The sequence below is a fragment of the Corvus moneduloides genome, chromosome 13 (assembly GCF_009650955.1).
Source record: "Corvus moneduloides isolate bCorMon1 chromosome 13, bCorMon1.pri, whole genome shotgun sequence".
NCBI lineage: Eukaryota > Metazoa > Chordata > Aves > Passeriformes > Corvidae > Corvus > Corvus moneduloides.
Window position 1 is genome coordinate 20,514,482 of NC_045488.1, and position 106,127 is coordinate 20,620,608.

The 106,127-nt window shown below is 53.9% G+C and overlaps 5 protein-coding genes across 11 annotated transcripts; 3 read left to right on the forward strand and 2 right to left on the reverse strand.

Moving 5' to 3' along the window:
* The first annotated feature begins 582 nt into the window (after window positions 1-582).
* On the forward strand, window positions 583-25,705 carry RBPMS2 (RNA binding protein, mRNA processing factor 2). Of its 3 annotated transcripts, XR_004242799.1 has the most exons (9): window positions 583-880; window positions 12,535-12,612; window positions 13,244-13,282; window positions 13,778-13,840; window positions 14,649-14,799; window positions 15,386-15,534; window positions 18,221-18,383; window positions 24,109-24,178; window positions 24,419-25,705. XR_004242799.1 is itself a non-coding variant. In XM_032122989.1 (8 exons), exons 1-7 carry the CDS (start codon window positions 821-823, stop codon window positions 24,169-24,171), a joined length of 603 nt encoding a protein of 200 aa, XP_031978880.1. In that variant the 5' UTR covers window positions 583-820; the 3' UTR covers window positions 24,172-24,178; window positions 25,241-25,700. The 3 variants fall into 3 exon arrangements, 2 of the variants coding, with proteins under 2 accessions (XP_031978880.1, XP_031978879.1); XM_032122989.1 differs by lacking the exon at window positions 18,221-18,383 and having other exon boundaries at window positions 25,241-25,700; XM_032122988.1 differs by lacking the exon at window positions 18,221-18,383 and having other exon boundaries at window positions 585-880.
* A 12,722-nt stretch (window positions 25,706-38,427) lies between these two features.
* SORD (sorbitol dehydrogenase) lies at window positions 38,428-57,597 on the forward strand. Its single transcript, XM_032123113.1, has 9 exons — window positions 38,428-38,536; window positions 41,774-41,807; window positions 42,532-42,696; window positions 45,322-45,481; window positions 48,024-48,142; window positions 48,387-48,452; window positions 54,680-54,855; window positions 55,643-55,764; window positions 56,530-57,597. The coding sequence occupies exons 1-9, from the start codon at window positions 38,477-38,479 to the stop codon at window positions 56,693-56,695; spliced, it is 1,068 nt and encodes a 355-aa protein (XP_031979004.1). The 5' UTR covers window positions 38,428-38,476; the 3' UTR covers window positions 56,696-57,597.
* A 708-nt stretch (window positions 57,598-58,305) lies between these two features.
* Window positions 58,306-85,452, reverse strand: LOC116450532 (dual oxidase 2-like). Of its 3 annotated transcripts, none has more exons than XM_032123119.1 (34): window positions 85,141-85,452; window positions 76,659-76,750; window positions 75,837-75,920; window positions 74,161-74,325; window positions 73,343-73,530; window positions 72,123-72,324; window positions 71,414-71,580; window positions 71,269-71,329; window positions 71,051-71,147; window positions 70,764-70,851; window positions 70,309-70,411; window positions 69,851-70,014; window positions 69,225-69,391; window positions 68,947-69,065; window positions 68,058-68,195; window positions 67,728-67,841; window positions 66,924-67,126; window positions 66,544-66,729; window positions 65,894-66,119; window positions 65,209-65,302; window positions 64,823-64,998; window positions 64,505-64,574; window positions 63,959-64,054; window positions 63,021-63,199; window positions 61,987-62,217; window positions 61,672-61,771; window positions 61,505-61,554; window positions 61,247-61,374; window positions 60,888-61,041; window positions 60,531-60,763; window positions 60,219-60,377; window positions 59,860-60,015; window positions 59,617-59,745; window positions 58,306-59,176 (listed from the first exon to the last, which is right to left on the reverse strand). In XM_032123119.1, the coding sequence occupies exons 2-34, from the start codon at window positions 76,720-76,722 to the stop codon at window positions 59,054-59,056; spliced, it is 4,614 nt and encodes a 1,537-aa protein (XP_031979010.1). In that variant the 5' UTR covers window positions 76,723-76,750; window positions 85,141-85,452; the 3' UTR covers window positions 58,306-59,053. The 3 variants fall into 3 exon arrangements, with proteins under 3 accessions (XP_031979010.1, XP_031979011.1, XP_031979012.1); XM_032123120.1 differs by lacking the exon at window positions 85,141-85,452 and adding an exon at window positions 80,711-80,748; XM_032123121.1 differs by lacking the exon at window positions 85,141-85,452 and adding an exon at window positions 80,226-80,250.
* Window positions 80,322-88,464, forward strand: LOC116450533 (dual oxidase maturation factor 2-like). Of its 2 annotated transcripts, none has more exons than XM_032123124.1 (8): window positions 80,322-80,374; window positions 81,505-81,577; window positions 82,975-83,138; window positions 83,272-83,329; window positions 85,525-85,659; window positions 85,837-86,050; window positions 87,112-87,326; window positions 87,735-88,464. In XM_032123124.1, exons 3-8 carry the CDS (start codon window positions 82,992-82,994, stop codon window positions 87,926-87,928), a joined length of 963 nt encoding a protein of 320 aa, XP_031979015.1. In that variant the 5' UTR covers window positions 80,322-80,374; window positions 81,505-81,577; window positions 82,975-82,991; the 3' UTR covers window positions 87,929-88,464. The 2 variants fall into 2 exon arrangements, with proteins under 2 accessions (XP_031979015.1, XP_031979013.1); XM_032123122.1 differs by having other exon boundaries at window positions 80,358-80,374; window positions 81,502-81,577.
* Window positions 88,465-91,997: 3,533 nt separating this feature from the next.
* LOC116450650 (dual oxidase maturation factor 1-like) lies at window positions 91,998-98,928 on the reverse strand. 2 transcript variants are annotated; one of them, XM_032123343.1, is made up of 7 exons: window positions 98,716-98,928; window positions 97,839-98,002; window positions 96,904-96,961; window positions 96,212-96,346; window positions 95,821-96,034; window positions 93,083-93,297; window positions 91,998-92,451 (listed from the first exon to the last, which is right to left on the reverse strand). In XM_032123343.1, exons 2-7 carry the CDS (start codon window positions 97,983-97,985, stop codon window positions 92,243-92,245), a joined length of 978 nt encoding a protein of 325 aa, XP_031979234.1. In that variant the 5' UTR covers window positions 97,986-98,002; window positions 98,716-98,928; the 3' UTR covers window positions 91,998-92,242. The 2 variants fall into 2 exon arrangements, with proteins under 2 accessions (XP_031979234.1, XP_031979233.1); XM_032123342.1 differs by lacking the exon at window positions 98,716-98,928 and adding an exon at window positions 98,341-98,502.
* Between the last annotated feature and the right edge of the window lie 7,199 nt (window positions 98,929-106,127).

A 106,127-nucleotide genomic window follows, 5' to 3' on the forward strand; every position in this document is an offset into this window, starting at 1 on the left:
TGCCCTGGCAGGAGGAACCAGGCTGTTGTCCCCAGGCGACCGGGGGTGCTGTCGGGGCAGATTTGGGGCTGCTCTCCTGAGGCTCAGGGCCGCTGTCTCGGAGTTAGAGGATCCTCGTCCTGAGCCCTCAGGGCTGCTGTTCTTGGGGCTTAGGGCTGTCATCGGGGGTCACAAAGGTGCCGTCCTGGGGCTCTCGGAACCCCGCGGGGCTGAGTCACGTCTCCCCGCCCCGGGGATGAGCGGAGGGAACGGCCCGGCCCCATCGCGGGCTCAGAGCGTGGCGGGCCCTTTAAGAAAGTCGAAACCCGAAAGTTCATCAAAGTTGACAAAGTTTTTCGTGGAAAGGAGGGGAAAAAATAATTAAAATAACTCGAGCCCAACAACAAAAAAAAAAACCTCCCCGCGGTCCCGGGGGGCCGTGCCGGGCCGGGATTGGCGGCGGCTGCGGCCGGGGGCGGCCCCGGGCGGGGCAGGCGGGCGGGTCCCGGCCCCGCTGCTCGGTGCGCGGCGGCGGCACCGGGAGCGGCGGCGGGGGCTGGGGCGCGTCGGCCCCGCAGCTGCGGCTCGTTGCGCTCCGCTCGGCCCCGCTCCGCCTGGCCCGGCCCAGCCCGGCCCGGCCCGGCCCGGCCCTTAACAGCGGCGCCGTCCCGGGACGCCGCATGTGAGCCGAGAGGGCAGCGCCGCACCGCCCCGCACCGCCCCGCACCGCACCGCCCCCGCGCACCGGCACCACACCGGCACCACACCGGCCCCGGCACCCCGGCTCGGCCCCGCGGAGCTCCGGAGCAGCCGGCACCACCCCCCGCCCCGGCACCCCACCATGAGCAACCTCAACAAGGACACCGAGCACACCAACGGCGGCGGCACCGTCGAGGAGGAGGTGGGCGCCGGGGAACTGGGAGCGGCGCCGGCGCTGGGACATCGGGGTGGCTGGGGCTGGGTCGCGACGGCGGCGGAGAACTGGGAGCGGCGGCGGGACCGGGGACGGGGCGACGGGAATGGAGCGCCGGGGTGTCGGGGGACGGCGGATGGAGCGCGGTGGCGTCGGGGAACCGCGGCTGGAATATTGGGGACGGAGCAGAGCGGCACCGGCGACTGCGGAGGCGGCACCGGGGCGTCGGGGAAGCCGGGAAGGAGCAGAGGACCTGGCGTCAGGGCTGGACCCCCGGGTCGTCGGGGAACCGGAGCCCAGATGCCGGGGCTGCTGCGGGCTGGGAAGCTGGGGCCGGGCTGTGGGAGCCAGAGTACGGAGGTGTCGGGGAGCCGGCGCTGGAGTCCCTGGGCCGTCTCGAGGAGGGGCTGGGGCCGGGCAGGGCGAGTTCCCTGCTCAGCCCAGTGTCCCTGTAGCCCTGCGGGGCAGCGGGCTAGCATGTCCCTGCTCCGTCCAGCGCAGCCGGTGCCCGTGGACATGATTTCCTGTTGCCAAGTCCCTGCAGCTGGAGGGCTCCAGGGCTCCTGGATCCAGCACCGTTCTGCTCGTGTGGGCTGCAAGGGACCCACTTGGACAATAGTGGAGGAGCCCCTGCCCTGCTCCCTGTGTGCTGGCAGCCTGGCTGGGGCTCGAGGACTGCGAGCTGACCTGCCGGCAGCCCCTTCCCCCAGATGCCACTGCAAGCCAGAGCCTGAATGCTGCTGGACTCGGGGCCCAGAAGGCTAGTAAGGGTCAGTTGTCTGTAGCCACATGCCAGAGCTGAGCTTGCAGCCCTCCACATTCGCGCTTTGGCTGTTGGAGCCATTGGCTGATGTCATCACTGCACCCCTTGAGCAGGTACTGGCACAGTGGGTTACCAGCTGCTCTCCATCTTGGAGAGGGCTCTAGAAAATGCCCGGCCTTGGAAACGTTTTGCTGCAGTCCTCCGCGCCTGGCCCTCAGGACTGGGGAGGTGCTCAGTCCCCTCCCCTCGCTGTCCTCCGTGCGCTCGCGCCGCCGCAACATGGCGCCTGGCTTGCTCCACCACCCACCGGGCTGCTGTGCGGGCCCCGTGCACCAGCTGACTCGGGGCCATCGTGTCCCCCGGGCTTCAACCCCGGCAAGAGTGACCCGAGTAATGGGATGGAATGGATTGGCAGGTGGCGGCTTTAGCGATTCCGTCCCCAGCATGGAGCAGGGCGTAGGTGATGCGATGGTGCAATGGGATGTGGATGCTGCTGGTGAGATGTCCCAGCGTCACTGGGTGGCACTGGTGTGGGTGGGCTGAGAGCCAGAGCACCTGGGGCCCTGTGCCGCTCCCAGTGGAGGGAGGTTTGGTACCTGGGGGTTTCACGGGCTGTGCACGCGTGCGCAGAACACTCAATGCGGCTCCTTGATCCAGTTATTCACCGGCCTGCAAAGCTCCCCGAGGTCGATGTCACTTAGTGCATCCCATCCCCGTGGTGTTGTTCCAGCTGGGCTGGTGCCTCACAGGTGGTGGTCAGGTGAGCTCCTGGTGCTGGGGCAGGGCCAGTCTTTTCCCCACTGCTGGGTGGTTGTTTGGCAAAGCGGGTGCTGGAGCATTTCAGGAGCCTGGAAATCCTCACCCTCTGGAGAGGCTGGTCCTCTCAGGAGTGGAGCTTGATGGCTGGAAAACTGAGTTAAAGATGGCACGCAGTGGGCAGGGGTTGGATGGAAGCAGCTCCTGCTCTCCACTGTGTAGCCTCCAGGAGCGTGTGGGGAGGGGGATGGTCTGTCCACCTTTTTGGATGGTCTGTGGCCTCGCTGGCTGTGTCTGTTACCCTGCACCCAGGGCTGCAGCAAAGGACCCACCACCTTGGTTAGGCTAGGATTGGTGGGGAGTTAACGTCCCAATCCTCAGTGGGATTGCTGCTGGAAAGTCCTCTCTCCACCAGAATCTAGTGGAAATAATGCTGTGGGTGGTGAGCACCGTTTGGGCTCCATGGTGGCTACCCTGAGCCTGCTCTGAATGCTTGTTTTTCCAGTGCCTCTTCCTGGATGACCAGGAGCTGTTCCTCACTGCAGAAGCTAATGGAGGCATAAGGAGTGACCTTGTGCTCAGGATCCCAGCATGGTCTGGGGGCCCAAATTCTTGCCCAGAGCTGCGCTTGATAGAGAGTGATAAATACATTCAGTGCAAAGTGGAATCCTTCAGTCCCAACATATGCAGGAGGGTGTGCTGGAATATTTTCCCACACTGTACGGATAACACTGCCAGATCCTGGCGCTGCGGACACTCCTCCGTCCCCCCCGCCGTGCGCCTCTTTTGCTGCCTCCCCGAGCACTCGCAGAAGGGCGCCGTGTGCCCCAGATACAGCGGGGCGAAGCTCCCAAATTCAGCCTTTCCCTTTATCTTATCTGCGAGCCCCTGGATCTTGCAGCCGCTTCCTGGCCGGTGACATGCAGAGGACAGGAATGCCTCTCGCTCCTCTCGAGGTCGTTAACGGGAATGTTAAACAAACAGGGCCTAATGTCAGTCCCTGCTGTTCCTCACCAGACACCTCCCCAAACGCGATCTCTCCCCACTTGCTGCTATCTTCTGTTTAATTTTCCAGGCAGCCGCCAATCTGCGTGGCAGCATCTATCCTGGCAGTCCTGAGGGGTAGTGTGGGATGGGCAGCTGCCTAGGTGCTGCACTCCCACCCCTGTGGCAGGCAGAGCTTTTTCCAGCAGCTGGAGGAGCTTTCATGCTTCCCATGGACACTGTGTGTTGTGTCCACGGCTGTATTGCAATAAAACCCTCTGTGTTCACCCTGCTTTCTGGAGTGCCTGATGCAGACGTGTTGGTTCTACTCTAGAAATTTGTCCTTGCTCTCCCGGGAAGTTGTAGGTCTACTGGGAGCGGGAGAAATGTGGAGCTGGCTGTGTAGGTGCCCAAGCTGGCAGTTGAAGTCTGTGGTTATCCTGTGTGTCCTCTTGGCTGGCCTCAAGGGCCTGTTTGCAGCTCCATGGGCGGTGGCTGCTGCTCTTGAGGTAGAGCTTGGGCATCCTGGACTGCTGAAGGTGGAAAGCATTAAATGTGAGGTTGTGCTGGGAGAGCCCAGATGAGGACCTGGCTAAGCTCTGCCAGAGAGAATCATCTTAGGAAGAAATACTTCCATGTGATAGGGTGAAGCCCTGGCGCAGAGTGCCCAGAGAAGCTGTGGCTGCCCTATTCCTGGAAGTGTTCAAGGCCAGGTTGAATGGGGCTTGCGGCAAGCTGCTCTAGTGGAAGGTGTCCCTGCCCATGGCAGGGGGTTGAACGAGATGGATCTTTAAGGCCCCTTTTAACCCAGACCCTTCTGTAATTCTGTGATCTTCCCTGTTGGTCCATGGAAGGCTGTGGGCCAGAAAACTCTTGTGTTGGGGAGGCAAGAAGGCTCTTGGCTTCCAGACAGCCTCCTCAGTAGCAAGTCCTTCATCCCTTTTTCCTTAGCTGCTGCACTCCAGGGCTGCTGGAACTGCCTGGGAATGCTGCTGGTGAGTGGGCTGTGTTATGTGCTGGATGTCTGTAGCACTTCATGGACTGGTGCCAGGCATCTCTTGACTTCTGTAATCTCTGCTTGAGTGGACCTAGATACCTCGTGCATGTGTGGATTCCAGCTCTGTGGCTGCAAACAAATAAGGTTAGTGTAAGTTCTGGAGTCAAATGTCTCCTGTGATGCTGCTCTTCGCTATGAAGAACAGTAGGCTGTAGTAGTTACAGTCACCACTCGCTAATCCTCTTGCACTTGGCCTGGCTGAAGCAGGATGGTGCCTCAGAGCTGTTTTCATGCATCCTAAAAGTCCCTTAAGTGTTAGATGCAGCTTTCTGTCAGTGACAGATTGTTGGCTGAGCAGATACCCTGGAGTCACCACGCACTCAGAGGTTCTGGGAACTGGTGTGTTCCCAGACATCCTCTTGGTCTTGAGCTGAGCACTGAGTTGCTCTGACAGGAGGAGGGATGTGGGAATCTCCCCATTATCTCCTTGTGTCCTGGTGCCTGTGAATACCCTCGGAAGGAGTGTCCTCCTCCTTTCTCGCTCTTTCAAGTCCAAATTTCTTAGACATTGAGTCTGAGCGTTGACATCCCAACTCAACTAGTCCCCGTTATGGGGTAACTTCTTTCTCCTGCCACCTGGGCTACTAAATGAGACCCGGCTTCAGAAATGAGTCTTCCTCCTCCGCTAATCTGAGGAGCTGCTGAGCAGAGCTTTCCCTACTTAGCCTCAGAATTAAGGAGTTTTTGGTGGTGCCTGTGAAAGTTAGGAAGGGCCAAACTCAAAGGTTCCCTTGCTAGGTCTCTGCTTTCCCCTCACCAAAGTAGGAAGTGCCCTTTGAGATGTCTGGGGGGTAGCTAAGAGTAGTTCAGGCTTTGCTGTCCTTCCTCATAGCTCTGCTTGAAAATCTGGGAATTCGAGAGTGACTCTTGCTGGAACTGATCTGGGAGGTTGTGGAGTGAAAGATCCTTTGAGGTTGCTGGTCTTGGCCATGCCAAATCATGGAGACTTTGCTGCTTGGATCACAGAGCAATGAGCAGTGCTGCTGCCTGCTCTGGAGCTCTGCCTGAAATAAAGGCTTCAGCTTGAAGCTTCACTGCGGCATGAATGTAGAAGTGAGGTGCTCAGACCTCACTACAATATTCAGCATCTTCCTGCACCATGTGGGATGGTGGAAACCATCCCAAGTTCTTCCTCTGTGCCTGGCCCGGTGAAGCTGGACCTGATGAGGGGCAGGGCAGTGGGGGGACAGCCCTGGCACTGGAGCTGCTGAACCTGGCCCATACTGAGGTGTGATCCTCAGCCAGCCCAGCACATCTGATGAGAAGGGAGTAGTGTCACCAGGTGACCATGCCCTTGGCATGGCAGAAGTGGGTGCTACAGGCTTGGCCAGGGTGTTCTGGCCACTGCCCCATAGGGTCATGGTGTGCTGGGGTGGCTGGAAACCCGAGGGCCCAGTGGGTGGTCTTACCCTTGTGGAGGTTCTCCAGCCCTTCTGCACAGCCCGGGAGAAGCTGTGGAAATGTTTGACCTCCCAGTCTGGGATAGTGCCTTCCCTCCTGTGCTGCCCGTGGTGACAGGTCCTTGCACTGCTGTGGGGTCAGTCTTGGTATGTGTCCGTGGGTCGGAAGCTGTTGGCCTGGGGATGTGTGTCCTTCCCATCTACTTCTGAGGACAGGAGGCCAATGTCTCCCTCAAGGTGTAACTGCCCTGGCTCACCTGTAGCAATGGCTTGAAGTGCAGCATGAGCTATGGATTGGGAGAGAGCAGCCAGAGGGCCTGTTGTGGGTTAGGGTTGGCACTTTTGGTCCATGTTTTGGTAGCACAGCCCTTCCCTAGTGGCCCTGTCTTGATAAGAGCTGGACTGATGCAGTGTTAGCTTAGTCCAGTGGGTGGTTGTCATCCTCCTGGTGTCCCCAAAGGTTTCCCTGTGTTGGGGTGACACTCCAATAACTGCTGTCCACAGTGAAGAGCTGCTGTGAGCTTTCAGCTCTCCATCACCTGGGTTCTATAGAGTCCTTGCTTGTTGGGCCGTGGAAGTACCTGACGTGCTACATGGGGCTGAGGCGTGGCCATTGGTGCGCTACCCCAAATTGGGTTGATTTGAGGAGAGATTCCTCTGTCTCTGGATGTGTCTGGGGAGGCACAGGACTGAAACATGCCCAGGAATCATTGTGTGGTGGGGTGAAGCAGATACAGGTGTACTGAAAGATCTGAGGTGAGAATGTTTCTTGTGAGGGTCCTGCTTCCAGATGCATGTCTCCTGCCAGCCTCTACCCTGGGGAGGAACTCGTTTCACCGCTGTCTCCTGCCAGGAGAGCAGGTGCTTGTGTGTGGGCAGGAAGAGCTGCCCATAGCAGGTAAAGTCCATGGCTCCAGCCGGTGGTGACAGGTGTCTGCAGGTCCCCAGCACCAGGAGTGGCAGGTGAGGGTCTCTGGAGCCCAGGGCTTAGTGTGGTGGCTAGGTAGGGCCAGTGTGGATGTGAGTGTCCTTCAGCACATTGGCTGTGGCACTTGTGCCTGTCACCTCTGGCTTAGTGGACCTTTTGGCAAGGTGAAAGGTGATGATGGCAACCTGAGGGTGCTCAGCCAGCGCCTCTCTGTGCTGGGCAGCTGCCCTGTTGGACAGTAGTCTCTTGGGAATTGTGGGGCTGACCTTTCCAAATGTTTCATCAGCTTTGAGCCTCTGTTGTGGTCCAAGCCCATCTGGGTGCCGTCCTTCTCATGAGATGCTGCAGAGACACAGGTGACGGGTCTTGATAGCAGGAGGAAGCATCCATGGCAAAGCCACACCAGCAGTGCTTCCTCTGGCCAGAGCCAAGGTCTATTCTTGGGTGCTGTCCTGTTGTGCCTGGACTTATCAGCTCCCATGTGCTTCCTGCTCCCCCGGAGAGGGGCTGGTGCCTCTCCCTGCTTCCCCCTTGTTGGAGTGTCTTCCTGCCCTGACCACAGGGGTGGCTGAGCCCCGTTGACATCCCCTGCCTGATGTGGGGAAAGAGCAGTGCTGGGGACGGACTGCTCTGGCTGTGAGCAGTGTGGAACACTGCAGCTTTGGGGACAAAATGCTGGTGCACTTGGGCTGCCTCGTGGTCAGCCTTCTTCCCTCTGAGCCAGCGGGACATGGGTCCTCGTGTGCCTTTTGTGCGAAAGGCTGGTTTTGGAGGGAAATGCCTGAAGCCCATCTTGCTTCAAGCACTGGGGGAGGTTCAAGGCCCTCTTTCCGCTCTGGGGATGGGTGGAATAGCTTTCCAGAGGGTGGGAAGTTCTGTGCCTGCCTGGGGCTTCCTGGTTGGAGTGGCTCCTGGCCTGATCCTGCCTGAGGACACCGGAGCTCTGCTAGGGCTGAAATGGCAGCAGGCCCCTGGCTCTTGCCACCCCTCTTACTAGTGGAGGGGAAACTGAGGCACGGAGCAGTGAAGTAGCCTGTTACAAGCCCCTTCTCTCAGGATTCTTGTCCCGTGGTGTGGAGGCTGCCCTGCTTGCCTGCCGAGCTGTCCCTCGCACAGACCACACATCTCTCTCTCTCCCAGTTTCCTCCTCCCTTGTGGTTCCTGGGACTTTGTGCTGAGGGCCAAAGCAGCCCCGGGCTGCAGTGGCAGGACTCTGCAGCCCTGCGGCCCGTGTGAGACACTGAGAGGAGGATGCTGCCTCATTTTTCAGCCCCGCCACTGCACTCTGTGCGTTCCCCTCCCCGCAGCCCTGTTGTGCAAGCTCGCCGCCCCATTCCCCTCCCGTGCCTTATAAGTCCCGGCTCCGGGAGCAGCCGCAGCCTCGACGCATTCCAGCGCTCTCGCGTCAAGTGGCCCTGGCTGTATCGCGGTGGCCGGGACCGGGGCTCTGTGTGCCCCTCTGGCCTCGCTGGTGACCGCGGATGCCAGGGCGGCACCCCACTGAGATGCTCTCCCACGGGAAAAGCTGTAGTCCATGTCCCTGAGCCCCTGGCACCTCAGGGTGGCTGCCAGGAGCGGGGAGTGCCCTTGGGATGCTGTGGCAGAGCTCGTCCCTGTCCTCAGCAGGATGGCGTGGGGCTGGTGGCATAGGAAGAAGGCTCAGTGGACATATTTCACATAGTGTGAACTAGTGGGCAATGGCTCATTTCTAGGAAAAACTGGCATGCAACTGGGGATTCCTGGAGAGGGGGAATGTGCAACGGCACAGTGTGGGGGAGGCATCAGAGCAGGCTCCTGCTGTACCTGTCCTCAGGTGTTTCTGGACCACAGCTGGTAAAGGCTTGTGTGCTCTGGGTGCTGGAATGGATCCAGGACCAGGCCAGTTTTGGGGGCTGGAGTAGCCCAAGCTGTGCTGTGGGTGATGTAGTTAAAGGGCTTATCCCTCCAAAGGGGAGGGTCAGCCTTGCTGGCTCTGAGAGGGGGATTCAGAGCAGTCTTCTAACAAAAAACCACCAGTCGCTGCAGCCTCAGGGGGTGGGTACCTGTGCCCTTGCATCGGACACTTCTGATATAACTCTTCCCTTTTTGGGCTTCAGGGCAGCTCAGAACTCCCTTTTGAGAGCTCTTGTTCCAAAGCAGCTGTGGCCAGGAGCTGTGGATGCTGTGGGGGCTGTGCTGGTCTCCTGGTGGCGCTGGGGCTGTGGTAGCATAAGGCAGGCGCTGCTGCTTGGCTCCCTTGCAGCCTTGGTATGAAGCTCCTGGCTGTGCTGGCACAAGGTGGGTGTCTCTTTGGGGAGATGCAGCTGTGCAGAGACTGACACTGGGAACTTGAGGGCTAAGTGGTTTGTCCTTGTCCCTCCCTCCTCCTGCGTGGGAAGCTATGTTGGGATCCTCCCTCTCTAAGAGATGGCCTAGATGGTCTTGTCCCTCCTGGCATGAATCCTGTTTTCCATGGCTCTCCTCCATCTCTGTCAGGTGTTTGGACTAGGGACATCCCCAGAGGGGCAGGGATGGGGAAGGGAGAATGTTTTCTGCAGGGCCTGCAGCAGTGTGACCCTACTGGGCTGTCCTAGGTGAGAGCTGCCCTGCTTCCCCCCATGCCCGTGTGTCCAGTTCAGATCAGCCCTGGGTGGGATGAGGCTGCTCTCACCTGGCATCTCTTTTCGAGTGGCTGGCAGCAGCGCCTAAGAACGAGCAGAAGAACATGGTATTCCTGGAGATCTGGACATGTAGTTTGGCCCAGGCAGTTCCTGATCCAGCCCTGGATGGATATTTTTGATGGTGTTTTTGTGTGTTTTGGTTTGGTGTTTTTTGTCCTGTGCCTTTTCTGGATGCACTGTTGGGAGGCTGGATTTGGTGTTTGGTGGCAGGGACTTGAAGTAGGGCAAATATATTTTATCAGAAGCTATCCTGTTGTGGCATGTTGAGTATAAGGGCTGGATGCCTGGATTTGTCAGCCCTGGGTGGTACTACTGGGCTCTCAAAGCCTGCAGGACTTGGGTTTGGTTAGTCCACTGGAAGATGCTAGACCCTGTTGCCCTCATCCACAGTTTCCTCTCTTTGGGAGCAGGGGAAGAGGCTGGACCAGGTTGCCCACAGTGCACAGGATGCTCAGACTGGTGAGCTGCCTCCTGTTTTTCTCCTGTGGGATAACCCATATCTCCTTTGCTTTATGCCTGGTATTAGAAGTGAGCTCCCTCTGGCTTAGCTCACTCTGTCCCTTGAAAATACTGCTCAGGTCTCTCACCAGCCTCACCCTCCACTGGATAACTTGGTCTCCCTTTTTTTCTTACCCTTCCCTGTATCACTTATGGATGAGTTGAATTGCAGAGATCTTGTAAAACCAACCACTTGGTCTTGTTGCTTCCAACAAGCTCTTCTGAGCAGGGGCTTCCTTAGTTTGTCTTGAGACCCTCTTTTAAAAGGTTGGCTGGTGGCATTTGGAATTTCCCAGCCTTTGGAGCAGTGGCCGCCCTTGATGGGTGCTGTGGCTTGGCTTTCCAATGCTGTGGATGCTGACAAACAGCACTTGGCGGCCAGTGAGAGAAGGTTTCTTGCTCCTGTCCTCGGCAGCAGCTTATGGGGAGCACGTTACCCCTGACAAAGAGCTTTCCTGGGCACCTGCCTTGCTCTGTTCAGGCTGATGTGAGGGCTCCAGCTCTGACTCCCCTTTCCCTGAGCCACCACGCATCTTCCATCCTGTCATGCCTGTCGCAAGGACTTACCAAGTGACGCATCACGGGACCATTTAGAGACCCAACAGGGATGCAGATTTCTATCTGCTCGGAAGAAACATCCATTCTGAGGGCTGAGCACACTCGGATCCTGAAATATTGAAAAGGAACAGTGCTTTCACATGGCTGAGGCACATGTGTGCCACCACATCTGCAGTCCTCCCCTGCAAGAGATGGCCGTGGGTCTTCTGGGAATGCACTGCAGGCACTCTGTGGAGCTCATGCTGAAGTGCAAGCGCTGAGGTCTTTGAGGCAGCCAGCAAGCCAAGAAACAGTGGCATTGTCCCCTCTGTCCGGGCATGGGGTGGCCTTGGAGTGGTGCCTTAAAGCATCAGATGAGCGGCAGGGTGGTTGGGAAGCCTGTCAGACCAAGCCTGGGCTTGGAAAATGTTCCTGGAGGGCTCCACATAGCATCCTGCTTCCCCAGGCAGGGCAAAGCAAGAGTGTATGGTAGAGCCATCCATGTTGAGGGGTCAGGGGAGGGGATGGGAAGGATGCTCTGGTTCTGCTCTTGAGATGTGCTGGGCCCAAGAAGGGCTCCTCACGCTAGTGGGGGACAGTGGCAGCCCTTAGTCTCAGCATGAGCAAGAGAGCAGGAGCACCTCAAGCCTTTTGCAATCACTGTCCATCCTGGAGGGCTTTAGCCTGGGAAGGGCATTTGTCTGCATTGGCAGGACTGTCCTGGGCACAAGAGCTCAAGGAGGTGAGTTTTCATCCATAAATGAGAGAAACTTCCCTTTGTGAAGGAGTCTGTGTCTTGCTGCCCCCAAAGAATTACAGAGGCTCCTGTGTTTCCAGCCCAGGAGCAGGGCAAGTGTGTGCTGCTTAGTTTGGTGGTTAAAGAGGTTTTGGATACAGCCTACTCTGTCTGGGGAAGGGGAAATGGCTGAGCAAAACCAGAAATGTGGGAGCAGAGTCCTTCTGCCCTGCAAATGTAGTGGGGTCACTCCATGCTGGAAGCAGGCCAGCAGATGAGTTCTGGCTTGGGGCTCCTGCTCCTTGTTAATAATGACAAGTGTCTTCATGACCTCTGTTGTGCATAACTTCCCTTTCCAGCTCTGTGCTGATTTAAAAGAGGTCTCTGCAGCTTCATCATGCTGCTTCCTATGGAAATAGTCTGCCAGCCAGTGTGCAGGGAGAAGGTGTTCATGGTGAGTCTGACTGTTGAGCAGAATTCTCCCAGGCCATGAGCCTTCAGCACTTTCTTCTTCCTGGTTATTCAAGTGAACTATTATCTATAATTTTAATGGATTATCTATTGAAATCCTCCCCTGGCACTGTATTTTTTGCTTTGACATGAGTGTTTGGACTTGGTCCATGACTTGAACAGCCTGGGAAGAGCAGACGCCTGCAGGGGTTTGGCCTAGCACAACTGCTCTTGGCTGGGAACAACAGAACAACTGCTCTGAAAGTGGATTTGGGAGCAGATTCTGAAGGGTCTGAGGTATGCTGGGGAAGGAGCTGGGATGGACCCAAAAATCTTCCTGCAGTGGTGTTCTGGGGCTGTTGCAGAAGTCAACAGCTACGAGTGGGGCAGTGAGGTGTTTCTCAAAATTGAGGGATGTTTTTGAATCGGTGATGTAATTAAAGTCCCAGGGTAGGTTGAGGAGAGGAGATCTAGTATGTGGTCTGTAGGAAGAGCTGGAGGGAACTGGGATTTGTACTGGTCCCTTCTGGACCTTTGGGATGCGTCAAACTTAGTTCTTGTGGCAGTGTATGGTCTTTTCCAGTTTAGCCACCAAGGTCCTGTCAGGCTGTGGGGCTGGTGTCCATGCCTTGATCAACCCAGGCCATGATGCCAGGGACTGAATTTTTGTAAAGGCCTCAGTCCTTTGAGGCAGGGGCCAAAGGGCTGGGTGTGTTTATCCTGGAAAACACCCCTCTAATGCAGGGAAGGGTTAGTGGACCTTTGAGCCAAGGTGTCCTGTTCTTACTGCACCAATCTTCTGCGCTGTGCTCTGTGCTCCTGCTTGGGCACCAGAGAGCTCCTTTCAGTACAGCTGCTTGGCCTCTCCCCTAGGTACGGACGCTGTTTGTCAGTGGCCTTCCTGTGGATATCAAACCCAGAGAGCTCTACCTTCTCTTCCGACCATTCAAGGTAAGAAGGTCTTCAGATCTGGCTTTTGGTGGGAAAGATGCTGTTTTGTGGATGACCTGGCAGCAAAGGTCTGTCAGGGGAAGTAGGAATGACATGGGAACCTGAAGCCAGCACGGGATCCCAGGACTTGTGCTCAACTGGGAAACCTCCCCGGGAGCCTGCCATTGGAATCGTGCTGTCTCTAAGCTTGATGAAACTTGCTTGGTCAGCCCTGCTCCTCAGCTGGACCAGCCCTTCTTTGAGGATGTGTCCTCATCCCCTGAACTCCATCTTTGTCTAATAACCACCCAGGCTGTCTCTGGGGAAGCGGGGTTCCCTTGTCTGCACAGGGTGGGTGCTCTGCTTTCTCTAGGCACTAACCAGGGCAGGGTGCTCATCTTTGTAGCTGGATGAAGAGCTAGAAAATGGGATTCCTTCCCAAAGGGCCAGGATGGAACAGCCAAAATACCTGCTCTGCCCCCAGTCTTCTCCACTGGTGGAAAAGAGGTGTTATTGTCCCTGTTCCTGCTGCAGCCCCTGCCTTATGGAGGGCTTGGAGCTACAGGAGCTCCTGGAGCTGTCGTGTTGTGTCTTGGTTGTAGCGTGGCCTCTTCAGGAGCTTGACACTGACTTGCTTTCTTCCTTCCTGCAGGGTTATGAAGGGTCACTGATCAAGCTGACTTCAAAGCAGGTACCTCCTTCCAGCCTGTGCATTTTGGGCTTTTGCTAGAAAACTGGACACGCCAGGAGGGGAGAGGGGAAAAATCCCATTTCACTGTGTAAAGCACTGTCTGGGCCAGCACCAGCTACACAGCAGGGTTCTACTGACCCAGCATGTTCTGAATGTCTCCATGTCTTGTCTTGCTGCCCTGGGTGAGACCTGAGGCTTCAGCCTCAAACCTTGTGCTGCCATCAGCCTTCCCCACTCCCCTGCTGATCAAGGCAGGGGTGCCCATGCTGGGGGCTGGCAGGGTGAGCAGTGTCCCCACTCACAGGAGTGCCAAAGCATTTGTGGTGGGAGCAGGTGCAGAGCAGGAACCTTGGGCCAGTGACCCAAGCTCTGCTTGAAGCCCCTGTACAGCTTAGGATGGTCTCCTCTGCTGGTTGTCTGGGGCAGAGAGGGTGGCAGGGCAGCCTGAGGAGCTGGAGGAAGCTTCCAAGCTGAAATTGGTGTTGTTTCTTTTAGCCAGTGGGTTTTGTGACCTTCGACAGCCGGGCTGGCGCTGAAGCAGCAAAGAATGCCTTGAATGTGAGTACCCAAAGTGCTGGGGGGCTGGGGGCCACATGCCTTGCTGGAGCCAGAGCTGAGGGCAGGGAAGGGGCAGGGTCTCCCAGCTGTGCCCTTGACTAGGGAAGTGAAATGGTCCTGAAGCATCCCACCAGGGAAGCAGGAGAGCTGTTCCAGGCTGACATCAGCCTGGGCAAATGGATGCAAGCTGTCTCAATGTAGTTTTTGACCACTGGAAGACAGCTCCAGGGCCTCTGCGGGTGTGGGGAACTGCTGTGACTCAAGAAAGTATCTTGAGGATGGTCAACATGGAAGTGACACCCAAAATGATCCCCATCCTGAAGGAGTGTTGGTGGGATCTGGTCAGCAAGACATGGTTCTGCTGTGCTGTAGACCTTGCCTTGGGCTTTGTGGCACCTGCTAGTGCCTCTGTTCAGGCTGGCAGAAGTTGTAGTGGCACCACAGATAGGAGCTCCCGCACAGATGGGGGTTATTCCAGCTCCAGTGTAGACAGAGGTATCCCAGCTCCAGCAGACAGACCTTTCCTGACCCGCATTGGTAGCCATACCTGCTACAGTGGTTGGTGAACTGCACATAAGGAGCAGAAGTGCGTCCCTCATGTTGGAAGCAGTGGTCCTGGGCCAGCTAAACGTAAAGATAAAACCACATGGGAGCTTGAGTGTTGCAGTGAGGTCACAAAAATCTGGGCATGTGACTGTAGTGGGGTGGCCTTGGTTCCTCAGTTGGGCTTTGCTCCATGAATAACCACAGCCTGTGCTTGGACTGGAGCTTCACCTCTGAGAAACTCCTGTGCTCTCTCCTGTGACAGGGCATCCGCTTTGACCCTGAGAACCCCCAGACCTTGCGGTTAGAATTCGCTAAAGCCAACACAAAGATGGCCAAGAGCAAGCTGATGGCCACACCAAACCCCACCAACATCCACCCTGCCTTGGGCGCACATTTCATTGCACGGGACCCCTGTGAGTATGCTGGGAGGGGCTTGGAGGTCATGGCTCCAACGTGAGAAATGCCCAACTCTGGGAATGCTGCCAGGGTGGAAGGGAACCCAGACCCACCTCTGCTCTGCCTGAAATCTGCCTGGGGCAGGGAGGCCAGCAGGATGTTGGAGCCGCAGGAGAATAACAGGCATCTGGCCAACACAGAACTGTTGAGACGTGAAAGTTGGATTTGGGTAGCTCAAGGGATGCCATAAATTCTTTAAAGCATCCCTAATTGTGAAGCATAAAGGATGAGTCCTGTACCATCACCCTCTGTGTAGCCTGGTGGGGTCTGAGGCTCATGGGTGACCTGTAACGTGGCTCTGAGCCCCCTGTCCTGCATCCTGTGGCACCAGCCCTGTGCTGCCTGTGAGGACCAGTCTGTCCAAAGCCCGTGTGGGGCTGTAATGCAGCACATTCCTGGAGCAGCTGTGCACACACGTTTTATACCTCACCACGAGGGCAGCGCCAAGCTTTAGCCTGGGGTGGGGAATCCGGAGCCTGTCCCAAAGCAGGCTGTTGGGGCCAGCTACTGAGATGCTGTCCCTTGTCTCCTCCTCCTGTCTAGATGACCTGACTGGAGCGGCTCTCATCCCAGCGTCCCCGGAAGCGTGGGCTCCCTACCCACTGTACACCACGGAGCTGACCCCTGCCATCCCCCACGCCGCCTTCACGTACCCGGCGGCCGCTGCTGCGGCCGCTGCTCTTCACGCTCAGGTGAGTCGCGCCCCGCCTCCCGTGCCAGGGCTGGGCCCTCCTCTCTCCCCGCCCCGGTGCTCTCATTGCCGCGGTCTCCGCTTGGCCGGTTTGACCCTGGCCTCTGCACCTTGGCTCCCGGGCAGAGCCTGCTCCCGGCTGCAGGGCAGGGGCGCCCAGCCCCAAGGGAGGGCTCCGTGTGGCCGAGAGCAGGCAGAGCTGGGTGATGATTTCTGACCTTGCAGGTCCAGCCCTCTTTCCCACAAGGGGCAGGTGGGTGAGAGGAAGTCGGGGCTCGATTTCTGGCTGGCCCTGTTGCTCCCCATGGCCGGAGAACTACACTGAGGGACTGCTGGGAGGAAACACTCCCTGCCAGCAAGTAACAGCTATGAAATGTCATCCCAAGTCACAGCGAAAGCAGTGGGCTTAGCTCCATGCTGAATTGAGGGGCTCAGCTGGGACCCTGTGGGCCAAATGACTCAAACACTTCCAAAGCGGGAGGAGAGTGTCCTGCAGGAGATGAGTGACTAGAGCCTTGCCAGAGCGAGAAACTGTGATGGAACAGGGTGTTAGCCCCCCTGGGTACAGGCTAGTGAGAAGGGTCATTCCATGCATGAACCTCTGGAAGTGCAGGTGGTGGTGCAACCAGCTGCCTGGTGTCCCAGGGTTTGCTTGCTGACAGCTGGGGATGTAGCAATGCCTGTACTGGTCTGACACTGGGATGCTTTCGTGTACAGTGACCACATAAAGTCCTTGAAACCATGAATATGCAAAGGGAAAGCCAAACACAGTAGCAGTGTCCTAATTCCAAGTTAAGGTGCTTGGCTTGAAGCACTTGTCCAGGAGAAGCTGGAGCCCCTGTCCCTGCCCTGCTCAGTGTGACCAGCCAGCTGTGCTCTGCCTGCTTCCGTCTCCGCTCCTGTAGCGGTGCCATGGGGGACTGGGGCAGCGGGACTGAGCGTTGGGGCTTAACCTCTGCTCTCTGCCCTGCCAAGCAGGGTGTTGACTCCTACTCTTCCCTTCTTAAATGGAGAGGAAGAGGAGCTGTGTCCTCTCACCTTGCTGTCCTGGCTGGCAGTGAGCTATGTTGGCCCTTGGGCATCCTGTTGCTTCCCGCAAGCTTTGTGGTGGTAACTGCCCAGCTTCAAGCCAAGCTTGCTTCCCAAATGCCACATGGAGTAGATGCCAACTCCCATCCTCTGTCGGGCCCCTCTCACACCTGTAGACCTCTCCTGCTTCTGCCCTTCTACAGGTGAGCTGGTGTTGGGCTGAAGCTCCTGTGGGGTAGGGAGAAGTACATTGGGGTTCAGGACAGGACCGGGTACTGGGATGTTCTTCCAAGGACCTCCAGAGCCAGGCTGATTCTTCACTGGGAAGGTTGTGCTTGCTGGTGTTTTCCAAAAGTTGGTGGTGGTGCCCACAACTACAGGGCTGTGCTGTGCTTCCCAGTGGCCCAGGAGAGAGGCATCTTCCTGCCCCTTGTGTGTGTAGGGTGATGGTCAAGGCTGAATTGTCCCTGGAAGGGAAGACCAAGAAAAAACAACCTCTCTGGCCTGTCTGAGGTGGCTGAGGGAGGTGAAACTTTTGCTGCAGTTTCTTCCAGGATGGTCACTGGTGACTGTATAGGAACCCTGAGTGTGAGGGCTAGACATCAAAACTTTATGGTGCATGGTGGGGGAGAAAACTCTGCTCTCGTAGAGTGGAGAGTATTAAGGAGGCCTCCAGCTACATCTTTTCCCTCTGGGGTCTTAGTTCCTGCCCTCCAGCTGGTGAGCTACTGGTTTCCAAAGAGGTTGTCTGGCCTCACCATAAAACCCTGAGCAGCTCCCCGTGTAGGTAGAGCTCCCTGCGCAAGGGGGTCCATGGGTGGTGATGGCTCTCTAAGCCTTAGGGAGCCAGTGCAGCCCCTCCAGGCTGTGGCTGCACCCAGCTCTTTCCCAAAGAGGCCACTGGGCAGTCCCAGCTGTTCCTGGCTGTGCTGAGCTGGTGCTGACCCCGCAGGGGCACGTCCTGGCACAGGATATGTTACCAATAAAATTTAGCGGGGTTAAACATTACTCGTGCTGGCAGCTCTGGGCTGGAGCCCTGTCCTTTGCAGAGCTGAGGGTGGAGCACAACAGGGAGATGGCTTTTGCTCACAAACTGGGCTAAAAGCTGTGCCCTTAGTCCCAGTGCGCTGAGCCTCTGCCCTCACTGGGAGGGGCTGGCTCACTGATGTGGTGGGCTCAGAACAGTCACAGTTCTTCCTCCTGGTGGACTGGTGTTGGCTGGAGGGCATCCGTGGGGATGGCCAGAGCTTTAGCAGCTCTGTAGTGATCAGCCTTGAGGCAGGCAAGAAGTTGGAGGCTGTAGCTAAACCAAGGTCTTGTCACAAGAGATTTAAACCTGAAGGGCTCATACAGTGCTGAGTTCAGCAAGGGGGAGAGGCCTCCTGAAGAGCTGCCCAGAGGGCTGGCAGGAGGGATGAGGGGCAGGAGGTGCTGAGAGGCTGGCTTGGCCTCGGGAACCCTTGGTAAGCCATTCCCAGCCAAGACTGATGGCTGCTGCTCCTGGCACGTCCCTGCCTCGGTGATATTCTGGGCAGGCACCAGGCTGCTGTGGCTGTGGCCTGACCCTGCCCCACTGGGGACTCTGCTGACTTTAAGATTGTCCCATCTGCCTTCCCTCCCTCCCACCCTCTCTCAAATCCCTCCTTTGATGTCCCTAGTGAACTCCAGCCATGATGCCAGCGCAGGCTAGCCCCGAAGCTCAGAGCTGTCCCTGGAGATGGGACGCCCTAGTGATGCCTTATTGCAGCTAGTGGAGTGGCTGTACTACAGCTCCATTCCTAGAAGTGTTAAGCATGATGGCAGCCACGTCTGGAAAGACTGGTAAGGTAACCATCTCTCCTCCAAGGTGCACCGTGGGATTTGCAAGCTTCTGCCCATCTCTGTAGCCCGTATCTCCTTGGCAACCCAGTGCATGGGCCTCACGCTACCCACCCACCAGAGCCTGGGGAATGAGATGCCAGGCCTTCTTTCTAACCCACATCTCCAACTTCGCAGCACATGACATGGCGCACACAGCATGGCACCATCTTACATCAGCTCCTCCCAGCTCAGCCAGGCTTGGCCAGGCCCCGCCGGTGGGAGGTTGAGCCGGGGCAGAGACCACCCTGCCACTCGGCCTGAAAGAAACCTGGTCTCTCCCCAACTTTGACCCTTCGAGGGCAACCAGAAATACACCTTGACCTCACTCCTGGCACACGGTGGGGGAGGTGAGTGATGTGGTAGTGATAGCACACAACTAAATTTTAGCGGGCACCTTAGACAACATCACTTGCCGGTCACTTTGTTCCAGAATCGCATACCGGGACAGACCCTGCCCTTAATCATGGGTCTAATCTCACCTCTTTCCTCTCCAGTAATGGAAACGGAGCCAGTTCCTACCTGGAGCTTGGCTTCTCTCTTGCAACCTGAAATCACAGGCAGGACACAGGTCGTGTGAGCCGTAATGGAGGGAATCGGCAGCCTGGGAGAGAGCGGAGCGGTGTAGGAGACTGGGAGCTTGGGAAGAGGGAAGGGTCTGTGACTGGTTGGCAGGGGGATGGTTGATGTTTGACTGAAGGAAACGAGCCCTGGTTCAGTTCTCCCTGCAGTGGTTCTGAGCAGACTTTTTTCTTCTCTCTGTAGAAGTGATGATGGGAAAAGAAGCCACCAAAGATGAGGGCCCAGGCCTGCCTTTGCCTTTGGAAAGCTGTGAGGTGCAGAGATGTGCAGAGCTGGCCTCCTGGGAGGATGGGAAGAGCTTGACACAGGCTTAGAGACAGTGATACAGCTTGTCTTGTTCTGCTTAGTCCTGGTAGACAGGTCCATCCATTGCTGGTGGGATGGAGTTGGGCTGCATTATGTCTCTGAGGTGGAACCACTGTTTTTGGGGTGCCTCTAAGCCAGGCTCTGAGTGGGCAGCAGAGGAGGCCAGGGCTATCCACGCTCCTTGAGCTCTTCTGCAAAGAGATGCTTCCAGCTGTGGCAGCACCCATGAGGACAGGGCTCTGCTCTGGGCAGGACTTGCCCTGGAAGCAGGGGCTGGGTGCAGGATTGGCTCATAAGAACATGGCCACATGGTGCTGCTGGGGACACAGCTGATGTGTTGGGTACCTGGAGCCCTGGAGATCCTGGTAGGTGCTTCCAAGGCAGGCAGCCAGGGCAAGGCCTGAGAGCACAGAGATGCCAGTCTTTTTGGGAGTGGGCTGCCCAAGGTTCCCTCGAAGCATCCACTGGAGAGACCTTGAGGAGATAGCAGAGATGGGTCTCTGGTTCTTGGGCCTGTCCCAGTGAGTGGTGGGTGGAGGGAGCAGTCCTTGATCATGGCCATGTGGTTGTGCAAGAGCCTGGAAGGACCTTGGGACTTCCTAGTGCTGAGTTGAGGCTGATCCCATTGATGAAAGCAGAGGTCAGTACTCCAAACCCCCTTTCCCTTGCAGGTAAGCTGACAGACCCTCCCTAGACTGGAGACAGTGATGAATTTTCTGTCTCTAATAACTTGTTGCCTGATTGTTGGTGCTGTTGTGTAGGGACTTGCCAGGATTATTTCTCTCTGGGCAAGCTCCGTGCTTCCCAGAGATGTGAAGCCTCTTCAAGATGTTCATGGTTGTGGTAACATCCTAAACGACAGTGACTTAGTGGTGGCATAGCTGGCCAAGCAGCCCCAAGCCAGCAGTTCCCTCCTAGCCAGGGAAAAGCAGGCAGGAGATGCTCTGAGCATCCTCCAAGCAGAGGATGCTCCTGAGCAGCTGTCCTCACTAAGTGGTGGGTGAACGGGACTGAGATGCCATCAGAAGAGACTTGTGGCCAACAGTGGCTCTCCCTGGCTGGCTCAATCCAAAAGAAAGCAGCCCAACTTGCTGGGAAAGCGGAAGTGCTTGTTTGCTGCAGTCTGAGAGAGGGGGATGTGTCTCCGTTGGATTGGTGGATGGATGAATGCCTGTTGGAACGTTCCTAAGCAAGAAGAGGGATCAGCGCCTGTCTTTCCCCACGTGCTCCTCGCCCTGGTGTGGGATGTTGTGCTGATCCTCCAGCTCTCCCTCACCAGAGCTGCCTGGGGAGATGCACACGCTCGATCCCACTGCATCTCCTTTTCCTGGTGGTGGGCTGGGCTGCTCTGGTCCCACACCTCATTGTCCCCCCGAGGGGCCCTTGAGCAGGTGGCCTGGGTGCAGTGGCCGCTGCTGGGGCAGGCGTGTGTCCAGCCCACACGAGTGGGTGAGGTGGTGCCTGTGCTGCCTGTCCTGCCCTGTCCTTGCCTGCCTGGGTCACATTCCCACGGGCTGCCTTTCCAGCTGGAGCAGAGCAGCTCTCGCCGGCTGCCAGCGGGGGCTGCCCAGGGCTCACACCCGGTGACCTCCAGTGCTGCCTGCGAGGTGCTCGTGGCTTGCCAGGCTGAGGATCTGAGGATCTCAGCAGCACCGCTGAAGATGCTGCTCTGCAATCCAGCAGCTTGGCAGCAAGATGCGGCTCTTGGACGTTGTTAGTTGGATCCTACCAGCTCCTGGAGCACAAGGAGTGCTTTGTCCCTGCCTGCACCGGGAGCCTTTCTGATCCCTGGGGACCATTCCAGCTGTAGAGATAGATCAGAGCTCCAAGGGTTGCTGAGGCTGGCTGCAGACCTAGAGGGAACTAAGGAGGAAAGGCAGGTCCTCCAAGCCAAAGGTGGTCTGAGGAGGGACCTGCATACTTGGTCCTTGCTTCCCCTTTTTCCTTCTGAAGGGCTTGCTCTCCATGAGGGTGGTGGGCAATCGGATACTTAAATTCTGAGGGCAATTGGGAGAGGCAAAGGAGGCTTTGACAAAGGAGAGTGAACCTCTGATGGGGTGTTTCTCTGTCCCATTTATAATTTCGTTGTTATTTTTAGGCAGCTGCTGGTGTTGTGCTGCAGAAAGAGAAAGGTTCCTGGCCTCTGGGAGGTGGCAGGCAGAGGCACACATTTCTCCTCTCCAGCTGTTTCCTGGGACAGATGTTGAAGGCAGCAGCACGAGGCTGCTGCAGTTGGCCGGCAGTGGCTGCCTCGTCCCTGCGAGCAGGAGATGTTTTGGTGGTGGGACCAGATTCCTTTCCAACTGTGAGCTAATACCTCTCCGGAAACAACTGTGTCTCTTCCAGTAAAAGCCTCTCTTGCTCTGCTTTCTTCACCCAGTGCTGGACATCTCCATTAGTTCTCAGCTTCCTCCCCGATGGATGTAGTATTTTGAGGTGTGTGAAGAGAAAACTGCCTTGGCACTTAGAGAGTGTCCTCTTGGCTATCTGCTGCCTCCAATCCACTGCTTCCAGTGCTTTCTGCTGGCTTCAGGAACATCCCTCCTACTGAGTTCCTGCCTCATCCCATCAAACCCTTAATCCTGTGGGCTGAAGACCTGGCAGGTCATTCCCTCACCCTGCCAGCATGTCAGAGCCTTGGATTGTACCCAGGATTGTCATGTCTGTAGAAGCTCCTGCTGGGGCTCCAGGCTAAGCCCCTCTGAATGCAGGGCTGGGCTAGTGGTCTGTGGGGCCACGGTGGGTCAGGCTGGGTGGGTTTGGTGGCTGAGCATTGGAGACATGCAGGAGGAAGGCAAGGAGGGGTGGTCCATTGCAGTGATGGTTTATTAGCACCAGAGGTAGGAACAGGGCATGTTTTAAGAGAAAACTGGAATTTCTGTTGGAAGTGGAGGTGCTGAGGCTCAGCAGGTGAGCCACAAGGTGGCTCTGAGGACGGGGTGGAGGGGCCAGCAGGCTGGGCTGTACTGGCTCCTGTATGGCTTGGCCGAGCTCGCGTGGGATGGAGGCAGCTCTCAGGGTTAAGCACTCACAGCCTTGTGAACGAAGGGGGAGTTTCCTGTTGCTGCCGGGCAGGAGGAAACTGCTTCCAGCTGTCGAGGGGAGGGGTGTGGAGTGGGAGACACAGGCCAGGGAGGATGGCTGCAGACTAGATGTGGCTCTGCTGAGCAAACACCTCCTGGTGACAGGGCTTGGGGGGAGTAAGAAGCCCCTGTCCTTGCTCTGGCAGCTGCTGTGGTGGCCCTGTAAGTTGGCAGTGATGCTTCTGCCCATTCCAAGCCTTCCTGGGCAGTGTCTATGCACAGTGTGGTGGCCCTGGCTGGGCAGCAAAGGTCCCTCTCCCAGGCTAAAGGAGACATGAAAACACGCTGTGTGTGGCACTTGCTCCTGGCACTGGATGGGACCCCTCACTGGGGAAGGAGGGTGTTGGTAACATCCATCCCCTTGATTCCCACAGGTGGACTGGCTGGGATGCTGTGCCATGAAGTGAGGTATGGGGCCAGCTGGGAGCTGATTTAGTGGCACCCACTTGCCTTGTGAAGGTGTCTGGCAAGAGTCCAGCAGATTATGGAACCATGGAATGGTTGGAGTTGGAAGGGACCTTAAACCCTTAAAGGGTGTCTCATTCTACCCCCATGCCATGTGCAGGGACATCTTCCACTAGTCCAGGTTGTTCCAAGTCTTGTCCAAACTGGCCTTGTTCTGAGCTGATGAGAGGCTCCTGTGAGGACAGAGCTTCTGCAGACTGGCAGGGCTCCTTCAGGAGCCACCTCCTGGAGAGGGACTCAAGGCCCACAGCTCGTGTGGCTGCAGTTCCTGGCATCGCAGCCCTCATGCCTGTGGGGGGAGGACTTGGCAACTGCAGGCAGCAGTGCTGAGGTTGTGGCAGTTCCCTGCACGTCTCTGCACATCCTTGGGAGAGGAGCATCTAGCCAGGCTTGTTTGGGTGAGGGGTCAGCTGTGCCAGAATGAATGGGACACAGAGAGTGGCTCACATGGGGCTCCAGGGGGTTTTCTGCCACTTTTCTCCCCATCTGAGAGCCAAGTCCATCATTGTGCTGGTTCCCAGAGCCCTGAACGTGCTGAGGCTGTGCTTCTCTCCTGGCAGCTGGGGAGGGAGGAGCAGGGGGTGGCTGCTGTGCTCCAGCAGCAGGACCGAGCTCCAGTCGCTGCTCCAGCTGCTGGATCCATGCTCAGTCAAGTGGCACGGGCTCGTCTCCTGCTGCTCTCAGGCATGGAGCTGCTGATGCAGCCCAGCTGGACACACTGGAGGTCCGAGGCTGTGGGGCTGGACGTTGCCAGCTCACTGTGTCCCCTATGGGGCTGGAAAGTGTCTGTTCAGTTACTGTCCCTTGTTAGGTCCCCATCCAGCCCCTTCCTTGGCACTGAGCAGCTCTGAGAAATAGATGTGGCAGCAAGCACCTGCCAGGGAAGCCTCCAAGTCTTGCTGGTTTGCAGTTCTGCCGAGTTCTTCCCATGGTGTGGTTTGCCTGGAGCCACTCCTGGCAGCAGGGTTGGTGCTTGGAAAACTCCGTGGGCCTCTGCTGTAGTGGATGAGCCACTTCTTCACCCATACATGTCCTGTAGAGATTGTCTAGTTTTAATGTGTGGTCTTGAGATGCCTCCTTTGGCTGGCTGAGCTACTCAAGTAGTATTTGGAGCTCACCCTGGAGCCTCCTTTCCCATGCTGGAGACATTTTTGCTCCATGGACCCTTGCACATGGCTTGAAGGAGCTGAAGGTTTGTGCTTTGGTTGAGGTAATGCTGGGTCATGGACTTCTGCTGTGGCTTTCTTTTCCAGATGCGCTGGTATCCTCCCTCTGAAGCTACCCAGCAAGGATGGAAGTCTCGTCAGTTTTGTTAGTTCGTTAGTAAGTAATTAATTACTCTTGGAGTCAGGTCTTTGTCTTGCTCTTCCTTGGACTCTTGTGGGGAGGAGGGATGGGAGCTTGGGCTCAGCCCCACACACCCACCCAAGGATGTGGTTGGGTTTCCCAGCTGGGTGATGGGAGCTCGGGAGCCCCCCCGAGCCCTGGGGTGGGGAGGGGGCCGTGGGACACACTCAGGACGCAGGTCCAGCTGGCCCTGCTGACCATGCTCCTCTCCCACAGTGTCTTTCCTCGGCTTGTGTTCCTTCTCCCTGCCTCTCCGCAGAGGGACGTGCCAGGGACGATTGCTCCGACTCCTCTGGGTTTGGTTTGCAGCCGGCAGACAACGCGCCCGGCCCCGCCACGCTGCCCCTGGGGCTGCCAGCACCCCCTTCCCCGGACTGTGAAGCCGCCGCGGCCCCAGCCGTGGGCTGTGCGCTGCCTCTGTCCCTCTCTCCATCCATCCATCCCTCCATCCCTCCCTCAAGCCAGCCCCAGGACCTCTCCCTGACCGAGCTTTGCCGTCCGGCTGCGCTGAAACCCAGCCGCGGGCTAGGTCCTGGGCTTCCCCGGGCTCGCCCTGCCCTGGGGGCAGCTCGGCTGAAGGAATCGAAAGGCAAAATGGGTTTTGCATGTTTTCTGGCATGAATTAAAACACTTAACTTGTGTCTGTGTGAGTGTAAGTTTGTTTGTTCTAGCGTTTGTGTAACCGTTAGCAACAGGTCTTGGCCCAACGGATTGATCCATCAAGGTTTTCCTCTTGCTTCGGTGAAGACTTGGCTTTGAGAAATACTAACTGTCCTTGTCTCACCCCTTCTCCCACCTCACCCTCCCCTCCCCAGGACGACCAGAAAAATTTGAAAAATGCTTTTTTTTTTCCTTTTTTTTTTTTTTTTTTTCAAAGTACGATGCACTGGGTTTTTGTTCTCATCCATTCTGCTCTGGTTTTAAAGTCAGGGTTATTATGTTATTTTTTTCCTTCTTCAGACTTCTATATATAGAACAGCTGTAAAATATCTAATCTCTTTTTTTTTTTTTTTCCCCCCCACATCCTTCTGATTGGAGAGCATCCAGTCCTGCCAAAAAATCATCCATCCTTATGGGAATACCGAACAAAAAGAATAAAAAGTATGAGTATTTTTGTACCATGTGTAATAAGGAAATATTTATGCATCATAAAGAATTTCTTGTGTGTTTGTGTGCAATTAATTATTATTATTATTATTAAAGAGAAATTGTAATCCTGTAAGATAAGTTAATGTTTAGTTAAAAGCTTGAAAAAGAAGGGTTGTCTTCTGTACCAATGATTGAGTCAGGCATAGTAAACAAGAAATTGTGCAATTTTTGTTTTAGCCTCTTATTGCTTGGTATTGAAGTGCTTTAAGTATTATCTGATCATGGCTGTCTCGCTTGTATTAAAAGATTTGAGAATAAGTTGCTCTATAATTGCTGATCCTATGAGAATGTGAAACTGGATAATATATGAAATGCAACAAAAAAAAAAAAAACCCAAAAAAACCAAAAAGCCCAGAGGCTGCTGTGACTTTTTCTGTGGTCTTGGGTGTTTTCTTGTGGGAATGGTGTGGGATGCTTCAGGCCCAGCCCGGCCCCTGCCTGGTCCCGTTTCCCAGGCTGGAAGGATGGGGGCTGGTTTGGGATGCAGCTGAGGACAGGAGCTGGGCTCTTCCTCAGCCTGCTGGGAGAAGGGCAAGTCCTTGCCTCTGTGGGTACGTGGTGGGGGGGTCGGTGGTGCTTGAGCTCTGCTGGAGGCCGCGGCGAGGGCAGCCCTGAGCTTTTTTGGGTGTTTTTGTTCCCCCTCCCAGTGTCTGTGGAGGCTGAGGGCCTCTCCTCCGTGCCAGCAGTGCAGAAGGAGATCTCCATAGAAGGCAAATGTTCTCTGTGGCTGGAGCATTGCCTCACGCCCGCCCAGCTCCTGCTCTGGTGCCTGGGCTGCCCAAACCTTTCTGTGCCCTTATCTGTACCTGCTCAAGCAGCTCTGGGAACGGCAGTCCTGGGGCAGGGGCTGGTTGTCCCAGTGGGAATCTCCATGCGGGGCCAGGGGCTCTCCCTGCTTTGCCTCAGGAGTCCCCATGGCTCCCTCGCCCCTGCGCTGGGGCACTCCAGAGCCCTCCCACGCATCGTCCCGCCCCGGGGATCAGTGTTTTCCTCTCTCCCCAGGGCTTCGAGGGCAGCACTGAACGAAAGCAAGGAAAAAAATTAGAAAAATAAAAAGGCAGGTCTAAAAATAGCCCCGCTGGCCACCGTGCCTGGGAATGGACTCGAGCGAGCGCTGCTGCTTGGGGCCGTGACTCGCTGTGGGGCTGCGGGCTGCCCGCACCAGAGCAGGCCTGCCAGCCCCTTCCCATGGGATTCCCCCCGCCCGCTGCCCAGGCTCTCGCCTGCATCCCGGCTCCAGCCCCAGCTCTTCCCTGCTGGGTCTGTCCACATCTCGCAGCTCTGCTCACCTGAGCAGAAACACCCGGGAGAGCAGCGGGGCCTGGTGATGGGAGTGTGCAAGGCTTTAATTATAGAGCAGACTTTTTCCTGTTCTTCTTCTCTATTTTTTTTTTTTTTTTAAAAAGCCTTTAGCACATGCATTAACATGGGCAGGCCATGAATAATTGACGCCTGGCTCTATTAAGCTCTTACACTGAAGTAGGTCACGTCTGCTCCGAGGGTCCCCGGGCGTCCCTTGCCCGGCCGGAGCGAGGCCGGTGCCGGCGTGTGGACACACGTGTGTGCCCGGCCCGGCCGCGTGTGCGCTGCTCCGGCTGCTCCCGATGGGGTCCTGCTCAAAGGGACACTCTGGGAGGTGATTCGGGGACAGCCGGTGCCCCCAGAATATCCACAGCCCCAGACAGGATGAAGCTCTAGATGCAGGGAAGCTCTGGGTGGGGCACGAGCTGTTGGCATCAGCAGGGAAAGGATGCAGTTCATGGCACCTTTGGTTCTTGTGCTGCCTGGGCGTGTCAGCCAATAGCCAAAGGACAAACCTACCAGGGAATAGAGAAGATGACAGTGAGGCTGGAAAAAATACAGGGGAAAGAGGCTGCTTTTGTCATGCTTTCATTTTACTCCTTACTGGAAACTCCCCCTATTTTCCTTGTTTTGAAGGTGGGACAAAAGATACATTTTGGAGCTTTGGACTCTTCTCTCCCGAACACGCTGTGCTCTGCCACGGCGTGTGGTCTGGGCGCTGAGGCAAGGTACACTTTGGGAATAGAAAATGCAGCTGTTGTGATGCAAAAGGGCCTCTCGACACGGCTGTGCCGGATAAGCTGCTCCTATTGGAGGTGATTAGACACAGTCACAGCCAGCCAGGGGGGCAGAGCCAAAGCTGTCCCTGCTGCAACCAGAGAGTTAGGAAGGGGTTCAGGTTATCTCACACCAGCGTTCATCCAGGGATGTACGGTCACAGGAGCTCCTGTCTCTGAGTCAGGAGCATCCCGCAGCGCTGATGCTCCCCTCACGTCCCACACACCTCTGCTGATGGTTAAGGGTCCCCAGATGCAGCTCAGTCACGTGGGTGACGATCGGTGCTTTCCTCCCATTTCTCTGGGAAATGCAATGAAGAACAATTCAAAGGGCTTTTGTAAAGGATCAAAGCCCAGCGATTCCCATGGTCTGTGCCAGCACCGCTGCCACCGTCCCCTTTCCTGTCCTGTCTCAGGCCGAAGCCTGTCATGGCTAGAGAGCATTTTGGACATCACTGATGACCTGCCCATTGTTTGGCCATCAGGCAGAGAACAATGGCCACAGCTGTGAGGAAATATCTCAGAGAGCCCCAGCTCCTTTCTGCAGCAGGATTTAGCAGCTACTTCTCCCTGCTGATTTCCACAAATCATAGAATCACAGAATATTTTAGGTTGGGAAAGCCCTCTAAGACCATTGAGTTCATCCATTCCCCAGCACTGCCAGGTCCACCACTGAACCAACATTCCCAAGCACCACATCTTTGAACAGTTCCAGGGATGGGGACTCCACCACTGCCCTGGGCAGCCCCTTCCAGTGCCTGACCACCCCTTCAGGGAACAAATTTTCCCCAACACTAGACCTAAACATCCCCTGGCACAGCTTGGGGTCTTTTGCTCTCATCCTGTCCCTGTTCCCTGTGAGCAGAGCCCGACCCTCCCCGGCTGCCCCCTCCTGTCAGGGAGTTGTGCAGAGCCACAAGGTCACCCCTGAGCCTCCTTTTCTCCAGGATGAGCCCCTTTCCCAGCTCCCTCAGCTGCTCCTGGTGCTCCACCCCTTCCCCAGCCCCGTTCCCTTCTCTGGACCTGCTCCAGCACCAAAATGTCATGAGGGGCCCAAAGCAGAACACAGAATGTGAGCTGTGGCAAAAAGCTGCATCTCATGCAGTGTTGCTGGGATTCCCCTGGCAAATATTTGTAGTCCACCCCCACGAGGGTGAGGAGCAGGTCTCCTGTGGTCAGGGAGCATCACATGCCTGTGGGGCTCCAGCTCATGGCATGTGGCCAGATAAAATGACTGGCTGAGATGTATAATGATGGATGAACTTGGTAGCCCCTCTGGAAGAGGCAGGTTGGGCTGGCAGGTGTACAAGCAGGCTCAGCCAGGCCTGAAATACCACCAGGAGGGCAGGAAGAGGTAGAGAATGATGGACACCAAGCAGGAAGGAGACAACATTCTGGCTGCCTCATGATTCCTTATTACACAGGGCTCCCTCTCAGGAGTTTTGCTTGGATATCACCACACTCTCACAGCTCCAAAAATCCCTCTGCTCTCCCCCTGCCAAACACCTACTTGTTGAATTATTCCCTAACCCAGTAGCAAGTCTGTAGAGACTTGGAATTGGCATCCCAATCCCCCATGGAAAGACACAGGTGGTAAACAACGGATGGCACAGGGATCATGTAACAAAATACACCCCAAAAATAACTTAGGGAAAGGTGAGGGGTGCCGGGTCCCACCCCCAAAGTGACGGATGACATCCCAGAGGGGCCTTGGGAGTCAACGGGGCCTTGTGCTGCTGCTATGGGATCCTGACGGTTATTAATTACAGGAGGCACCTCCAGTGCAATTCAGGAATACAGGGTATCGGGTCAGATCCGCAAAGAACAAAAGCTGCTCTGAGCCAGTCCGGCTTTAACGGCGCTGTTATCTGGGATAGTGCAATGAGAAATGTGCTCCCGGTCTGCGCTGCCACGACATGCACAGTTCAGCTGGAAAGCCAGGAGGTGGCATCCGAGACCTGAGCACGGACAACAAGGTCACCGCCAGCAGGAGCTCACCGGCAGCTCGGGACAGTGAGGAAACACGCATGCATTTTGTCATGCACCTTCTTCTCCTCCTTGGGATGGGGAGAGTGGAGATATTTTGGGAAAAGAAGCTCAGGATTAAGTTAATAGAGGAAAATGTTTTAATTTTTTCTGGTCAGCTACAGCGTTGTTATGAAAAATACACTGAATTTGAGCTGGGATGGGACGGGTGGGGGGAGTTGTTCACAGTCCACCCGGGCTGAGGTGGGACTATCACCACTTAGGCTGGTCCTGGCTTGTTCCAGCTGAGCCTGGGAATGCCCTGAGGCTGGAGCTGTCCCTCTTCTGGGTGCCTTTCCCATGCATAGCTCCTGATATTACTCATTTAACTCAAAAAGAAGAAGCAATGTGCTGCCTTCTGTGATGACACAGCCATGACGCATTAGGATCTCTACCCGTGCGGGCAGCGGGAGCCACCCGGGGGCACTGGGCAACCTGTGCGACTCCTTTGGCGAGGGAGCCTGAGAGGGGCAGGGGCACCACTGTCACCCGCGGTGTGTCGGGACAGACGGCAGATGGCACCGGGAGATTAGCCCGGGACAAGCTGGGATGCCCGAAGGGAGAAGAGGCCACTGCTGCACTTGCGGGTCTCAGCCCAGCGCAGGCAGGAGACCAAGAAGAACCAGCTGCAGCAGCCCCTGGAACACGGGAACACCAGAGCCTGATAAAAACATGGAAGGATCTCCAAATGCATCAGAATGTCCTGCTCTCCTGGTCTGGGGCGCTCAGATCAGGAGAAATCCCAGCTTTTCCTCTGGGATGCAGGTGGGTTGGAGTCTCTAGAGTGTTTGTCCTGCTCTCCCGTTCCCTCCGGTTCCCATGCTCCCTAGGCATGGCAGAGCATGCCTCATCTCCTGGGCTTCTTCAGGTGGGATTCACCCGGTGGGCTTCATCCATTGGGCATCATCCCTGGGCTTTGTCCACTGGGCTTCACCTGCTGGGCTTAATTATGGCTGACACATTCCTTTCATGCTCCTCTGGGTGCCAGGAGTGAGTGAGACCTCCTGAATCTCTCCTGGGTCTCCATGCTGCTCACCCAGGAGAGGAGTTTCAGCAGGCAAAGGGAGACTGCCAGCTTGTGCCAGCGTGTTAAAGCTGATGGCTGCTGCAGCAATTGCTGACTGTCAGGGCAGGCTGACACTGATGTGTTTCCATCACTTCCTCCCGCTGTCCTTGGCATCATGCTGAGGGCTGAGTCGGTTGCTCAGCGGTCTGTGGGTGACAACACGGTCCCCCTCACGGGACAGCTACAAGTGCTCTTCCCTCTCTGGTGGCAAAGACACCAAGACCTGCCCACCCCCAACTGGAGTCACTCAGAATGTGCTGGAGTCTCCTGGGGATCTGCCACCCTTAAGGATCATGAGCGAGGTTTTGGCAGACGAGCCTGATCCTTGCAAACGTCTGGGAAAGGCTGTCAGCTGCTCTGTGTCCCCAGTGCCTCCGGTGTCAGCCTGAGCTGGATCATTCTTCCCTCAGTAAGAAGCGTTATGGCTGCCCAGCTCCAAATATCTGCCGCCTCCTCCCTGCCAGCGTTGGCTCATCTCTGCCAATGCCCCCAGGAGGTCTCTGCACCAGCGGGTGACCCTGTGTGGCGTTTCCGAAGGCGCCTGCTGCCGCAGGTGGATGCCGACTGACTGATCCCGGCACCTTTCCTCGGGAACAAGCTCTGCCAGAGCAGACAGTCTGAGCCTTCCGTGTCACTTCCTCGTGCTCAGCTCAGCAGGGCCCCTGATGGGCTGAGAAACGCCTGATAACACCCCGCACATCACAAAGCCACCCCCAGCTTCTCCTGCCCTCCTGCCAGACCTGCAGCTGTACCTCTGCTTCCCAAATCCCACCTGGATGTAACGAGGAAATATGGGGAAGGGGCTGGAGCAGCTGAGGGAGCTGGGAAAGGGGCTCAGCCTGGAGCAAAGGAGGCTCAGGGGGGACCTTGTGGCTCTGCACAAGTCCCTGACAGGAGGGGGCAGCCGGGGGGGTCGGGCTCTGCTCGCAGGGAACGGGGACAGGAGGAGGGGAAATGGCCTCAAGTCACACCAGGAGAGGCTTAGATTGGATATTAAGGAAAAATTTCTTCACTGAAAGGATGGTCAAGCCCAGGAACAGGATGCCCAGGGCAGTGGTGGAGTCCCCATGCCTGGAACTGTTCAAAGTTCTGTGTGGTGGTGGCACCTGGGTTTAATGGTGAACACGGCAGTGCTGGGGGAATGGTTGGACTTGATCATCTCAGAGGCTTTTCCCAGCCTAAATGATTCCGTAATTCTGTGATCCTGTTCCAGCCTTGCCTTTGTGCCCTGAGCACATTAAAATGCTGATGGACCAAACAGGGTAAAATTTGATTGAAGTTTAATTAAATACCCCTATTTTAGGTTGCCCCTCTGGTGTAGCACTTCGATGTGGGCTGGGAATCAGCAAGGAAATACTGCTTTTCCATGGAATTTGACACTTGTAGGTAGTTGCCTCTTCAGGTGCAATTTTTGGGAATTGAAGAGAAATTTTTCTCATGTGGATCAGCCTGGCTGTGCCAGTATCCTCCTGAAACCCAGTAAATGGCTTTGAACAGAGCATTTTGACATGGACCTACTTCCTTAATATTTACCAAGGAAAGGTTCACCTGGAAATCCAAGGGACCACCGTGCTTGTTGTCTTGGTTTCTTTCCAAAAAAAAAAAGAAAAAAAAAAGAAAAAAGCCAATTCTGAAAAATTTGTCCTTGCCACAGACCCCCAAAGTTCCAAGGTATCTCTTGGGAAGATGTGCTGAGTTCCTGGGATGGATCTGGCTTTATTAAGCTCACATGGAAAGCTTATATCCAATATATGTAAAATACAATGTGGTGGTGGAACCTTAAAAATGATGTTAGCATTTAATGAAGGCTAAAAATCCTCTCTTTGCATTTAACAGTTTAAAATTATTATTTTTCATTTCTGATGGAGAGGGCCTGTGGCTGGGGAGCAGCCTTGTTGGGAAATGGGAGGAATTCCAGTTGGATACAAGGGCAAAAAATTTACATTGAGAGTGGCGGAGTGACTGGAGAGGATATGGAGCAGTGGAGAGGGGATGTCTTCATCCTTGGAGACCTCCAGAATTGCCTCCACCTCAAACTTTCCCTGTTTCTTGCAATTTAGGGGATGTTGCATGGGAGAGAGGTCTAAGAGAGGCTAAGCTGGTCTCAGGCCACAGTCAGTAGTCATTTATCACTCAATAAATGAGAATTAACAGATATTTTTCCTTAAAAAAAAGGTTTCTAGATAGAATGAAAAATATCTATTGTTTTAGGGATTCAGTGTATGACACTGAATGCAGACAATGTTTTCCAGAAGGTTTAAACCTTTCTGGAGTGTGTGAGCACTTCTTGGTGTTCTCTTCTCTTCATGCTTGCCCTTAAAACAAAACAGGAAGACAACTTCCTTTTAATCTGTATTCTTAGAAGAGGTTATTACAAAGAGACACACAAATCCCAAGCCATTAAGCAAACCCTGGGTTTCTAAAGCAAGTATGTTGTGGTGAAGAGAAAGGTGCTTTCCCAGCAGTGCGTGTTTGTGTATGGGATCAGAGCAAAGCTGCCATGCACAGAAGGTTCTTGAGCTAGAAACTGGAAGCAAATGCTGGTGACACTCACAGAAGCTGCTTTGGGGTGAGCACTGGAAAAACAAGAGGTTTTCTCATGTTTTTCGCAGTGGAAATAATCAGAACAATGGGCTTTTCCTTTCTGGGCAAAGTTTTAGGCATGAATGTCAGACCTTGCAGCTCCAAGGACGGAGAGGGGCTGATCAAAGCCAACGTCAGGATGAGGAAGGGGAGAGTTGGGCTGAGCTGTTCAGGGTAAAAGCATCCCTGAGCCACCACATCGAGTGCTTTGTGCAGTGGACTGTGGAAAATAGTATTTTTATAACTACTTCCATTTAATTTCATGTCTCTTCCTCCCAGCATAGCCTTCCATGAATGAGGCAGAATGCAAGGCAGCATTTTGGGACAGTCCCAGAAGAAAAGCCAAATGGTGGAGCACTGCTAGGGGTAGTGAGGAACAGCATCTCCAGAGTCTGTGATGAGAGAGAGATGCAAGGAGAGGAGACATCTCCTCCCTGAGATAAAGGAGCAGGGATGGACACCTTTCCTTGGACAAGCTGTTCCACAAAACCATCCCAGAAAGAACAGAGGACTTGACTGGGGTGAACCAGCTCCATGTCAGCCCAGCAAACCATGTGGGGCCTGAGTTGTGCCCAGTAACTGATCTCAAGGATTGACACTCCTCAGAAATGCCGCTGGTGTCAAGAAAGGGTTCGACAGTCTTTGTTTTGTGCTTGGAGAGATGTGCCTTGAGGTGCCCTGGCTTGCCCACGGAAATCCCACTGCTGCTCAAAGCAGAGCCTTTGGGCAAACCTAACCTGCTCAGTGGAAGTTCTGGGGCCAGAGGGACACACACGCTCATGTCCACAGAGTGCTCCTGAGTACACCTTCCTTTTCTCCCACGGATCCCAAAATCCTCCCAAAATCCTTCCACGGATTTTGGACTGATTTACATATATCCCTTCTCTCTGTGACTTGCATCCCGCTCTTTTATTCCTTTTCTAGGATCTTCTGCTACTCTGATATTTCTGGTCACTATTAAAACATGTGGGAGAAATGGGTCAGCTGGTTTGGATAATTTTGCAGATATTCCTCCAGGGAAGAGCAAATACAGACTTTACACCAGCTGTTTGTGGGCACACAGAGCAGGAGTTAGTCACAAAACAAAGCAGAGATTCTGTGGGTTATGACCATGACCCTGAACTCCACCAAATTCCTGGGTGACTCTTGCGTTCTGCACCCTGCCCTGGCATAGCCTGTCAGTCTCCACGTGACTCACACACCTATGGGATTTTCCAGGAAAGGACACACAAAAAATTAGGTGGACACATTGCCCCAGTGCCAACACCAACCCCTGTCCCAGATCTGCCACTGCCATTCAGACAAAGCTTGTTTGCAGAGGAGTTTGATTGTGAGCTCTGTATTTCTGGGGACAAACACGCAGTGCAGAGGGACTGTCAGCCACTGTGCTCCTGTCCCACCTCGGGCTTGGGGACAGGGTGGTTGTCCTGCAGGGAACAGCCACCTCTCCCAGGAGGGGGGAACACACACACCTTCATGCTCTTCAAAATCTAGCACTTGGTCCCTAAACATTTGTCTCACAAGGACATTTCAAATGATTTCCTAAGTGGTGTTTTCCTGGGGACAGTTGTGTTAGTGTGTTACCATATTAATTGATGGGATGATATGAGGTGTCGTGCCTTATCATCAGGCAGACGTGAGAGCAGGGGTGGACAAGGAAGTCAGGGCTGAGGATGGCTTCTGTGGAAATCACAAATCTGAGTAGGCAAATAACTCCACGTTTAGTAAATACCTGACTGATGGAGTCGTGGCATTTGTAGAAGAGGTGGAGGGAGCAGCGGCACGTACATGAAGGGATGGATGAAAGTCTTGATCTAGAACAGAACAATAATGCAAAAACTGATAATCAGTGGCCACAAAGGCTCCCAGGGCCCTTCTCCTGCCACTGGATCCTTTGATTATTATTTCAGAATCTAATCGTTCCACTTGGAGCTATCCCATAGCATTACTGAGCTTCATTCTAATCTAGGTTGGGTGGCAGGTCACTGCCTTACACAGCCCTACCACTCAAGGTCCCTTTGGCTCAGAGGGGAGATAAGGCTGTCACAGGATGGTGGCTTTACAGCTGAGGTACAGTTACCACAGTTAGTACTGTAATAGCTGACTTACATTTCCAACTCTGTCAAAGGTGATGGTAGATCTTGGACAGGCACCTTAGAATTTTCTGCATCGGGAGAAAACACTTTGACCTAGTTGGTCAGAAATAGAATTGTGGCGTTGGGATGTGTAAGAAGAAGCTCCAGAGCGACCCTGTTGAGAGTCACAAAACCTCATAGGCAAACACAAGAGTCCTTTACAAGGTAACTAAGGGGAGGGGAATAGGAGTATCTGCCTCCAATGTGAATGCTGCTTGAGCTCTGCGTGGAGATGGAGAGCTCATGCAGATGGAGAGATTTAGCCCAGGCTACAGAGAATTCAGCCCTGTGGGTGCATTTTGGACCAGGCAGAGCCTTACCCTGACATCTGAACTTACAGCAGCTATTTGGCCACTCCACACAGGGTCCCCAGGACAACATCATCCTGAGGCTGCCCCAGGTGTGGGACTGCTGAAGGGTCACTGCAGGGAGCCCGTGGGCCCAAGCATCGTCCTCCCCCTCCATGGGGGCTGGTGGGTGTGTGACCTGCAACACTGCTCTTTATTTTGGGGAGTTCATCCTCCAAGACATGGGGATGCATCTCCCTGAGGTCATGCCCCACTTCCTCACTGAGTTAGTTCTGAGGTGTTTCATAACTTGCACACAGGGAAAATACACACTGAGTTTGACCGCTGCAAGTGAACTGAGCTCTTTTCATGTCAACAAAGCACCCACCTCCTTACCTAGTGAGGCCACAACGATCCTGATCATTGACTAAACAGGCAAACATTTATTGTGGTTGAGTTAAAGCAAAGTGAAATGATTCTGGTAATAAGGATTATTGTGCAAGGTCACACCATAGCTGTGACAATCCCACAGCACTGCTCTTTTGTGCCTGGAGGAACGTGAATGGCCTCCCTGCCAGTAAAAGGTGGACACCCACGCACGTAGGTGAAAGATAAAGGAATTAGGACTACGTGATAAGTGTGGTTTGTCTTTGGTTGGCAGTCAAAAGGGGTTGTCAGGCAATGCTGAAGGCAAACAAAGAGAAATGGACCATGGCAAGGTCTTCAAAACGTCTTTTAAAGGAGGATCTTGGAGGGTTTGTAGTAGCTAATGAAGTCCTCGTGGTCCTGAAGGAAGAGCAGGCCCAGCAGGCACAGGCAGCAAACTCTGGCAGAGAAAACATGGAAGTGTGAAGTGAATCTGATTCAGAAAGGAAGCAGGAAAGAGAACGGGAGAAAACTGAAGGCAAAGTGCTGACAGTCATGGCAGGGAGGAGCAGAAGAGCTGAAGGAACCAGTTCCTGCGCTCCAACAAGAAGACACTTTTTGCCCAAAGGCTGGCAAGGAACCAACACGAGAACCCAAAGGACTTGTATCATAGCAAGAGCCCTGAGCTCCCAGTCCATGCCTCCAGCATTTTTTCAGAGTCAGGGAACCCAGGCATCAGGCTGCACTGTGCTGGTAGAGCTGTGGGATTTCATGGTGAATCCCACGCAGAGAATTTGAGTGGCAAGTCAAGTGTGGAGGCAAATACACCCTGAAAAGGAAAGGCACAAGCAGGTGCCTTGAGAAAACAAGCACATCCAGGAAGACACAGCTGTTCCCCACCTTTCCATAAAATGCAAATATTCCTGCTTCCATTCATGTGGTAAGAATTACACTGCTGTGTAAGCACTGAGTAAGGTGTTTTAAAAGAATGCATCAGTCTTCATGTGCATGGGAGGTGAAACATTTTTAGGGAAACTAAATTCATAAATATATCTATTCATGCAAGGAGGAGGACACAATAATATTAGAAACACAAGCTATTTTTAGCTGGTTCTGGCAATTTTACACAATAAATCCTGTATATTTTCTATTTTTCCAAGGAAGTCAACCTTGGAAAGCTTTCAGCTACAGAATGTTCTTAGAATGCTCTTCCCTCTGGTGACCAATGACAGGACCCAGGGAACAGCTGGAGCTGTGTCAGGGAAGGGTTAGGTTGGATACGAGGAAAAGGTTCTTCCCCCAGAGGATGGTCGGGCACTGAGCAGGCTCGCCAGGGAATGGTCCCAGCCCCAAGGCTGCCAGAGCTCCAGGAGTGTCTGGACAACACTCTCAGGCACAGGCTGGGATTTTGGGGTGTCCCTGTGCAGGAACAGGACTTGGAATCGATGGTCCTTGTGGGTACCTTAAACCCAGGATATTCCATGATTCCATGATTCAGTGACACTGGAGGGGATAATCTATTTGAGATGTTTGTCAACTCCATTTGATCAGAAAACCTCTTTTCCCCAAAACCCAGAATCCCTGAAATTTCCATTTTCCCCCCACCAATAAGCTACTTCTGCAGCTGAGATAACCACATTCCAATGGTGCCATGTCCAGGCAAGCCTTTTACTGAATGTTAGTTGAAGTGCAGGGCGCAGTGTTGTCATCAGCATGGCCTGGAGCTGGGGCTGAGGCCCTGACTGGGCCTGGAAGCAGCGGCAAGGGCTGGAGCTGGGGCTGGAGCAGGGGTGGGACTGGAACTAGAGCCGGGGCTGGAGCAGGGGCTGGAGCAGGGGTGGGACTGGAACTAGAGCCGGGGCTGGAGCAGGGGCTGGAGCAGGGATGGGACTGGAACTAGAGCCGGGGCTGGAGCAGGGGCTGGAGCAGGGATGGGACTGGAACTAGAGCCGGGGCTGGAGCAGGGGCTGGAGCAGGGATGGGACTGGAACTAGAGCCGGGGCTGGAGCAGGGGCTGGAGCAGGGATGGGACTGGAACTAGAGCCGGGGCTGGAGCAGGGGCTGGAGCAGGGATGGGACTGGAACTAGAGCCGAGGCTGGAGCAGGGGCTGGAGCAGGGATGGGACTGGAACTAGAGCCGGGGCTGGAGCAGGGGCTGGAGCAGGGATGGGACTGGAACTAGAGCCGAGGCTGGAGCAGGGGCTGGAGCTGGGGCTGGACCCAGGGCCTGAAGCTGGGGCTGGGGGAGCGGTGGCTGCAACTGGGGCTGGAACTGGAGCTGGGGCCGGGCCTGGAGCTGGAGCTGGGGCTGGCGCCGGGGTCGGGGCTGAGGCTGGAACTGGAGCAGGGGCTGAGGCCTGGAATGGGAACTGGAGATGGGGCCTGGAACGGGAGCTGGGGGCCCTGGGCCCGGCAGAGAGCCTGGAGCTGGAGCTGGGCCTGGCGCTGGCATCGGGGCTGGAGCCGTGCCTGCCGCCGGCCGTACCCGCTCGGTGCCCGGGGGCGGTGCCGGGCCCGGCGGGCGGGCGGGGGCGGCCCCCCCAGCGGCGGCGGCCCTTGGACCCGGGTCCGCGCCGAGCTGAGCCATGGCGGCACCGGGGCAGAACGTGGCCGTGGTGGTTCACCGAGCCGGGGACCTGCGGCTGGTACGGCCGGGAGGAGCCGGGGCCGGGCGGGGGCCGCGCTCGGAAGGCGGCGGGGCGGGGGCGGCTCCCGGGGCCTGGGGCTGAGCCCGCGGCACTGGGGGCGTCCGGCAGCCCCGGCTCCTCCCGGCCCCGGGTGACCGTGAGCCGGCCCCCGGCTGGGAGCGGGGACGGGCCGCGGCTGCCCCATGGCAGGGCGGTGACCAAATTCGGGGGTGTTCCGTGGCTGGGGGGTGGCCGGGGGGGCCCGGATTCGGGGGTGTGCCGTGCATGGCTGGGCCCCCCCATCCCCTCTGTGGGGAAGCCTGTGACCGCTCTGGGCTCTTCACAACGTTACGGGGAATGACCCGGACAGGGAAAAAAAAAATGCACCAGCCCTCGTGTGCCTGGGAGGTGTAACATTTTTACAAGGGAAATAAATTCATAGATACGCTCATTCCCGCAAACGGAAAGGATGCAACAGTATCAGAAGCATGGTCTATTTTTAGCTGGTTCTGGCAACTTCGCATGTCCTGTCCTGTACATTTTTTGCTTTTCCAGTCTTGGAAAGGTTTCAGCTGCAGAATGCTCTTAGGGGTCACAGGAGGGGATAATCTTAAGATCTTTGCCAGCTCCGTTTTGGTGGAAAACCTTTTAACCCTGAAACCCAGAACCCCCCCACCCCTGCGATTAGTCATTCTCACACCTGAGATAGGCGCTCCCAGGGAGCAGGGGTGGAGGGTGGTTGTTGCTTCTCTGGGCTCTCAGAGCCCAGGTGAGCAGCAGGACAGAGGGTTTAGGGGGAGCAGGTGCTGGAGGACCCTCCCGGACGGAGGGAGCTTTTATTTTCTACTTTTTTACTACTTTAGGCTCATTCTGCTTCTCTGGCTGCTAATGCTCGGCTCTTCCTGGATGCTGAATCACCATGGCACTGCTGGAGAGCCATCTTCCAGTTTGGCAAGTGCCAAAGGGAGGAAGGAAGATTTCCATGGGCAAACACTGGCAGGCACCAATTTTCTGTACACAGAGTCCTGGCAGGAGGGCTCTCAGGAGCACTCAGACTTTGGATACATGCCTTGTTTGGGGGTGATTACCAGGGAAGCGGTTGATTTTTTACCATTCCCGCCCAGCTCAAGCAACACGTGCGACATCTGTGTTGCTGGGCTCTAAACTGGCTTACACCCAGATGTGTGAGTTTTCCTTGGATATTTGTAGTGCTGGAGACCTTAGAGCTGGTCACCAGTGCCCTCCTGCATCACTGGCAGCACCCTGTGTGATCCTCCTGGGCTTCCCTGAAGTTCCTTTCCACGATGTGGATGGTGCTAGCTGTATTGACCCAGTGGTCACAGTAATCTCAGCACTGGACTCTGAACTTGTTATTTGTTATTGATACCCAAGGTTGGGTGACACCATCTTCCCGTAATTCCCGCACCTTTCTTGATTCCTGGACATGTTTCTCATGGGCAGAGTCGCTGTGGTCCCTGTGCCATGTGAAAATGTGTTTGCTTTGTTTTTGTTGACTCTCCTCTTGTCCTTAGGTAGTTGCACAGGTTCCTCTTTGCTGCCCATTGAGGATTTATTTGTTTTATACTTGTACTATGGCCTCCCTTTCCATGTCTCCTTTCACTGAAAATGCTTGCTGTGTTTACTTTACCACCATTTCTGAACTTCGCAGTGAACAACAGAGAACAAGCAGAACTTGTGTCTTTGGTGTTCTCCACTTTGGTCACTCCTATTTTCTCCAATTCAGGCTGGAGGATTCACTTCCCACCAAGATATCTGGGTTTTTTGGGCACAGTTGTTATTGCCAGAAAAAAAAAAAAGTGTTTTTTGTTTTATTTCACACACACACACACACACACTCTTTTCAGCTAGAAGTTGGCTTTGTCTCTCACCATGGACTTTCTGTTTGGTCTGAGGTGGTCTGTACCTCTGGTGTGTCACCAGATCCTGTGATTATCACATTTTCTATAGAAGAGGTTACATCTAGATTGACCTCTTTTAGAAATAATGCTCTGGGCTGTGTCCTCAGTGGAACAAAACAAAGCCCCCACATAGAAAAATTGCAGATACAGGCCTGAACATGGAAAATTTCAGTTGGTTGAGTTGTATGAAAACATGTTTCCAGAGTTTGTCTTTCCATGATGTTTAGAAGATTGACATACAAAATAGCAATTGTGGAATATGCTGGGATTTAAATAGTTAAAATGCAGAACAGAACTCCTCAAAGGCTGAGCAGCAAATGAATTTTTAAGAGTTTATTGTTGGTACTACTCTGGGGGGCTTTTCTTAGAGACATGATCCTCAGGGTGGGTATTGTATTGTCCTGATGTTGTAAAACCCAACAAAATTATTCCTTTGGCTTTTGAGGCAGCTGAGGGAGTTTGGTGAAGGCAAAAGCTCTGTGGACCTTTTGGGTGGAAGGGTAATATGGGCCACTTTCCTAACTCTGGTTTCCTCATTGATCCTGTAAAGAGGTGCCATGGCAATTACAAGAGAATGTGAGTGTTTACCTTATTAGGTATAAATCATTATGTATAAATTATTATGTAAAAATATTATGTATAAATTATGTATTACTGGCACAGGTTGGGGAGGCCCTGGCACAGGTTGCCCAGAGAAGCTGTGGCTGCCCCATCCCTGGAAGTGTTCAAGGATGGGGCTTGGAGCAACCTGGCCTAGTGGGAGATACCCCTGCCCATGGCAGGGTATAGAATGAGATGAGCTTTAAGGTCCTTTCCGTCTGTGATTCAGTTATTCTATGATTATGTAGTAAAAAAGTTTTGTATTATTTAAGATAATAATATAAGCTTTACATAATAATAATAATAATAATAATAATAATAATAATTAAGGCTTTACAGAACAGGTGGTTCAGAATCTTCCCAGAAGATTACAGAAGGGGATTTTTTTTGTCAGCCAGTGGGATGGATGAAGGATTCAGCTGAAACTTGGGGCTGCTCCAGTGCAGGGAAATTTAGTATGTGCCTCTTGTCTGGGCAGGGAAAGGGAATTCACTGCAAAATAATTTGGCGAGTGGATTCACAAGCTGGCAGTGTGCCCGTGTTACTCCACTGGGCATGGAAAATGAGGGCAGCCTAGGAGCAGGCTCCGTGTGGCACAGCCGTGTCTTACGGAGCAGACAGAACCAAAACCCCTGTCTGCTTATGGATTTACTTGAGCTAACCAGGGCTAAGTTTCCACAGATATTCCCAGAGATATGAACAAGCAGCTAAATGCTTTTTTTCCTTTTGTCCATAGGAAAACCGTCCAATCCCAGAACCAGGTCCCAATGGTAGGTCTACAGATGACTGATTCTGTCTGCTTTCTTTACTTCTCTCTTTGTTTTCTCATTCTCTTTTGCTGCTCCTAGATAATATAAAGTATTTCTGAGGAAGAAAATTATCCAAAAAAAGATTGTGTGACTGAAACAGATAATGCTGCTTTTCCAGCTGAAGAGCTGAAGCAGTCACAGATAAACCCCTTTATCTGGCTTTTTTGCTTCCTGTTCCATCAGTTTGGGTATGTCACAGTAAATGGCTCTTGGGACATGTCAGATGATCTTATGCAGGACTCAATATTAATAGGATGGGCATATGGGCTGATAAAAATTTGATTCACTAACTCTCCAGGGCTGAAATCATAGCTTAGGGAGAAGGAAAAATTAAATGGACTTGTTCTTTTATTCCTGCTTCAGCAATTATAACGTCCCTCTTAAATTGTATTATTTTGTTGACCGTATTTTTTATTGACATTAGCTTTTGTCTTACTCTATTTTAAGCCTTCTTGCTTTGTGAATCATTGCACAGTTTTGTATTTCAGCAGGTGGCTCATGAATGCGCCACTCTTCTAACGTGTGCACACACAATTCTGGTGTGTTGATTGAGTGCCAGTAAATTTGAACGTGTCGATACTGGCTTGGCCTTTGCCCTGGGGCCCAGGGACAGCCCACGTGCTACTGTCCCAGTGCCTAAGAAGGTCAGTTTTTCTACAAGGAACCTTCCCTCCTTTTCTGGCAGAGGTCCTGCTGCGCATGCATTCCGTTGGCATCTGTGGCTCCGACGTTCACTACTGGCAGCATGGTCGAATTGGGGATTTTGTTGTCAAGGATCCCATGGTGTTGGGCCATGAAGCTTCCGGGACTGTCGTAAAAGTGGGCCCAGGGGTGACTCATCTGAAACCAGGTATCTGGAACCAAAACCATCTGTTCCTTTTCCTCCTAATCAGTTCCCAAGGAAGTGTCGATAACAGGCTGTGTTCTGTTCTGTTTCGTAAGTTTATCTGAGGTTCTGAACTCACAGTATGACCTTCTTCTTCAAAAAGTGTCACTGCACTGCTGTTAGGCACCCATCTTGGCCACTAGATTATGGTAGCCTTGTCCTGGGATATCTTGAGCTGGTCTGGCTGTATTTTAATGCAGAGCAGAGTATATACTGGTACAAGGTGCCTTTTAAGGAAACTTGATAAAGCTTCAGAAACCACATCTGTAGCTCTTTCCAGCGACTTGCTGTGAGTGTTTCTTTTCTGTGTGTGTTCTTGAAGGAGCAAATGGCCTCCTACAGTGCAGAGGTCACTAGAGCAACTGCTCCAGGCCCTGTGGTGGGACCTCCACAACTAGCTGTGCTCATGCATGTCCTAGAAAATGGACTGAGCAGGGAATTTTGCAAACTTTGCTGATGAGAGCAACTTAGGCAAGAGGATGTGGGGGAGAGCCAGGAAGAGTTACAGAGAGACCCAAGGGGTGCCAATGAGATGCAGGTGAGATTCAACACAGACAAACACAAAGTGATGTTCACGACAGAAGAAACAAAACCAGCTTCATATCTAAAATGCTCTGCTGACCATCCCTGCTGAAGGGTGATGGCTCTGGCACTGTGCATAGGAGCATTGGCTCAGCAGCAGTGAAAATGCAAATCACTGGTAGGAAGGGGACAGAGACTCAGAGGATGTCAGTGCACATCTGGAACTCTGCATGCAGTTCTGGTCTCCTCCTTTCCAAAAGGATGTAAGACAAGTGAGAAAGGTTCAGAGGAGGACAAGGAAATAATGAGATGTGGAACAGCATCTCTGATGAATGTCCAAGTCAGGAACTTCAGCTGGGAGCTAGAGAGACAACTCAAGGATGTGAGGACTCATGGAGGGCTGGGAGAATAGGTTGCCCATTCTCTGGTTGTTCTGATGACTTGCGAGGCCACCTAAAGTCAGAGACTAGACAGGAGCAAGGGAATAAAGGTAGGTACTTATTTGAAAGGCCTTCAAAGGTACCCCCTGGGGAGTCCAGAGGCTACTGCTGAGATGGACCCCAAGATAGACAGCAGGTCACAAGTTCTTCACACTTTTATAGGTTTGGTTCATTTGCATATGAGGGTTAATTCTCCAATTAAAGTTTCAGTTAATGATGTAGTTTCCCCAAGCTTGCCCCCCCTTTTAGAGGCTTTGGTTTACATTTTGGGCCTAGGACGGTCTGAGTGTCCTTGGAGAGCAGGCCTGGAGAGACTTTGTTATGTCTGCCTGGCATGAGAGAGCAGAAGTTAACAGGCTGCAAGAAACTTCAGAGTTACACACCAGGCAGTGCAGAATTTGAAAAATATGAAAGTTCAAACCTAAGGTATCAGCTCCAGCATCAGAGCAAGGCACAGTGAGGTGCAGCATTCACCTGAGATGTAGCAGACCATGTAGTTTACATGGTGGAAGGAGGAGGAGAAGCTGTTGAGTGTTACTGAAGACAAAAAAACCACTTGCAACTTGGGAGGCCTCACAGCTGCGTATCATATGAGGCTGGGAGAGTATTCAGTATGTGCTTGTCTGCCTCTGTCCTGTCAGACACCTGTTGTTGGCCAGCTCAGAGGGGATGCAGTGGCCTAGATGGCTCTTCTATGCTGCTTGGATATCCCCATGTCTGCCTGAAAGCCTGTTGGTGGAGAGCTTGGCTCAGAGGTTTGGCTCTGATTGGCTTCCTCTGCCAAATAAATGTGAGGCTTTGTGTCCCCTTGTGTACTTGCAAGTTGTACTGTGCTCACACTGTTTTCTCTAGTCCATCCTGCTTTGTGACTGCAATGAAATAATTGCTCTTTGTCCTGCAGTGTGTGTCCTTCCAGCACCCTGAGCTATTCTGTTGTAGCACCAAGCTGTCTCTGTTCCCAGATACGTCATGCCAGGCTCCTGGGTGTTCTGCACCTTAAGCTTCCTTCCCTGTGAGGGTGGTGAGGCCCTGGCACAGGCTGCCCAGAGAAGCTGTGGCTGCCCCATCCCTGGAAGTGTCCAAGGCTGGGTTGGACAAGGCTTGGAGCACCCTGGGATAGTGGAAGGTGTCCCTGCCCATGGCAAGGAGTGGAACAAGCTGAGCTTTAAGGTGCCTTCCAACACAAGTACTTCCATGATTCTATGATTCCCAAGGAACAGCTCTTTCCAGCTGGGAGCGTGGTGGCTAGCTGAGCTCACCTGCCCTATCCTCAGTATTTCCTCTTCTGATTACTACAGATTCAGCAAAGTATCTGGCCACAGTGTGATTGCCTGGGGCCTGCCCTTTCATCTGCTGAGGTTGTCTGCAAGGCAGCTGGAGGGAGGTGTGTGCGTGGCTGAGCTTCCATCTGTGCCTCCGAAACACCTCCTCTTTCCAAGTACCTGGGAAGATCTGGGTGATGAGGCTGCTGTGGAGGGAGCATTGGGAACCAGCGTGGTGTATGCAGCAAGACCTTCCTCATGTCCCTCCTGCCTCTATGGTGCCAGTGTTCCTGTGGGTTTTGATGCTCCTCCTACCTGTGTGCCACCCTGTCCCTGACCCACTCTGTTTGCTTTCACCCTGGCAGGTGACCGTGTGGCCATCGAGCCGGGTGTCCCAAGGGAAGTGGATGAGTTCTGCAAAACCGGGCGCTACAACCTGTCCCCGACCATCTTCTTCTGTGCCACACCGCCCGACGACGGGAACCTGTGCCACTACTACAAGCACAGTGCCAGCTACTGCTACAAGTCAGTCCATGTTCTCTCCACAGGGAAATATACACTCCCCGGGGGGAGATTAGCTGCAGCAATCACCTCTTGGCCCTTTGGAGCACTCTTTATGTGATCCCAACAGGTTTTATTGCTTTCTGGTCCATAAATAACATGCCTAAGCTTGAATGGCAGCCACTTTGCAAAGGGTTTGTCAGGCAGGCGTAGTTTTTCCCCTCTGGTGCCAGACATAAACATTTCTTGCATGTCTCCTGGGATGTCACCACTGGTTTACCCTTTAATTATTTTCCTTTTCCCATTTGCTCCCTGTTCTTGGGTTTTTTCCTGTCTCTTTTTATATCCTTGCCTTCCTAGGCCAGTGCCTGAAGGTCTTTGTCTGGTTCTTTGAGCTGAGTTTTGCTGCTGCTTTTCAGGAAACACCAGGGTGACTGCTGACATCTCGCTCTGTCGTTTGAGACAAAGTCATCCCGCTTTGAGCAGAGCAGGAACAGAAAGCAGGGGCCCTGCTGAGCTGTTTTCTTGTGTGACTCTGAGTGTCCCCACTAAGCTACCAGCATTACACATCTGTTTTCATATCCAGTTCAGCAAACTTGAGTATGTTACCAATTGTGGCAGCACTGACACATTTGCTTAGAAGCAAATCTGTGCTTAAACACTCTGGCAAATCATAGAATCCCAAAAGGGTTTGGTTTGGAAGGGACCTTAAAGATCATCCCATTCCACCCCCTGCCATGAGCGGGGACACCTTCTACTAAACCAGGTTGCTCCAAGTGTCATTCAGCCTGGCCATGGACACTTCCAGGGATGCGGCAGCTGCTCTGGGCACCCTGTGCCAGGTCCTCAAATACTCCAAGACCTGAAAACCCCCGTGCAACGTTATACCCACTTAAGTGCCTTTAACAAGGAGTTAAAAACAGCCCAAGTAGTGTCCCCCTGAGGCTGCTCTACCTGTGGAGCTTGTTCCTTTTCAGTGTGTGCAGAGCTGGTACTTCCATGAGCAGGAGCACCCTTGGGATTGATCTTTGGTGTCTGCAGGGAAAGCGTTCAGGATTGCATCAGTCAGAAGGAGGCACTTGACTGCTCTTCTCCTGAGAGTCCTCAGGCAGGAAGCTTTCAAAACAGATACCAAGCAGCTGCTGGTCTGGATGGGATTAACATCTCACTGTCCAGACCCACTGTCATCGATTTCCTGTGTATCAAAATAACATTTTCTGACAGCATCACACGTTTTCGCTTGACAGGAAGTGGTTGGTTTGTAGCTGGCTTCTTCCAGGCTTTTTCTTTTTCTCTCCAATTTGAGAAAATATTACTTTGGCTATTTATTTTATTTTTAAGCCTTGGGATACAGAGCCTGGACATGATGCTCCCAGTTTCAGATCAGCAGTGCTGTGGCTGGCTCATGTAGAGCTGATTCCCTGGCATGCAGTCACTCTGCCAGCCCAGATTTGCTGAGAACAGATGATGGCTGAGCTCAGTGAGCTTTCTCACATTTGGGCAGTCATTGTGTGTCCTGCTGGTGGACAGACTCTGTGTTGGGTGCTCTGAGTAACTTGGTCATGCTGTGAAGCTGCCCTCCCCACTGACAGGGCGGTGCCCAAACCCAGCAGTAGCAAACGTGATGCCAAACTCTGTGACAACTGAACTTTTGGAGTTAGACCTTTAAAGCCTCCTGGAAATAAGGGACATGCAGATATGGTACAGCTGTCCTTCCTTAACCATCATTTCCATTTTTTTGGCTTCACATTGGCCTGGGTGAGATCTGACCTTGAGCTTCCCAGTGCTGTCACAGAGACCCTCCTGGCAGGCACAGCTCCCAGAGCTGTGTGAGAGCCCACACTGGTGGCTTGCTGGTGGGCAGCGTTGTGGAGCTGAGATTTATTTCTTCCAGCAGTTCAGAAGGGTTTCACGTCCTCTCCTTTTGTCTGTCACTTATGTTGGCTGTGGTACAGGGCTGTTTTTGTCCAAAAGGTGTTTGATACCCACTGCACACATTGTCTCTGACTGCTGGGAGGGCTCATGCTGGGACCAGGCCACTTGTTGAAACACTTGGTGCCTCAGGAGAGGAGATCCTGGATGTTACAGGGAGACATGGATCTGGCTCCCTTCCCTGGTGGCATCACCTTTGGCAGCAGGATGTTTTCTAAAAGCTGATTCAACCCTGGTGAGGGGCCTGGGAACTCACTGGTGGGTGAGGCATAGGGCAGCTTCAGGGTGGTACATATGCAACTGAGGGAATCCAAAGGGAATGAGTGGCAACCGAGTCCTTGTTGACTCACCAAGTACCAGAGAGTTGATGTGGGGAAGTTTGTGGGTCCCTGAGTGTGGTGCTTGGGGAAACCTCACTGATAAATGGTTCAGGTGTACTTGATGCTGCTTCAGAGGAGAGAAAGAAGCAATGAACCTCTTGAAGCGTGTTCCAGCCTGGTGTTTCTCTGATCACAGGTGGCAGTGTGTTTTGACACTGTGATTTACACCCATGTTTGGTCTTTGAGTGTCATGGTTTTCCTCATCACCCTCATAAACTACATTGCTAAGTGTTCATTGTGTCCCATTCTTGCAGGCTTCCAGATAACGTCACCTTTGAGGAAGGAGCCCTTATCGAGCCCCTCTCGGTGGGAATCCATGCCTGCAAAAGAGCGGGAGTCACCCTGGGAAGCAAAGTCTTCGTGTCTGGCTCTGGTACAGTGATCGTAGTCAGTCCTTGGGTTCCCTGCCTGCTGGGAGGGGATGGACAGCCTCAGGCTCTGTTTCTGGCCTCTGCTGTAAGGGTGGGTCATGGTGGAGCCACAGGCATAGTGAGGGGGACCTTGGGGCTGCCAAAGTCTCCTTGGGCCAGGAACACGCTGAGCTCTGGGCATGTTCCGAGGTGGGGCTGATGCTGCCTGGCAGTGGTTCATGTTGTCTTTCTCCCCTTTGTACCCAGGACCCATTGGGCTCGTGAATGTGATTGTTGCTAAGATGATGGGTGCAGCAGCCGTGGTAGTTACAGGTAAGTCCTTTTAGCCCTTTCAGAGTGTGCCTGTTTCCCACCAGACAGAATCATAGAATCATTAAGGTTGGAAAAAACCTCTTAGATCATCAAGCCCAACCATTAACCCAGCACTGCCCAGCCTAACCATGTCCGTGAGTGCCACATCCACATGTTTTTTTAACAGTTCCAGGGACGGTGATTCCACCACTTCCCTGGACAGCCTGTTCCAGTGCCCGACCGCTCTTTCAGGGAGGTTTGATCTTAGCAGGTTATTTTTCCCTCTGGTAGTGCTGGGTGATGGCCTGGACAGTGTTTGCACACTGTTTTCTGCATGCAGCCACACTGTGCTTCTCCACTTGTCTTTCTCTGCCCTTCTGTCTGCTCCTGCTGGGGGTTTCATTTTCCACTGGTTATCCACAGTGACTGAAGTGGCCTTTTCAGAGTCTCTGCATTTCAGAAATGGGCCTTCCTTGCATAACTCTATCCTAGACATTTCTAGTCCAGCTGCTGCTTGCAGGAATGTCTTTGTCCAGCTGTGTCTGGAAAACCTCTGAGGAAGGAGATCCCATTTTTCTAGATACCTTCTCCAGGTTTGCATCTCTTAATGATGAAGCTTTTTCTGGGGTCCACTCACAAACTGTCATTTATGGAGATTTCCCCTTGATGCAAGAACTGAAATGAGTCTTCATCACCTTTGCAGCTGCCCTTCAGGTTATTGAGACAGCCATTGCCACCTTTTTTTGCCGTGCTAACCTAGCCCAGCTCCCCCTAGCTCTCCTCTAAGGTTCAGGCCCTCTCTCTCTGTAGCATGCCCAGAAGGATGGAGAACTGGAGTAACTGCAGGATGTTCTCTGGTTGAAATTTCCACCTGGGGGTTGAACAGGGCCTGGAAGTGGTGCTTCCAGCTCCCACCATGACTCTGGGATCTTTCTGAGTGCTGATGGCCAGGAGGAGCAGTTAGAGCTGCCACTGGACATTGAGCACAGACTGCTGCCATTTGTATGTCAAAGCCCTAAAGGATCTGGACCTCTCAGGAGGCTGTTACTCACCTCCCATACTTTGAGCCAGGTGTATTTTTGACCCTTCTGTTACTGTGTTTCCATCTTTGGGTTGAGAGATAAAATTCAGGTCCCACCCTCTTGCCTTTACGGAAACATCCTTCTGTAGTAGCTCAGGTCAAAACACGAGGCACGTATTGCCTTCTCCCTTAATCCTTTTCCTGCGAAGTCCAGGGCATTTTTAGCTGTGCTGGCCTCACCCTGCAGGTGTGTGTGCTTGATGGACGTGATCAGTCCACACCTCAGATTTTGTGAAGTGTTGTCATTTGAGGATGATGTTTGCTGTAGGAAGAAAAACATCTCTGCGTCCTGAATCACGCACGGGGAACCTTGTGCCCAGCTGGGCTGGTGCAGGGGCTGGGGGTGGCCTGGGTGGGGAAGGCTTGGTGAGCTGGGGTTGGTGGGGCTGAGGCAGCTGGCTCAGCCTGCCCCCCATTCCCACTCCAGCCTGGGTGTATCTCCATAGCACCAGGAGCTGCTGCTGCTGGGGGCCTTGGGCGAGCTGAGCTGGCGGTCATGTGCCACAGGAGGTTCCCGGTGCTTGGTTTGTAGAATCAGCAGGCTTGGATACATGAAATTACCCCTTCTTATCTCTATGTGCTGGCCTAGGTACTGATTCTGACTTACAGATGTCTCTTCTGCATGAGAGGGTTTTGGCTGAGGTGCTGAGACACCCTTGAAGGTGCTGTCCCAAGTCAAATATTTGTGTGTGACATGAGCTGAGGAATGGGTTTGGTTTGGCTCATTGCCGCTGGAGATTTTGCTGCCTGTCTCAAGGAATTGCTTTTTGTTTCGGCTTTAGGAGCCAACACCTGTGAGGCGCCTGCCTGCCCACAGAGGCCCTCTTGCACTTTGCTACCAGATTATTTGAATACACTGCCCTGAGTTTTTATCATTTGTTTGTCTGTGAGGAACTTTGTCTGTGCAGCACTTATGGCTTTAAATGTTTGTGTTTGTTTTGACAAGCTTCTCACAGGTATAGAAATATTTAGAAAAGCTTTTCTGCAAGAACTCACCTCCTACAGCTTCTGTCTTTGGCTGGCCTGGAGTGTTTGATGTATTTAGTGGACTCCAGTTGGGTGAGAAGATCAGTGTGTTTCATGGGTCCTCATCTACTCTTCCCAAAGGTCTGTGTCTTTCTCCACTCCACTCCTGACTGGGTGTGATTGGTATTTATGGACAGCCTTCTCCAGTCCTTCTGCCTTGCTGTTGCTCTAAAAAGCTGCTTTTCTCCTTAGATACATGTAGAAGATCAGCCTTCCTCAGCAGTAAGTGAAGGGACAGTTTAGGTGTTTAGGGCTGTCTTGCTTTGCTCTGTTAGTCACTGAAGGTGCACTTAATAATTCCTACTTAAGGCAAATTATTCCCCTTGTTCTATCTGAATCTGAAATTCTGGGTGTCAGTGCCTCCAGAAACCCTGGCATTCAAGGTCAGGGGAGGTGAGTAACTGTACAGAGCTCAACTCTTTTGAGAAAGAAGATCAACATAGAAAATCTGAGAAAAATCAAGAGTATTTATTTGTCTGTTAAGCTGGCTCATAAACCATCATGAGAAGTTAAGGGTAATTTGATAACTTCTCTGGAAGCAATCAAAACTTTAATTAGCTCCAGGGCTGGGAAGTAAAAACAAATTTCTGACTAGAGGCAGGATACAAGCCTTTAATTTTACAATTGACCAGTTTCCCAAGAGCTGTGTGGCGTTCAGCCACAGTATGGTTTAAAGCCCAAACGATTTGATCCTTCCCAAGACTCTCAAGTGTCTGGAGCTCTGAACAATCCAGTGGCTTGCAGATCTGTCTGCTTCAGTAAGTGCTTCCTGGTGATTCAGGTGTACTGAGGTTATTGCAGCCCCGGCCAGGGCTGACAGTGTTGCTGCTGCATTCCATGTGCTGCTTGGAGCCAGGGCTTCCCTCCCGAGCAGGTCAGCAAAACAGAGGCCAGCTGCAGGAAAGGTGTTGGGTGTTTTCCTGCCTGAGAATGATTTTGTGGCCACTTTGAAATGCACTGGCTGCCCTGTTACTCTAGGGCACTGCCTGAGGATTATTTCTGCCAGAGAGACAGTATAAAATATATAAAAATATGTAAAATATAGAATAGAATTTCTATTATATTTTATATGTTTATATATATAATACATATTATATATATATATATTTATAATTTAAAATATATTAGTGACTGAGCAGATGTTAAAAATGGCAGAATCCAGCTGTGTCTGCCGTGAGCTGGTGTTGTGAGACCAAACTTCACAGGGAGTTGAGTCATTATTTGAGGAGCACTGTTGAACCCCTGTGGTCTCCTTGCCATACACTGAGGTTTCGGAGATGCCAGCCATGCTGGGCAAAAGTGTTTCATAGCACTTGAAGTGCCTCAAAAAGCTCCTGGCCGTGCAATTGGTGCATGGAAGGTGTCTGAGTGCAGCTCAGCTGGGGTCAAGCATGACCCCCCACACAGCCTGGAGCCCAATGCCCAGAGCTTGGGAGGGACAGACGTGACTCCTGCAGCCACAGGAACGAGCCCATGTTGGGGCTTCCAGGGTGATGCTGCCTTTTCTTTTCAGCCTTGGCTTTTCCTCTTTCCTTCTGCATTTTATTATCCTTTGTTATCCCTTCTTGAAATGCCCTCCACAGCTCTCCTGGGTGCTCAGCTTGGTAGGTGTGCCCACACTTGGCATCCTGAGCCTTCCAGCTGCCCGTGGGGGCTTGTCTGTCATCTGCCCTGCCAGTGAGTGCCTGTCCATCCCCTGCCCTGCCTGTGAGTGCCTGTCCATCCCCTGCCCTGCCTGTGAGTGCCATCATTTTCGCTGTGGGATGGGCAGGGTACAGCCTCTGCCTGGCTCACTCCCAGAACTGCAGCTGAGTCAGAGCAGCTCATGTTGGAGAGCTGGCCTTATCCTCCTCCTCTTTCCCTTGATATTTTCACCCCACCCTACCTCTGACTTCTTTGAAGACTGTGCCCTGCCTCTTTCCCATGTGTGTCCCTAGCACAGACATCTTTTTCTGAGTCTTTAAGCCCCGGACCTCTGAGAGGAGCCCACCCCTCAATTTTGGGTCCAGGAAATCTTGGCTGTTAAATCTTTTCCAGTGCCAGCATGCAGACCCCTGTAGACCACTGCTTTAGTGCAGGGAAAAGAGGTGATTCCTTCCTGGGAAATGCCACTCTTCTCCTCAGCTGTCCCTGTCCTTATCTCCAGAGGTGGCCTGGTTACCAGTGGTGCCTGGAGAGGAATAGGTGGCTTTCTTCCAGGGGATGTGAGATGTCCCAGCAGGACAGCTTGCTCCGTGGTACAAACCCCCTGTGGATCTTCAGGTGATATTTACAGCCCTGTCAAGATCCCTCAGGACAGAGTACAGGAGTACAGCCATGCCCTCACAGATCTTTATCATCACCAGCTTTGTTGCTCTGTGTTAATGGGGTGTCTCAGGTCCTCCTTATTACCAGATCCACTCCCTTTTTTCTTCATGGGCTTGCCTGCTCATTCATGTGTGACAGAAACTGTCTGAGAGATGCTCAGCAGCCTCCAGAGCTGCTACAAGGAGGGTGAAGAGCGGGACAGGTCTGTGACAGTGTGAACACACTAAGTGCTTACAACTAATGCATTCTGCAGTTTGCTCAGCTGAAAGCACTCGCTGGGGGCTCCTTGAGGAAGTCCTTGGAGACCTCATGGTCTGTTCTCATCATGAAGTGAAATGGCCACATTAATAATCCTCTGAGCCTGTTGTCTCCTGTTGGAAAGATTTCTTGGTGCTGTCCGTAGCCAGGTGATTGATGCCACCGAGGAGCAGGGTCAGAGCAACTTTGCCCCTGGCTCTTGCTCTTTGAGAAGTGTCCTTGAGGGTGGGAGTAAATAATGTGGACAGCCAAGAAGGAAAAATACAAGAGTGGTGCAGTTTTGCCTCATTGTAGGCTCTTCCCCAGGCTAACTCGCTGAGTGTGTGCAATGGGGTTTCCTACAGTCCATTCTCACTAGAGGATGAAGGTCCTGTGGGAATTAATGAAGCTGCTTCATCAGAGTCATTGCCAGAGAGACACTGGGCAGTGCAGCTGCAGCCAGAGGCAGCTTTAGGTAGGACACAGCTGACTCTGGAGTAGGTGCCTTGTCAGCCCTGGCCTCCTGCTGCCTTTTGCCTTTGCCTGCACTGAGGTTCCTCTGCTCTGCTGTGTCAGGACAGCGACCAGTACAACCACAACAGCTTGGCCATGGCTGTTCCTGATCTGGTTCTTCTTGTGGTGTCCCTGAAGTGCCCTTTGGAATTAAGCTTGGCCTTGGTTTGTCTTGACACACTCTCAGTGTTTCTGGCAGTGCCAAAGAGAAATTGGGCCATCTACAAACTGATGGTCTTAGAAGACACTTCTCCAGTCTAGGGGTGGTGGCTGTTCCTTCACTCAGACATGGTTCTGCATGGTGTGGGTTTCATCTGTGGGTTTGTGCTTCAGTCTCTTTGAAGCACACCCTCTTCTGCAGCTGGGGAGCCTTTGGCATCTCCTCTGTCATTAAGTTGTCCTCGTCGCTCACCCTTCATCATCCTCATCATCTGGAGCCCCCAGCACATGAAAGATGTGGATCTGTTAGAGCAGGTCCAAAGGAGGGGCATGAAGAAAATAAAGGGGGAGGGCTGGAGCCCCTCTGCTCTGGAGCCAGGCTGGAAGAGCTGGGGGTGTCCAGCCTGGAGAAGAGAAGACTCCAGGAAGACCTCAGAGTCCCTTCCAGTGCCTAAAGGGGCTCCAGGAGAGCTGGAGAGGGACTTGGATCAAGGGCCTGGAGGGACAGGACAAGGGGGAATGGCTTCCCATGCCAGAGGGCAGGGATGGATGGGATATTGGGAAGGAATTGTTCCCTGGGAGGGTGGTGAGGGCCTGGCACAGGGTGCCCAGAGAAGCTGTGACTGCCCCATCCCTGGAAGTGTTCGAGGCTGGACAGGGGTTGGAGCAACCTGGTCTAGTGGAAGGTGTCCCTGCCCATGGCAGGGAGTGGAACTTTAAAGTGGAGTGGAGTCTTGAAGTCCCTTCCAACCCAAACTATTCCAATATTTTATGATCATTCTCTGCCTGCCAAGAAGGAATGAACTCTCACATCTTCTGGTTGTGCGCTGTCCTGTACACACACGTAGTGAGCGTGTGCCAGGTTCAGGTTCTTCCTCTTCTTTCACATAATACTCCAGTTTTTGACTTGATTTTCTTTCCACAGACTTATCTGCCACTCGCCTGCAAAAAGCCAAGGAGGTGGGGGCAGATTTCACCATTCAGGTGAAGAATGAGACCCCGAAGGAGGTGGCCTCCAAAGTGGAAAGTGTGCTTGGCTGCATGCCTGAGATAACTGTGGAGTGCACAGGAGTGCAAACCTGTATCCAGACTGGAATTTATGTGAGTACCACTTGTTCCCAAGGCAGACCAGTGATGGCATTGGTTTGTGTTTTCTGGGATGGTGCAATGAATGAGCTATTTCACTCCCACAGTGCTTAATTTAAGTGGGCTTGGTGTGGGGAGAGAAGGTGCTCATTAGACAGTAAACAAAGAGAGACAATTAAAGTGTTAACATCAGCATGGGGATAATTGATAACTGATTTGATGCTTGGGTGCTTAACCACTTACTAAGGAGACCCCAGTAAAGACCCCGAAACCCAGGAAGAAGGACAGCACCTTCCACTGAAGTTATGTCCAAATAAGAAGAATAATCAAGAAAATTAATTCCAGAAGCAATGAAAGAAGCAATTAAGAAAGGGATGTTTTGCTGCCATGAGCATCCTAACAGGAGGATGGGGGAAGGTTAATGTGGAGTTTCACAGTGAAAGGACGGGAGGGGAACGGGACAAACTGCAAAAAGAGTAATGCCAGTAGAGCATCAAGCTCTTAGTTTTAGATCTCTCCCATTGAAATCCCAAAGTACTCTTTGTAGTCCTAAATGCCAGCCATTTTTCAGAATGGGATTTGGATACCAAAATCCTTCAGAGATTTTCAAAAGATTGCACTTTTAGCTTTGATTACCATGTGTTTCACTCTTACAGACTCCTGACAGCATCCTGCCTCTCCCCAGCTTCTCTGCTGTGCCCCAGTCAGTGCATTGCAACCACAAAGGGGGGCTTTATTTTTTACAGACCCTGCACACGCTGTGTTCTGCAAAATGTAGCCTGTTTGTGTGTTTGCTCTCCAGGCCACTCGTTCTGGTGGGACCTTGGTGCTGGTGGGGCTGGGGCCTGAGATGGTGACGGTGCCCATTGTGAATGCTGCCGTGCGGGAAGTGGATATCCGCGGGATATTCCGCTACTGCAACACGTGAGTCTCGTGCAGGGGGTCCGACGTGTCTCCAAGTTTAAATTCTTCAGAGCTGTACTTTCTTGCTAATGGAGCAAGTATCTTTGCTTGATCTGTAGCTCTCCAGGAAGGATTCATGGGATGTTGTCAAGCTCCTTCTTAAAATGAGAAGTATTATTAAGTAGGCAGTTTGAAAATTAGATGAGCTGCTGCATTCTTTTGTATCCCTATTGCTCTAACTTGGCCCGTTCATGGTTGGGCTTGATGCTCTTGGAGGCCTTTCCCCACTGCAATGTTTCTATGATTCTAAATGGAGTTGCAACGCAATCCATTCGAGAGACTCTGTGCCAGAGAAGAAGCTGGGGGCTGACTGAGGCTTTTCCTTTTTTCTCCCTGCACTGAGTCCGTGAGTTTGAGCTCTGCCATGGTCAGTGTGGGGGCAAGGAGGCCGGGCAAGGGGAGAGCAGAGCACGGCAGTTTTGGTTTTCATTCAGGGCTCCCAAACTGGTAGTTTCCTGTGATTTTCACTGTCTTCCTGTGATTTCACTTACGCTCCCAACTGTTTGTGTAGCAGTGCCTGTCTTCTCAAAGCTTGACAGCCCAGAGCAGTTGGCTTGTCCCATCTCCCATACCAGACACTTGAGGTTCCCTCCCCAGAAGATTCCTTGCAGGCAAAACTTCCCTGGGCTAAGGAAATAACTGTCATGATCCAGGCTGCTCCGTGCTCTTTCCTGGGACTCCAGACTAGTGGCTGCTCTTATCCCTTGCTCTCTGCTTCCCTTGCAGGTGGCCTGTGGCCATCGCTCTGCTCGCATCCAAGCGGATCAACATCAAGCCCTTGGTTACGCACCGTTTTCCCCTGGAGAGGGCTCTAGAGGCCTTCGAGACCACCAAGAGGGGTGAGGGGGTCAAAGTCATGCTGAAGTGTGACCCCACTGATCAGGGCCCCTGAGCTGTCCCAGTGCCCAGCTCTCATCCCTGCTGCTTGTAACTAGGAAATCATGTAATGAGGGTGAGTGGCCCTGGGATACAGCATTAGAGCATTAACAGGTAACTACAAATGGACATCCAATAGTTTGAATCAAAATGCTGAATTAGAGATGATGGTTTGCACAGTTGGTGGCTGTTCTCTGCAGACCACACATGCAGGAGAGCCTGGCCAGGTTCCTCTGTGCCCCAGAGGGTGTCAGCAGCATGTGGCACAACCAGGATGGAGGTGCTGGCACTCCCCCTTCCCACCCCGCACTGCCCTCGCTGCAGCATTCCCTGCGTGGATGCAAGATAGCCCTATGTGAATATCCCCCCTTCCCGTGGCACCTTCCCTCGTGCATGCTCAGGGACTGTTCAGCCTGTGGAACAAAACCTGGCCATCCCCACTCCACGGGAAGCACTGGCACATTCAGGTCATTCCCTCCATGCTCTTCACAAAGCTCAGAACCTGGGGTTTATGTGGAAGCTGGAGGCCAGCTGGGGCCACATTTGCTGTGTCATTCCCCAGCAGCTCGTGGGACCACTGCAGGCAGGAAAACTGGAACTGCTGAGAGCCCTGTCCTTATGTGGCTCCCATGAACGAGCTGTTGGGGAGCACAGCTGCTTTTGGTGTGGAGGGGAGCACAGGTGAGACATGAGGGGACAGCATCACTCAAAGGTTTTGCCACTGTAAACAAATCATTATTATTTGGGAATATCAAGCCTTCCTGCTGTTTGTGAGCCACAAAAATGGTACTAACAAGGTAAAAAAACCTAATCTTTAATTACTGTTTAATTAATGTTAATTTTAGTACTGAAAGATCAGTTCCTTCCTTGGGCTGATACTGAACTTTCCTCAATAAATTCTGGCTACCTGAGACCTTCCAGATGTGTCCATTAAAGTGTGGGGTGGTGGGTTGGAGGGGTTTGCAGGGGACTGTGCAGACCTAGACCTTGCCAGTGTGCACGTTGAGCTCAGTGTTAGAAGGACTGTGAAAGCTCAAATGACCCAACTACTTGGAAATCAAATCTCATGGTTATTCCAGATGTGGCCAAGTTAATTCTGGCAGAGATGGAAGGCCCCAAGTCCATGCTGAATTTTACAGGGATGAGACATATCCCAGAGGAGTTTTCTGTAGCTGGAAGAAGTGGTCAGAATACGTGTGCTCAGCACATTCCCATGCTGGGAGGAACCCTGTTGGCACAGCTGGGGATTCACTGGACACTGCAAGACTCTTCTTACTGGGAAATAGAAACTTACTCCCTGTAGTCTTAGGGAGCTGTTTAGCATCCTGAGGGCTGGAGTTATTCCCACAGCTCAGCCTGGTTGGGCTCCTTGTCTGATCTGCTCCCTCATCAGGTCTTGCTGGGGACATTGGCACTGCGGGAGCGTTGCTGCGGGCCACAGTCAGTGGGGCTGTGCCTGTAATCCCCGACCCCACCTACATCACCAGTGCAGGGGAAACTCACTCCAACATAGTCCATTTCCCAGGGGGCTGGAGTTAATGCTCTGTGCCAGGAGCAAGGCCAGCACTGTGCCACAAGTATTACAAGTCTGCAGGTGACCAAGACCCAACTACAGGAGGCAAAAAAGTGTTTTAAAACTCCAATCAGCTTTATTTAAGCTCAACCACCAGCCTGCAAAAGCAGCTGTGATGCAAAGCCAGGCGTTCCTTAAACAAGCACAACTGATCCGTGATTGAAGGATGGTGACACTGCTGGAAGAAGCCAATGCAAACAAAACTAAGGCCCTATGCAAACCCAGGAAAGGCTCGGAGAGTTAACAAGCAGGCACTGAAGAGTGTGTGAGGAAAGCTGTTTCAAGAGGAGGGATAGTGGGGAGCTCTCTGGCTCCTCACCCCATCTGTTCACCACACGGATCTTGGAACAAAGTGCTGTGAATTCAGGTTGTGTGGGCACCAAGCTGTTCCCCAAAGCTGGTCAGAGACATTCCCCGAGTCCCCCAGCAGAGCACAAGCTCTGTCTTGTGGGATTAAGGTGGCAGAGCTGGGTTTAACTCAAAGAGTGAATTTTCTGGATTGGGGCACACCAGCCTGACCCTGGGCATGGGGCTGCAGGAATGTGTGGATGGTAGCAGGATGCCCTGGGCTCAGGAGTTCACACTGGGGCCATGTGGGGCAATGCTGGGATGTCAAGGCTTTACTGGCACAGCTGTCTCAGCTCTGTGGGTCTCAGCATCCCTGCTCTCAGCTGTGGATGGCTTTCCCCTGGGGAGGGTGGTGGGTGGGAGCCTGGGCCCACGGCCACCTGAAGCATTGCTGCTAGGTGCTGGGGTGTAACAATGTGGGCTGCAGCCAGAGGGTGAAACAGTGGGGTAGGGTCAGAAATTCTCATAGTGATGTGCAAAGTAGGTCTGGTCTTTCTTGTTCATCTGCCGGCAAGCCTGTTCCACGCTCTTTGTCATCCCGGGCGGGCCACAACTGAACACCCCGATCTTCTGCACCTGGAAAAGGAGGGAGCCAAAGGGGTCAGACTGCAGCACCAGTTCTCCCCACAGTCCAGCCCCCCTTGATCCCTTGCTCTCTGACAGCTTGGGGCATGGATGCTGACTGAGCAGTCTGTCTCAGCCTCCAGAGGCTTTTGGAGAGGTTGTCACCTCCCCATGGATCTGCCAGGGCCGTGGAGGAAGGATGGGAGCCCTCCAGCTCTGGTCAGTGGTTGCAGCTGGGGTCCTGCAAAAGCAGGGGGTGTTTAGCTGGTACGGGGCACTGCTGACTCTTGCAGCTCAGCCTGGCACCAGAGGGAAAGTAGGATTCATTCCCCTTCTGCCCTGTTCTTGGTGCAGATGCCACTGAGGTCTCCAGGACCTTGGGGGCAGGCTGGGACCAGTCCTCCACACTGGCCAATGGGTGCACCTCCTCCTCTTCCCAGCTGGACACTGACCTCAGGGTGCACCTCCTGCAGCGAGCTGAAAAAGGGTACAAAGGGAGGGCGCCCAAAGTGGGTGATGGAGCGCAGCCCTGTGAACAGGCTCTTGTTTAGCACCTTCTGGAAATGCCGTTCACAGATGTACTGAAAGAGAGATTGGTGCACGTCAGATGGCCCAGCACAGCCCAACGTGGCCCTGCACAGCCTGGCATGGCGTGGCATGGCCTGGCATCCTTCCCATTGGATGTCCAGGCTCACCAGCATGGTGGTGCGCAGATCGAACTTCTCGGCCAGCTGTGTGATGTAGATGTGCACGGAGACCAAGCTGTTCTTGTCTAACTCTTCCACCTCCCGGATGATGTCCGTCAGCCACTCAAACTGCCGCTGAGTGCGTGTCACCCAGATGAAGTAGATCTGTGGCACATTGGGACGAGGCTCAGAGTGGGGCCAGCATCCTTGTGAATGTCCATGGACTCCACAGAGGATTTTACCCCCAAAGAGGCCAGCAGCAGCAGGAGGCATCTCAGAATCACAGAATCAGTTAGGTTGGAAAAGATCTCTGAGATCATCAAGTCCAACCTCTCAGGGGGGCTCATCTTTCAGATACTTTCTCTTACCTTCTTACACAGCAGCTTGGAGTTTATGGATGACTTGAAGACCAGGTCCTTGAGAATGGATGCGAAGGGTGTCACCCCGATGCCTCCTCCCACCAACACCGACACCTCAAACTTGTTCCACTCCTGGTGGCCCTCCCCGAAGGGCCCGTCCAGGTAGAGCTGGAAGGGAGTCAGCCGTTAGCAGAAGTCTCTGCTTGCCAAGGTCTTGGCTGCCCTCAGGACTGGAGAAGAGCCTCAGGCTTGGCACAACCCATTGCTGAGATGCTCTTGGGCTCAGATGTCCCCATGGGTGAGATCCTGTTCAGGGCTCACCTTGGGCAGTGTGCCGAGGAGGCCCAGGTTCTCAGGAGAGTAGAGCTCCCGCAGACGGGTGGTCCAGGGCCCCACGGCGCGGATGTGCAGGCTCAGCGTGTCGTCGTGCGGCGCCGAGGTCAGCGTGAAGGGGTGGTACTCGGTGGTGCCCAGGGCCACGCAGGCAATGCGCACCCACTGCCCGGACTTGTAGTCAAAGTCCTGTGGCCGCTGGAACTGCAGGTGGGTGACACCTGTGGGGAGATGGGGAAGGTGGAGCTGTTGAGGAGGTGATGTTCCTGCATTGCTGCAGCCCCTGATGCTCTTGCAGGGAGCCTGGGCTGGGCTGCTGCTGTGTGGCCAGGGATGTTGTGGTACCTGAGGGCAGGAGCTCCGCTTTCACCACACTGATCTCCACCTTCTTCCTGCTCAGGCTGTACAGCTTGTCTGCACTGTAGATAAGAGCCGGGATGATGAAGTAGATATAGAAACGGGGCTGCTGGATCAGTGCGTAGCTGCCATGGATGATGACCTGGGCAGGGAGCAGAACCCTTTAGCAAGGTGATCGTCACCCCAGGGATGATTTGGTGTAAGCTCAACAGCATGGGGAGCCAGGACTGGGGCCACCATCTCCCTTGGGACCACCCCAGCTATTCCATCTCATCAGCTGCACTGACTTGACCTACAGGCTTGCAGTGCGTTGGCACCATCCCTCCCTTCCAGCCCAAATCCTTTACCAGGATGTAGAGCAGCACATAGAGGTGGTGAGTGATCCAAAAGCCCTGGAAGCTGACACGTCGGAAGTGGTGGGTGGCAAACACGTACATCACAGCAAGGACCACGAGAAGCAGCACTCCTGTCATGCCTGTGAGAGGAAGAGTGGGGAGGCCCTGTGGGCAGGAACAGGGCAGCCCCACAGGGGCTCTACCTGGGCTGGGCAGAGGGCTGTCCATCCTGGGCACAGGTGTGCAGGTCTGTCTGTTAGGTGTTCTCACCTGGAATAGTCTGGAAGAACCACCAGTAATACTTCTGTGGGAGCTGTGACCTGGAGAAAGACAAGAGATTGCACTATGGAGTGACCAGAATGAAGTAATGGTTTCCATTTTCATTTCTGTCCATGCCCAGGACACCTGGTCTGGACTCTGCTTTAAATTCCACCTACCCATCATTTGTAAAGACACTGGAGAAGAGGCAGGACAGCACACTGAGAGGTGTGACTGAGAAGATGTAGACATTCACTACGTGGCCTGCAGTGTGAAGCACTGTAAGAGACAAAAATACAGAGAAAGCATCACTTGATGTGGATGGAGATGTGTCAGACTCTGCTGATGTCCCCAGGGACCCAGAGATGCCTCCTCTTCTGTAGTGCAAGGCATCTGTGTCTCTGCAAAGTCTTTAGGCTTCTGCCTGGTCCTGCCATGGCGTGATGAGCTGCTCCTCTGCTTGTGGGTGGCACATCCCCCAGCAGCCCACCTACCTGAGAAAATCAGGGCTGCCATGGCAATCCAGCGGTGGAAGTCGACGGCGGCATCAAAGGGGATGTAGTGATTGAGGAAGGTCTCCCGCAGGACGGTGATGAGGTTGCGGCACATGGTAAGCAGGATGTAGGAGTACATGAAGGAGATGGAGGCAGCTGCTCCCCGGGAGATGATGATCCCCACGAAGGTGGTCTGTGCAATTCCAGTGCTGGGGGATGCAAAGGCGTAGTCTGGGGGGAGAGAGTGGAGGGCGTGTCACGTGCCTGGCGCTGAGGGCCGTGAGCCTTCCTGCAACAAGGGGATGGCCACTCGTGTGGCTCCACCAAAAAGAGGACACCAGGGATGGTTTGTGTGGGGAAAGGGACACAACGACCCAGAACTGCCGGGTGACAGGGTGACCTTGGAGATCCAGGGAGGAGAATATCCAACAGGGAATCTGCACCTTGGGACTGTGGCCTCAGTTGGGGAATCCAATATAAGAGGTGTCCATAAACTGGAACGAGTCCAGTGGAGACCACTAGGATGGGTGGGAGCTGGGTGACATGTAAGGGAAAGGCTGAGGGAAATGGGCTTGTTCAGGCTGGAGGAGATGGGTCAGGGAAGTTGGCTATCTGCAGCCATTACATGGAGGCACAGAGCAAGTCTTTCTCAGGGATGCACAATGGAAGGATGTGAGGCAGGAGCACAAGTTTCACTGTAGAAAATTCAGGTTTGATGCAAAATAAAAAGTCTCCACAGGGAGGATGGTCAAAAACTAGCAGAGACCCAGCAAAGTGGTGAAATCACCAGCCTTGGAACTCTTCACACCTTCTCTAGGCAAGGCCTTCATCAGTCTTGTTCAGCTTTGGAAAAGGGTTTGCTCTGAGCAGGGCACTAGACCAGACCGTTCCAGAGATCCCTTCCAACCTCAGTGATCCCTTGGTCATCCCAGGGGAAGACTGCCACTGTTGCCCAAAGCTGTGCTGGACAGCTCCCCATCGTGCCCCAGGCAGCCCCAGCTTTGAGCCCACGGTGGGGCTGGGGGGGCACTCACAGTAGGCTCTCTCTGCGAAGACGCCGACGGTGATGGCGGAGAAGAGGACGACACAGACGATGTGGCGCCGGTAATTCTCAACAAAGCGCTTGAACTCCTGGATCTTTTGCTGAACTCTGTTCCTCTCGTACTTCTTCCGTTGTGCTTCTGTGTACGGATGCAGCTGGTACTGGTTTGCCCTGGCAAATAAAGGAGTGCTGGTGTCACCGTGGGGTTTTCCCAGCAAGGAATGGCTCAGGGCCCAAGCTTGGGTTTCCTCCCAAAGCACCGTGATCTCCCCTGCACTGCATCAGTGACAGGGGTGACCTGCAGAGCACACCATGAGAGAGTGATCTCAGGTCAGCCTGCTCTACAGTGCCTTCAAAAGCTGATAACAAAGGTGGAGAGAGTGACTCACAAATGAAACTGTAGATAAGAACTGTAAAAGAAAATTTCATAATAATACTCAACTGTCAAAAATTATGCCACAAAGGGGGAATTTCCTTAATTGGTGCAATTACGGCAAACCAAGATATTCTGGCCATCAATAACAACAGCTGAGCTACTTCCTTGAAGAAATACTTGCTTCTGCCCCATCAGGGAGGACCAAATTCTCTCCTGCAGCTCTTGTAGGCAGCCCAGGCAAACCAGCAGCATCCCAAGGGGCAGAGGAGCACAGGCAGGAACTGTCAGACAAGACCCCTCTCTAAAAACCACTATCCCAACCTCTGGAGTTGGCCACTTCATTTGTTTGTTTTTTTTGTAGAGGTACATCACCCAGACCCAGATACGGCACTGTCCTGCCGAGATGGGACTGTTTCTGTAGTTCCTTGGCCAATGAGTGCCTCCTTGGAGTAGTGTCATTTGACTGGAGGGCTACCCATTCTGACATGGAGATGTGAGAAACAGCAAACAGGCTGAGCCCAAGCCCCAGAGACACAGCCAGTGAGGAGACTCACTTTCTTCCTGGTCTCTTCCTCAGTTCTTGGCCTTTTCGCTCCGTGTAGTGACTCACAGTGTCCAGATTTGAGTCTTTGTTCTCCTCTGAGATGGTTCTGTGGAAATAGAGCTATGTCTAGCCCAAAGCTCTATTTGCCAGAAGTGCTTGCCAAAATCTTCCCCTTTTCTCCACTTCTCGTCTCGGGCTCAGCTGGGAATGTGTCCAGCTTTTTCCCACAAGCCTGCTTGCATTAACTTTAATTGCACATGGTCTGGATTCAGTCCAAGATAACCCCTCCCTCTGACAAGCAAGGCAGGACTCCCATCTCCACACAGAGGATGCAACAGGGCTCTACAGGAGGCAATTCCTCCCCTCTGGCTGTGCCCAGGGAGGAGGATGGCAGCCCCACTGCAGCGCCCAGCGTGCACCTCCCACCCCTTCCCCAGCGCTGGGAGTTCCAACATCTGGTGGGAGCAAGTGTTGGAAGGCCTGGGCTGAAGGATAGATGTGAGCCAGGGCAGAAGGAGAAGGAATAGCAACAGTGACACTAAGGAAGGGAGCTTACCCTTTCGGCTCTTTCTTTTTTATGAAGGAGACACAATTTTGCAGATTTTGCTTGAACACTTCAGGGACACCTTTGAGGAGACAAAAGGACAAACAGCCATTCAGAAGGTGCAAGACAAAGATTAGGAATCTCCTGTGGGCAGGGAAAAGCTCGGAACTGGCCCAAACATGTCACACATGAAGCAACAGCTGATGCCCCATTACTGCGGTTGGGTTGGGGGAGACGGATGAACCAGGATTTGAGAGTTCCATATTGGGTGCTGCCCACTGCCTCCAGCCTTGCAGGGCCAGGGGCGTCCCAGTGCTCGTGCCCACTGACCTTTGACACAGAGCTGGGTGAGCCGAAGCTCGCTGTCGTGGTCCCGCAGCATGTAATGGAAATTCTCCCATGTCAGCTCATCCCTGTCCTGGAACCCCGAGGCCCGAAACATGGACTCGGTCACCTGCTCTGCCTGTTCTCTTGACAGGCAGTTGTTGGAGATCTCGATGAAGGACCTGGAGCAAGGAGGCAAGATGGGAACACCAGCTGAGTCCCTCAAATAACACAGGGCAGAGTCCCAGACCAGTTTCAGGGGAGAAATGGGCTCTTGGTTGCAAGTGTTGAGCCCATGGTCTTCATGGGGCCCGAAGCACAGAAACTGGGAGCTGCTTCTGAAGACATGCCTATAAACATTGTGAAACATTAGGAGAGAGGAGGAAGAGTACCTGAGCATCCTCAGAAACTCCTCCTTGGAGAGGAACCCATTCTCATCAATGTCATACATCCTGAACATCACCTTGGATTTCTCCTCTGGGGACCCTGGTGGGGAGGGAGAGAGGCAAAGTAAGAACAAGATCCTATTTTCATCAACAAAGATGCTTTCATATGTTGTTTTTGAATGTCTGGACCTGCAGCAGTGAAGCCTCACCCTTCCACTTGACTTTCTCAAGTGCAAGGTGAAATATTGATCACATATTCTTTCTTGCACATTATTTTTCAAAGACAAGGTGTGCTTTTGCACAGCAATGATTTCTCTGGGAGTTGTTTTGATTGAATCTGGCATTCAACACCTCCACCTATGAATCCACCTTTCCAGTGGTCATTTAGGGAGAATCAGATTGCAGACATGGTTGCTACGATCTCTCAAGTACAGGATGCACAGCCCTTTCAGGAGAAGGGCAGACATGTCTGTGGTGCTGGAAGACAGCTCCCATCTTCCAGAAAACACAATTACATTGTCATGCCCATAACTCAAGCTGAAGCTGTCCTGAGTGAAGGGAATTTAAATCTGTAGCAGGTTCAAATGCCTATAGGTTGATCTGCTGGGTGAATCTTGTCCTCCACTCTGACAGAGCCTAGAAATGGGACCAAGGGCAGCAGATGGAGGCATTAACCAGCTCCAGCTCCCACCTTTCATGAAGACCACCAAGATGTCCAGGAATTCCCGGAAGGAAATGTAGCCATTGCCGTCTTTGTCAGCCAGGGAGAACATGGAGTCCACAAACATGGAGTGGTCTTTGAGCCCCAGGGCTTCAGCAAACTCAGCCCTGGTCAGCTCACACGTTAGAGCCTCCTTTGCCTTCTGTGAAGATTCAAGGCTGAGCTCCCCGGCATCGGATCTGTCAATTTCCAGCACCTGCAGGTTGTGTCCCACAAAAGAAATCCTGTGAGTGATGGCAGAGCACAAGGCTGCTGTTTCCTTTCTGACCTATTGCACAAAGACTGGTGGCTCCCTGGCACAAAACTCGTGGCAGATACCATGGGGAAAGTCCCGTGTCTTTCCTACACGGTGTGACTTTTCACACTCCACACGACTGACCACTCTGGAGACCTGATACACCACCCAGAAGTCTCTTTGCCACTTTAGGCACTTGTATCACTGCAGCAGATCTCCCTTTGTCTTCTGCAAAGGAAAATGTCCCTCGGTCCTGGAAGTATTGGCAGCTTCCTTGTGTGTGGCTTACCAGCTCTTAGAGAGAGCACCAGCCCCAACTTTCTTTGCTTAATCAATACAGAAATACCTTCCCCCACGCATCAGGGCTTGCTATACCTCTACACACCTGAGCAAACAGGTGCCTGAAGAAAGTCTCCAGAATTTGTTTTCTCTGCTCCTGGGTGACTGCCCGTTTCATCAGGCTCTGCTCCTTCATCTCAGACAGATGCAGGTCAAATCTGCTCTCCTTCAAGTAGTCTCCTAGCTTCCCGATGAAGATGCTCCTCTCAGCCTCCTCACTGAAGAGCAGCACCTGCAAAGGACCCACCAACTGGCCGTGATCATCAGAGGCTCAGCTCCATGGTATTTTCTGGACCTGGTGGTTCTCAGGAGGCCACAACCTCCCTTCAAGGACTTACACTTCTCCCAGTGTCCCCAGCTGAGTGGTGCAGAGGACTGTGGAGGGTCCAGGGGAAGGTGTCATACCCCGTGCACCATGGTACTTACCAGGTCGTAGTCCTTGGGGCTCTTCAGGAGCAGAGCTTTGTTCCCTTTGTTGTTGGAGAGGATCACCTCCACTCTTTGGTGGGCTTTCAGGTTGATGCTCCGGAGCACAGACCCTCTGCTATCCAGCACTTTGAGCACTTTGTCAGCTTGGAGCTGAATGTAGACAGGAGAGCTGTCTGTCTTGGGCCCGTGCCACTCCAAGGCTGGTGGGAGAGAGCACAGGACTCAGCTGGAAAGGCTCCTACTAATCCCAGAACCTCCTTCACCGAGAGGCAGTTTGGGAGTGATTTCATAACCAGGCACATCTTAAAGGAATAATGACGATCTCCTAAGTGCAGAGCTCAAGCACATGGACACAGGAGGAGTACAGACTGTGGAGCAGGGAGATAGGATTTTTCCAGTGTGCAGAGCAAGCAGATACAGTCCCTCTCCTGGATCTACTGGTGAAATTGCTCTACACAGGTTTCCTTCAGGCATGGTGTGATCTGGGGAGGATTGGAATCAGAGTGGCACAGGATGACTCAGGTTGGAAGGGACTCAGGCTGGAAGGGTATCTTGCCCAACCTCCTGCCCAAAGCAGGACCAGCCACAGGTCAGTCTGCTCAATGCTTTATCGGGTCAAGTCTTGGATAGGATGGGCTACCAAGCTCTCTGGGCTCCCTGTTCCACTGCTTGACTATGCTCCTGGAGTTCCTCCTTACATCCCATCTGGGTATAAGCCCCAGGCCCAGCCCTGCCTCAGTGTGTGCCCTGACTGCAGCAGCATCACCAGGTGCCATCGCAGGGTTGAAAGTGCCCCCTCACCGTGTATGGCCTCGCTGGACATCTCCCTGCGCACGCTGGTGCCCTGCTTCCTCTGCAGCTTCTTGAAATCTCTCTTGCGGAAAGCGGCAACAACCCAGGCAACAAACAGAGTCCCTGGGGACACACGGGAGAAGGAGGCATGAGAGATCACGCAGCTCCTTCCCAGTTTCGGCTCCCTCCTGGTGCCCAAGGACCCTGCCATCTCAAGGACCTCAGGAGTGACCGTGACTCCGCGGCTCCTGCTGGGAGGTGCTTTGTCCATGGGCACCCAGCCCCTTTCTCTGGGGGAGAGGTGAAAGAGGAGAAGGGTTAAGAAACAGAGTGACAAACCCAGGGGCAGACAGCAGAGGACGACGATGATGATCCCAAAGCCTGCGCCGCTGCCTGCAAAGTAGTCCAGCACCATCATGGGTGTGCAGTTGGCCAGGTGTTGAGCTGTCAGCTGCTGGGGCTGGGGGCATGGGTCCCCTGCAAGGGGGAAACAAGCTGTGAGTGTCATTGACCTTGTACCCAGCTCACCTGCATCGCCCCTAGGAACTTCCGCATTAAGATGTTGATGGGGTTTGTGGCTGAGTGACTCAGGGAGCACTGCAAAACTGGGGTGCTTGAGTCAAACTCCAGATCTTGGGGACAGCCTTTGGGTTTGAGTTCAACCTTTGCCTGCCACAGCAAACCAAGCACAGAACTGGACTCTAGTGCTCTGGAGCCCATCTCCTGATGGGATGGGCTGGCCAAGGGGCACCCTGAGCCACAGCAAACTGGGGCTCAGAGCCTCTGCTCATCTGGATGCTGCAAATCCAGGGAGACCTCCTGGTGTGATTACAAGGAATACACACCAAGGGAACAAGGGCTGGAACGTGACCCAGATGAAATGCTTACAGTAAATGGAAAGAGTGTGGCAAGATTCCAAGAGGAAAAGGCGTATTGCCAAACACAGTAGTAGGGATTTTCCCTTTGGGATCATGCCTGCACTTCAGCTCTCTTTCAACACCTGCATCATGCATCAACATCTTGCTCACAAGCAACCCTTGCATTTTGTGCCCATTTTGCTGGTTTAGGGTCATAGCAAGTGTGAGGCTTGAGAAACTCCAAACTTGATGTGTTCCCTGTGTCACTGAGTCGCTGGCTGTGTCACTGGGATGACTCTGCTTTTCTTGCTGCCTTGCTGCAGCCATTCCCTCCCTGCTCCCTCCCAGTGCACAGTGCACAGTGCACTCACCCTCTCTCCAGACGAACACATGGGGCTGGAGGTCTGTGGATTTGGCATAGGTGACAGCAGTCAGGACACTGTGAAAGGTGGTGTTACGGATCTCCCTGACTTCCTCCTCCGTGAACAGCCTGAGGAAAAGTAGGTGGAGACAAGTGGTGGCCCCAGGTGTCACTGACCAGCAACAGGAGGGAACTGAGGAAGCTGGAGGATGCTTTTTCCTCCAGCCCCAGTTTCCATGTGTTACTGGGGTTTGGAGAGCAGCTACCAGATAGGGACAAGGCCATTACCCATTCTTGGTATTTTCGAACCAAAACCTGTCGCTATCACGCAGGCGCACAAACTGGTCCAAGATGATGGTAGAGAAGAGGGAGCCATCAGCCTCCAGCATGCCTCCAGGGAGCAGCTCCAGCGCAGCCGTGTTGTTGGCATACAGGGCAGCAACGTTCTGCAGGACCTGGTGAGAAACCCCACCACACGTGAGGGAATTCTGCCAGGGCATCAGAAAGTCCTGGCAAGCCTTAGGAGGTGTGAGGAATGTGCATTTCCCAGGCATCACACACTTCTGTGGGCTGGGAGGATGCTGAGCCTCAGAATGCCTCAAGCTCATGGCTTGAACTCGAGCGACTGAGCATCGCTCCCAGAGCATCTCAGCTTCAGGAGGAGCAGAGTGCCTGGGGGCACGGGAGTTTAGCACTGGGGCAGGATGGGTTATTCATGCCATGTAATTACACAGTTACCCCAATGCAAGAATGAAAATTACACAGCTACCCCCCTGCAGGCGTGAAAATCAGCCAGGGCAGGACATGCACGGATCTTCCTCTTCCTATGATGCTGCAGAATTCAGTTCCTGCCTGGAATGTCCCATCAGCCTATGGCCCACATACATTCCTTGCCCAGACCAATTTGCTGTTACCTGTGGCTCCAGGTGTGAGGCAAGGTTTGACCAGTTTTGGAGAGGTTTCAACCCAAATCGCTCCCGGACTTGGTTATAGGTTGGCAGGCCAAGGTCTCGCCCACGCTGAACCCAGCTGGCCACGTAGTCGGTGCGGGAGTACTTCAGGGGCCCATACCAGTAATCTGTGGGTGGATTTGAAGCCATGGTGATGGCAAGGCAGAGCCAGAGGAGCTGCCCCAACTGCCACAGCTGCTGGCCCGGCCTTGTCCTCTGCCATGGGCTGTGCCAAACATGGAGACACCTCCATGCCCTTGCCAGAATGGTCCCATGGACAATGCACCTCCATTAACAAGGCTGAAGCTGAAGCATGTGGTTGGGTGCTGCTGGAGGAGGCAATGGGACCTGCCTCCCCACCTTGGCCCCGGCACAGCCTCAGGTGTAGGGGTCCCCCACTAAGGCACAGCTGCAGTACAGACCTCGGAGATCTTCCACCACAACATTGTCCTCCCGCTCTGCGATCTGTGAGCTCATCCCCAGCAGGAGGTTGTCCACATCTTCTGCCTGCTGCAGCCCGGGCCTCTGAGAGGTATGGGAAGAGCAAGTGATTCCTCTTGCATGAGGGAGGACAGACAGTAGCCCCACAACCCGGAACTGGTGCCCCCAGGGGTGCAGACCCATGGTGCAGGGGAATCGGGGACTTCTTCCAGGGTCATTTTCTCCACATCAGCTCAGCCTTGAGGTCTGAGCCTGACACAGCTGAAGGCTGGAGATGCTGGACGGGGAGGGTCTCTCACCCCTTGTCTGGCTGTCATACTCTGCACCTAATTTCCCTTTCAGACCCCTGTGAGGTCCCCCACAACACAGAGCAAGACATGAAGCCCCCTGGCCAGCCTGCCACATCCTCAGGACCCCCGTGCTCCCTCCCCTGTACCTCTCTGCTCCAGTAGCTGTTGCAGAGCCGCACTGCTGGGAACGAGCCACTGGAGACAGACACGTTCTGGAACCGGCACTTGGTGTCTCTGGAACAACAGAGAAGAATTGGACCCTCCCAGGGCTGCCTGGAGCTGACAGGGCTTGGCTGTCTCAGCCGAGGGCAGGACATAGGGAAGGGACAGAGACCATCCCAACAAAGACCATTCCCAGCCACCAACCCAGCTCGGGTATTCCCTCCCCTGACACAGGCACTGCAGTCCCATAATCCTGCCGGGCTGCTCCTACCTCTTGTAAACACCTGGAGGCACCATGGTGGCCAGGAATTGCCCCGCAGCCGCCACGAACTCTGGTGAGAGGCTGGGGTCCAGGTGCTGCTGGTAACCTGTGGGGCAGCAGCCAAGCTGGAGGGAAAAGGGGCCAAACTCCCTCTCCCTCCCCACCCACCAGCTCCCCTGGTCCCCCTACCCCTGCTTCCAATACTCCTTTGTCTGCCTACCCCTCACCTTGGTACTCCGGGACCGGTGTGCCCAGCAGGGTTGGCAGCCACTCATACAGAACAATGCTCTAGGGAACAGGGAAGCTGGGTCAGGGCCAGAGCCATGCAGGATGTTGGGGGTCCCAGCAGAGCTGGGGGGTCCCGTCCCTCACCTGGAAAGTGGCGATGACTCTCTTGCGAGTGTGCTGGAAGAGATCCTCATCGGACCAGGCAGGATGCTGCTGGGCCAGTGCTTTGGCCAGCTGGTTGTGGTACCGAAACCAGGCGATGCTCTCAGCCTGCAGGAAGGGGTTCTCGTTCCCCCAGGCACTCCCCAGGTCTGCAAGAGCCACCATGACCATCAGCAGGGGATGTCACCACTGGGTCTAGCTGTGCCCATGGCTGGAGGAGCACACCTAGCCCTGTGGATGCAGCCCAGTGTCCCCTTGTCCCCTTGCCCTTCCTTCCTCCCCAGGCAGACCAGCAACCTGAGCAAATGAGAAGCAGCATGAGGCCCCCAGCATGGGTGAAGGGTTGGGCAGGTGAGGAATTCAAAGCAAGCTGAGCGAGTTTGTATCAGCAGCAGCCCTTTTCCCCAGAGGAGTTCACCTGGGGTCAGAGCTGGTCTCTGACATTGCCTCCTGGGCATGTGGCCTCTGGAGTTTCTGGTGTGTCCTTGCTGGGATGTCTTCACTGGGGCTCAAATCTTCCTCCCCCTGGGGAAACTGCTGCTCTCCCACAGCCTCCTGACCCATGTGTCCTGCCTCCCTGCATCTCCTGCCCTTTCCCTTTCCTGGGGACCCCTCTGGGCTCAGCTCCAGGGACCTCCTGCTCCCCCCGCTCCCAATCAGGCATGAAAAACTATTTAAATGCCACCATTACCGTAGATCCCTTGGGGACCACCCTGTCCCGTGGATGGATCCAGTGCCTTCCACATGGGAACCTTCCCGTCCGTCTGCCTTGGGAGGCCCCTGTTGGACCCCGATGCCAGCTGCCCCCCCGAGAAGCTCCTCAGGGCATCGCTCCAGGAGTGCAAGGAGCCGTAGATGGAGCTGCCGTCCAGCCAGCCTGTCACCTCGTTGGTCTAGGGCAGGCACAGGGAATAGGCATTAAGAGGTGCCAGGATTTCCCTGGAAAGGTGTAAAAAAGAGGTCTGGAAAGCCCTAGTCTGTCTCTGGTTCTTGCAAAGCAGCCTGTTTTAACAAGAGCTCTCGGGAAGCAGACAAATACACAGACAATCTCTGTGCAAACTTTGGGAATTAGTGCCAGGCAGAGGAAAAGACCAGGTCCAGGCTTTCCAAAAGTACATTTGGGGTTGTTTTTTTCCCCAATTACTTTGACTATGCCCAGAAGCAGACATCTGTGAGTCCCTGTGTAGGCTGGAAGGAGACAAAACCCATCCCTTGGGAAACTGGGAACACCAGAGCTGACCTCGCAGCAGGAAGTCCCACTGTCCTGGCAGCAGGTTGAGTATATCCCCTGCCAAATGTTTGCATGGAAACAAACATCCTTTTCATTCTGAAAACATGCTGGAGCTTCCATTTTTTAAAGCTCTTAAATGCTGATAAAAACATGACTTGATAAACTGGTCTCTTCAGGATTTGTCACGTGAAAGGTTTGGGGGGATATTTCACTTTGGTGAGTTTGGCTGGGAAGATCTCCAGCATGAAAGGAATCTGGGGAACACAAGCAGAACAGCAAAATCCAGAGAAATTGGGGGAAAACCTGTGTTTATTTTCCAAAATGACTGAAATTCAGGGAAGCATTACAACTTTATGGTAGTGCCAGCTCAGCTTTGTGATACATTACTAAAGATAGAGCTTGGTGCCTAAACCAGTGTGCAATAATTAACTGACCTAATTACCTTTTCTTTGTCCAGGAAATGCTTTGACCTTGAGCAACCACCAGTGTTGCTCAGTGTGTAACTTGGAGGTTGACTTTGGGTTCATTTCATTGGTTCAAACACTAGAGAGTTGCATCTTTTTAGGGAAATAATGGTGGTCTCATTTTACTTTTGCAAATTATCTTGGCTGCTACAGACCCCGATGGTGGGTGAAGAAGAATTTAGACGAAAGGCAAAGAGCAGAGGAGACCACACCTACCTGCTCCCTGGGATTGTTGGGGCTCTGCCCCGTCTCTGCTGCCCAGCGCACACGCTGGAAGGGCAGGACCACATGTCCAGTGCCAGCAGGGTCAAACACTGGGTCTCCAGATGGGATGTAGATGTTGAGGAACTCAGCAGGGCAGCCAGGTTTCTCCGTCTCCAGGATGTCCAAGAGCACATGGAAACCTGGCAGAGACCAAAGCATGGTCAGCAGCTGCGAGGACTGTCCACCTGAAGCAGGACATCAGTGTGGGCAGCTGTAGGTGGGCTGAGGGGACCACCATGTGCAGCAAGGGTGATCAAGGCCAGGTTGAACAGCGCTTGGAGACACCTGGCCTAGTGGAAAAAGATGACCATTGAGGTCCCTTTCAACCCAAACATTGTGGGATTTTATGATCTCCCAGAGATAGACATCTCTGGGCCTGGAGACCTAAGACCCCACTGAGCTCCTGGGAGGCAGAAGAAACTGCTCCAACTTACAGCAGTTCAGCCCAGCATGGCTCTTATCGGTCCTGTCCGGTGTTTTTGCCATGGGGCAACTCCACTGCTAAAACAAATGAGGAAGCTCCCAACAGACAAATATCAGCACTTGGGTCAGCTGGCAAAGGTCACCGAAAATCCACACAAACTCTCCTGGCTGGACAGTGCTGTGGTACGGTGGTACCCAAGGCTTTGTGGGGCTGATCTCCACATGTGGGTCTGCTATGGAGGGCTGGGTGAGGAGCGCTCCGATGCATGGCCTTGGGTGTGTGAGAAACCAACACTTTTCCACCCAAACCACCATTTTTCCAGCCAGTGTCAGGCCCCAGCTCTTACCGAAGAAGACAGCCAGGACAGTTGTGTTCCTGCGGGAGGGCAGCCCCGAGGGTCCCTGTGCCACCGCGTTGCTGAGCTGGCGAGCGTTGGGCACGTGGGGCTCCTGCAGGGCCTGGTAGACGCCGTCTGCATAGTTGGCTGGCAGGAGACGCAGCAGCCTGGCCCCTGCAGTGCCAAAAACATGGAATGGGTTCTGTGGTACCCGGTGGGAGGCACAGCCATAGTGGGATACAGAGATACGTGTGCAGGTCCCAGAAGAGGGTCAGAGGATAGCATTGGTTCTCAGAGTGGCCAAGAATACGCAAGTTTTGGTGTCATCACCCAAAACTTCTTGCAACACTGGGATCAGTCATCTTAAAACCAGGAGGGATCCTCCATCCTCCATCTTCCTCTCTTCCGCTTGTCCTTCTCTTGTCTATGTGCGTCCCTGTTGCCTCCTGGAGGTCAGGGGTGGTGCTCCAGTGGGTAACTGGAGCGATGCTGATGTCCCATGTTGACTGTGCAATCCTACACACCTGTGGTGTTTGCCAGCATGGCAGGAAATAGGAGAGGGAACAGCCAGAGAGGCAGCAAGACAAGTGCAAAGATGAGAGAGAAACACCCTGACCTTGCATGCACTGCTGGTGCCAAAACTGAAAAGCCCAGAGGCAGGAGGTCATTTCTCACTGGCTTGTCACCAGTGTGGTGGGCTCCATTTGCTGGTGCTCCCCAGAGGTGGGGGGAATCCTGAATTCCTGCCTTAGTTTGTGGATTAGTTTCTGTATGTTGGTTTCCAAAAGTTAAGGTCTGACCTATTTGCTCTAGAAGAGGAAGACCTGATCTGCCAGGGCTGGTTTTCCCTGGCAGGCTTTGGTGTTACCAAAGGGCTGGTGACACACGTCGTGTGGGAGAGCCCTTTGGACTCGGAGGAAGCTGTGCAGCTGCTGCTCCACCTTGTGCCACTGTGTCACCAGAGCAGTGGCCAACCTGGGCTGCCAGGAATGAGGATTCAGAAACTTCAGTGTTTCAGATCCTGCCTGACCCGTCCTGGTCCCTGACTCAGGGATATCTGGAGCTGAGCCCATGGGCTGGCTGTAGGCATGAGGAAGCAGTTCACCTCTGGCAGAGGGAAATCCCAAATGCTTCTCCCAGTACCAACCAGTACATGGTATCCGCTCTGTGCAGGGCAGGAAATCAATAGGTTCAGCATTCCCGGACCATGAACTCTTCCACCTTGTGTTGAATCCTGGTTGAACTACATGCTGATTTTGGCTAAAGACGGTTTTTTGCAGCACTGGGATCCCTGACCATCACAGAAACACCTGCTGGAAAGAGCTGGGTCCTGCTTGCCTTGGATATTCTGAGTGATCTCACAAAGGCACAGCTTTGCTCTGGGACAGATCCAACACCAGCATGACCTGCAGGTTGTGCCTGGGCAGCAGCTAAAGGTGGCAATGCCCAGACACGGGCTGCCTGGCCCCTCCACACTTCTCTATCAGGGCTCTCAGGTGCTTCTGGGGTCTAGAGGTCTAGCTTCAGTGGTCTGAGGGCCGTGGGAGGTGGCGTTGTCTGCTCACCTGCCTGGTTCAGGCTCAGGTCAGAAAGGTTTCTGTCTCAGCCACAAAGCAAGCCAGATGGGCAAGGGGCAGCTCGCCTCACCCCATCCCACCTTTCCTGTCCCCAGGCCTGGCACTCACCCACGGAGCCATGGCTGTGGTGCAGCAGGTTGTTGTACCAGCCGTCGTAGCGCTGGACCTCCCAGGAGATGCTCTCCTGGGCTCCTGGAAGAGACAGGACCCACTTGATGAGCAGCAAGAAAAAAGCATGAAACAAGCACCACCACTAGAGAATTATATTTATATTGTGATCTTTTCCCATAGTCTTTCTGCAACTTCCCAAATATGCATTTTTTTAGACAAGTTTTGCAGTCCTTTTGAGGGACAATAGCTAAAATTAGAAATTTGTGCTTGTGATCCTGATGTCCCCAGATCGATTTGTGGCCACCACCAGTCTAATCCCAAAAGACATTCCTCTTCTCTTTCTCTCTCACTGGATCAGAAACCTCTCCTTACTTCTGACTCCTACAATGTCCACACGAGCCAAGGAAAGATCTTGGCTCTGGAGTTGCGCTCTTGTGTCAGCATCAGCCTTATTTCCTTCATGTTAATTTTGACTGCTTTTACTTTTACTTTTGACTTTGCTAATACTAGCAAAGACTTCCAGTTCCTGCTTACAAGCTGTGTACTCATCTCAGCTGCAGTAGTGCAGTCTCTCAACCTGCACTTGGCTCCAATTTTTTCTTATCTCCTCACAAACTGCATCATAGAATCATATAATCATAGCATTTGGGTTGGAAGGCACCATAAACGCCTGTTCCATTCACCCTGCCATGCCATTCACCCCTTCCACTAGATCAAGTTGCTCTGATATGATGCCCTATGGGTCAGAGGAAATTCCCCAGAGGGGCATCAGCTACCCAGGATCTCCCCTTGGGTTCCCTTCCCCAAAATCGTACTTACTCCCCAAGGTCCACGTCCCCACCAGAACCACGACCAAACTCAACATCGTTGCTGCAGGTTGCATCAGCCACTGGGTCCTTGGAAGCAGCGACCTGCAAATGGAGAGGAGAGGGAGGGAGGTGGAGCTGGAGGTGGAGGTGGGCTGCTCCCCGAGGCAGGAAACATGCACAGACCAAAACCTCAGCTCCTTTTTGTGGTTTCTGCTGCTGGGTAAAACCCCACTGCTGCCACCATCTGTCAGCAGGGTCTCCTGATTTGGGCTGTGGGAAGTTGGCGGGGCTCATGTGAGACCCTGTCACCCTGGGAAAGTTCTGTCAGGATGTGTCAGCTGAGCTGAGAACACCTTCCTGCTGCAGCAGGACCAGTGGCCCTGCCTCGGGGTATCCCAGTTACAGACTCACAGCTCATCATCCCGTTGTGCCTGCTCCGTTACAGAGAGCCCTTCATTACAGAAACAGGCACATTTCAGCTGGACATTTTTCTGGCATTGACCCATCCAGCTGTGAACATGATGGAAAAGCCTCAGCACACGGGCAGACATCCCAAAGTATGCGACTACTGCAGACAAGACAGCTTGATCCCTTCTGAGCTAACCTGATTGCCATCCCTCCTGACCAGCCTTTCTCATGATGCTTTACCACCTCCCTTTCCACAAAAGCCCGGGATCCAGAGCAGATTTCATCACTGGGAGCTGAACCTTTAAAATCCCAGGCAACACCTGGCAGAAGAGAGGGATTCCCAGCCCTGAACTGTGAAGTGATTTAGAGCCACAAATGTGACAATGCCATGCATAGAAATGCCAGACCTGAATTTAACTCCAAGATGGGGTTTTCCACTAAATATGGCTCTTTGCCCCTGTCTCAGTGTGAATCCAAAGATCAGCACTATTTCAGAAGAGCTGTGCTGCCAAGAGATGCAGCAATGCACAGGTTTCAGCTTTTCCTACACCACTCTGTCACATCCAAAGTGATCCTTTTAATTTTTTTTCATTATTTTAATTAAAACTTGAAGAAAATCTGGGTTTGGAAAGGCTTACACATTACCAGCAACTCTGCAGGTTTTATTTTGGGTTTACTGAGAGTTGCAGTGGGGATGTTTCACCTGTATCTCCCAGTGGTGCAAACCACAAAACATGAGTTCGTGTTGCACTGTCTGCTTGGAAAACAAAGTGGTCTGAGACTTAAATATTATCATTTGCACTCACATTAATTATGTTCATCAATTTAAACACTCATCACCAGGCTGTGAGCAGAGCATGTAAGCCGTGGTCACTCCTTCTGCCAGAGATCCCTGTACTTCTGGTCTTTTACATTAGAAAGTAAGTTGTGTCTAAAGAAGTGACATTTCCACGCTCCTTCACCATCACAACAGCTCTTCCACCCCACATCCTTTCCATCCCACAGCCCTGTGCTTAGCGTAGTCTGGTGGATGTGAGATTTGCACCGTGCAGCTGCTGGGAACTAGAGGCTCCGTGAGCCCCATCCTGTACAAAGAACGTGAATTTGGCTTCTGGTGACACATGGAGATGCCTGTGACCTCTGGCAGGAGTGGCAGAGCCCTGTCACCATCATCACATGGGACTCTCCTGCCTGAAAGCTCTCCCTGTTGAAACAGCCCCTTCCCTGAGCATCGGCAGCACTTGTGGTTGACTTGTGCACAGAGGTCCACGTGGCCTCCTGTGCTGTGGGAAGGGACACCCCAGAGGCACAGCTGGCTCAAAATGGGCAGAGTTGCAACCCCCATCCCGAGTGAGGTCTGAAGGTGCCACAGAAGCGGCTCAGGAGACACAGAGCAAAGCCAAGGCTCAAAGCACATCACCACAGCCACAGCACAGATTGTGTCCCCCTTCCCCTGGGTCTTCTCATAGAGCTCCTGCAGAACAAGTGTTTTAAAATTCCTTCTGTCGCTGAGCACATCTCTCTTCCTCAGGTATGGGAATTGCTCTTGTCCCAAGCCATGAGATGAGATGCCTTTATCTCTCTGTGCCCCAGAAACCAAAATTCACTTATTGCCTTATCAATCCAAGACTCTGAAGGTTTTCCAGTCTGAGTCATGGCCAGTGTGATACAGTAACAGTGGTGATCTTGCAGACTGACCTTGGAAGCCCACGGTGCAGCTTGCTGAGGGAAAGCTTGCCAAATGTGGATTATTTCCACAGCCTTGTCAAGTTTTCCAGGAATATTGCAATGATGAGCCACCCAGACTCTTCCACAGATTCCCTGTGCCACCTTTGGAAGCTCATTCCCTCCCTCTGCATATAGTGAAATTAAGCTTGTCATCCTTGTCTTCTCCCATCAGAGAGGATCCCTGTGCCCTGTCAAAGCCTGGAGTTTCACTGCCCTCCAAAAACTGTATGTCAGATAGTGCAAACACACAGCTTCCCACAGAGCAAGGGTCTCTTGTTCCACCTGATCCCAGCAGATTTGGCTCCACTAAAATTAGGGTTTCAGCCTCCAAAAGTCTCCTGGGCTCTCCCCAGGGCCACAGGTCACCTGGGGTTGTGGAAAACACCATAATCCTGAGAGAGCATCAGCCCCACGGCAGAACCTAAGTGTGGTCACACAGAGGACAGCAGATCCAAGGCATTCCAGAAGCCTGGGGGCTGATCCCTATGGTCCTTGTGAGTGCCAGCTAATTTCTATCTCTGGTGGGACATGCTTGGGGGCTGCCGCCTTACCCCACCCACCAGTCAGTCTTAGGATTTCAGAACAGGCTACATCTCCCCAGCCTTGGATCCCAGAGTATCCTGGACACGCGCACACCCCATGGACAATGCGCACACAGGGACGAGCGGTGTCTCCAGCTTCCCCCTAGGGCCGGGTGCCCCGGTGCCCCCGAGCACAGCAGAGACTCCGTCCCCTGAAGGAACATGAGGGGACTCTCTCTGCCTGTGCCTGCGGCAGGGACACGCTCTGTCCCGTGCCTGCTCCCTCACCGGCAGGGATGTGCGTGGCTCCACCGCACCCTGCAGGTGAGGACACGCACGGCCCCGTCTCACCGTCCTCACACATCACCCAGAGCCCTCCAGCCCTGAGGACGGGCAGTGACACGGGAACACGACCCGAGCCCTTCCATGCCCCGGGCACGGCCCCATCCCAACGTGTCCCCACAGCAGGAGAAAGCGGGAGCAGCACGGGCCCCTGTCCCCTCCCGAAGTGACACAGACCCCCGCCGGTGACAGCGTGCACGGCCCTGGCCACCGCGTCCCCGGGCGGGGCAGGGGGGCACGCGCGCTCGCGGTCCCGCAGCTCCCACGCAAGCGGGAACACGCGCGGCCCCGATCCCGAGGAGCCACCCTACCCACGCAGGCAGGGACACGCGTGGCCTCGGTCCCCCAGACATCCTTCCAAGCGTGGACACTCGTGGCCCTCAAACACACCCCCAGCGGGGAACGCGAGTGTCCCTGATCCCTCAGTCCCCCCGCGCAAGCAAGGACACGCGCATCCCCAGCCCTTCTGTCTCCCTTTTCTCCACGCAAGCGGGGACACGCGTGTCCCGACCCCCGTCCCAGGCAGTGACCCGCGTGTCCCCGGTCCCCCGTGGGCGCTGAGGTGGCGGTGGCCTCACCTGCGTGCGGCGCGGCCGGAGTGCGGCGGGCGGGCGGGCGGTGCCGCGGGTTACATACGGCCCGCGCCGCCGCCGCCGCCTATAAGAGCGCTGCGGGCCGGAGCCGCCCGAGCCGCCGCCTGCAGCAGCGGCAGCAGCAGCAGCAGCAGGTAGGTGGGGTGAGGGGTGAGGGGTGAGGGGTGAGGGGTGAGGTGTGAGGGGTGAGGGGTGAGGGCCCCCCCCGCCGCCCGCCCCGGTCCCTCTCTTTGCGAGCGGCCCCCGGCGCTGCCCGCCGCGCTCCGGGGATCCCGGCTCGCAGGGACCGCGAGGGGAGGATGCTCCCCGTCTGGAGCTAACCCTCGGTTTCTTCTATTCCACCCTGCTACAGGGTCGGGAAAGTGCAGTGAGGTTGCCCCTCGCCCCTCCTTCTCCACCTGCGAATTGCAGCTCTGATGATTCAGTTTCCAGGGGACAGGATTTCTCTTTTTCCTACGGAGAATACCGACCTGCAGCCCTGAGCAGCCCAGCTAGGATTGCTGCTGGCTCTGCCACCGGGAGTTTTTGGCTGAGCACTTAAAAAAAATCCTTTTGTCTCGATTCATTCTGGAGCAGGGAAATGGAGTTTCTGTAAGGAGAAACTTCTGGGGTTTGGGCAAACTTTCTGCCCCCTTTGTCTTTCTCTCCAAGTCCAGAATGTTTTAAAACATAAGATAAATCGTCTGTTTCTGCTGAATTGCTGACCCTTCCTTGAAGATGTTTCCAGTCTTCCCCCCCTCCATACACTGTGGCAGAGGGAACCACAGGGGCTCTGAGGTCACAGCAATGCTTCAGTGTGGAGGATGCTTTCCAAGGTGCAACAAGTTCAGTTTCTCCTGCCATGAACTGTAGGCAAAACTTTTCCACTTGAAAGCTGCAAAAATGCCAAAGAGCTGGTCTTCTGTGAAGGGCAATCAAGGGAGAAAGATGGGCAGGCAGCAAAAGAGTTGTTTCCCTGGAAATTCTCTATAAAACAAGTCCCAGAAATTGCAAAGTGTACAGAAATACAGATATCCCTTGGTGTTGGTTGAAAGTTAAATTAAGATTTAACAAGGCAGCATCCTCCTTGTTATGTTCTGGTTTCTCATTTTTTAAGCTGTGAAGAGTTGCATTTTAGTGAATACGGACTATGGAAATCTTTCTTTACTCCATTGTATCTCATAGGAAATTTGGACAAAGATACCAGGAAACAAGTGGAATTCAAGTCAGTAAGATTTAGTCTGTCCTAGGTTAAACTGCTCATTTATTTCTTTTCTTGCAGCAGCTCTGACTGTTCTGTGGGCACTTTTGCTGGATTTCGGTAGCCTTGGGAATCAGCTACAGCTCCTGCTTGCCAGGTAATCATAGCACTTGAAGGCTGTCCTTCTCTGGGTTTGGCTTTCCAAGGAAAAAAACCAAAGCTCTTGCAGCAAAATAGCCCCAAAGAAGATTTGTAAGACCACATGACAGCTCTGCTAGTCTGGAGCAGAGACAAGATAAATTCAGGTCCAGATCTGTTGTAAAATCCCAGTCTCCATTAAACTCTTGGCTGTTATTATCTGGGTTACTGGACAGAAAATTATTCTCAAATCAAATACCGCTTTATGTATTGAAAAGCAATTCAGCTGTCCAAGCAAACTGTTTTATGATAGCTGTCGTGATCCCCACTCACTTCTAGGGATTTGGGACCATTTTTTTGTGGCTGAATTGCTCTGGGTTGGATCTTACCTAAAAATATGAGTAATACTGTTCTCGAAAAATGAGAATAAAATCACCTCCTCCGTACAGGGAGAGAATAAAACGCTGTTTGGTCAGGAATCAAATCAGCTCTGGCATTGCCGGGGTGGTTACATGCAGAGAGGCTATTAAATCAGCAAAACAGGAGGACTAAGTGTGTTACCAATTTTATTAGAAAAGATCCAACTCAGGCGCAGGAAGAAGGTGTGTAATTGCTGGAACTGGAGTGTCAGAGGAAGTTCAAAGTCATCTGTGGGATTGACACACCTTTTCAACTTATGTAATTCAGCTTCCTTTAGCCTTGAGATGTGCTCCCGAAGTTTGTATGTTCTTTGGACTCTCATCCTGGGACTAGGGGCTGCTTCTGGCCCCTCTGGACTAAGTGCAGGACCAATCCTCCCTCTTCCTCTTCCTCCTTCACCAGACCAGCAGCTCTTGGGGAAAAGCTTCTTGGAGGAAACAGGCAGGAGTGGGAGTAGTGGGCTTTGTTCCACTTGGCACTGCTGGCCCTTGGCTGGAAATAATTTTGCTATTGTGAAATCCATGTTTTCAGTGGTTCCTTGTAATTTTGAAGGAAAACACTTCTGCAGGGGTCACTGGCTTGGGCACTTCCTCTAAGGGATCACCCCAAAGCGGAAAGCCCTGGCTGCACCTGCTGGAGGGAAAGACCCGGCGCTGTCTGGGCAAGAGCTGCTCAACAGGTTCCTGCTCTGGGGCTGCTCCTCACCCTGCAGCAGCTCAGGGGCTCGTGGTTCCTTGGGCTGCCACAGTCCCTCGGGCTGCTGGAGCCCTGCCCCAGGCACCTCCTCTTCTCCACGGAGGGCTTTTGGCTGGCATGCTCTCTGCTGGGGAGTATTCCACCCTCCTGCTTGCTTGCAGCGTCACATTTCCTTGTCCCTCTGGGGACTCTTTAGGCGAACCTCCCTCAGCTGGTTACTCCGGAGCTGAGCCATCACGGGCTGGAGGCATCCGGGCAGGGCAGTGCAGGGTCCCTGCTGTGACCACTCCTCTCCCACAGGCTTCTGGAGGTGCAGGATGACTCTCTTTGATGGCGTCTACCCCTTTTACCCGCAGCAGAGGAAGGCTGCTGGGTTCGACATCAGGACCATCATAGTCATCGTGGTCTTCCTGACGCTGGCTTGCAGCTTTCTGCTCATCATCCCGGGCATCCGCGGACGGGCGGTGCGTGGCCCCGGGCACGGGCAACTGCTCCCCTTGTTCTGGCTGCTGGGACCCTCCGGGGTGGTTCAGGGTGAGGCAGGAGGAGAGCTGGGGTTGTTCGTCCCTGCCTGATGTCCCACCTCTCTCCCTGCAGAGGCTGTACTGGACTCTCCGTGTTCTCCTCAGCCTCTTCGTGGGAGTGGTGGTTGTTGGTAAGTGCTGCGCAGCCCTCGGGGATGGGTCTGGGGGCGGGATTAAGCCCGGGGGCAGGGTCTGTGTCTGGGAAATGTGAGCTGGGGTTGTGGGGTCTACCTCACTCACCCCTGCTCTGCAAAGCAGTTGCGTATCTTCCCAAAATGGCTTTCCCTTCCCTGGTACGGGGGTTGAGGGCGCTCGGAGGTGCCCATGGTTACTTCTGGGAGCTTTGCTGGCTGTAACTCAACCCGCCCCAGCTCCATCAGGCTGCGCAGCCCCACATTCCTCTGACAGCATCTGTGACCTGACACAGACAGGGTGCAGAAACAACCACAAAAGCGAGGATGAAATGCAAAGAGCAGATTTATTTTCATTACCTCACCCTCGGGAGGATCCCCAAAGCAGCACTGGGCAGGGACAAGGAGGGGACCGGCACCACGGAGCTCAGTCCATGCCAGAGGATCACCAAACCTGCTGTTTTCACCTGTATTTCAGGGATTTGTGCAGGTATAGTTCACTGATGTACTTTGATCTTTCCTGTAGCAGGGTAGGATCTCAAGCCTGTTCAATAGGTGCTTCTGAGCTGCCTAAGAGATGCTCTGCTTCTCCAACACACAAGGCTAGACAGTGGTTACTGTGATCTATGGGTTTTTCTACACCCCAGCTGCACCTCGGTTGAGTGTGTTTACAATCCTCCTCACCAATTTTCCATTATTTCCCTCACTGTGTGAGCCCTCTTGTGCTGCCTGGGGCTGCAGCCAGGATGCTTGGAGGATGTGAGGAGCCTTGCAGGGATGTGGAGGGAGCAGGTTGGAATAAAACACAGGCAGGGCAGAGGTTGCAGTAGTGGGGTAAAGACCTCCCAAGGAGCAAGGTCAGAGGAGAGGAAGGAGAGGATTTAATTTAGTAAAACCCAGGAAATCTTCTGTAATAACTGGTAGTGGAAACCAGGCAGTGGGATTTCCAACTTGGACAGGGCAACAGGATGGGCAAGAAAAGGTGTGCTGAGGGGACAGAAGACAACAGGTGACGAGAGAAACCAACCCTGACCCTAAATCAAAGAATCCCTCCTGCTGTGAAGGACAAGTTGGATTACAGGACTGCTCGGAGAGGGATGATGAAGGGAGAGGGATAATGATAACCTAGAAGATTCAGCCCTGATTTGGCCAGGCACTAGAAGCAGGTAGCCAGACTGGGACCAGCTGCAGGATTCATGGACCATCCCAGCATGCGGTTGCCATCCTGGGGATGTCCAGGTTCTGGGAGATGCCACCAGAGCTGCCTGGGAGCATGGTGCCAGGCAGGAGGTGGCAGAGGGGTGGAGGCCAGGGCTGACTCCACAGCCCCCTATCCGGGTCAGCCCTGGAGAGCCATCCAGCCCCGCTCCGTGACACGGCTGCAGCCGGCCTCTGCTGGGGCACATGGGAGGAACGAATTGTTCTGAAGCCAGAGTCAGAGTTTCTGTCTGGCAGCAGCAGGGCACACTGCAGCCAAAAAGCATTCCTGTGGAGCTCCCACTGCATCAGTGCCCTCTCAAGTTGACTCAACAACTGAACATTTTCTCAGGAAAGTTTTGTTCACCCTGACATCAAATCATCGGCTTTACTTTCCACACCCACTGCGAAGTGGAAGTGCTTCAGGAGAGGATACCTTGTGCCAAAAAAAATATACCAGAAATGCTTCAAATTTTTCTTTTTCTCCCAGCTGGAAGGACTGTCCGAGCTGTGATGACACTTCCCACCCCTCTCCACTGCCTCCATTTGACAGTGACCTTTACTATTCACTAACAGTGCGATTTAGGGAGCTGAATGTGTGAAATGAGACTCACCCCTGTTCCTGTGGCTGACAAACAGGCTCATCTCTGAGCCTGGTCCCTGGGTGCTGTGATGCTTGCCATGGCGGGGAGCTTGCAGGGAAGTTCTGGAGAGGATGTCCAAGGAGAAATCAGGTCATGATGTTCATCCCTGGGGATCTGAGCTCTGCTGCTCCCGGATCCAGGGAGTGGATGCTTAGCAAGGGGAGGTCCTGAGCTCTGCAGGGTGTGGGAGCTGGTTGGGGCACATCCTGGTGGCTGAGTCAGCACTCCTGCCCTCCTAACACTCCCTTGCAGTGCCATGGTGGGAATGCTGCCACTCTCCTGTGATTCTCCCCTTGAGCACAGCAAGGCCTGAAACTGGACCTGCTTTAACCCCGCTTTAATTCTTCCTGGCAGTTGTCCAGTTCACAGGAGACTGGGAGACGGGCTGGGTGCAGGCAAACACCTCCTACAAGTCCTTCAGCCGTGCCCAGGTGGACGTGGACATCGGGCTGCACATCGGCCTGGCGGGGGTGAACGTCACACTCAGGGGTGAGTCTGACGTCCCCATCTGGAGCTCTGGAGTGGCCATGGCCCCAGGAGGTCTCCAGCTGCTCTGGAGGGGCCCTTGGTCTGTCTGGAGGCTCCTGGGACCCTGCTGTGCCCATGCTCCTGGCTGGCAGTGCCCAGGTGCTGGCACAGCAGGAGCTCAGCTCATCCCTCCTGCAGGAAACCCAGTGCACCAGATCAACGAGACCATCAACTACAACGAGCACTTTCCCTGGAACTTCGGAGCGGATTACGACCGCAGCTACAGCGAGGGGCTGGAGAAGGGGCTGCCCAGCCCCATCCTCTACGTGGCAGAGAAGTTCAGCAGTCAGAGCCCGTGTGCCGTGCACAGGCAGTACCGCATCGCCGGCCACTACGCCTCAGCCATGCTCTGGTGAGCCCTGTCCCGTCCTGCTGCAGGCACGGGAGGCGCAGGAATGTGAAGGGCTTGGCTGCCTTTCCCCCAGCCTTTGGGATGGGTGGGATTGCCTCCTTCCGAGAGGGACGCTGTGTGCATGGAGGGGTCCCTGCCAGGCACTGTAGACACTTTGGGATGAGCGGAGAGGAAGTCCTGGTTCTCTCTGCTGGATAAACGCAGCAGGACTGAGCACAGGAGAGAGGAACGTGGTGCAGGTCCTTGCTGTGATGTGGTGATGATGGCAGAAGTCCATCCCCATGGATGAAGTTGAAGCTGCTGTCCTTAGTAGCCCAGAGAGGCCCATGGACACATGAAGAACTCTCCCAACCTCCCCTGTGAGTGTATTTTGTACCTAAGATTGGGATCAGGTGAGGAAAAATGGTGCTGCTGTTTCTGTGGAGTTGATCTGGACTCCTTGGCAAGGTCAGAGATATGCCACTGCCCACCTGGGCTGGGTGAGAACTGGTCCCCAGCTGGCAGGGGATGGTCCCTTCCCCCACATTGTTGGCCATCAAGAGCCATTGCAGTGCTGTTCTCCCTGCTTGGTGTTTGACAGCAGGGACACAGAAACTAGGGAAGGATGCCATGGAACAAGACCTCCTGGTCTATAGCTGAGGGCTTCCTCTGTAGCCCAACTCCTCAGCAAGTGCAGAGCTTTGCCTGCTCCTGCAGTTATCCCAGCCCTGGTGCTGCTCTCAGGGTCTGTGCTGCCCCACACGTGGAAGGGCAGGGAACTGGCATGGTCCAGATACACCGAGTGGGCTGCCACAGCCTCCTCCAGGCTGCTCCTGTCTGTGGGCTGAGCAACAGGAAGAGGAAATCTGTGTTTCTGCCCTTTGGGTGCAGCAGTGTGAGCCTTACACGTGTGCTTGCTCAGTGTGGGGATTAGGGATCGTTCCTGCCTGCCTACAGAGCTTCTCCACCTGTACAGTGCACTCTGGAGCCCAGATTCCTCCTCCCACTTGGAAATCCTCACACAGAGCATCCTAATCCGTGGCACTCGCACCATTCATCTGTTGGTCTTCTCTTGTCTCCAGGGTAGCCTTTTGCACATGGATCATCTCCAACATTCTCTTCTCCATGCCTGTCCTTGTTTATGGAGGATACATGCTCCTGGTCACAGGGGCCTTCACCATCTTCTCGCTGCTCTCGTTCTCCACCGTGAGGAACTCCCCGATGTGTCTGATCCAGATTGGGACCGGGACCCTGCACGTAGCTTACGGGGGATCTTTCTGGCTCGTGCTAGCAATTGGTAAGAACATCAGGGTGCCCCAGGTCACATCACTGTGTCCCTCTGGATGTACAAGAGTCCCAGTGCTTCCCTCCCAGATGGGAAGTGCAGCTCCCCAGAGCCCCAGCCTGTGCCTTGGCAAAGCAGATCCTGGCAGAGATGTGGAGAGGGATAGGAAAAGGGGAAACACCATCTCAAGGGCGGTGGAGGCATTTATAGCTCCTGAGGTGCAAAGACATTGGGATCACTTGCCTGGGTTTTCAGACCTGTGCCTGGGCTTTAAGATGCTCAGAACAGCTCACACAATAGAAGGTGACCTTCCATAAGCAAAGGCATTGTCCTCTGGCAGGGGACCATCCGAGAAGAGCTGTTGGGTGGGGACAGTGCTGGAATGACAGGAACCCAATCAGAGAGCGTGTTTGTTTCCAGGCCTGCTCTGTTTTGTGGCTGGGATCACCATCGTGGCGATGCACCACCTCAATTTGGACCTGCTGAAAGCCTTCTTTGATCTCCGTGAGGACAAAGCAGAGGAGTACCAGGAAATGCCTGAGGTGTTCATCAACCCTCATTTTGTGGACAAGGGCCTGTCTCCTTCTCAACCCTCTGAAATCAACAGCATCTAGAAGAAAGTTCTCACTCCTTCCCTGAAGATGGACCCAAAAGGGCAGATCACAGACTCTTCTTGATGTCCCCAGAGACGCATTTCCCCATCCAACTGCCTTTGAAGTCCACGGTGGGATAGGTCCTTGCTGGCAAGTGCCTTCACAGACTGTATCTCCCTGGCAGTGCCCTCTGGAAGGGGCAGGCGATGCTGGCAGGCTCCCAGCAGAGCAGCTCACAGCTCCAGAAACTTGAGCTGCACAGCCACCTGGGGATTCCTGTCCCAGGAGGAATGCCCTTCCTGCTCCGTGCCCTGCCACAGCACAGTGCAGGGATTCTCCAATGGTCTGTTCCTGCTGAAAATGAGAAGCAGCTCATGGGTGACATTTCTCCCTGGGAGCACCTGCCACTCCAAAAGCCAGGGATTACACCTGCTCATTTCTTTCCCAAACATGAAATTTCGTGGTTTAGGTGTGTCCAGGAAAGCCAGGCATGGATCCAGCTTCTGCAGGCCGGATGCTACAGGAGCTGGAATAAAAAAAACTGCTCCAGAAACAAAGACTGAGTAAATGTGCCACAGAGTTTGTCGTGGGGGATGTGGTGATGTGATCCTTTTCACTTTCAAATTTGGCCTTTATTAGACAAAACTTGTAGCCTAGTGTAGGCCAAAAAGGTGCCATAGGAAAGGAAGGAGAGAGAAGAATGAAGTTATCCCTGTCCAGCTGGAGCAGCAGGGGAGGGAGGGGAACCTGTCCCTCTGCCCCACTCAGGTGAGACCCCACCTGCAGAGAAGGACCTGGAGCTGCTGGAGGGAGTCCAGAGGAGCCCACAGAGATGCTTTGAGGACTGGAGCCCCTCTGCTCTGGAGCCGGGCTGGGAGAGCTGGGGGTGCTCACCTGGAGAGGAGAAGGCTCCAGGGAGAGCTCAGAGCCCCTTGCAGGGCCTGAAGGGGCTCCAGGAGAGCTGGAGAGGGACTGGGGACAAGGCATGGAGGGACAGGACACAGGGAATGGCTTCCCACTGCCAGAGGGCAGGGCTGGATGGGATCTTGGGAAGGAATTGTTCCCTGTGAGGGTGGGCAGGCCCTGGCACAGGGTGCCCAGAGCAGCTGTGGCTGCCCCTGGATCCCTGGCAGTGTCCAAGGCCAGGCTGGATGGGGCTTGGAGCAGCCTGGGACAGTGGAAGGTGTCCCTGCCCATGGCATGGGGTGGAATGAGATGGGGTTTAAGGTCCCTTCCAACTCAAACTATTCTGGGATTCTATATCTGAATGCTGGAAGCCTGGGCACCTTCATTCCAATTAATTGTAAAGTACAAAATTTCCATATTTTGAGTTTTCTTTCTGAGAAAAGACCCTTGCTGGTAAGTTACTTATTTCTGTCAGATGGTATTTGTGTGTCACTAGCGTGGTTTGTTCTGCACAGGAATTATTTTCAATAAAACTTTACTAAAACCCCTGTCCTTTGAAACACTCTGGACATTTGGGGGGCTGGTTTCTCAAGGAGGGGCCATGGGGCACAGCTGAAGCTCTTGCACTTCTGGCAAGCCTCCAGCAGCAGCATCCTTCCCATGGGGACAAAAGTCTCGCTGGCACATTTCGGGGTCAGCCACTAAGAAATCTTTGTCATGAGGAGCTGTGAAGGGATGGGAGAGCCTCCAAAGGACTTTAACGAGCTGAGGGCTGGGACCAGAGCTGTGAGATTAAACACGGGACGGCCGGGATTTCTGCAGCAGGTCTTGCACGGGGCCAGCAGAGCTGCGACAGCGACAGTGACACGATGGGGGATGCAGAGACCCCTCACACACTGCAGGGGCGGGTCAGGACGGACGGGGCTGGCTGTGCCAGGGGATGGGGCTGGCTGTGCCAGGGGATGGACTGGCTGTGCCAGGGGACGGGGCTGGCTGTGCCAGGGGACGGGGCTGGCTGTGCCAGGGGACGGGGCTGGCTGTGCCAGGGGATTGGACTGGCTGTGCCAGGGGATGGGGCTGGCTGTGCCAGGGGATGGACTGGCTGTGCCAGGGGATGGACTGGCTGTGCCAGGGGATGGGCTGGCTGTGCCAGGGGACGGGGCTGGCTGTGCCAGGGGACGGGGCTGGCTGTGCCAGGGGACGGGGCTGGCTGTGCCAGGGGATGGGGCTGGCTGTGCCAGGGGACGGGGCTGGCTGTGCCAGGGGATGGGGCTGGCTATGCCAGGGGATGGGGCTGGCTGTGCCAGGGGACGGGGCTGGCTGTGCCAGGGGATGGGCTGGCTATGCCAGGGGATGGGGCTGGCTGTGCCAGGGGACGGGGCTGGCTGTGCCAGGGGATGGACTGGCTGTGCCAGGGGATGGGCTGGCTGTGCCAGGGGACGGGGCTGGCTGTGCCAGGGGATGGGCTGGCTATGCCAGGGGACGGGCTGGCTGTACCAGGGGACGGGCTGGCTGTGCCAGGGGACGGGCTGGCTGTACCAGGGGACTGGCCACCTGCAAGAACATGTGCAGGCGGGGGGCTTCTTCCCTTGGCTCCACACGGACGGGCACAGCCAGGGCCGCTGCTCGGGGGTGATTATTGTGCCTCACCAGGTCGCAGCAGCTTCTGCAGTTGCCCTGTAAGAGCCGTGATTGAGCAGCCCCTGCATTGTGCTGCTGCAGGTCCCACCTCCTCCCTCCACCGCAGCTCCCAGCTCAGTTTCCTGGCTGGACTGAGGTGGTGTTGGACAACAAGAGGTAAAATGATCACCACTAAATCCCCGGCTCTTGGCCCATGTGGACTCTGGCCCCCCAGTGTCCAGGGAATCTCGCATCCAGCCGGAGTCAGTGCCAGCAATGGAAAAAGCACTGTGAGCATCTCGGGGAGCGCAGCCTGGGGCTCTGCGAGGACCGTGGCACCCTGGTGGCACTCACTGCAACCACCACGGCATCTGGCAGGCGGCCACTGCCCTGCTCCCCAGGCAGGAACACACCAGGGAAAGGTTTTTGAGGCCTGAATTTCGACTGACTAAATCAAAGGCATTTGTTGCACCTTGGATTTGGTCCATCTGCAGGCTGGAGCATCTCCTGATAGGTGTCCTTGGAAACATCCCAGCTGAGATCTCCCAAGCCGAAGGAGTTCAGCTCCAAACCCTGTTGGGTCCTCTAGGTTCTCATTGAAGGCTCTTCCCACTGGAATGGGATGGGAGAGGATGCCATGGCTGAGCTCCTCCTCCCCAGAGGGCCTGGTCCATGATGGTTCCTCTGCAAACCTCTCTGCGGGGCTGGATATCGCTCCCATCAAACCTCCCACACACTCAGAGGCACGCCAGGAACTAAAGTCCTCCCATATTCCCCCTGCTTGTTTGCTGGGGATATTCCAATACCCTCTTCAGGGTGCACTGACTTGGCTTCATTGCCCCACACTGGCTGGCCCTGGTTAGGTGCCCCATTCAGGACCACAAAAGGTCTCTGCCTTTTCTTTATCCCTTCCCTGTGGCTGCCACGTCACAGCAACAGCCCTCAGAGGGACACCTCTATCAACAGGCAAGTGAAAGGCCAGGTCAAACATTTTATGGAGATGGAGGGGAAAATAAACGAGCACAAAACAGAAAAAAAGTAGTGAAACCCTGAGAGAGGCAAAGGGGGGCAAAGCTGAAGCATGCACCCTCCCTGCCAGCGTGGACAAGGGTCCTGCTGGCTGCCCACAGCCCAGAGTGGCTTGGACAATTCTGCCTTGGAAGTGCAGAATTTCAGTGTCTCTTGCCCCTGACATGAGGATTTCCACAGCTGGGCAGGAGGAACCCAGACTGCAGGTGCTGCTCCCCTCTCCCTAATTGGTTATAGCTGGTCTCCAAGGCACTGCTGCACCTCCCTTCCCACCTCCTCCTCTCCTTCCCTCCACCCAGCCTGGTACCTCCAGCATCCTACTAAATCATATTCCTCTCTGCCATCCTGCTCTTCACCCCATACCAAGAGATGTTGGGTACAGGGCACCCTGGGCAGCGCAGCTCCATCTGCACCTCCTGGCTGCTGATGGGAAGAGCATCCAAGGGCAGGGGGACTTTTCGAGGGTTTTCAGGGTGAGGGGGCTCTTGTGGGGGCTCTACTTCTCTTTGGTTCATATCTATGAGTCTGCAGTTACTTACTTTCCTCCCAGTTTATTCTGGTTTAATCTCTGTGTCCTGGGGAAGACACAGGAATGGACAGAGGGGAAGGGCAGAAAAACAGAACAACAAAAAAAAGGCAAACTGTTGTATTTGAGACACCTTTTCAGATCTGGATATTCTCATCACTTGGCTCTTGTCATGTCTCTTTCCACCTGGCCTCTTGATGGATTTGGTGAATTCAGGAGCAGCATCTCCAGGCCTTGCCCTGCCTCCCTGTGCCTCAGAGCTGGGTGGCTGTCACCTGGCAGAGCTCACCCAGGGGGACCATGAGCACATCCTGTGCAGAGCAGCTGGGCTCAGCTGGCAGGCAGGACTTGTCCCACACCTCCTCTTTGCTGCTCTTGTCCAGGCTAAAGATGAGCTTCAGCTTCTCTGGCTGCACGGAGTTGAGGATGATGATGGCCAGCCCCAGGAGCAGGCACAGCAGCCCTGCAATGCACGGTGACACACAGTGACACCACTGCAGGAGTCCTGCTGGCTCCCAGCTCCATCCAGACCCAGCTGGGCACCAGGGACATGTGCTATCACCTGGCACGTCAGGGGAAGGTGTTGATTTCTCTTTCCCCATCTCGATTTTAGCATCGCTTTGGGCTCCCCAGTACAAAAGAGAGGTCCATAAACTGGGGCAGAGAGTTGGGGATGGAGCCCACTGTGCACAGGGAAAGGCTGGAGGAACCTGAGCTTGCTTAGCCTGAAAAAGAGGATTATCCAGGGGGAATTCATTACTCTCTGCTACTGGAAAAGGGCTGGTCTCCCTGGAGTTGGATGTTGTAGCATGGAAAATTCTGGTTTGATCAAAGGAAACAATTGCTGCCCGGATGTGGGGCAGGTCCTGAAAGGCAGAGGGAATCTCTATCCAGCAGGGAACTTCAGACATTCAAATCTCTTGACTGCTCTTCTCTTTTTCTCCCCAACCTTGATAATTCTAATCTAAAATCTTCTAACCCAAAATTATCGTTTTCTGTGACCAGCCATGGAGAAAGAAGGGATGAGGTGGTGTTGGGGCATCATCTCTGCAGGGAGGGACAAGAAAAGCCCCAGAAGCAAGCTGAGCACTCACCTGTCGCTAATGTGAGCCAAAAGGATTCGCCATAGTCTGTTCTCAAGGAAACTGGGCCGAACTGGATGGGGCACTTCGGGGTGTTTCTCGCGGTGAAGAAGAAGAGCAGTGAGAAGAGGATCAGAGCAGCAGTGAGCAGAAGCATGTGGCCACCATAGAGCAGGATGGACATGGAGAAGAGCAGGATGGAAATGAGCCATGTGCAAAAGGCCAGCCTGCAAAAGGACCACAAAACCAAGCAGAAAACATCAGGCTTAGAATATCTACTCAGGATCTCCTCTCCGTGTTCCAGTGGAGGGATAAAGCCCTGGGCAACCTGGTCTAGCTGGCCTTGCTTCAGCAGATAGCTGGACAGCCCGATCTGAAGAGGTCCCTCACAACCCAAGCAGTTCTGTAATGACACGAGTGCTGGAGCTGTGGGACAGATCCCGCAGCGGTGCAGAGCCATCTCCACACCTGGGAACGTTCAGTGTTGAACTCCCTGAAGCCCCCAAGCACCTTGGTATGGCTTTGGCATCAGCCCTGCTCTGAGTGTGGGACTGGAGGAGAAATCTCTGGAGGTTCCTGTGAGGGACTGAAATGTTAATGTTTAATAGCACAAACATTTGGCCATTTGCAGAGGCAGCAGATGCTTTGCTGGGCCTGGGTTTGCATTCCACGAGAGGGAAGGAGGGGTTTTGGGTGTGTGGTGGCAAACCCTCCGATGAGTGTCAGACAGAGGACCCAGCCCAGAAGCTCTGGGTTTTGAGCCAGATGAGGGAGAAGGCTGATAAAAAGCAGACCCTGGAGAGGCAGGGTGGTGTTTATTATCCTGCCAATGTCCCGTTACACAACTGGCTCAGCTGGAAAACTCGCCCGCCCTTCCCGGGAAGGTCCCGTTCACACGGGATGGGACGTTGTTCCCGCTCACACCTCGGCCTGAGGGCTTGCATCCCTTCTGAAGGGGCAGAACCGGTTCAAGGCTGGTGTGAGAGGCAGGGTCATGTCTTAGAAGGGATCATGAACCATTGAAGACCCCTGAAGCACCTCCAGGGTCTGAGCCCTTCCACCAGAAAAATACACCTGATCCACAGTGTTGCAAAGGGTAGGAGTCACCCTGCAGGGAAGGAACCTGGGTGTTCCCACCTAAACCTAAACCTGCACTGAACTCTGAGTTTCGTGGGACCCCCACTACTGAGAAGACCAGAAGAAGAGGATCAATGGGACACCGTCTGGTTCCATGGGTGGTCATATTTTTCTCTTAATCTGTCTCTCTCTCACTCTTTCTCCTCCCCCCTTTCCTTTTCTATTTCTTTCTGTCCTTGTCTACCTCATATTTACTGTGACATAAAATCCATACTGTCGATGTCAGCATATGGTCTCGTTTGCACCTTAATTTGGGCAGAGGTGTCTCTCTTAACAATCAGATCTTAACAGTCCCTCCAAAGTAACTTTTTTCTGATTCTTGTGATTGTCCACAACGGGCCACCCCCAGGCAGTTCCCACGTGTTCAGAGGAACAATGGCATCGAGGGACACTTTTGTTTGGAGAACTGCACCATGAGCCGTGCCCACACCTGATTCAGCACCTGGAGTGCACCCAGCGGCCAGCCCTACCCTGTAGGTTCAGCACCCTGGGGGGTGAGCCTAACAATTTTTCTGATTCCAAGGAAAAAAACAAAAATAAGGTTTTTGTGAACATTTCTGCTTTGAAGTACAGGAATGTTTGGGTGGGGATAATTATTTTTCCTGAAAATAAAAAAGGAGATGGGTAGAGGGACCTGGAACCTCCATTCACGGGGGAATTGCAAGGCTCGCTCTTCCCTGTGGTGCCTTTCCTCTGAGACTTCACAATCACAACACACACAAAGGGCTCTCAGCTTCATACCAACAGATGAGCTCTGAGCACCCTCTTGATGGTCCCTCCTGCTCCCCTTGGGCAGGTCTGTGACCACTTGGATGTGCAAAAGAAGACCCTTCACAGCCTGTCTTAACTGGGACTCTCTATCTTGGTCCTTGGGAGAGATCTTGAACCATGAGCCCCACAGCTGCGTCTGTTTTCCCTTAAATGAAGAATAATTTTTCTCAGACTACAGTTTTGTACATCAAGGCAGAGAACACATAAGAGGAGTCTGGAGACATTGACAAAAGATGCTCCAAGGGTGGAGCCCCTCAGCTCTGGAGCCAGGCTGGGAGAGCTGGGGGTGCTCACCTGGAGAGAAGGATGAAGGATCCAGGGAGAGCTCAGAGCCCCTTGTAGGGCCTAAAGGGGCTCCAGGAGAGCTGGAGAGGGACTGGGGACAAGGGATGGAGGGACAGGACACAGGGAATGGCTTCCCACTGCCAGAGGGCAGGGCTGGATGGGATATTGGGAAGGAATTGCTCCCTGTGAGGGTGGGGAGGCCCTGGCACAGGGTGCCCAGAGCAGCTGTGGCTGCTGCACCCCTGGAATTGTCCAAGGCCAGGTTGGACAGGTCTTGGAGCAACCTGGAATAGTGGCAGGTGTCCCTGTCCATGGCAGGGGGTTGGAGCAACATAAGCTTTAAGATCCCTTCCAACCCAAATCACTCTGCGATTCACAATTCTATGGATCTGTGACAGGCCAGGAAGCATGAGAACCCCAGATTCTGCAGAAAGCCAAGGCTTTGGCACGGCCTTACAGCGATGAGGGTGGCTCAGTAAAACTCCCTGTGCTGTCCCTGGCTCTTTCCAGCTTCCCCTCGCTGCGGGGGACAGGGCTGACCCCTCGCTGTAACTCACCACAGTGCGAGGGACGCGTAGTGGCCGGCGATGCGGTACTGCCTGTGCACGGCACACGGGCTCTGACTGCTGAACTTCTCTGCCACGTAGAGGATGGGGCTGGGCAGCCCCTTCTCCAGCCCCTCGCTGTAGCTGCGGTCGTAATCCGCTCCGAAGTTCCAGGGAAAGTGCTCGTTGTAGTTGATGGTCTCGTTGATCTGGTGCACTGGGTTTCCTGCAGGAGGGATGAGCTGAGCTCCTGCTGTGCCAGCACCTGGGCACTGCCAGCCAGGAGCATGGGCACAGCAGGGTCCCAGGAGCCTCCAGACAGACCAAGGGCCCCTCCAGAGCAGCTGGAGACCTCCTGGGGCCATGGCCACTCCAGAGCTCCAGATGGGGACGTCAGACTCACCCCTGAGTGTGACGTTCACCCCCGCCAGGCCGATGTGCAGCCCGATGTCCACGTCCACCTGGGCACGGCTGAAGGACTTGTAGGAGGTGTTTGCCTGCACCCAGCCCGTCTCCCAGTCTCCTGTGAACTGGACAGCTGTGAAGACTCCAGGGGTTAGTTACAGCCTGGCAGCAAGATGGCTGGTGCTGGAAGCACCTGCCAGGACAGTCACCATTGTCTGAGCATCCCCTACCTCACCCCAAGGTCATGACTGGGCTGGGGCAAAGTCCTGTATGTCCTTCCTCAATATCAACCCCGGCCCATGACCCTGAAAGCCCCATTTGGGTTGGTTTCTCCCCAGCCCTGGTGCAGATCCTAACCCTGGAGGCAGTGGGGCTGATGTGTGGGCACTGTCTGGGCACTGCTTCTCATCTAAGCCCCTGCCAATTTGCCTGAACCCCTGGAAGCTGGTGGTGGGCTTTTGGTGACTGCCCTGGATATGACCACCAGTCTTCAGCCTGGAGACAGATGGGTGCTTGCACCTTCCACCAGTTGCTGGAACCAGGCCCCAGACAAAAGACATGTGTCCATCTTCCCCATGAACTCACCCTACAGGCTGGTCTTAGGCCTTGGCTGGTCTCTTCACCCTCCCCCACCTTTCCCTTCCACGTCTTGGGCATCCATGAGCTTCCCCCCAGGACCCCAGTACTCACTGAGCACCACTGCTCCCATGAAGAGTCCCAACACCAAGCGCAGGAACCAGAAGAGTCGCTGTAAGGGGTGAGCAGAGTGCAGGGACAGGTATCAGTCAGATTTTGCCGTGGACACCTCAGGCACCAAGTGTGGAATTCACCAGATGGTGAGAAATAGACCTGTTCCTCCCCTGGGGAGTCACCCCATGTGCTCTGTGGGTGGGTGGCATGGGGGATACATGTGGCCAGGGCATCCCTGCCATGGTGGGGGGGAGGCAGCAGGGAGATCCAGATAGAGACAGAAGATCAAAAGGACCCACTGGAGAAAGCTGTGACGTCCCCTTTTTTGGGAAGGAGGGTGGAGACATTCCTCCTAACAGTCTTCAGCTGGAATTTCCACACTTATCCAAACCTCATGTGTTTGGGCCTGTTGACAGCTGGCCACAGCTTTAGACAAAAGGAGTGACTGAGCATTTGTAGAGTGTCCCCTGGGGGACAGAAGCCCCTCAACCAGCCCTGCTGCAAAACTGGGCACACAGCAAGCACCCAATGTGGCTCACAGCGGGGTCTGTTGGCCACGCAGAGCCCAGCGAGCAGTGCTGGGACATGCCTGGTACACACCTCCTGCTTTTACTGAGGTTTCTGGGAAGGTGGGGTGAGATCTTTGAGCCTCACCCTGCTGCTCCACTCTGGTGAAATCATTCAGGCTTGTTCACAGAGAAATCCAGACAAGATAGATCTGGCTTCCTCAGAAATCTGGGGTGGTGGTGTTTGGTGTCTCTGGGATGGGTGTGCCTGCTTGGATGGGCTAGAGCTCAGCCCCACGGCTCTCTAGAGATCCCAGAGCCCTGGCCCTGAACCTGTGGGCAGGTTTGCTTGCCAAGTCTGTTATCGAGGCTGGGAAGGAAGAGGAATGTGGGACCAGAGGTCTGAACTGCCCCTGCCCCTCCACTTACCCCCCTGCCCCGGATCCCTGGCAGGATGATGATGAACATCAACAACACGGAGAGGAAGACGGTGACGATGACAGCCCGGGTGGTGTCAAAGGGGAAGCAGGCATTGGCTCCAGGGTAGAAGGGGTAGGAGCCATCCCACAGCGTCATCTTGCTGCCTGGAAGGACTGGAAATTGGCACCCAGATGAGAGAAAATCATCTCCACACTTCCACTCCACCCAGCCTTCTCCACGGAACCACCTCCTGCCCCCTTGCCAGCACTCTGCTGGTCCCGGGCACGGCTGTGCGTGCACCTCAGTGCCCCTTGGACTCTGCAATCCCGCACTGGGCATGCACTCAAGCATCTCCTGCGGGAGCCCTCCATCTTCCCGGCGTACAGGGTTGGAGCCACCAGGGAATCAGGTTGTCCCCAAAGAGGGACAGCAAAACGCGCAAACACCGCTGGGCCGCTCACTCCCCTCCTCTGCCTGTTCTCCATCCCCAAAGTCTTCCCTGTGCTCCCACCCTCCCTAGTTCAGCTCTTTATCCAGCAGCCTGGCTCCCTCTGTGCCCGGAGCTCTGGGTGAATCGCTGCAGGATGAGCCCCGCCGGGCTGCTCCTCGCTGGCCCGGCAGCGTCAGCTCCTCATCGTCCGAGGAAGCGGCAGGAACCCGGAGGGGACAGAGAAACTGCCCGTCCCTGGCTGCGCTGTGCCGCCCACCCGGGACCCGCCTGGGGCAACGCTGGGACGCTGCTTGGGGGCGAAATGTTGTTTTCACCGCAGCACTCGACCAGCTCACTTTCCCGCTGGGAAAGGGCTGCCATTCCTCCCCGGGAATGGAGGCTATCCCTGCAGCAGCAGCAGAAACACCCACATCCCCTTCCCCACCCCGAGCCTGCCTCCGCTGCGGCCGGTCCCGGGCTGGGAGCTGGGGCGTGCGCCGGGAAGCGCCGGGATGAGCCGGGAAGCGCCGGGATGAGCCGGGATGAGCCGGGATGAGCCGGGAAGTGCCGGGATGAGCCGGGATGAGCCGGGAAGCGCCGGGATGAGCCGGGATGCTGCCTGCCCGCCTGCCAGCGCTTCCTGCCAGGGCTGCGGGCGAGGAGCCAGCCTGGCGTGGAGTCACGGCTGTGTTTCTCCCGGTGTTTTTCAGGGTGCCCTCCTCCAAAGGCGGTTAGATCATCCAGCCGCTCCGGCACTCCTGCTGAGCCCCAGGGCACACAGGGAAGCTACGGGCTGGCACAGTCCTGAGAGCGGTTTGCCTTCTTCTCCTTTACTTTTCTTGCAGAACAGTGCAAGGTCCAGTTCCACACGGCAGGAAGACCCTGGAGCTGCCAGGCCCCTGTGGATCCTTGTCCGAGACAGCAAAGCCCTCACCTGCACCGCCTGGTGAAGGTTCCCAGCTGAGATCATCGAGCACGGGCTGTGGCTGCGTGGCCTCCTTGATGATCCTGCTCCTGGCCCCATCCTTGGGAGAGTTTCCCTGGGAAGGTCCTGGTTGAGCTGTTGGTCACCGGGCAAGGTGACACAGTGACTGGCACAGGGGACCAGCAGAAAGGAATGGGTCTAGAGGTGCTCCCAGCTCCATGATGCAGAAGATGCTCAGCTTTGTAACCTGGCCACGGCATGGAGACCATGGAAATTCAAGCTTTTGTGGTTTGCTCTTGTACTTTGGCATTTTGGTTGGCTGAAGAAAGTTGTATTGATACTGAGAGGGACCAGCGTGGCAGAAACACTCTCCTGACCCATGTTTGGGGTCTTCCCTCTGAAATTGGCACAGCCATCCCCTGGCTATTTCTTTTTGTATCCCAGTGAATGGGCTGGCTGCCCACCCCCTTGGCAGAGGGAGGCAACAACAAGTTTCCACTCATGCCCAACAGGAAATAAAGGCATTTTTTGGGCAAGGATTTTGCCATTTCCCCTCAAGTCCCCAAATGGTCCTACCCAGTCTGAACACTGAACCCCTCCCCAAGAGTTGTTCAAAAAAATTACATAAAGGGTGGCAAGGGCAAGGGTGACGTGGCTGGGGAATGCATGTGCAGAGATGTGCTGTCTGGTGGGGATGTGGCACCAGCTCCAGCTCTGTCGGCCTCTGCAAAGAAGAGGTAGTTGTGAACTTCACAGCAAACAGAGCAAATCCTTAGGAGTGATCACACGGATGCCCGTGGGGCTTTGGACCTGTTGGAAAGGTGGAAACACATCTCCCTTCAGTGTGGGAGAGGACAACTGAGGAGGTGGGTGGTAACCGGCAGGATGAAATTAATCAAGGTGGGGAAGTGAAGTGACTCACGGGATGAGGGTCTAAACCATCCCTCCTTGCACTCCCTGGAGCTGGAAGAGGCAGCAGAGAGATGAGCCCTGCACTGGCTTGGATAGACCAAATGTGGAGTTTGCCTTTGAAAGGGATTGAGGCCCAGTGGGTTTGGGGCTGTTCAGGTGAGCATCACAAACCTGTCCTTTGGGGAGATACCCTATTGCCAGCAATGAAAACAAGGGGGAGGGAATTCCCCTTCTTCTCAGCAACACAGGGTTTGTGTGCAAGGATGTCAGGGGGGAGCTCCCAGAGCTGCTCTGGTTCCCTCATCTGTCCCCAGCAGTGATGGAAATGGGGCGTGATGGTGACAGTGGGATGCTCCTCTTCCCTGGACTGCTGATGAGATCATATCCTGGGAAGTGTGAAAAAACTGCTTGATTTACCCCTCACCCAGCACTCTGCATATAGGAAGAGGCCATTATTAAACATGGTGTTTTTTCCACCTTTTCAAATGTTAAATTTCCTGGCTATTTCTGCAGGTAGTAAAGGTGTGTGTTTCATCACACAGTTTCGAGGGAACATTACACGTTTTCCAGGGAGTTTCTTCTCCCGCTGTCAGCACCCTGCCCTTGCTGGGGCAGTCCTCTTCCTTGGGCAGCTTCTGCTTCCCTCCCTCTGGAGAGATGGATCCCTGGATTAGGGATGAGTCATTTGATGCAGGTCACCGGAGGGAGGTGGGGGCGAGGGGAGCAGCACCCATCACCGCTTGTGCAAGCAGACGTTTAGTGCTGGATCAGCCGCCTCTCTCCGTGCTGGGAAGTGCAGTGAGGAAAGAGTGGGTACGTGCCTGGGCAGGGAGGTGATTTTGGGGATGGACCAGGAAGATTTCTGACCCACTGGAGCCAGAAAAACAGATGCCCAGGTGTCACTCTGCCCCATAGCTGTCCCCATCACCCCTCTGTCTTCTTCCCTGACAGGGACAAAGCTGCAGCTGGGGTCGAGCTGGGACTCTGTTGTGATGAAGCCCGTCCCGTGGGTCCTTGCCCAGGAATCTTTGTCACAGCTGAATGGCCCATGATTGAGCAGCTTGAAGGAAAGGACAGGAGGAAGGAAGGAGGGACTCCCTCTCATCAGTTCCACCCTGGTGAGCAGAGAGGCTGCTGTGGCCTTGGTTTGACTCTAGATATATTTGAAAGAAGGATCCATTTTCCAGCTCTATTTGGAAGTTACACATTTTGAGAGAGGGAGAAGGTGTTGCTACCCACTACACCGATCAGTGGGTTTCCTATCTTATGATGGAGACAGGTCAGGGTCACGTGAAAGGACTGCCAGGAGATGGAGGCAGAGCTCAGCAGGAGCCACACATCATCCTGGTGGGAACTGAAACAGGAGGGGTTTCAGCTGCACTTTGAGGAAATCCTCATCCAGAAATTTTGTTGAGTGTTCAGCCCTCTGCCCCTTCCAAGAGCCATCGTGCAGGAGAGGAACAAGTCTCTGGACACAGCCTGGACCTTCTGTGGCACATGACAGGAAGAGCATCTTGCTTTGGGTACTTGATCATCTCTACTTCCAGTCCCAAACAGCTGCTGTCAGCTCCTGCCAGTGTTACAGGTTTCCATGTGTTCTCAGAGATCATGGGGACAGAAGCATAGCTGTCCCATTGCCCTCCCAAATATCTCCATCCCACCCACAGACTCCATGTTTGATCCCATGGGCACTACAACCCATGCCTGGGTGGGGAACGGGCTGGGCCTGGTCCCGTTCCTTCCCTTGCCTTCCTGGGGCTACTCAGCTTGGATGAGGGGCTGCAGGTCCGGCCCTTCTCTGCTGTCCACGGACCCCAAGTGCCCCTTCCAGGCTGCCCTAATCCCAGCCTGCAACAGGGATATGGGGAGGGATCATGTGAGGATCTAAGCAGGTACCCTGATACCCAGGGGGGTGGGAGGAGAGGGGAAAGACGTCACTTCCCATCTTGCATCTGTTACAGGTGTTTCCTCTCCATCAGAGTGCAAATGGATTTGCCTGCTCCCAAACTGCTCCTCCAGCCTCATCCCAGAGTGTCTCCCTCATCTGACAGAGCTCCTCTGCCCTGGGATGAGTCTCAGGGAAGTGCATAAGCTTTGGGATGCGTCTCATCAGGGATTTTACTGTCCCAGTGTGGGGAACCTTGATAACAGATAACAGCCCTTCCTGCCAGCTCGATGTAACCATCAGGGAGTCAAACCTTTCCCAGCTTTGCTGGGGCTTGTTAATGATGCACTGTGTGGTAATTAGCACTTTCATCCCTGCCCGCAGCTTAGAGAGAAGCTTTCTCTTGTAATCCCTGGCATTAGAGGCCAGTTTTAAGCAATAAACATTTTTCCATGGAAACTCCTCTGTCTTATATCTCCCTGCCAGCCTTGGAATCCCTTCACACCACCTCCTGAGGGGTGTGAGCTTCCAGATCTCGGATCAGCAGAGTGAACATTGTGGTGGAAGATATCCAAGGCAGATTTGGGGTTGGCCAGGTCTCCCATGCATGTTGTCTACCAGCTCTGGGTGTCACAAGAGCTTTGATGGACAATGTTCAGAGCTCTTCCTACCCAGTGCTCCTGTCCCACCAAACATCACCCTGGGATGGTGTCTTGCAGTTGGTGACAGTCCTGCTGTGAGTGAAGGGTTGAACCAGAGGCCCTCAGCAGTCACCCACCAGAATTTACACGAGACTGAAGGCCCTGTTCCTCGCACCATAGCCTCACAGACCTCCCAGCAGAGCTGGTTCCCTAAAACCTTTCAGGGTATGTGTCTCCCATCCTTCCAGGGAAAATACACATGGCAGGGAGCCAGGAAGCTGGCCCTTCATGAAAGGACGTGGTCTTCTGAGGTCTAGGCCTGCCACCCAAATGTTCCCAGGCAAGAGGAACAGAGTCCCTGTTGTCCCAAGTCCCAGGTAAGTATTCCCAAAAGTCTCCTGCCCTGCCAGGAGCTCCCTTATCCCTTCCCGTGGCACTTAGATCCAGGTCCTGGAGCAGGTTGCTGCCTCCCACACCAGCAGCACGGCCAGGCTGGAGCTGCTTCCTGAGGCCATGCTGGAGGCTGGTGGCTCCCTTATCAGTGCCACCACCCTGGACCAGTTTTTGCTGGTTTTGGCCTGAAAACACTTGGAACAGGCACAGATTCCCTCCTGAAGGCAAAGGTGTCCTTGGCACGTGAGAGGGTGGGGGATGTCAACAAGGCTGTGGGAACAGTGAGAGAAGGAAATGGAAAGAAAGGAGTGTCCTAAGTTTCTGTATCCCACCTGGACTAGGAAGGGGTCTTACTGTATCCACCTCTGCCTACTCCTTTAGGAAGCAGATTTGCCAGAATTACTGCTTGGCTTGTCTGCCACAATAGGAAAACACCTCAGTGTGGTGGTACTGACCTACACATATTTTATAAAATCCCTAAATTCCATGGCAATTCTTGCACCTCTACAATTCCTGGCATAGTCTCAACATTGTGCAAGGAGTTCAAAGGTTGGCTGGTGGCCATGGTAGGAGGTGGTTTATGGCACCTTCCTCTGCAGCACAGCGGGACCGTGAGTGCCACGAGCTGTAACTGCTGCAATTTCCCAGTGCTCCCTCAGGTGCATCCTGCTCACTGTATTTTATGCTCCACGAGCCTGACGAACCAATAAATATATGAACACCTTATTCCTATTGGAGTCCTTGGCTCCTTCTCAGCCCCATACAGAGGTTAAAATGAATAGAAATGAATAGAAAATGGCAGCGAGATTGTGTTGTGTTCTCTCACTGCACTCCAGCACCCTGATGATTTTGGGAGTCCTGTGGCAGGAGGGCTCTCATCCAACCCCATGGCTGGTTTTGTCCCTACTGCTCTGGAGCTGTTTTCATCCCATACAAAAGCCCATAAAAGAAGACTTTGTGGGTCTGTAGCTGGGATGGTCCCTGTCTCTTGCTCCATTTTGGTGCACACACACTGTAACAGCATCTCCTGAGCAGGGTCATATAGAGGGCTTTGGCTCAGACACAGCCCTGAGACCTCCCAGACTGGGCAGGCAGGGGACTGTGATTCTGCTGACACAGCCAAGCACCTGTGCCTCTTTCCTTGGGTTATTCACAGCAGGAGAACACTCAGGATTTCAAGGCTCCATGTTCTGTGATGTCCATGCTGTAGTTTCTGAAGCACAGCCCATCCCAGTCCAGAGCAAGGCATTTCCTTGGGGCCAGGGTGAACACATCCCTTGGGGGAAGATTCGGCTTGGAACCAGCAACACTGGAGTAATTTCATATCCCAGAAGGCTGGGATTTCTCCTGGGCTGAGAAAGAGGGTCAGGAGAAGAGTTTCCTCTAAAGACCAGAGCAGTGAGAACAGACTGGTGTGTCCAGGGAGTTTGGCCCCTCCTCATTTCCAAGTGAAACTGGAGAACTGTTGTTCCAATGTGAAATGGGTTCCAAACTGCTGGGGCTCCTACAGAAGTACCAGATCTCTGTCAGGCCTCTTGCTGTCTACCATCTTTAGTTGAATCTCTTCAAGAGCCAAGGACCTGATGTAATGAAAGGCTTCACCACAAGAAAAAGGAAAAAGATTCTGTGGATTGAGATAAGAACAGTTTGATAACTGAAAGATCACAAAAATGTAAAAATACTAATAATACTAGTGATACTCCATACTACTACTGCTAATGATAATAGCTGTAATTAAAAAAAATGTTAAAAGAACACCCAAGAAAAACAAGGGATGCACGATTCATGCTCACCATCTGCTGACCAATGCGCAGGCTGCCCCTGAGGGCAACTGGAGGCTCCTCCCAATTTATATACTGAATATGATGTTCTGTATTATGGAATATCCCTCAGCTGTCCTGGCCATGATTCCCCCAGCTTCCTGGGCAACTCCTCACTGGCAGAGCATGGGACACTGAAAAGTCCTTGGCTTAGAGTAAGCTCAGCAACAGCCCAAACATCCCTGTGTTGTCAACATTATTCTGGTCCCGCATCCAAACCACACCTCTGGACCAGCTACTGAGACAAAAATTAACTCTATCCCAGTAAAACCAGGGCAGTAGCCACCCCTTACCCACACCACTGACGGTATGCCAGGTTCCACACTTCCCAGGACCCCGTCACCTTCCTTGTGTTCTGATGGATACACACAGAGATCATTCCCACAGTTGATGGACTGTGCCTGTAAAAGTCCACTGAGTTCATTTCGACCATGACCTTGGGTTCCAGCTGTCTTTCAGGGCAGCAAAAGTTTGTTCCATGCTAAAGCCAGTTCTTATTCCATCACCACTGCACTTGTCCAGTTTCATCAAAGTTCATCCCTTGTTAATGTGATGATCAGAGGGGAGTCAGGTTCAGATCTCCAAATCCAGACCGTGCTGTGAAGTGCCTGGTGGGATGAGGAGTGTGTAGAAGTGCCATAGAGGTGATAATGCACAGCATTATGTACCAACTGACTTCATACAATTGAACTTATCAGCTGTTCTCACCCGAGATCAAATTGCCTTGAGGCACAATTGGTCTTTCCCATCCTCCAGCACCCACAAAGTGGACTCAAGTCCTTGAGCAAAAGGAATCCCATAGATTGGGTTTGCCTTTGCCTGAGGCAGGAATAACCCAGATTGTTTTCTCCAGCATATACTTTATGTGCACTGCAGGAACTTTACCCCATTCTGCTATACCTAAAGGTTTGGATTGGGCAGGGCCAGCCCAACAGGCAGATCCCTTGATGTTGACTGAGTGGTTGTTGGCCTCTGTTAAATGCATATCTCAATGTTTGAAGGTCCTATCACCCTCTCAGTGTCATCTTCACCAGTCTGATTTTTCCAGAGGCTGGCGCATGATAGGAAAAAGTGAGCTGGTGGGTTATATCATAAGGAAAAGACCTTTGTATCCTTTAGCACAGAATCACAGGATCTCTGAGGTTGGAAAAGACCTCCAAGACCACTGAGTCCAACCAGTGACCAATCCCCACGTTGCCAACCAGACCAGAGCACTGAGTGCCCTGTCAAGTCATTCCTTGGACACCTCCAGGATGGGGACCCCCTCTCCCTGAGCAGCCCCTTTCAATACC

What these genes read in the sequence shown, in the direction of transcription:
- LOC116450650 (XM_032123343.1), bottom strand. Translation starts at nt 97,985, where the DNA reads ATGACGCTGTGGGATGGCTCCTACCCCTTCTACCCTGGAGCCAATGCC. An exon ending in CAGGGATCCGGGGCAGGGGG is followed by an intron (nt 96,962 to 97,838) that starts GTAAGTGGAGGG and finishes CACCCCTTACAG; the next exon opens with CGACTCTTCTGGTTCCTGCG. An exon ending in GGTGAACGTCACACTCAGGG is followed by an intron (nt 96,035 to 96,211) that starts GTGAGTCTGACG and finishes TCCCTCCTGCAG; the next exon opens with GAAACCCAGTGCACCAGATC.
- RBPMS2 (XM_032122989.1), top strand. Translation starts at nt 821, where the DNA reads ATGAGCAACCTCAACAAGGACACCGAGCACACCAACGGCGGCGGCACC. An exon ending in CAGCAAAGAATGCCTTGAAT is followed by an intron (nt 13,841 to 14,648) that starts GTGAGTACCCAA and finishes CTCCTGTGACAG; the next exon opens with GGCATCCGCTTTGACCCTGA. An exon ending in TTTCATTGCACGGGACCCCT is followed by an intron (nt 14,800 to 15,385) that starts GTGAGTATGCTG and finishes CCTCCTGTCTAG; the next exon opens with ATGACCTGACTGGAGCGGCT.
- LOC116450533 (XM_032123124.1), top strand. Translation starts at nt 82,992, where the DNA reads ATGACTCTCTTTGATGGCGTCTACCCCTTTTACCCGCAGCAGAGGAAG. An exon ending in CGTGGGAGTGGTGGTTGTTG is followed by an intron (nt 83,330 to 85,524) that starts GTAAGTGCTGCG and finishes TCTTCCTGGCAG; the next exon opens with TTGTCCAGTTCACAGGAGAC. An exon ending in TACGCCTCAGCCATGCTCTG is followed by an intron (nt 86,051 to 87,111) that starts GTGAGCCCTGTC and finishes TCTTGTCTCCAG; the next exon opens with GGTAGCCTTTTGCACATGGA.
- LOC116450532 (XM_032123119.1), bottom strand. Translation starts at nt 76,722, where the DNA reads ATGCAACCTGCAGCAACGATGTTGAGTTTGGTCGTGGTTCTGGTGGGG. An exon ending in TGGTCCCCAAGGGATCTACG is followed by an intron (nt 71,581 to 72,122) that starts GTAATGGTGGCA and finishes TGGCTCTTGCAG; the next exon opens with ACCTGGGGAGTGCCTGGGGG. An exon ending in CTTGGTGGTCTTCATGAAAG is followed by an intron (nt 65,303 to 65,893) that starts GTGGGAGCTGGA and finishes CCTCCCCACCAG; the next exon opens with GGTCCCCAGAGGAGAAATCC.
- SORD (XM_032123113.1), top strand. Translation starts at nt 38,477, where the DNA reads ATGGCGGCACCGGGGCAGAACGTGGCCGTGGTGGTTCACCGAGCCGGG. An exon ending in AGCAGCCGTGGTAGTTACAG is followed by an intron (nt 48,453 to 54,679) that starts GTAAGTCCTTTT and finishes TTCTTTCCACAG; the next exon opens with ACTTATCTGCCACTCGCCTG. An exon ending in ATATTCCGCTACTGCAACAC is followed by an intron (nt 55,765 to 56,529) that starts GTGAGTCTCGTG and finishes CTTCCCTTGCAG; the next exon opens with GTGGCCTGTGGCCATCGCTC.